This window comes from Talpa europaea (genome assembly GCF_964194135.1).
Source record: "Talpa europaea genome assembly, chromosome: 4".
Lineage (NCBI taxonomy): Eukaryota > Metazoa > Chordata > Mammalia > Eulipotyphla > Talpidae > Talpa > Talpa europaea.
The window spans coordinates 30767326-30886428 of NC_140070.1; the positions used below are offsets into that span (position 1 = coordinate 30767326).

Sequence of the window (119103 nt, forward strand, 5' to 3'; positions counted from 1 at the left end):
CGATTCCCGGCCAGGGAGATTCCCACATGGCGCAGCAGACCTCTCATACTTTGCCCACTGCTCCTCAGCAGTGTGTTTCAGTCAGTCTGCTTGTTCTGTTGCCCGCTCTGTCTCTGGTGAATCCTCTCGCCCACCTGCACATCTGGCCTCTACCCCAGTTCTTGTATAAATAAATCTTTAAAAAAAAAAAACAACCTTGCTATATATATGCTTTGTACTATTTTTTTAACAGAGTGGTTGGCACAGGGGAATTAGCATATTCAGTTTCAATTCTTATTTCTTAAAACCAAATGCCAGAGTTTCTTTGAATGTAACACTATGATTTATAGTAAGTAGTCAGCTTACTTTAGAAATGGAAAAAGAAACTTAGTTGTCTTATAATTTATAATCTAGAAGTTTGTTGGGACCCAAATGTAAGATAACTGTGTTTTGCACAAAGATAACATGTCTGATTTGAGATACTGTGCAAAGAGTAGGACATTTATGCTGCAAGGGGGTAATTTTCAGGATTGAGTTATGAACAAATTGGGAGAGAAACAAGGAACAAAATAGCAATAGCTGCTAAAATATTTCACATGTGCCATTTATTTGACAAATTTTGAAAGTGCCTTCCACCTGTTTACTAATTACAGAACCGATATGAACCAGGTTAATATGCTTTAGTTTTTCACAAAATTCTGTTCACATGTACCGCTCAGTAAATGGTGTATTTCTATGGAACTTTTCTTCCTCCAGCTACAAATATGCTGGTATGCAATTATATTTAGAGAAGGATTTCAAATTACTGCTGACCCAGAATGGTAAAATTTTAATGTGAATTATACAGCATATATTATACAACATCACTGGTATGCAATGACTGTTTCACAGTTCCAGGGGCTTGCACTTGAGTTATTTTTAGTGATGTAGTTGTGAAAGATAAGCACTGAGGGTAGGCTTTTCCGGCCTAGTCCTCCATCATGACCAATGGCATGACTTTGTAAGTCTGCCAGGAATAAGGAATGATCTTGCCTAGAATCAGTACAAATCTATGGTCTTTACCTAGATATGGTCTAGACTGAACTATGATCATCCCCTTCCATGCATGCCACAATTCAACCAAATGTACACACATGTAACTGCTGAGCTCTTACTGCATACCAGTCTTCCTATTGAGTCTAAAGCAAAATGCTAGGGACATTAACATGGTTCATTCCTGGCAAATTAACGTTTCACAAGATCACCCATGTAGCTAGCTAGTTACATGCTTGGGTGTCATTCAGGGATCTTTGGGGAAAATAAACCTTTTCTTGTGTATTTTTTCCTGTAAAATAATGCTTGAGCTATTTCAGTAAGGAGATGGTAGGAGGTGCTGAATCAGGTTCCAAGTAAACATAAGAATTCAGCGATAAAGTTGTCAAAACATAGGGTTTAGCTTTAGTTTAATAATTTTTAGGTGGAAAGCTAGAACTCTCGTAGAGATCAAGTGACTGTGATTTATTTATGCATACAAGAGCTAGGGTGTGGCCAAAGGTGGGGCGGGGGTGAGAGGATTCACCAGAGACAGAATGGGGAGCAGGACAGGCAGATCTACTGAAATACGCTGATGAAGGAAGCAGGGGGCAAGACAAGAGCAGTCACCTCCCTGGCAGCGATCTAACTCATGCTGCAGTGGCTGCAGATAGCCTCACAGTGCTGAGAGTTAACCCGCTGTGCCACCAGGGAGGCCCGCCCAAGTGACTGTATCTTAAGTTTTAAAATTAGTTTACTTATTTGGGATTACCATATCTAGGTGAATCTAAAATTGCTATCACTTGTCATCATGCCCTGAATATTATTAACTTTGTCCCTTACCAAGAGTCTTGTTATTTTAATGCAAAATGATTAGCATCACTTTGACAGCGCCAAGAGTTCCTTACAATCACTACATAACGTGATTTTCCTTCTCTAGAGTCTCTCTCCAGAATCTAGTAAAGGTTTATGTTGCTGAAGCAGGAGGGTACAAGCTTACAGGCTGTCAATCCACAGGAACGAGTCAATTTATATTTGAGGGCTCAAGTGCTGAGCGTGTACACAGTCATTTAATTTTCACAACCACTCTGCTGGGGGGCACCACCTCTCCATTTCACAGAAACCAGGATGCGGATGCTGCTGGCGGCGGCGGCAGTTATGTAACCTGGCCAAAGTCACACAAACTAGGTAGTGAGGGGCAGGGCTGTCACACACATCTAGCTCCCAAGCCTGAGCTCCTCCGGCGGTGCCCCCAATCTTGGGAGACCCGCTCCTCCCGGAGAGACATTCAGTCGAATGGGAATAAAAGCTAATCCTCTCCCAGGAAGTGGCCACAGCCAGGAGCCTCCAGGGCCGCCGGGCGAATTCCTGCGTTTCCGCCGCTCGCCGGCTGCGCGCGATTCAACCTCAACACCCTCCCGCTCACCCCACCACCCCGCGGCGCCTCGCCCGCCCCGCGCCGCCGGTTTTTGCGGCTGCTTCCACTTCTCGGTCGGCGTTTCTGGATCTCGGAACCTCCCCGCGACCCGAGAGCCTCCGAGCGCGGGCGCGGCAGGTAGCAGGAGCCTGAAGGCCCGGGCTGGGGGCGCGGGGCGCGCCGGCAGCGACCCCCGACCCGGCCGGCCTCCTCCCCAGCGCGGCCGGGGCGGGGCGGGGCTGGGCGGCGCGCGGGCGGGGGGCGGGGCCGGTGACGCGGCCCGCCGGGCCCGGGAGGCGCGGGGACGCGGGTCCACTCACGCTGCTCGCTCCGGAGGCGGCCCGCGGCCAGGCGGCTCGGCTCGGGGCTCTTCCCCCCGGCGTCGGGGCCGGGAGCGCGGGAGCCGGTTACCGAACGGACCCGGACGACTCTGCCTTCGTCATTTCCTGCCGCCCGTCGGTTTCCGGACGGAACGAGGAGCCAGGTCTTCCCCCTCCCCACCCCGCCCCCCTTTTCAGTTGTGAACGGGAGAGACGCAGCGACGGCCCCGGTGCCGCCCCCGGCGCGTGAGTGGAGCCGCGCTCCCTTCCCCTCCCCCGCGGCGCGTCACCGCCGGCCCCGCCCCCGCCCCCCGCCGGGCCGCGCGCGCCGCCCTCCGCGCGTCCCCGGCCCGGCGCCCGGCGCCCCCGCCCGAGGGCCCGCGGGGCAGCGGCGGCGGGCGGCGGCGTCCGCGCCGGGATGTCCACGTGGAGCCGGCCGCGGTGTGCTGCGCCCGGGCGGGAAGCGGCGGGCACGGGTCACTACCCGGGAGTTCCGCGCCTCTTCCCGCCCGCCCCGCCCCGGCGCGTCCCGGGCGTGCCCTCGCGTGGGAGGGGGGCTGCGCTGGTCCGCGAGGCGAGGCTAAGCCTCGAAAGGCAGATTTTCTCAGTTCGTAATGGGCACAAAGGGTTGCTTCTAATAGTTTCTTAGGAAAGCGTAGGATCGCCAGACCGCCTCTCCAGCTTTCCCTATCGCAGTAAATGGTTGCGTGGCTGAGACGATTGAAGTGTTTTAAAAACTAGATGCGCCCGGGATGCTGTCATATTGTCGGTTTAAGCGACTCTGGGATTTTTTTTTTTTCCCTCATTATTGGTGTAAGGACTCGAAAAATGGGTTTTTCTAGCACGAGACACATAGTGGATTTATGTAGGTTTTCAACATTGAAGTGATCTGATTTCAGCGGGCGATGTGGTCTTGCAAAGAAACGGACACTTGTGCACGTGCTGGAGAGCTGAACTATTCAGTTGGAGCTGGTTCTCTAGGCTCAGCTGACTGCTCTTTAAAATTCCTACTAGACCTTGTGGAGGTTGTATTCTTAATTGATAAGCAGTGATGAGAGCTGATTTTTAATACTCTATCCCGTCGCAAGTTTTCGTTGCAATTACTGTAAATTCTTCTTTGTCTAGATGAAAAGCAGTACTTGGTACGATAACATACTGTTTAAAGTGTTAATACCTGTTGGTTCGTGTGTATGATATACACATAATCATAATTTTATACCCATTTACTTTGACTCTAAAGTTGGAAAATTAGGAGCAGTAATAATGAGCAATGTTGAACAGTGATTGTTTGCCAAGCCTATGCCAAATGATCTATATGATTTATCTCAATCTTAAGGGATAGCTTTTTGCATAAAGCATAGGTTGCTAAAAAATACTTGAATACCTGCTTGATTTAAATGTGTCCAGATGTGGAATGTGTACATTAAATATTTATGTTTCTGCTTTTGTGAAATAAGGGTGTTGGCCTATAAAACGACCCAGGGCATAAATTAATGTGTTTTTTGAAGTTGGAAGATGGCTTTACAAATGCATAATACTGTAATTAGCTGGGTATTTAGTCATTTCCACATCCTTGTGTCTTGTTTATCCTAGTTTCCATTACTTAACGCTGTCACCCAATAAATAAGGCTATGCTAGAACACTGGAAAAAGGTAATGTAGGGAGTCTTAAGGGCTCCTTCTGAAAGGCCCCCCTTTCTGTTTGTAGTTTCTAAGTGCTGTTCCTGACTAAGGGTAAACCAATTACCTCATGAAAAATGAAGACTAATTCCCAGTGTGAAACCAAGGAAATGAAAAACAGTGGAGTTTATATTACCTTGTTGATGAGTCTGCCATATGAATGCTAGATTATCGACATTGTAGGGGCTCTGCCTATTTTTTCAGTTTGCTTTTATCTTAAATATGTGGTTTCAAGTTCATTACTTTGCATTAAGATCCTAAGTTTTGAATTGGATTTTATTAAGCAGTTTTGACTTCCTTGATAAGTATTTTGATTGTGTCTCCAAAAGTGGAATTTAATGATTTATATAGGCATAACGATGAAAGTAATGGTGGGGTCTAACATTTTGCATCTTGTGAGAGTAGGAGGAGTTGAAAACACTGGAGGGGATGAAGGAAGCGCTTGGAAATGTGACTCATTTATGATTGGTGCCTATAGGACTTAACCTATCTTCTGATTCTAGTGGAGAGGAAAAGATTGAGAATGCTCTGCCAGTCAGTATTTATAAAAAGGTTTCTTTACCTAAAGGCATCCTTTTGGAGGAGGAAATGAGTAGAGAGTTGTCCACTAAGGAAGGCTTTATGAAGAAAAAGACGCATGTGTTTTCTTTTGGAATGAATACTGATTCTTGCCACCTCATGCATCTTTAGGCACTAGTGGATGAAGAAGGGAAAAGGAGCATACAATCATACCATTAATAGACTTTCAATTGATCAAAACAGGTATCTATTATGAAAACCATTCCAGTAAAATTGACTGTGTTTATAAATCTCATTTGCTTTCAGAAATATGGAGACTACCTCTTTAATCTGCTTTATAAATGACATATTTAGAATACAGTAAGTTGAAAAGTTACGGAATTTTTCATTAGAACCACTTCTGTATGTTTGTCATTGTTGGAGAACCAGAGTAACCCTAATGCCAACTCTGGCTCTTGTGCGTAAGTCATTTAAGTGATGTTGTGTTTCATAAGATAAGAAGACAAGCCTTTCTTGTTCCTTACTTCAACACTTGGCTCTCTATAGAGTGCCCTTTAAGCTTCCGGAGTACAGGGATCTTTTTTGCTTGATTCTTTGTTATGTCCCCAAAGCCTAGGACAGAGCCTGGCATATGGAAGGTGCTCAGTGGAATGAACAGAAAATACACTGGAATCTTTTCTAATTTTTCTACCAGTGAAGATTCCACTTACCTTTTGGGGCAGGGCCATTCCAGCCTTACTTTCTCCACAGTCTGCAGCCCTTTGAATCTTAACTATGTTAGCTGTTGCGTTTTATCTTTCATGGATTTATATTGTTACGTAAATGTTTCATGTGTTTTGTTTCCCCAACCAAAAAATACAGGCTATGTGACAACAAGGAATATATTTTTATAGAGTACTGTTTTTGAGAATGAAGCAATAGTAATAACTAACATTTATGTAGTGCTTAAAATGTGCCAGACGCCTATAAACATTAACTTATTTGGATCTCACAATAACCCTTTGAACTAGGTACAATTAAAAACCCTTTTTTTTTCAAATGCAGAAATTGAGGCACAGCAAGGTAATTAGGATACTTGCACAAGATCACAATATAAGTAAAAAGGAAGATTGAATGTGGACCCAGGCAGTGTGGCTCCTGAGTCAGTCGATTCCTCTGGGGAATTTTATAGGAGACAGAAGAGAAGATATTACAGCACTGCTTTCTCACCTATAAAGGGTGCCCTTACTTCAAATTTCAGAGTAGCATAAAAGATTGCAGTGATTCTGAACTGCCAAAATAAATATGAATTTTCCAGACAGAAAAGGTTGATAATGAAATGGTTGAGGGGACGCTGTGTTTGAGTAAAGGCAAAGGGAGAGAAACTTGAATTTTGGATCTTAAAGCTGAGTGAGGACTACAACTTTTTGTATGTATCATATTCAGGGACAATTATTCACCAGGACGTAGGAGCATTGACTGTTGAAGTTACTAATTTAGTGTGAAAAAACCTTATGCCAATTTAAATAATACTGAGTGACACTTGATATCTTACCCCTTTTCTTTTTTAAGTACTAGATATAAACCCTTGTTGGTGGTAATTTGCCAGAATGTGGGTGTCACTGAAGGTTTTCCGTGCCCTTCCATTTGCTTTGTCCTTATGTAGAATCTTGATCACTTTTTCAGCTTGTCTTGGGCAGTAGAAAACAATATTGGGGCCAGGAGACTTCTTCAATGCAAGTAATATTTCTTTGATGGGGACTAAACGTAAAATTGTTCCTTTGATTTGGTGACAAACCTGGAATGAAGTCTTTGAAGCCATGTGGAACTTGATGAGGGCCTCCAAGGAAGCTCCAGCAAGATGAAGAAAAGTAGTATTCTCTGAAAGCCCAGTTGTATATCCCTTTTGTTGGGACAACATTATTTGGAGGGTTTTGGGCATCAACAGAGTTACTGAATCAAAATGACTCCACAGATAGGGGAGTGTGTGTATATGTATATATATATAAATATATCATCACACCACTGTCCAGGAAGACGTGTCCTTGAAGAAGCATAGCACAAACCTGGTCATAGCAGCCGAGGAGGACACACGCTCGGCAGGTATAGTATTCTTGTTAGTCATTGTTTCTGCTAAGTAGGATCGTGTCATTTGACTTGGGGGGAGCTTTACAATTTGAGTCAGTGAAGAAATGACATGTGTTGCTGTCATTTTAACATCACCACATATTTTAGGGTGGCCTGTCATAGAAGCAAATTAAAATTATGCATATTGTCCTATAGTCATGTTTTATTTAAATATCTGAGGAAACAGTTCAGAAAATATGAGTTAAAATAATCTATATTAAAGTGTTTACTTGATGCACATATTAACTTTATCTTAATTTCAAACTCTTCTCTGAAGGGAGTCATTTAGAAAAAAAAAAGAAAAATGCACTGAATCATTCATTTTAAGTCTGTTAAGATGGGATAATTCAGTGAAATCTCTGCTATACCATTAGGAATCTTAGAGCTATAAATCTGATCCTCACCATGACCGAGTGTGGTGGCTTTTTAAGGGGTATACTCTGATTTATATTTAAAGTAACAAGTGTCTTAACCTAACCTAGAGATTTGCTATATCTTCGAGCTGGAGCTGGACCTGGGACACCTGTATTTTAGACTGTGCTCATGTGATTCTAGTGTCCTCCTCCCTCTGTAAGAGGACCCAGAGTTGTGTTTTATAGATATGAAAATCAGGGCTAAGTCAGATGATTTGCCAACAGCTGATTCAGTGGTACCAAGATTTTAACCACCAGGTAATATCTAATTTCAGAATTTTATGGCTGGATGAAATTTTCCAGGTCATCAATTTAGCAGCTCATTTCATAGCTGAATATAAGCCAGCTTGTTCAGGCCATTACCAAATAAGAGATGAATGTAGAGCAATAGTGTTTCTCAAAGCCTGTTTTCTATCTTGGACTTGGTAAAGATCAGAATGTCAGTCACCAGAATTTCCTTACAGTTTCAACTGATATTTTTTTTATTAATTTCAGGAACTGTTGATATTTGCATTGTCTTTTTTTTTGTACACCCTGTAATGCCCTAAAATTTTTTTTGAATCTATAGAATATTTAAAGCCAAAGTGAAAGATTACTTATTTTTAATATTTAATTTATTTGAAAAATTACTTATTTTCCAGTTTTAGCTTAAATGTAACTATGTATTTTTTACTTCTTTATTCAAGGTTTTTTTTGAGATCTGATTGATTTTTAATTTTTTTCTTCTTTCAAGGTGTCTTACCTGGGAAGCAGCACGATTTAACTCCCTTGTCATCTTTGCTTATGAGAGAGATTCCCAGTTTCAGCATGTCCTCAGTAGAGACCAAAAAAGCAGGCTTGTTCCTTCAAGAAGTCTCCTAAAACCCCTGGAGCAGCCATTTCCAGAAGAAAATAATGTGTCAGATATCCTGTGAATGGCCTATCTAACCAAGTGACTCAATAAGATATTCATGGAAGAATGGTAAAAAAAACTGAAGAAAAGGTGAATTTCAAGAAGCGACCCTAATACCATTTAGAATTTCCGAGCAGCTGAACGAAGATATTTCTGAAAATGAGTGACAAGACTCTTGCATATTTTTTAATGTATTTTTTACATTATGTTTAACCATCTGCTTTTGTGTATAATGTTTGAATTAATTTCCTCTACTGCAGTAGCTGATAATCTGATCAAAGTTTTATTCTGTATGGATAGAAAAATAGTAGGAAAAATAGGAATAATTTTTTGGGGTGTTGGCCCCGGAAATTGACTTTCACTGAATAATTACTAAAGGTGTAGGATGCTGGTGAATTGCTTCTTCTTAATGACATCATGCTGCTTGTTTCACAATCTTTGCAGCTTTAGATTCATCTCCCTTTCTCTACTTCCAGCCTTTGTATATGCCTACTCTCTTGCACAATTTTTGGGCACTGAAGATCAGATGCCCATATTCTTTCAGCTTAAAAATAGGAATTGTATCATCACAAAAAGACCTTTGATATGATTACTCTTCTATCATGGATTCTTTTCTGGGATCAAGAATAGAATAATTTCCATTCTTTTTCAGAGTTGCTCTTCTTTTTAAGCTCTTGTTCACTGTTTTGTTTTTCTCTCCTGTTCCTAGATGGAAATGAAGGATGATTTCTTATGTTTTGTTTTCACTTATCTAGGAGACCAGAGTAATATATATGGTAAAAATTTATTTAACAGTTATTTTCAATCTCTATCAGACTACTTCTTAGTGATATTGGTATAAATGTTATCTTCTTACTCTGCCCTTTCTTTTTGGGGGGAGGCAGTAGAGAAGCAGGGATTTCTCAGATGCTCCTAAGAAGGCACGCGAGCATGCACACCCTACACTGAGAAGGCATTTGTAATTAACAAATGGAGCAGTTGGTCATTAAGGTCATCAATGTGTATGTACAGGATGTAGGTTTGAAAATTAGTTTGTGAATTAGAGCTAACACGGTTGACTAACAAAAGTAAATTTTATTGTTTTCAGCTCTGTTTTTTATGACAAAGTCCGTTGGCTTCAGCATTAATTTTCTCCTCTGCAAACTTAGGAAATCTTTTTTCTTATGAGTCAAGTTTTACCCAATTGGAATATAAAGCAAAGCAACAGAATTTTACATTTAATGTAATAAAGATTCCAGAAACCATTTGTTTTATTTAATATCCCCTTTTCTAGTAGGCCTCTTTCAGTTCATCCTTTTTTCCTGTTTTTGCTTATGTGCTTATCAGCTGGTCTCCCTTTGCTGTTCTCTCATCTATCCAGACTGTCTTTTTTCATGTCTTTGTATTTTGCTTACGTCCTACTTTTACCATGATTCAGTCTTTCATTGAAAATGTATGTATTCCCTTTACCCTCTATTTCCTTGGGTGTGGCTCCATTCTAGTCTGCCACCTCCAGTCTTGTCATCTCTTGTAAATTCGGGTTCTGTCATGTCCGGCTCTGCCTGTTTTATCTCTGACCTCTGCTCACTTCACCTCTTGTCTCCTTGCATCCCACTCATCTCCCATGGTGGTCTCATCTTTTACCACCTGAGACTACTTTCTGTATAGATCACTGATCTATCATGTGTTTGACTTAGTTCTGATTCCTTTTCATCTCTAAATATATGTCACTTTCTTCCTGTGCTTCTTACTCTTTGTGCATTTGCTCCTTGAGCTCTTTTTGTGTTTTCCTTGTCCCTGGGTGGTAGATATTACTGGATGCATGTGTTGTCAGTATTTGCATAGAACGCAGTTCCTTGCTGTGTATTTCCCGAGTTGCGAGGATGACTTAATTATTACTAACTTTTCTTGGAACATTGAAATTCCTGTATTTTCTGATTCTAAGAATTAGGTTGTTGGTCTAGAAGACTAATATTACTCTAATAAGAGTTGGGGTAGTCATATGATGCTGTAATTTCAACTCTTCATTTAAAAGTTTGTAACATTTGAATTTATTCCCTTATCTTGAAAGATTAAAAAACACCCTCAGAAACAGTTTTCGAGGTAAAGGTGGATGGTGGAAAAAAAAAGGTAAATACCACTAGAAAGGACTCATAAATCAGTTTTTAGAACTGGAAAGATAGTTGATAACAAACCACACACGTTAACATTTATTTGGTAAAAGGTCCCTCAAAAGAATAAAAAGTATCAGTAATTCAATAATTTTAGTATCTGTATTTTTGCCTTTTTCTTTAAGACCTTTAATGTTTAACAAAACAAACTTAATTTTGTAAATATTCAGTCTTCTTGAGAGACCAGAAGTTTCCTTAAAATATTAACCTGTGTCATTTTATAATTATACTGTAACATCCTCAGAAATGCCATTAATAATAACCTTGTTATATTAATCTCTTGTGTAGGAATGGATATAGGTTGTATATGCATGTAGATAGTCCTGTCCCTCAGGACTTTGTAGGTCTATTATAATGAAAAGGTAGCCTCTTGTAAAAGTTGATTTGATGCTGCTGGTGATTTTTATTGCCTGACATTTCCCCTTTGTTTTTATATATACTATGAATATGATGTTGTCCTATACTTTAGTTTTTTATAATCTGTAATAAACTATTGGAGGTAGACTGATGTGAGTGCACATGTAACTTTCTCAAATGTAAAAAAAATTTCTGTGCATCACATAGTTTATTTAGTGTTTCTGTATAAGATTTTAAAAACAGCCTTACAAACTGAAGTGGATCATTAAGTATTCGTTGTTCCTGAACCTTGCCTAATTGTGATAGGGGTTGTTGAGTTTCTTGAAGCTAAAGGGATGGCTTGTGGTCTGATATTTACCACCCATGAGCAGATGTAAAAGGCAGCATCCCAGTTAATCACAGTTAAGCTACTTACAAGATATTTATGTGGGTGCGCCAGGTATACAGAGAAACAAGGTATGGTCTGTTCTTCTGTAAGCTAGTAATTGACTAGGGAATGTTGACAAGTAAATGTCCATAACATTATGGGGCAAATGCTAAAATATCCATATGTAGCAGTTATTACAGGAAGAGACTAATAGGGAGAGTCAGAAAGTATAGGTCAAAAACCTAGTGAGATATATGATGTTTTATATCTCGTATATATGTATGTATATGTAAATTCTGACAATGAAGCAATTGATGTTCTAGCCCTTACCTGTGTAAATTGGATAAGTAATTAAAGCATTCTCACTTAGTGTCTTTACCTTGAAATGGTGATAATTACTATGCAATCCATATGTTATATGGATTAAATGAGATAAAATATATGAAGTGCCCTTATGACCTCTTATTCAATCATTGTTTAAAATTTGGAGAACTAAACAACCAGTGGTGATCAAGGTAAAAAGAATATAGTCTTCTTGATTGTAAGATACAGAAGTAATATTGCTGTCTAAAAAGCTTGGAATTCTCATTTTTAAATATGCTTTTGTAATTTTTGTTAATTGAATTTTTTTTTGTCGAGGTAATGTTGGTATAGAGTACTATGTATGATTTAGGTATGTTGTTTTTATAAGTTTAAAAGAAAGGCTTACTACCTTATATTCAGTCCTTCTTTTTTTTTTTTTAACTGAAAGAAGTTTATTTAGCTTGATGTATTTCCCAGATGTTATTCTCAGTGACACTTGTCTTTTCCCATAAGTCAAGTCTGTTCTCAGAGAATTTTAATTTTGCTGCAATTAATCATATTTGACAAAATACATGCCACAGGCTTCTAAAGTGTTCAGCCAAAATGATACCACCATTGGAGTAGGTCTACTTTCAGGAAAGTTGCATTAAGATTTATTGGATACAGAAGCTTTGGAGTATGTTTTAAAAATCAAATAGTTGTAATCCTGATACTGAATAGTATATATCCTAGCCTAAATATAGTTTCTGTATTATATATCTATGGTTTGTCATTTTAAAAAGTTTAATTTCCTTTAACAAAAACAGACTGAACGGTTTGCATTTTGTAATGTAGAAGAAATTGGCACAGTGATTAATATTTTATGATTGATTAATTTCTTCTTAAATTAGCAGGTCTTTAAAATATGGATGTATGTCCTAGGCTATATGATAAATCAGGATGGGGAAACTTCATTTGAAATATGTTGTTGATTCTCCTAATGTGGATTGTTGGGATTTAGCGTAAAGTCCACTAATTTATAACATGATTAGACTTGTTTATTTTATTGTGATTTTGTATTTTATAAAGTTTGTGTTTTGGGTAATTTAAAATTGCCAGTTTTGAGATAGAACTACCAGCCCAGAATTTTGATGAAGGTTCGTTTGTTTCTTGTCTACAGCTCTTTTAAAAAAGAAGCTCATTACTTATCATCAAGAGATTTAAATAAGTTTAGTTTGTATTTTTAAGATTTATTTATTTATACAAGCACTGGGTACAGTCAGAAGCGCGGGAGGGTGAGAGAATTCACCAGAGCCAGAGCAGAACAGGCAGACGGATGAAGTACACTGCTGAGGGGAGCAGCAGCGGGCAGCAGGAGAGGTCTGCGTGCCAATTGGGACCCTCGCCCGGAGGCCGGGGATCAAACCAGCGCTGCAGAGGCTGCAGGCAGCTTCGCAACCCAGCGCTCAACCGCTGCGCCACCGGGGAGGACTTAGTTTGCATTTTTGACTGGTGTTACTTTGTACTGACATTCATTCATAGATAGGGAATCTATTTCCATAGAAAGGGAGACTTGGTGCATTAATCTTCCAAAGCTGGTTTAAACTGGCTATGATTTAAAAAGTGGCTTCATTTGTACTCTGGAAGATTCTCAGTAGTCCTATGGGCATGTTAGCATGTTTAATCACCATAATAATTATGATTTTCTACTTAACACAGCTGTTTAAGAAATTGATGCAATGTAGAATGAACTGAGGTCCTGGTTTTGTCTGTCACTGCTCCCTGTTAAATATTCTTTGATAAACTGAATTTTATCTAATAATGTTTTATTTATAATTTTGTGTGTGTATGTGTGAATTTATTATTATTTGATAACAGTAACAGTTTACCATTATGCAATTTTGGTAAGGCCAGGCTCTTACATACACTGAACTCTTTGCTACTACTTATGTAATTTTCTAATAAAATTTGTACAATGAAATATATTTCATATGTGTTCATATATAATCTATAATACATACTTATATTTAAATAAATAAATGTCAGGGCAATTCTGCATGTGATCAATAGGTATGTTTTCTATTATAGAAGTAATGGGACTCAATGTTTAATTAATGCTTTGCGGGAAAACAAAATCATTTAAAGTGGATTGTGAAAATCGCTGATAATTCTACCATGCAGAAGTTAACATTTTGTTGATAGCCTTCTAGGCTTTTTGTTGTATAAATATGTGTATTTTAAAAACAAAAATAGGCTTATACATGTTGTTAAAAAACTGTGGGCTTAATTGGTTGAGTAGGCTGCACATTGGAATCTGCAAATAGGACAAAGATACAGGGAAAACAGATATAGGAAGATGCTGTTTCATGTAACTAGACTAAATGATTTTTAAACAGGTTCTTTAATTGTGCTCTATCTTAAAAATATATTAAGGCCATCATTCTATATCATTTATAGCTTCATTTAAAATTTTCTTTTTTAAAAAGTAAACATTTTAATCTAGAAAAGGTTTAGATTTATAGAAAAATTACAAAGATTGTATAGGGAGATCCCAGTTTCTCCATCATTGATATCTGACATTAGTGTGGTATGTTTGTCACAATTATTGAACACATTATTAACTGAAATCTGTACTTGATTCAGATTTCCTTGTTTTTTGCTGCATGTCTTTTTCCTATTCCAGTGTCGTGTCCAGGATTCCATAGATTTAGTCACTGTGTCTCCTTAGACATTTTTTGGCTGTGACAGTTTCTGAGACTTCCCTTGTTTTTAATGTCCTTGACAGTTTTGAAGTCAGGTATTGTAGAATGACCCTCAGTTGGAGTCTTATAATTAGATTGGGGCTTGTGTTTTGCAAAGGAAGACTACAGAGGCAAAATGTCATTTTCATCGCATTTCAAGGGTCCATACTATCCGCATGACTTTTCACTGTTAATGTTGACCTTGATATACTGGCTGAGGTAGTATTTGTCAGGTTTCTCTACATAAAGTTACTCTGTTTTCCTTTTCCATCCTGTGTTCTTGGGAAGAGAGGAGCACACATTTAAGGAGCAGGGAGTTATGCTCCATTTCTTTGAGATGAGAGGCAGAGTATCTACATACAGTATTTGGAAATCTCTGAGATTTATTTATTCTATCCTATTTGCTTGTTCAATCATTTATTTTTTGATATTATCACTGTAGGCTAATGGATATTTATGCTTTGAGTTATAATCCAATACAACTTTTTTCTCTGTTCTGGCTTTGGCCATTGAAGCTCCTTCTATTGGTTCCTGTGTCCCTTTGCTGTTACCCCTATCACTTTGGGTTAATATCTTCATTTTTATATGACTATGGTATTCCATTGTAAGAATGTATTATAATATATTTAATTTTAACGGTAATTTCAGTATCAGATATTTGACTAACAATGTTATAATGAGCACGCTTCACAAAATACATTTATGAAATTGATCATTTACAGGAAAATTGCTATATATTAAAGGGACTCCCACTTTACATTTTATGTGATATGGTTCTTAAAGCTATCTTAAGCAGATTTCTGAAAAGTGAGCATTTGCACCTTAAGAAGAATAGTGGAGGACCTCCTTGGTGGCCTAGGATTAAGTCTCAGGGCTGTCACCGCTATGGTCTGAATTCAATCCCTGGCCAGGGAGCTAACCCATAAATGGCACAGTAGACCTCTCCTGTCTTGCCTGCTGCTCCTTTTAGCAGTGCATTTCAGTAAATCCACTTGTTCGGCTCTCCACTCTGTCTGTGGTAAATCCTCTCATTCCCTTGCCTCTGGCCTATACCCCAGTTCTTCTATGCAAAAAAAAAAACAAAACAACCCTCTTATAAAAAAACAAAACAAAACAAAGAAACGGTGGAGTGCTCATTATTGTAGTTGCAACCCTTTATTCTTTTCTTCACATGATCAGAGCTGATGGTGGAATGGCACCAGTCACTGGAAAGAGCTTCCTTGGGGATACACCTTGCCTTGAGGACCTGTCTCTTCTTAGTATAGAATCAGTTACTGTGGGCAGTTTTACATGAATTTAAGCTCATTTTGGAAAACAAAACAGCATTCTCCAAGAATAAAAACTTTAGAACTGCAAGCAATCTTAGAAATCATGTTACATTCCTACATTTTATAGATCAGAAACTGTGGTGCTATTGGGTGAGATGATTTGCCTGGGATTATTCGGTATCGCAGAAGCATTCAAGAATCTAGATTTCTGTGTAAGTCTCAACAGTCTTGTTATATGAGTATATTTTGTATTCCCTGCAAGGCTATAAAATTTTTTTAAGTTGGAAAATTTCAAGCATATAGCAAAGGAAACAAAAGAATCATATTAATCCTTATGTCCCCATTACTCAGCTTTATCAACTTGTGACCAGTCTTGTTTAAAATTCCCACCTACCCCATCATATTATTTCAGAGGGTACCCCAGATATTAAATTGTTTCATCTGTAAATATTTCAGCATATTAAAAAAAAATGTCAGCATTTTTCAAAACAGAAGCACAATGTCATCACAACTGAAAAAAATTCTATTTCAGGATATTTCATTATAAAAGCTTCCAAAGTTTTTGTTTATTATAGATTAGAATTTTGCATTATTGAAAAAACACTTCTTTGATATAAATCACCCAAAGATTCTAATATTTATCTGTCTTAATGTATGAGAAAGAAATCCCAAGGGCATATCACAATAATTCTTCCGATATAACCATATTAACTGAAGCCATGGATAGAAATATAGTGGTATGGCCGTTCTACTCCAGATCTTCAGTAGAGAGTTTTGAGTGTCAAGTAAATTTCCCTCGTTACTCCCTGAATTCAGAGTTTACAAGGTGTCTAGAAAACCAACATGTTGACATCACCACTGCATTTGCATTTGCTTTTAAGAAGATAATTTAAGAGAGAATATCTTTGTTATCAGAGATGATCCTCAGAGCAGAACCAATTGCAATTATTCTATTTTCTTCAAGTAGCACTTGACTGTCTACAATTTAAGAGAGTGATTAATATACTCCCAATGTTTTAAATACTCTCTTTTCTTGGGATTTCACTGGATCTTTAAAATTGAAATTAAGTGAGATGCTATTTTTCTCTAGAAAAACAAGTCTAACTGGAAGCTTTGCAACTGGAGTAACAAACTTCCTTTTATATACCCATTTGCTTGCATTGAATTCATCTTAGAATTGCCTGTTTTTTGACATGCTGTCAAAATATGCAGTGATCTAAATTGGAAATGGAGTGATCAAGAAGGGCAGAAATTTTCCTTTTGCTTTTTCTAAGCCAGACTGAAATCAATTTTAACTGCATGGTTTTATTTAAAATTAATTTATTGCAGGGCCTCCCCGGTGGCGCAGCGGTTGAGCGCTGGGTTGCGAGGCTGCCCGCGGCCTCTGCGGCTCCGGTTTGATCCCCGGCTGCTCCCCGGCTGCTCCCCGGCCGCCGGAGGAGGGTCCCACATGGCGCGCAGACCTCTCCTGCCGCCCGCTGCTCCCCTCAGCAGTGTACTTCGGTCCTTCTGCCTGCTCTGCTCCCCGCTCTGGCTCTGGTGAATTCTCTCACCCTCCCACGCTTCTGACTGTACCCAGTGCATGTATAAAACAAAAAAATCCCAAACAAATAAATAAATAAAACATGCCTCTATAAAAAAAATAATAATAAAATTAATTTATTGCAAATAAATATTCATCTTGCTAGCCTATATTGGACACTTTATGTAGATTCATATTTTATTCTAACCTAATTTAGGCATTCTGCCTCGCAATTGATATTGCAGCCATCTCTTTCTTTTACAAATAGACTTTTTTTTTTTACTAATAGACTTTTTAATAGCTTTATTTTCATCCCATCTTAAGTGCATTCTTTGTATTTTTTTTTTAATTTTGGCTCACTTCTAATGTACTGTTCCATTCAGCAAATATCTATTAAAGAGGTAAAGCCTGTTAACTTCTTGTTTCTGAGCAAAAGTTGAAAGATTAAAAAAAAATAACCAGTTTCAAATACATCGCTGGTCAAGTGCGTTCAGTTATCCTAGGCTAAGGGGTATTATGGCTGTTAAGTTCTTGGAAGACATGGATTTAGCATGGTATGCTGTGAATATAGTGTGTTTAATGTTTACCTCTGTAGCATTTCACCTTCTCTGCCTATTTAAAACTATTTTTAAAGCATTTGATACAGTGGTAGTTTTTCCTTAGAATCTTCTTTGCTTTGAAAGTCTTTCTTAAGCTTTACATCTTTGCTACTTGCTACCTATGTGACCTTTATTGAATTTTGATTTTTTTCTGTTCTTTAGTTTCCTCATCCAAAAAATGAGCATTATTAATAAGCAACCACCTGATCAGATTGTTGAGTAAAAGTTGTAGTGCCTAGTGCATGATAAATGCACTATAATAATTCTAGCCATCTTTTTCTATATCTTTTACTTGTTTGTACCTTCAGTTCGATTAAGAAAAATGGTTTATGTATTTGAAATAAATGACCACCCCATGTATTTAAAATCTATATTTTAGATACAGATTTTTTTTAAAAGATTTATTTATTTATTTATACAAGCACTGGATACAGTCAGAAGCGCAGGAGGGTGAGAGAATTCACCAGAGCCAGAGCGGGGAGCAGAGCAGGCAGAAGGACCGAAGTACACTGCTGAGGGGAGCAGCGGGCGGCAGGAGAGGTCTGCGCGCCATGTGGAACCCTCCTCCGGTGGCCGGGGAGCAGCCGGGGATTGAACCAGTGCTGCAGAGGCTGCGGGCAGCTTCGCAATCCAGGGCTCAACCGCTGCACCACCGGGGAGGCCCTAGATACAAATTTTTACACTTCATGTATTTTAAAAAAAAAAAAGCTTACAGATTCACAGGAAATTGCAAAAATGCAGAGCGGTCCTTATATCCCTCACCCTATTTCCCACCAAGGTAACTATAGTACAAGATCAAAACCAGAATATTGACATTGGTACAATCCACAGGACTTACTCAGATTACTTTAATGTTTCATGAGCACCTTCACATGCTCACTCGTGTGTGTGTGTGTGTGTGTGTGGTTCTATGCAGTTTGCTCATGTACAGACAAGTGTTACCACTGTCACAATCGCGATACAGAACTATCCCATCAACATAAGGCCTCCTCTGGCTGTTCCTTCATGTCCCTCCACTCACATCTGTTCCTCAGATTTATAATTTTGTTATTTTGAGAATATTATATAAATGGAGTCATGTAGTATGTGACCCTTTTGAGGTTGACTTACTTTTTTTACTCAGTATAATGCCAGTACAAACCAATAGTTGTTGGATATATCAATACCTTGTTTTATTTTTTTTTCTTGCTAAGTAGTTTTCCTTAGTATGGGTGGATCATAACCATTTGTCCTCTAGAAGGACTTTTGTGTTGTTTTCAGTTAGAGGTATTACAAATAAAGGTGCCATGAACATTCATATACAGGTTTTTTGTGTGGACCTGAGTTTTGTTTCTACAGAATAAATGTCAAGGAGTACAGTCCTGAATCAAGACATTTTTAATGGGCTATTTTTAAGCTTTTTAAAAAAATACATGCTAGTGAGGGCCTCCCTGATGGCACAGGGGTTAAAGTCTCAGCACTATCAAGCTATCACCAGCCACTGTGGCATGAGTTCCATCCCCAGCCAGGGAGCTAACCCACATGGCACAGCAGACCTCTCCTGTCTCACCTGCTGCTCCCCTCAGCAGAGTATTTCAGTAGATCCGCCTGTTCTGCTCCCCATTCTGTCTCTGGTGAATTCTCTCACTCCCCACACCTCTGGCCTACACCCCAGTTCTTGTATGCATAAATAAATTAAAAGATAAATCTTAAAAAAAATACATGTTAGTGCCATCCACCCACACTTGTAAATATATAAAGACAATTCTTTTTTTTTTTTTTTAAAGATTTATTTATTTATTTATACAAGCACTGGGCACAGTCAGAAGTGTGGGAGGGTGAGAGAATTCACCAGAGCCACAGCGGGGAGCAGAGCAGGCAGAAGGACCGAAGTACACTGCTGAGGGGAGCAGCAGGCATGCCAGGAGAGGTCTGTGGGCCATGTGGGACCCTCGCCACCTGCGGCTGGGGATCAAACCAGCACTGCAGAGGCTGCGGACAGCTTTGCAGCCCAGTGCTCAACCGCTGCACCACTGGGGAGGCCCTTGCTTGGGATTTTAAAATGTTTTATAAAATCATTATCTTCAAGGTTAGTAATAAATAATAAATCACTTCAGATAAGAAGGACTACTAATTATGATAGACAGATTGAAGTAACTTTAAGTTGGACAGGATAACCTGGTTGATAGATTTTTGTCTTTCCCAAATATACCTACTAAAAGTAATAGAGGGAAAATTATTTATAAAAAATTGGAAGAAAGGGAAAGGATATGTGTAAGGCAGCGATTCTTAATTGACTGCCCTTTTGATGTATAATTTAGATAGCTTTTAAAATGAAACAAGCACCTTTCCCTGGGCCAGTTATATTAGAACCTCTGGAGGTGGCTTTCAGGTATCTGTATTTATAAAATGCTTTCAGGTAATTCTAATGTTCAGTCATGGTTGAGAACCACTAAAGCACCAGGTACTGCCTCTATGCTTGCATTTCTTCACCTTAGATCTTGTCAGTGTCTATGTGGCTTGTATCCATCTCCCATGTACTGGACTCATGTGGGTTCTGCATCCCTTTTATTAATGTCTCTGCTGAGATACATAATTTCCTAAGGTGGGAAATAATTCCTAAGGTGATGGGATCATAGTTGTGAATTATGGACTGTTAACAGTTTACATTTAATCTATAGACATAGTTTTAATATGTATAGCAGAAGATTGTAAAGTGAAATACAATGCCTAAAACAGTGAAAAAATCAGAATCACTGAAAAGTCAGAAAGGAAATTAGGTTCATCCAGGGCATATTATGAAGATGGAGGGGGAACTTTTGGGGACTATTAAATTTAGAAAATTTGCATGGAGAGTCAGGGTGAAAAAGAGATCTAAATCTTTATTGATAGAGTCTATTGTTAGCCTTATTTAGTTTTTCTTTTCTTTTTTTAGTTTAACTTTTACTTTGTAAAAGAAATATTTACTTGTAACAAGTAAATATGTGCAAGGATGACTAAAGAAGCAATCCCCCATTCCTGTTCACAGCCTGATGTGAATTTTTCTATACCTTTTTCTATACTCAAAAAATTAAGTTTAACATTAGGTTTGTAGGGTTTTGATTTTTTAAGTGGGATTATACCCTATACATTATTCTGAAGCTGGCTTTTCCTCCTTAATATACCATAAATAGAAGTCTACCTTTAGTTTTCAAAAAATAAAATTTTCAGTGTAACAATTTATTCAATAATTTTCCTGTATTTCCTTGTGAGTAGCTATTTAAGATATTTCTTCTTTTTAATCCTCCACTACAAACAATGGTGCTACACATAGCTTTGTATATATAACCTTAGGAATTTATGCTTTTGTTTCTAATGTGATCTTATAATCTATGATTTATTGTTGGCCAGATTTCTTAGTTTCTGTATATTCATAAGAATTAGTCAATATCAGTTGATTTCCAGTTATTTGGCTCCTTCTGAATGTTATGTTGGGCATAGCTAGGAGAATTATTTTAGAAATGGATATTAATGGGTCCTAGACATGCTTTTCAAAGGTGCTGGAGTCCCTAACGTAGGGTGATTTAACAGGAAGCCAGTGATAGGCTTCATGAGAGTCCATAGATCATCTGATATTGATTACAAAATTGTATACAAATGTACATGTCATGACTTAGGTCAGGTTTTCAAAGGGCTGTTGTCCCACTAGAAGCTTAAGAATCCATACTATATATATCGGGCAGAGGTAGTTAGAGAACCTGCAAAGTAGAGTTCCACTAATAGCACATCTTCTTCATTATTACGTTCCTATTTTATTTTATCTTTTTGCGTAAAGCTTGAAAACTCTTTTAATTTTAATCTAGTGTAAAATATTTCTTTTCCTCTTTATTGAGGTAACACTGATTTATAACACTACATATGACTTAGGGCAATAGATTCATCAGACGTATGTTGCCACTCCACCCCCACCACCCAAGCACCCATAGTCCTTTTCTTTTTTTTTAAAAGATTTATTTATTTATTTATTTATTCATACAAGCACTGGGTACAGTCAGAAGCGCGGGAGGGTGAGAGAATTCACCAGAGCCAGAGCGGGGAGCAGGGCAGGCAGAAGGACCGAAGTACACTGCTGAGGGGAGCAGCGGGCGGCAGGAGAGGTCTGCGCGCCATGTGGGACCCTCCTCTGGTTGCCGGGGAGCAGCCGGGGATCGAACCAGTGCTGCAGAGGCTGCGGGCAGCTTCGCAACCCAGCGCTCAACCGCTGCGCCACCAGGGAAGCCCCCATAGTCCTTTTCAATAGACCATTGTTAATAGCACATTTTAGATTACAATGTCCCCCTTCTATAAAGATCAGAATTAGATTACATTTATCTAATTTCTAGGTGATATAAACCTAAGAAAGATGACAAGTACCACAAATAACTATCTAGACTCAGAATACTATCTGAACAGCTTGTAGTAATGTTCTAAAATCAGCAAGAAATACACTGAAGTTAATCTGCAGGAGTTAAGAATGCTTGGGAGTAGAAGACAACTTCAGATCACCTGAGATGAAAAAGTAAGAAGTTTTATTTGACCACAGGTTCGTATGTGCCATCACAGTAGTGTGGCTGCTAAAACATGAGCTAGTTAGACTGTTTGATGAGTTGTATTTCTGTCTATCAACCATGTTTTAGTTGAAACATATGCAAAGGAAGGAGACAAGGATAATGATGAATTGGGAAATGAAGTCACATGAGGAACCACAACTAAATTTTTTTTTAGAGAAAATAAAACCACATTCTTTGGTTGTTGAAACTGAAGGAGAGGGTAACAAAAGAATGATGATAGTAACCCTTATTAGTTAGGGAATAAGATCTGAAGGCGGTGTGTTGTGGGACACGTAAGTGCTCAGTAGATGTTTGAATGAATGAATGAAAATCACAAGGCAAGGATAATGACCTGATCTGCATTCTGCAGAGAGTTCTCTAGAAATGGGAGAGACTGCTGGAAGACTGGAGAGACTTCCTGGTCATTGGGGCCCTTTAAGCACAGGGATAGGTCACCAAGTATGAGCTATTGGAGGATTCCTGAGCCCAGGCAAAAGTATTGTAGTCATTGACTTTTGCACTTTAAATAGATGAGTTCTATGGTATGTGAATTACATCTCAATAAAACTGGTTTAAAATAATTAAAAAAAATTTTGTACAATAGAACATAACTCTTTTCCTTGGAATTTTATGTGTGTTTTTTCAGGTATTTTAATTCTGAAACAGGAGAAAACTCTAAGATACTATTGTAGGTTCTTTAAAAGTACTTTTATAGAAGAAATGCCTTTGACTCTGGCTATGTGAGAGTCAATACGGATACTGAAATATAACAGGTTTTTATCTGAAACTGCAACATGTAAGTTTCTGCTGTTAAAACTGAAGTAACTAGTCTAGACTTGTAGAGCATGGTTTAAGATTTTATGTTTGTTACTTTAGAGAGGAGAAAAACCACATTCTTATCAAGCTACCAAAAGAGTGAAAAAGGAAATTTCACCATTTCCTGGCCTCGCTGAAGCCTCAGGAAACCCAGGCACACTCCATTAGACTAATTGTTCTGAATTCTGACTCAGAGAATAACCCCGAATGGAATTTGTGTCATGCTTTATCATGTACACAGGTTTGCATCCAAGTTTGCTTACTAACCTGTGAAAATGTAGCTCTAATGTTTGTTTCATTTGCTTGAAAGAAATACATTTCTAATTATACTTAGAAACAATTTAAAAATACTCCAGGTTATGGAAATGGATAAATATTGTCTTTTTTTATATGAAGCTTAAAAGAAAAAAAATTGTGTATCTCACACTGGTGTCTTAGAAGAGGTCGGGGATGCTGCCACTTATGACACCATGGTTTGCCCTCCTTTATCTAGTGGCAGAGGGCTTGAGGTTAGGGGTTGAGAAGTAGGTTGTTCACTTAGTGGCTGTGTGAACCTGATCTTGTGTCTGATTCCTGCCTTCTAAAGGGAAGGGAATGGCAGCGTTTACATCGCTGTGAAAAGCACACACTTAGCACAGTGTGGCACAAGAGAGGCTTCATTCTATTGCTGCTCTGACCTCTGACCTTCAGCTCTGACCTCTTGAACACCATAATTTTTTTCCAATTTAACGGATTCTGTCATCTGTGTGTCTTATACTGTCTTTGAACACAGCATGTCTAAAAGTGATTATTTGATATCTCCACTCCCACCCCTTCCTCTTTATCTTGAACCTGCTTCCCACCACATCCTCCTGTCTCTTCTTTTTAAAGAATGGGTACCACTCATCGGAGGTAGGACAGGCAGAGGTTAACACTGCAAGCGCTGGAGTCACTCTGTCTGGGATTAAATTCCTGCTCCACCACTTTGTGCCTTGTGACCTTGGACAAGCTACTTAATATCTCTAAATCTCTGTTTCTTCAATTATGAAATACGCGGGATAGCAATCTGTTATAGAATTGGGGCAATTCAGTGATATACATACATATTTAAGTTCTTAGTGTGGTTTCTGACACTTAAGTAGACAAACAATACATGTTATTATTTGTAACTCTCAGGCTTAAAATAGTAGTGTCATCTTTAATTCTTCTTCTTTTTCCTTATCTGTCAATCATCAGTACTATCAATTGTACCTCAGAAGTCTCTGCCTTAGCATTGCCTTAACATCAGGGTTTCTTGAGTCCATTACTCAAAGAGGTTCATAATCCCCTGAAATTATGTGGACATTTTTGTATACATTGGCAATTTTCAGAAGGAACAGGCTTTTAGCTTTTATTATTGTCTTTCACACAGGTCAGTGACCCAAAAGAGGCCAATAACTACTAATGATGTCTTACTTTTCATCTGTATTTAATAACCTGTTAACTAACCTTAGTTTCTGTGCCTCTAATCTCTTCACACTGTTGTACAGTTAACTTAAAATGTTTTTATGTCACCTTCCTGCATCTAGAGTTGTGTTGGTTCCCTTTTGTCTACAGCACTGCTTCTCCCCTCTGATGCATACAAGTTTGGGAAGTGTTTTAGAAAAAATAGATACCCAGCATCCATATAAACTAGTTAATTGCACTAACAAATACCAGGCATCAACATTTTGTTTTAAAGCATCCTAGGAAATTTTAATGTATACCTGGAGTTGAAAGCTTATAGAATAATTGGACAACAGGATGATTGGCTAACTTGTAAATGCGATTTAAAATCTAAGCCATGAATATGACTTATTTATTAAAACAACAGGTTATGTGGGGAAAAAAATGGTATACAAGGACCTCAGCAACCTAGTGCCAAACTGCTTTTTAGCCTGATCTCCTATCTCTTGTATTCATAGTCTTCTCTGGCACTCTGGACACATGCTTTCTGTTATTCCCAGAACATGCTGTGTTGTTTCCTACCTCTGAGCCTGTACTGATGCCTCTGCCTAAAATTCCCTTTATTCTTTGATTTCAATCACAAAACCTTCGCCTAAGCCCAAAAGAGAATTGTAACCCTTGCTTTTGTACAAACTTCTATTACAGGACTTAGACTCATTATAATTATTTGTACATCTGCACGGAACTATTTATTTCACTTCTCTAGTGCTTGGCACCAGGTTTAAAAGCTCCCTGAGAGTCTGATGAATAGTAAATGAGAATGAGCAAACAGCAGCCTTCTCTAGGGAATTAGGAAATCTACTGGGGTTGGGGAACGTAAGTAAATATGATATATAGATGTGGTTAGGAATATGCAACAGAAGTTTATGTTCTACTACAGCTTTTTAAACTTTCATAAAAAGGAAAGGTCAAAGGTACCCAGCGTTTCTCATATGGGACTAGGAAAGTTGAGACCTGCTTTGAAAATACCTCAAACACTCTTAAACATTATTGAACATAATAGTGTAAAGCCATGCCATTTCTGTATACTAAGACTCTCCAGAGATTTCTGAATAAGAGATGGAGAATTAGCCATTATGATATTGGCAGCTGTTTATTTTGCCCAGTGGATTCTTAGTTACCGATTTGAAGATACCCTTAAATGGACAGTGTCCAGATATTATATGTTTCTAATTTTGATCTCACCCCTGGCCTTTGTATTTTAACTGCTGCCTATTCCTTCTCTTGGCTATTTTTAACACTTGTTTTTTTCAACCTGCCTCAGAATTGTCCAACACATTCTAAGGAATTGTAACTTATTCTCCCTGTTCCTTCAGTGCTCAGGATTAATTTAAGTTATAGGTGATTTTGAAAGAGATTACTTTAGTAAATAGTCTCAGAGAAATTCTCCTGGCTATTGTTTGGGTATGTTTGCGTTGTTTATTTGCCTTTTATTTTAATTATTTTTCCTGAATGCTGATTAACCACTATTCTCTAATGAGAAAAAAATGGCTTATTTAGCATTTATACAAAGGACAATGAGTCTGATGTCGTGGTTTGGTGTACATAGTTCTGATATAGTCTGTATGAGCAACTAGAATACCCTTTGTCTAACAGGCTGTTTATTATCCTGTAGTTTTATATTTTATAATTGAATACAAAGAGCCATATTTTTCTTACTCAAAATAGAATGTTAATTGGAATTTATTAATATGCTATGCTTTTATGCTTTCATACATTTTATTTTACAAGGTATTTTTTTAAGCCTTAAAGAAAATCTATGTTTGTCAAGAGCTCCTCTTTTCAACATGTCTTATGTGAAAGGATCTCAATTTGTGAAACTAAAAGGAATAATTTTTAAAGAACATTTTGAAAAAGCAGGTCTGAGTTAAAGGACCGGGAAATACACCCATTCTCGGCAATTGGAGAGACAGACTATAATGTCAAGAAAAAGAAGAAACCAACTCTTACAATGAAAACATTAAGGTCTAAACTGGATAATTGTCTATTATTTCACAGTTTACAGTCAACCACAGATATCCTGGTACTGTTTGCCCACTCTTCTTTTTGTGAAGCAGGGCCTGTACGAAGGAACTGAGAATGGCCTCTTAGATTATTATAATTACTGGGTTATTATAGTTCTTAAAATTCAAGTTGTTAATCCTTCTGGGGTATTTTGCTTATCGCTGCTACTTTGAAAAGTGAACACTCATTGGAGCACTTTTTAAATGAAATACTTAGCTTTAAGAGGTACAATCACATATGTTTATCATTAGGAGACTAGCCCATGTCTCTCCCACCCCATTGAATTTCGCTACTCAGCGGGTTCTTGCAGTCAAATGAGTCAAATTAGAATCGCTTAAGTTGATTTTGAACTGCTTACTATAAAAGGGACCACGTTACATATTACCTATTTAGGAACAGATCATACCCAGTTATAGTAATACTGCTAAAAATTAGAGAATAAGTTCTTCATTTTCTAAATCTCTTGGCAAGTTGGTACCAAGTATTGTGTTTCATTACATGTCTAGGATCAACTTTTAAACAAATCTTAGAGCCTAGAACCCCAAAGTAGATTTTCTACTATTTACAAGTGGTTCAACCAGGAATTCCCCTTCATTGTTTTTTTATATAGCCTAAGTATATATATTTTTAAAAATCCATCCAGAATACTCCTCTGAGTATTGTACATGTATGAACTCATTTTTGCAACAATCCTAGGAAGTAGGTTCTTATCTTTATGTTGCAGAGAGCATACTCTTAAATAACTGACTATAGTTGCCATTCAGTGGTGGAGCTGAGATTTAAATGAACCCAGCAGTACAACTCTGTTCCTTAGGCCTACTGGCCTTTTTGCCTTGGCTATCTTAAATTTTGAGTTAGAAAGTAAGGTAATCTTTAAAACGATTGTAAGTGCTCTTGAAGTAGACTTCACTGATTATTTGCAAAGCAGTGTGTATTGAAATAACAAAAATTAATATTTGGTGGTAATACAAAGATCTGGGAAGTTAATAGCTTGTAGCCTGATTCTTAAATGTTTTCCTATAATTGCAGTGGATATTTATGGTTAGCACAACTTGATACTTCAGATTCTATACACCAATGAACAGTTGGAAGAAAGCTTGATTTTTGATGGGTGAAATTTGCCTTTGCTTTATCTGTGAAAAAGAGAACTCTAAACAAGTAAATATATAGCAGGTCCTCTAATAACATTTTGTTGAACTTTAGAACATTGATGAGAAAAAAGAATGCTAATGGATAGTGAACAAAAAAGATTTTATTTGAGGACTTGGTTTCATTGTACATCATTTTGTTTAAAGACACTATTTCCAAGAGCCTGTCTGTGATACCAAGACTCACTATCTAAGATTGCAGGAAATTTTTATTTATTCCAATATAGAGTAATTCCAAGTACTTTTAGCAGTTTTTTTGTATAATCTATTAACAATCTTTAGTATTTTTCATTTTAAAAATGGAAGAAATGCATATTACAGTGGTGATACCTGATCTTAATATTTTCTCAATTAAGAAAATAAATTTATTTAAAAGTGGAGGGAATTTTGTTTAACATTTTGTTAAATGATTCAAGTCGTAAAACAATTTGAAAATATTTTTGTGTGACTATATAATTAATTGAAGCCAAATTAGACTTGGAATTAGTGAGTTTTGTTTTTTTTTTTAAGATTTATTTATTTGTACAAGAACTGGGGTACAGGTCAGAAGCACGGGAGGGTGAGAGAATTCACCAGAGACAAAGAGGGGAGCACAACAGGCAGACTGACCAAGGACACTGCTGAGAGGAGCAGTGGGCGAGGCAGGAGGGGTCTGCCACGCCATATGGGTTTCTCCCTGGCAGGCTGGGAATCGAACACCGCACTGCAGAGGCTGCGGACAGCTTCTCAATGCGGTGCTCAACCCGCTGAATTAGTGAGATTTTGTCAACCTACCTATTGAATTACTGTGGCTTTAAATCTAATTTTTTTTCTGAAATCTCAAATTACGGTATATTTAAGGTTTCTTGTTTTAGATTAACTTGAATACTAATATTTATAGAGATTCAGCATGTACTTAATAAGCCTATGCTTCTTTTTCCAGTTAGGGTGTATTTATTACATAAGGCATTAGTACTCCTTTATTTGAATCTGGCGGCCGTGTTGTGTCTGTCTAGCACTTGCAAGCCTAGTACCTTCTGTCAGTAAGTACAGAATTGTTGCCCCTAAGAGAAAGGAGGAAGTTCCCAGTTTCAGGGTGCAGGGGGACAGTCTCTGTTCTTGTAACTGCTAACACCCCCTGCTCTGATGCAATTCTCTAGGAACTCCAGACAAAGGGAAAAAAATAAAAATATATTTAGCACCTACTAAATATACTAAATATATTTAGCCCTCTGTGATACAGCTGTATCTGTATATTCATATTCATGTACATGTCTATCTGTCCGTCTCTCTCTTTTGCTTGTGTGCTTGCATAAACATTCTTTTATTTATTTAGCAAAAACCTTCATAGGTTAAGCACTAGGCACAGGGCTACATGCTTTATAAATGTAAACTCATTTAATCCTCATAAGTCACCGCCTGAAGTATGTCATATTCATTCTGTGAAGTATGTATGTAATCATCCCCATTTTAAAGATGATGAAATAGAGGCACAGAGATAGTAGCCATCCAAGGTCAGCAAGTGCTAAATGGTAAAGAGGGAATGTGAACCCAGGCAATCTTCTTGTGGAATCCATACTCTCACGGGATACTTTATAGCACGGACTTGATGAAATTAAGGAACTTTATCAGTAGTCAAAACGGCAATTAGTTGTTAGGACTGAATTCTGAATCTAAGTCATTCCCTGGACACATATTACAGGTTTCCCTTTTCTTTTTTTTTTTTTTAACACTATGTCTTTTATTTATTTATTTATTTATTTATTTTTAATAGAGGCATGTTTTTATTTATTTATTTGTTTGTTTGTTTGTTTTGTTTATACATGCACTGGGTACAGTCAGAAGCGCGGGAGGGTGAGAGAATTCACCAGAGCCAGAGTGGGGAGCAGAGCAGGCAGAAGGACCGAAGTACACTGCTGAGGGGAGCAGCGGGTGGCAGGAGAGGTCTGCGCGCCATGTGGGACCCTCCTCTGGGGAGCAGCCAGGGATTGAACCGGTGCTGCAGAGGCTGCGGGCAGCTTCGCAACCCAGCACTCAACCGCTGCGCCACCGGGGAGGCCCCAGGTTTCCCTTTTCTCTGTCTTACGTCACTTCTTCTGTATTATTGCTTTTTACTCCTTTTGCTATTGAGAGCAATGCATATGCAAAGGCTCAATTCAAATATCACTTCCTCCAGAACGCCTTTTTTGATTAGCCCAATTGCAAGCCTCTTCTTTGCTTAGATTCCTACTAGAACACTTAGTTTGCGATGCTTACTCTCTTATATGGTAGAAAGTTTGTATGTACGTTGTCATTTCTCCTATCTGATTATAAGCTTCTTGCAGGTAGAACTCACACCGTTTTTGGCTATAGTCACAAGCATTCTGCCATTCATATAAATCTTACAAATGCTTAGAAGTTCTATAATGGCAGGAAACTGTTTAACAAATGCTTGGTAAATGTATGGCTATCAGGAAATTGTGGCAAAGGTAAAATTTCCCAGTTGCTTGTGTCATATAGTCATCATGCTGGCTGATGCGAGGGCTTCAGCAGCAGGTGGCACATCTTTGCTCCTTGGGGTCTTCCTGTCCTTGGCAGACTACTCAGGGCCACTTAATGTGGTGGTCTCAAGGTTCCATAATGCAGCAGGAGAGGACAAGCCGACAGTGTGAGAGGGTCTACCCAAGGATACGGGAAGATAGGGATTATTACTACACAGTTTACCAAGATAGAGAATTTGTACATACTATTTAGTCAGTGTCCTTAAGTTCTATTCAACAGGCTAACAGCATGATGTGATATAACAGAGAAAAATTGGCTACAGTTTTCTAAAAGATGGCTTATAGTCCCTTGGTTTCCCTGAAGTAATCATTTGAAGCTCCATTCAACTTTTTATTTTTTGAAGATTTGAGCTATGAAAGTAGGGAGCCTTACTCAGTAAATAATTAATTTTTAGCAAGGGCTCCACTGATGGCAAAAAGGGATGTGATCACAATGATTGTTCATGGACTGGTGCTGTGGGGCATCTCAGTGAGTTCTAGCACTGGGCATGGTGTGGGCTTTTTCCTGTTTCACAGGTAAGAAAGTGGACTTAGTAGCTAAGATGCCTGAGGTCATATAGTTGGTTGGTGGATGATGACATTTAGGACCCAGATCTTTCTGACTCCACAGCTACAATACAAACAAGTGTTTCTTCCTTAACGGATTTATTTTTTCAACATAAAACTTTTGAGTATTTTGTGTTATCTGAAAAACTGGCAACCATAATGTGAATATTTTTCCCTTTCTGCTCTTTCCCTACCCTACGTCCTTCACCTATTTGGCCAGATAACCAGTTTTAATTTGAAGATCATAATAACTTAGAATGGAAACTTTACTGCTGGTTTTAGGTGTAATTTTAAAATATTTTGGGATAACTGATCTCTCCATGACCCCTCTGAGATTCCAAAATGAAATACAGAACCCTGAACTACTTAAAAATTTACTTTTAAAATATTATTAGAAAATAACCTTTATTTAAAAAATAAACTGTTGGCCGTCCAACCCCTGGGTGTGCTTTTGTAGCATGTGCATGCGCACACACACACACACACACCTGCATCTTCACACTTACTGGATGTCTGTGTGTCTGTCCCTCCCACTGAAATGTGAGCAACTTGAGCACAGTGACTCTTTCTTCTGTGTCCCCAGCACCTAGTCTTGGAACATACCAACATTTGGTACATGATTTTATCACTGAATTCTTTTTATTTATTTATTTATTTAATTTTTATACAAGAACCGGGGTACAGGCCAGATGCTCGGGGTAGGGGTGTGTGTGAGAGGATTCACCCGAGACAGAGCAGGGAACACAACAGGCAGACTGACGAAATACACTGCTGAGGGGAGCAGCGGGCGAGACAGGAGAGATCTGCTGCACCATGTGGGTTGCTCCGGGGCCAGCGGACATCGAACCGACACTGCAGAGGCTGTGGACAGCTTCACGGCGCTGCACTCAACCACCTGCGCCACTAGGGAGGCCCTTTATCACTGAATTCTATGCGTAGAGATTCTTTCTTCTCTCCTTTTCTCCCCTCCTTTGGGTTTGTTTGACTTCCCTGTTGCCCTTTTCTTCCTCCTTTTTAAATCAGTTTTTCATTCTGTCTCAGTTCTTGAGCTTTCCTCTGCTTTCCATCTTATTAATGCTCATTTTCATTACATGTTGAAAATGTAGTATGGTGAATATATTTTGAATAAAATTATTGCAACTGCTTTTGCTTTTTCATTTTTATTTTTTAATGTGACTATAGAAAAATTTATGCTATAGATAGAGCAGCACTAGAGGGTTGAGATCCAGGTTAATTAATCTGAGTTCATAAAATACCTTTTTAAGTTTCATGAATCTCTTGAACGAAGATTCTTGTAAGTCACCATCTTCCACTTACATAGTAAAGAGTGCCTGACCCTCCATCTCTAAAACTTCATGAGAATAAATGGGAATATTTTACCTTGCCCACTTTAAAGATGCCCATAGATTTTTTTTTCTATTGTCATTAATATCTCTGGAACAAAAATATACTTGACTCTTAAATTATTTTCATTAATGAAAAGGAAGCAGAGGAGTGACTAATGTAAATTGGAGGACACATTATTTTCTTTGGAATGTTTTGGTTCTTGCATTTTGTAACAGGTGTGGCCACTGTTGAAAGAAACAGTGGAGTCATATTTAGCATAGTTGACATATGAGGAACTGGAAACTGCTTAGTATCCCTGTCCTTCAATTAATGGATGTAGGATCCATTATGTTATTCCTCTCTGATGCAAAATCTGATGCATAAATAAACTTGATATATTTGCTTTTCTTACTTTCTGGTTTAGAGAAGAAATAATGCTTCTGTTTAGCAACTCTGATACTGAGCTGTGATGTAATAGGGTAAGGATAATTGTGTCAGAAATAGCCTTACAATGTCCTCTTTTGATGGTAAGAATATAGAGTAAGTTTGCTGAGGATCACTGAGAATTAACTATATTAATAAGAAGTCAGCTATTTTTAATAAGTGCTGATTTCTTTGCTTTTGGCAGGGAGTGGGAAATGTCTGCTTTTAGTGACTTTGGGTCCGGGTGGTGGTGAGTGGAGCAGGTGCTAGCTCTGACTGCCTGAGGTTGGCTGGGAAGTGGAGGTGGAATACCAGACTTGGAGCCAGCAGTTTTTGTAAACAGCTGGGAGGGGAATTTGTACTGGTGGTGACCAGTTCATGCCGATAGAAATCAACCCATTTACCACTTTGGCTGTGTATGCCACTTGTGGACAGTACTTCGAAAGGACATGGTCATTTCTTCAGGATCCATGTTACAGGACATCTGCCTGCAGTAGATGGTCAAGGAGTGAGCCCTTAGAGTTCAGACCTAGGATTTTGCAGTTGAATGGAATAAATCTCTTTAAACCTAAACTGACACATGCCATGTTTGAAATTGGTTAAAACAAATTGCTCTGAAAAGATCTATAGGACTATAGCTAAATGGCTAATATGAAAGACATATCATACATTAGCAGAGGGATGGAGTAATCCAATGTTAACTCAGATGAAAGTCATTGCATTTCCCTATTTACCCATCTGTTTAAAAAATTTGGGAGAATGGACTCTCCCGGAGGTGTCCGTCCGTGATCAGTGTTTATAATGTGTGTCAATATCTTCTATAAGTATTCAGAAAGAGCCAATGGTGTCATCAGAATTGAAGTGTTGAAAAGCAGTTCTGTATTTTTGATGGAAGTTGTACTTAATAAGGGAGTTTGTATTTTTTTTTAAAGAAAATTCTATGTTACTTGTAAATTTCTTTTAAATATCAGCTGTCAACTTGGGGTCTTTAACTGTCAATTTGAGTTTCAATGTGCTTTCTATCACCCACTCACCTATAGCCAGGCAGTTAAATGCACCTCAAAATGTTGCTTGCAAAGGACAATGCCTTTTGCAAATATTTGAGATGTTTGTTCAAAGTTGTAATTTATTAGTAAACCTGTGTCCTCATAGCAACTCCTTGGGAGGCGCAGAAAACAGTCAAATCAAGAAAATGAATTGATTTCATTATAAATCAAGAAGAAAGCTTTAACTGAAGGCTTCTGGATAGACTTATTGGTGTGCGTATTTGATGCCATTTAATGTCGCAGGTACCACCTCTAATCATGCTGTTAAAATCTTCTGACAGTATGCCCTTTTACTTAGCTTTTCCTTGTGAAGAGTATACAGCACTGCCACCTTGTTGCCAAAGTTTTGTCAGATTTGAATGTGCTTAAAAATCAAGGGAACGCCTGTTGTGAAAAAGAGCTTACTCTTTCTCTTTGTCAGTACTTGCAAAAACAACTTAAAAGAAGTTAGTATTATTGGACTGAATTCAATAATTAGCATAATCGTGATGCTATGTATTGTTCACCAGAGCACGCCCCTTGGCCAAATTTCCCATTAAGAGGACACCGATGTTGTCCTAGTGAATAAATCCCGGCACACATGATGCAAATCAGCGAGTTCCTGCCTGCTGCGCCGGTGCAGTTAATTTTAGCCAGGGTTTGTTCTAGGAGTTGTAAAACTGTTTACCCAAGTAGAAGTTAGTAAGCTGAAATGTGACTTCTCGGCCTCGTGTGATAGGATATCTATTTTAGACTCCAGATTGTGTTTATGATCGGAGGGCAGTCTCCTGAAGAATTGCAGTTCAGAATCCCTTTGGAAGTACTTGTAAGTACTGGGTGAGATCTCAAGATTTCTCTTTGTTCCTTTCTTCTTAAATGTTCCTAATGTTGCTCTCATACTAATTTTTTTTTTATCTCTTGAGAAAACTGGAAACTTTTAGGGATCCTCTTTAAAGAATTCTCAGAATGGTGGCGAAAGGTTTTTCTTTAAACGTATCCTACTGCAAGAAATCTGCTTTCTTCGTTTTTTCCCCAAGAGAAAGTATTTGATTCTTATTTTTATCTTTGCAAAAGCAAGCTGTAGATTATTACTTTTTTATCTGTTAAAATATTTGATTCGTGGAAAGGGTTATGTCATTGAGTTTTCTTTTCTATGATAATCTTACTCTTAGGGGGAAAATGTTAAAAGTGAATTTCTGTTGTATTACCCTGAGCTACAGGTTTGTGCTACAGAAATAAGGAGAATTTCAAATGTAATTATGTAATGGTAAATAGTTTTTATTTTTTAAGGATAATTTTGTGCTTAAAAAGAGACCCATAAGCTCCTAAAGAGAAGCCCTTAAAAAATAAAATAAATTTAGGAGAAAGGCTTTAGAAAGTAATTGGAAGCATCCCCTGGAGGGTTGAGTCAGTTATCAAAATTAACCAAAGGCCATGACATTCTGTAATCCTAACTGCTCTTAATGTAACAAGTCATTGTCAGCTTAAATTTGTATTGAAGAAAATGAAGATAGTAATATTGGATATTTGAAATTAAATAATCTTGCTTAATTTGAAGTGTATTTTAATTCAGAGTATATTACTTCATGCCAAACAACTTTGTTATATTATAATACAGAACCAGGCAGGAATTTCTTTACCAATTAATAGGTAAATTATGTCCCCTCTAAGAATATTAATTTTAATGAAACAATTTTATAGGGGGTGTAGTAGCTGCTTACCAGGCACCCATGTCTCTATCATCTCTATGAGCAAGGAAGAAGGGCATGGTCTCAAATATCATTTTCCCATTTTGTAAAGCTTTATTTAAAGACTTCTGGTTGTTATGTATTGTCTGATTTTAAATCCTAATGACCTAAGGTGTCAACAATGGAAGGAAATGTTTCAGTGGGCACATTTAGTAGGAAAAGAATGTAAGAAGAGAAAATAGAACTTAGTTCTTGGGCTATTTTTAGAAACTTTTTAAAAAATGTAAGTTTTTTTGTTAAGCAGAAGAGAAATTTGCAGTTCAGATTCATTGTAATTATAACAAAAGGTCTGTAATGTCATCTTCAGCATAAAAGGGACTTTGTTGTACTACGTGCTTCATGGTCCATTATATGCCTTCTTACCCAAAGAGTCACTATACTCATTCTTACATTTAATTGTTAATAAGGCACCATCAGAATCTCACTGGAGTGTTTTCAAAGGTACACTGTATTAGGTATTACATGCTTTTCAAGCTGTCATTTAAAACTTTAAAATTTCTTCATTTTTTAATATAACAGAGGTTTCCATAGGTGTTTTGACTACTTGGAAGCATGTGTTCTTTTAGGTGTAGTGCTAAAACACTCATAAATACTTTCAGAGTGCTTTAATGATTTATGTGCTCTGAGAGAGAGAGAGAGAGGTGAATGGAAGAGAGAATGGTTTTAATTATCAAGTGTCAGTTTCTGCTGTTTGGCTGTGCTGTGATTCTCCTGTGGGCTTCAGGAAGGGATACTGGTGGTGGTTCCCTCCCGAGTAGAGGCTCTGTTGATCACTTTTGACCTTGGGCATGACTTATCACAATGAGCTCAACTCCAACTCTCTAATGGGGGGGGGGGGGGTGGTCAGGATGCCAAGACACATGGGCAGCTTTGTAGTCTGTGGAAGGAAGGTACAGGGCCAAGATTTCATCCTGGTCTCCCCACTGTGGTTTCTCGTGCAAATCTAAACTCCAGTCCTGTTTAAGCTCTTTTACTGGCAGCCTGCCCTCGTCCTAGCCCTTTCCCTCTTAAAATAGTTCTAGACCCTGGGCTACAAGAGAGGTCCCTCTTGCATTTTTTTACTGTTACTTTATTCCTAGAGAACAGCCTACTTCTCTGAAGCTGTGAACCATTTTTCAGGGAAGCAGAGAGCAGGGCTTTCCCTGGGTCCCCTTCATCCACATGAGGTTTTGAAGAGGTCTCTCTTCATGACTCTGTGGGAAATACATGATCTAATAGGTTGTCTTTTGGTTTGGAGCTAAGTGCAAGTGCTCAGTAATCACGTCTCTAGAATATTCTCTTTCAACAGGAATTTTGGTAGGAATAGACTTTGTTATATTGAATTTCAACTGTTTTATTTAAAAGGAAAGGAACAGTGAATGAGCAGAGGGAGCCTTCAGCTTTGCCTGTCCTTGTACACAAGTGTATGGTAATAGGATCTGACCCTCGGTAGGAATGTGGATTTCTCCTGGAAATACTGGGCCTGCTGTTGTTATTTAGCATGTATTAAGCACCCCAGAGCACATACAATGCACAAAGAAAGCATAGTTCCTCCTCTCAAAGAATTTCACGTGCTAAAATTAGGCAGCGCACAGAGACTGAGCCCCCACATGCACTCTAAACCAACTGGCAGAGACATAGTATGAAAGCAAAGAAAAGGAAGACAAGATGGAGTGGGTCAAGGGTGGCTTGTGGGTTAGCTTTCAGTTCATCTGGGCTTTTGCCAAATGAGGATCCTATTGCCAGGGTTAAGACAGGATGCAGTGCCACACTGCTGCAGTTTCTCTTTCTCTCCCAGCAGCTGGGGAGATGATGTTGATGAGGGAATGAGTAGCTGACTCCAGGAGCCTCATGCACTACTCCAATTCTTGCTCACAATTCCCCTACAAGGGAGGGAGGTGCAGTGGTATCAATTTCATGTGAAACTCTCATTATATGGAGGATGTACACTTGGTATCTTACAAAGTCAAAAAAAAATGTAAGAAGCATCTTTCTTCATATAATGATTTTTGGATAAAAATCTGAATTTGGGTTCAGATTTCCTCTCTGGTCCTCATGCTGATTTGCAGTTGAACAAGTTACTTAACACTGCACAGCTTTGGGATGTTGAGTCAGTGGTAAAATTAGAGAAGTGCTTTGAGCTTCTCAGAAGAAAGGCGTTAGGAAGGTCAACTAAGCATTGCTACAGCTCATAAAGGAGTCAGAGGAACATGAATCAGAAGGGAGCTAAAAAGCTCGGGTATTGGCGATTAATAAATAGGAGTATACTGTATGAATCTGTGAGTCATTTTTCCTTTTATACTCAACCTCAGCCAGTCTCTGACTAAGGTTCTGGGTCTCGTTCATGGCTCCATAACTAAAAAAGACTTGGAGAGGGCTCAACAAAGAACCTCAAAAAATGATTAAAGGTTGAAAAATGATGCCTGTAATAAGATGTTAGGGAACTTGCATTACTTAGACTGGTGGACTCCAGAATTGTTATTTAAATATATGTATACCCTCAGTTCTAAGAAATGATGACCAACTGGCATCTATTTCCATTGAGAATATAAAGGTTCCATCCAGAAAGAGTTAGATTAGAACCACGGTCCTTACAGTACCCTCAGCATCAGCACCAGTTGGGAACTTGTGAGAGGCACATTCTCAGGCCCCACCCTAGACTTAGTGACTCAGAAACTGGGGGTGGGGCTGGAGTTCAGCTATCTGTGTTTTAACAAGCCCCCCAAGGGACCAAAGGATACTTACATCAGAGGACCACTAAGTTGAGATATAAGGGTGCTAAAAAATGGGGGATTTGGATACTGGAAAATGTGCTTTTTTTCTAAAGTCATCTGAAAGTATATATAGATTTGTTTGTGATATTTTAATATTCCCTCTGGAGTCAGTAAATAAATGACCTCTCAAAGTCCCTTGTAGCCATGACTTTGCTCTAGATTTCCTTTTGTCACTTAGAGAAGGTTAATAATTAGCCACGAGAATTTTGCAATTACTTTTCTGAACTCAATAGTTAAGACAGTGCATATTTCAAATAAGGATCAGATGAGCTAATGAGATAGTGACACACTGTTATCAGATGTATCCTACTTGATTTGATCGATCAATACAATGTTATTATAAGGAGGCCCTCCTCCCCATGTGGCATTTTCACAGCCAGCTGAAGGGCAATTTAGGTAAAAGTCAAATCCAGGAACTGTTTGGTGACAGCTGGTGATCATTTCATGTCACATACTGCTGGCTACATGGTTCACCTTCCTGTAGCTCATTTCAGAAGAGAGGTGGTTGTAAGGAAAGTATGACTCTCCCCATTTTCCAACTTTGTCACTTCTATTGGAGGAGAATAGGTGAGCTGTTGTACCATTTGCAGGAATGCCTGCAGTCCTCATTCCTGCTATAGATAATCTGCCTGACACCCTGGAAGCAGGGGCAAAGTGGTAGCGACTGAAGAGAACTTGTGGCACTGGATAATGCTGTCAGCTTGTGTGTCTCCATGGCGGTGGGGGATAGGGACCTGTCTCATCTGGACATTTTTTGTATCTGCAGCAACAGTGGTACACAGAGTAAGCACACAGTACAAATAAATGGCTCCTTATTCTGTTGAAAGGTCCAAGGCCATAGGTGCTCTGTCCTTTCCCATGTAATTAATTATCTCAGCATCTATAGTCAGGGTTCAATTATAGTCAGGAATTGGCTGGTCTCACCCCTTCCAAAGTAGTTACTCCTAAGAATCTCTCTGCACCCCTTCTTTTTTTTTTTTTAAACCTTGGTGGCTTTTGTTTATTTTTTCCTTTGCATGGACAATCTGGGATGTAGAGCAGTGGTGTGGGGGGTAGGGAGTTAACAGGTTTCAGTAGAGACAATGGGGAGCAAAAGAGGTGAATTTACTGAAATACTCTGCTAAGCGGAACAGTGGGCAAGACAGGAAAGTCTGTTGTGCCAGGGTTGCTCCCTGGCAGGGGATCTAACTCAGGCTGTAGAGGTGATAGTGCTGAGCCTTAATCCCTAGACCACGAGGGAGGCCCCCATCCTCACTTTCTTATACATAATAAAAATGTCCAATTGTGTCTTTGCCCTTTTGTTTGACAGAATTGTCTTGGATTGAGGACACAAACTACTGAGAGTGTGTCCACTTGTTATACTTTGCATAGCATTTACTGCAGTACCAGCTTTGTGTGAGCATAAGGAAAGAAGGGTTCCCTGAGCACCATGTGTAGTGCTCCTCAACAAGTATTGCACAAGTAGCACACCACTGTGTCTTCATGCCCTGCCTTGGCCAGGGAACTCTGGCCCTAAGAGTTTAGCACTGAAAAACATGATGGGTAGAATCTTTGGCTTTATAGCTGTAGCTAATTACACATTCAAGGAGTATTAAAATTCCTTGAAGTGAGGAAAGACAAGTGAGGGCAATTTGGCTTAAAGTCTAGTTTGCCCTGTAATGGGAGGCAGAGGGATAAAGGTGGCAAGTGTGTGTACTGATGTTGTTACACAATCTCCAGGCCTCATTATGCTGGAGAAACCTGACCTCTCAGACATTAAGCTGCATGCATAGTTACTTTCTATGTCTGTGTTCAGGGTAGATGAGGTCCAACAAGGTGGTAGTTGCACACTGATAAGATAAATATGACACGATTCAGAGGGCAGAGAAAGCTGATTTTTAACATCTTGAATTGGTCTCCGAATAGAAAATATTTTTCTTAAAACCCAGGAGCTCTCAATAACTTTATATCCAGTAGGGAAAATTCCAAATAACTGTTCAATTTGGTTCTTAATGATAGCAAGCAAAGAATGATTTTCATTTCTGTACAAAGAGAAATTACTAAATAGTTATTCTTTTTGGTATTTCACCCTGGCAAAAATAATTTTGTTTCTAAAATAGTCTCATATTTTGTCCACATATTTATATTCCTCCTCCTATGGATGTGTAATTAGAAATAAGAATAGTTAAGTGGTTTGGGACAGACTTTGTCTCATTGTAGTTGTTCTGTCAAAAAAATTAAATAGGAAGGAAAGGAGAGAGCTTCCTTTTCTTATTATTAGACTACACAAGAATTGCTGATCTAATAATTCTATATTATACTCTCAGAAACAACCTAATAAGGTACTGGTTAAACAATTTAAGGTATTATTATATAATACAATGCTATGCAGCCATTGAAAATGATACTGGATCACACTGAGTAAAACTAGCAGTTTACAAAATACATATGTAAGATCCCAGTGTTTAGTGTATGTTCTGTTGAAGCAAACACAGATCCCATTTTTTTTTGGAATAGCTTAGTGACTCTAATTCCCTTTTTTAAAAGAAAGGTACTTATATGTACATAAAAAAAAGACCCCAGTGCATGAAAGGTAAGCAGTAATTATCGCTAGGAGATGGGCTGTTGTGTTTCCCCCCCTTCTTTTTGATGACCTATAATTTAGATGTTTTCCCTCAATGCACATATATTACTTTTGCAATACTGAAAAACTTTCTTTTTAAAAAAGAACTCTTGTAGTTTATTTTCATTTGACTTCTAATTTGACAGTAGCCTCTCAATGGCTAATAGAAGTCATGCCTATCCCAACTATCAAAACCAAAATGACTCAAAGACAATGGTTACTAAAAAACAACCAACAAAACAATGGTTACTTCATGATGGTGCTAGGAGCTTTTTGTTGTTGTTGTTTTACTTTCTACTTTTCTGTACTTACCAAGTTTTGGATAAGTGTACATTATTTTTATAATGGAAAAATTGGACTTGTTTTTAAAGCAGAGGCTTGACATCTTGGCTCTTGGGAAGAGGACCACACATAATGATGTGTAACAGTTACTGATAAAGGTTAACTTTGATAATTTTGCAATATGAAAGGTATTCAGCAAAGGTCAGCCCTCCCTACTGCTCTGGATATTAGGTAAATTTTAATATGATTTCAAATTGGCCACGGTCTTGACTATAGTGTCATTTGGGAGCTGAGGAATCCAGAATATTTTTAAATCATTAGAACAATACTTCTGATGTTGTGACTTATTATCCATTTAAATTTTATTTGAGACCATCATTCTAGACCATAGATACCAAGCAGTGAATGGTGGGACCATGTAATGGAGACCTCAGATAATATTTCAAACCACAGTGATGAGGGATGACAGAAAGAAAAGTGTCCTGGTGAGTATTTCCAGAGCACTTATCTTCGTAGTATCCATGTGCATCTCACCAGTGTTTACCAAAACTGACACCACTTTAAGAGAGTACTGCTCCCTCAATTATTTCTGTCAAATGCTGCTAGGATGTCCTTGTGAGCTCAATGAGAAGGGTATTTTGGGTAACTGGGTACTGTTGGTGGTTGATTTAAGAAAATCTTGAGCAAAAACAGTAGGCCTCCCTGTCAGCCTACTTTGTATGGTGACACATGAGAATAAGTACTTCAATGGTTATTTTAAGGGGCTGTCTTGATATGTTCCTAAGCTTGGGCCTCGAGTGGAATCTGTCACCAGGTTTACTTTGGGGACAATGGTTTAAACTGAGGTGAATTGCATTCCCTTTCATCAGGACTGATACCTTAAACACAGTCTTAAGCCAAAAGGAATCCAGTCTCAGGAATGATGTATTTTGGCCTAGACTTCATTTCAGAACCTTTGTTACTCATAGAAGAGTGCTTTGGAGTCCTTGGAACTAAGATAGCTGGTTTTTCAAGTTTCCTTCTGACCATTTTTCCTTCGTACAAGCCAAGCTATGCTCTTCTTTTCATCCTCTCCTTTCTTTATCACTTGTCTCTTTCTCTTGTGATTATGTGACAGGAATAATCATGTCATTGCTCTCCTTATTGCTTTGTGGCACATAGTGTGAGCACAGATGTAAGAAGAGGCATGTGCCTTATAGAGATGAAATAAATCTTGACTTAAAGATTTGGATAAGTCTATTTTTTTTGTTTGTTCATTCATTGCCTTTTTGTTTTGTGGGGTTTTGCCTTTACTCTAAAGACTAAAGCAAAAGTCAGAGGATTTGAATGTATCCAACATAGTGGAAGTTATAAATGAGCTCATCTATTATTATAAAGGTTTTCAAAAGAAAGAGTGATTGCTTTAGACTTGACTTGAAATTAAGGTGATAGCTAGAGCAGGGAGAGAGAATCACTGGCTGTTTTGGCACTTTTCCCTTTAGCCTGCTGTGCCTGGTTAACTACACCCCTCTTTCTGTCAGTCTGGATTTTTCTCACATTTACTTTTCTTTACATTTGTTTGGTTTTCCTCTGATCATTAAGACATGGTATCTTCAGGCTTCTGTGCAACTGTCATTCACAATTAAGTAAATCCAAAATTTTTACTTGAAGAAAATAACTTGAAGCCTAATTCAGAAGAAATTCTTTTGATCAAGTATGAAAGCTTGACATTATCCTACTATTAAGTATTAGAATGATACATTTTTTAAAGTCTTAAGTTTTAACTGTGTCCTGAGATGAAGTGACCTGTAGAGCAATAGTGTAGTAAGGAAGATTGTCTTTTCTGTTCTCCCCATTAAAGATTAAGTAGTGAACTTCTAAGAATTCAATTGATTGAATTAGCTCCAGTTATATAACAGCAGTACAGGAGTAGAATTATCCTTTTTTTTTTTTAAAGGCAAGTCCCAGTCACTCAAATTTACATAAGGTAAAATTCACTTTTTCTGTTGTACAGTCTTTGAGTTTTTACACATGCAGAGGGGTTTATGACCATCAGCATAAAGTGGATGCATAATAATTTCAATTTGGAATAATTTAGACTTTCCCCCATCCATTCCTTCCTGAACTGTGAAAGCAGTCTCTAAGCCACAGACATGACCATAATAAAGGGTGAAAATCTAACTAGCTAAAGGGACTTAAGTACAACCTTTAGCCAATCCTTAGGACACTAAACTAAAATATAAAAACAAGAGGAAAAACTGGGAACAGGTACATCTATATCTGCATACTGCAAAGAAAGACTTTGCAGAATTGGTTCAGCCAGATAAACAAACAACAAACCTGTGCGAATAGGCATATCAATAGCCAGAGTTGCTACAATATAGTCTTTAAAATGTCCATTTTTCAAAAAATAGCTATGAGCTGTGTGAGGAAACTGGAAAATGTGACACATACACAGGAAAAATCGAGCAAACAATAGATGGCTTTTGAAAGGTCCCACATATTGAAGTTAGCAGACAGAGACCTCAAAGCAACTACTTTAAATATATTCAAAGAGTAAAGGACCCATTCCTAAAGAATGGTGTTATCCATTGTGCAGAATAATATGACAGTTCTTCAAAAAAACTAAAACCATTCTCAAAGAAGGTATGGTGTCAGTTGACTCATCAAATAAAGACTATCTCTAAAGAGATAGAAATGATTAAAAAAGGAACCAAATGCAGTTATGACACCAAAAAGCATATGCAATAAAAGTAAAACAAAATGGTAAATTGGACTACATCAAAATTAAAAGCTTCTGCACGTCAAAAGACACAATGAATATATTGAAAGAACAACCTATGGAAAGAGAGAAAAGATTTGCAAATCATATACTTGATAAGAGGTTAGTATTCAGATACATAAAGAACTACAACTCAACAGCAAAAACCAAATAACCCAATTTAAATATGGGTAAAGGGGGCCTCCCTGATGGTGCAAGGGGTTACGCACCACACTACAAAGCAATTTGCAGCCTCTGCAGCTTGAGTTCGATCCTGGCTGGCCAGAGAGGTACCCACGTGGTGCAGCAGACCTCTCCTGACTTGCCTGCTGCTTCTCTCAGCTGTGTATTTCAGTCAGTCTGCCTGCTCTGCTCCCCGCTCTGTCTCTGGTGAATCCTGTCAACACCCACACCTTTGGCCTGTGCCCCAGTTCTTCTATGCATAAATAAATAAATAAATCTTTAAAAAAATAAACTTTATCATGCTTTAATATAAAAAAAAACCCAGAAAATAACAGTTTCATGAAGATATGGAGAAATTATCCTTGTGCACTTTTAGTGCGAATGTAAAATGGTTGTTACCCATTGTGCAGAATAATATGAGAGTTAATCAAAAAACTAAAATCAGAGCAAGTCCACTTCTAGATATATAACTAAAAGAATTGAAAGCAGGGACTTGAAAAGATATTTCCATACCATTTTTTTAACTTAAAGTATTATTCCTTTATTGTAAGATTTTTATTTATTTTCATAGAAGAACTGGGGTCTAGGCCAGAGGTGCACAGGGTGAGGATGCACCAGAGACACAGTGTAGAGCAGAACAGGCAGGTCCACTGAAATACACTGCTAAGAGGAGTGGTGAGTGAAACAGGAGAGGTCTGCTGTACCAGGTAGGCCAGCTCTCTGACTGGGGGCCTTGCCATGCTAGCTGAGACTTAGACCCTAGGCCACTAGGAAGGCCAATTTCCATACCACTTTTGATAGCATTATTCACAATAACCGAAAGGTATAAGCAATTTAAATGTTCACCAATGGATGATTGGATAAATAAAATGTGCAATGAAAAAGAAGGAAATTCTGACACATGCTACATGGATGAATTTTGAATACATTATGCCAAGTGAAATAAGCCAGTCACAAAGGGACAAATATTGTATGATTTCATTCAAATGATGTACTTAGAATAGTCAAATTCATAGCTAGAAAGTAGAATGATGGTTGGAGAGGAGTTGGGGCAGGAGGGATGGGAAGTTATTGTTTAACGGGAACAGAGTTTCAGTTTCATAAGATGAAAAGAGCTTTGTAGATGGATGGTGGTGATATTTGCACAAAAATGCAAATGTACTTTATGTCATTCAACTGTATATTTGAACATGGTTAAATGGTTAAGTTTTATGTACTATTTATTTTATCACAATTAAAACTAATTTTAAAATAGAAATTCTGGAATCAAAAAGTATAAGTAAAACTCATTAGAGGGGCTCAACAGGAGCTTTGAGTTGTCAGGAGGAAGAATTAGTGAGCTTAAAAACAGAACAACAGAGATTATACAGTCTGAAGAACAGAAAGTAAAAATAGTGAAGAAAAATGAACAAACCATAGAAAAATATAGTCTACTGTTTAAAAATTTTTTTTTTAATTTTATATACATTTTACATCGTTCTTGTATAATGTATGCTTTCTCCTCTCAGGTGTAGTCCTGATGGAATTCCCACCACCAATTCACCTGTGTCCGATGGGACATAGACCCTTGTGCTCTTCCCTCCACTGTTTTGATCCTTCACCCTCCTCTTCCCCTGAAGAATGTCTCTGATTTATAGCTGCCTGTTGATTTTGATTTTTAATTTATTATGATTATTTTTCCCCGATCCCTTATTTGTTTCCTCTACATTCCTCCTTTATGTGAAACCATTCGATATTTTTCTTTTTCTTTCTGGCTTATTTCCCTGAGTTTAATCCCTTCCACCTCCATCCATGTTGCTGCGAATGGCATGAGTTTATTTTTTTGATTGCTGAATAATATTCCATTGTGTATACATCTTCTTGATCTAGTCATCTGAAAAATATAATCTATTAATTATACCAATGGAAGTGCCAGAAATATGAGAGAAAAAATGAGCAGAAAAATATTCAAAGAATAACTGACAACTTACCAAATTTGATGAAAAACACTAATTTATACTTGTAAGATGCTTAACAAACTCCATTAGGACAAAAAATAAAGTGTCCTATCTCTTTATATATTTTTTAACTTCTACAATATTTCCATGGTTTTTGGAAACTATTTTCAAAATTTATTGTCAAAATTTTGAAAGAGAAAATTCGGAGGGCCTCCCCTGGTGGCACAATGGTTGAGCGCTGGGCTGCGAAGCTGCCTACAGCCTCTGCAGCGCCGGTTCGATCCCCGGCCACTGTCGAGGGTCCCACATGGTGCGCAGACCTTTTCTGCCATGCCCACTGCTCCCCTCAGCAGTGTATTTCGTCGGTCTGCCTGTTCTGTTCCCTGCTCTGGCTCTGGTGAATTCTCTCACCCTCCCACGCTTCTGACTGTACCCAGTGCTTGTATAAATAAATAAATAAAATCTTTAAAAAAAAAAAAATTTGGAGAGCTGCAAGAAAGTAGGTCATCAGATATAAGATTAACCCGTTGACTTCTTATCAGAAACAGCAAAGGCCAGAAGGCAGTGAGATGACACATTCAAGCCCTGAAAGGATACCTATATCTTGCAAAGATAGCTTTCAAAATGAAGGCTAAATAAAAACATTCTCAAGTAAAACTGAGAGACTCTATTACTAGTAGATCTGCCTTATAGGAAACACTAAAAGAAGTTCATTAGGCAGAAAGGAAAAGGCACTAGACAGTAATTTGAACACACACACACAAGCACACATGCACTCCAGTAAAGGTAATTTGGTGAGTAATAAATCTCTCTCTCTTTTTAAAAGATATATTTATTTATGCAAACAAGAACTGGGGCACAGGCCAGAGGTGTGTGTGTGTGTGGGGGGGCTTGAGAGGATTCACCAGAGACAGAGTGAGGAACAGAACAGGCAGATTGACTGAAATACACTGCTGAGGGGAGCAGTGGGCAAGTCAGTTTTGCTGTGCCATGTGGGTAGCTCCCTGGCCGGGGAATTGAACTCATGCTTTAGAGGCTGCAGATAGCTTCATAGTCTGTGTCTTAACCCCTTAAGCCACCAGGGAGGCCCAAGTAATAAATTTCTTTTAACTGATTTCAGACATCTCCTAAGAGCAGCTTACATCTGCTGCTTTCTCATTTATTGTAAAAAAAAAAACCTATTTTTGCATCAGAGCATCCTCCCTAGTTCCAGGTTTTCTAAAGGAAAAATTGAGACAAAGGGAGCTAAGTTAAGATAAACTAAGAAAGTTCTTTTTAATCATGCATAAGGAATTAGGTGCCTAGAAATAATTTTCAAAGAAATCTGTAAACTGGCCTATCTCTTTTTACAATTTTAACTTCTATTTCCATGGTTTTTGGTAACTATTATCAAGCAATTACTTATAGCTTCTTGATTTATTAAAAAGATTTTAATTTCTGTGGGAGATACGAAGACCTGCTAAATTTTCACCTGATTTGCCAATCAGATGAACACTTTTGTGAACTTACTACCCTGTTTAGACTGTTCACCCTGCTAGATTATTGATGGAATTAAATCATTTGCAGATTTCTGATAAAGCACTTTAGAGATTTAGACTTTCCTACATTGCAAAGAGGAAAAGTCTGACTAAATCAACTGATAATTTTTGTCCTCTTTCTTTTTCAGCTACCAAAGAAATAAAATGACAAGAAATTTGGGGCTGTAAGTTGAGCATAATAGTTAAGATAATAATCCTTATCTGTCAACTGTTCTATTTACCTTAATGTTCCATTAATAGAAAGAATGTAATAGTGTTAGGAATTGATGGTTTTCCAAGTTATTCATATTTTTATTCAGTGTCCACTATACTCAGAACAAAATCAGCAAAAAACATGTAAGATTCAAGATATCTATTTACATGCATGGTTCCATTTTAGATGGTGACTGAAGGGAAAGTATTTCCCTAATATAGCTCTTGGAACACAGCCAAACCAACAGTACAAGACACAGAATCTGAACAAGCATTCGTAGGTCGCCTTTGATAGAAGTGATGTTAAGTGATTTGCTTGTGAGAATTTACCAATTTTTGGTTCCAAGTGAAGGAAAAAATTAGAGGAATCCCTCTAAAGTGCATACAAAACAGGGGAAATGTTTAGAAGCCATATCTCTCTTAGTGTGGGAATAAATTTATAAAGCTCAGTTCTTCTCCCTTGCCTTCAAGCAGTGTTGCACCTAGAACACTCCAGCAAGGTGGGATAATCTTTACTTTTCAATCTCTACTATGGGTAATTCCACCTTTCCACTGGCAGCTCAGTTCAGCATGCCATGACCCATTCAACTACAAATATTTCCTCCTATATGAGTATAGTTTTTTTTTGTTACATTACAAGGCTGTTTGCTTTATCTTCAAATTAGATAAAGAATGACTGATATGTATTTCCTCATAGTAACATTTTCATGGGATCGTTGAATTATTAATTTAAAATGGAAAAATAACTGAATACTTACCTAACCCATCATACAGTCAGATTCCATTCGCACATTTCAAAGGAAATGACGCTTGCACCTCCTGAGGCGTCTTTCAGTATTTAAAAGCTGTTTTTCATGTAAGTCATGTAGGAGCTTCTAAAGCTGCTTTTCTTCAGGCCAAATCACCCTGACTCTTTTAACTTTATCTCATCTTAATTATTATTGCTGTTTATTTCTTTATCCCTTAAAAATATATTTACTTAATAGATTTGTATAATGCCTTTCCAGGGAGCAAAAGGCTGTGTGGAAAATATCTAAATAACACAAATGCCTTATGAGCCAAAAAGATATTTAAATGTCAGAATGACAGAAATGCAGGAGGGCACGTGAATATAGCAGGAATGAGGCTATAAAAGAGAAGAAAAAGGGTACAGAAGGCCTGAGGCCGCAGGGTCTGCAGTGGAAACTTGAGATGGAGGACCAAAATAAGTTATGTTCCATAAATTCATGAAGGTCGTTGATTGCACAGCTCAAGAAAAGGGTCAGAAATTTCCACCCCCTCTCTCCCTACAGGACAATCCTGTGGTTGATGGTTCCAGGCTACACTGCCTCTTCCTGGCCCTGTGGTCTCTGGTTGATGTAGAGCAAGAGTTGAGCAGGACTTGAGGATATCATTTAATCTCGAAAGTTTCCAAGGGTGAAAGCTCTGCAGCATTCTTAGTCATCCATTCTATTCATCACCCTTTCCTCTTTGTCTGTTGTCTCTTCCTCCACCCTTGCTTAGGCCAAGATGCCAAGGAACTTCAACTCCCAAAACAGTATTATCAGGAAGACCCAATGAATGTCAAGCAGGAGCTTTACTTCCTAGTGTCTTTAATTGTTTTCATTTGTTATTAGCATGTTGTCAGCTAATTGTAAGTGGATCATTTCACGAGTCATTAGCTAGTCTATATTTTTATAATGGTCACACTTCAAAATGACCAAAATTAGACTAGAGCATGTCTAAAGTTCATTCAACCTCTCATGTTCTATGAATTTCTAATTGTGAGCCAAAATAGGAATAAATGAGTAATTATAAGTTATCGCTTGTGAACATCAACCCCAAATGTTATTTCCATAAAAAAAGCTGCAAAGTATTTAGCACCATTGGGGCATTTTCTTAGTCTTTGGGTAAATACAGTACTATTATCCAACCGTCAAGAGAACTATATGAAGATAAAGGAAGAAAAAGACTAAGTATGACTGAGGGTAGACCTTTGGAATTCTACAAATGGGAATGTAATATAAGGCTCAAAATCATGGAGAGACTTTCCCACTAGATGCTCAGGTAACAGGACAAAGGAATATTTTTAGAAGGCAAAAACAAAGATAAAATAAAGATAGAAAATAAAAGATGTATTTTGCATCTTATATCACAGATAGTAAACTTAAGGAATTGTGTGAGAGGCCAGTGCTAGACACAGATTTGTGGTAAATTCATTTTGCTTATTACCAAAAACTAAGCACATTTTGGTGATACATTCTTCATTTTTTTTAAAAAAATGAGCTTTAACCTTTGTATTATTTTAAAATTCTTTTTACCCAATAATAAAAGTAGTATTGTTCATGGTAGAAAATTCTGGATAACATAAAAGAATGGAAAGAGTACCTAGAGAGAGCAGGGGTGGAGGGAGATGGGCTGGGTATCTATACACCATTGCTAAAGGAGGTTAGGGGGCCTTACAGGGAGAAGAAAGATACTTTTAGAGGATTTTGGAAACTCGAATTACTGTTCCTCCAATATCAATAACTTCAGGTTGCTTGAGTCTAAGTAACAAAGCACTTTTGCATGCATTAGATTGGATCCTAGTAATAATTCTGCAAAATAAAGGTTTCTACTATCCCTGTTTTACAGATGATGAATCAGGATTCAGAAAGTGTACGTGACTTACCCAGTATCATACTCCTCGTTAGCAGCAGAGCTGGGATTAGGCCTCACATTTCCTCACCATTGCCCCACTGCTCTTAATGATGATAGTCACCATGTATTGATTCCTGATGCTGTGCTGAGCTAGGGCCATTAGGTACTATTATTCCCATTTTTCCAGATGAATCATTTAAGTGACTTGCCCAGGTTGTAGCCAGTGGCTGACTAGACAGGAATGGACCCAGGGCCTGACTATAGGTCCTATGCTCTTCACCCTTCTCCAGGCAGGAGAAAGAGCAGAGAGAAAAGGTGAGGAACATATGGTGGGCAGGAGCCACAGTGTGCCCACTGACTGTCCTTGCCACTCTGTTCTACTTAATGGTGGGGTTTAAATCTGTGGCTTGTTTACTTTGGATGTCTTGTATCTTTATTATCAGGCTTTATGTTCATGCTTTTTGTCACCAGTGAGTCAATTTGCTTCTTCCTGCTTCTATTATCAGTGTCCTTTGTTAAAATTGAGATATAATTGACATAAAACACTATGCTCTCTTTAGGTGTACATTAGAAAGATTCATAGCATTGGTATCTATTGCAAAGATCACATTAAGTCTAGTTAATGTCTCACCAGACATGGTTAAAAAATTTCTTTTTTTCCTTGTGATGAAAACTTTTATGATCTAATCTTAGCAACTTTCAAATAAACATTACAGTTTTATGAACTGCAGTCGCCACACTATGTCCATGAATATACTATTAGTTTAAGAATTTTTTAAAGTGGAATGTAAAGTATATGTTTTCGTAAGCTGGTCAAGAATGATGTTGTATATAGGGACTCCTTATGATGAGATCTGTATCCTGAATGTTAAAAGAAAAAAAAATTCCTGTAGCATTAGTCTGTAAATAATAAGGTTTACAGATTGAATCTTCCATTTTATTTAGATATTATCAGGAGGAGCTAGTAATTATTACATCTAAGTCATCAGATTAATCCACATGTAACAGAAAGTCATCAGATTTTGCATCATACCACTGAAGAGAGATCTGTGTCTTCATATTTCTACCTAAGTGTCAGAATTCAAGATTCAACCCTAGCTTTCAGGAAAGTAGGTTTTACATTTTAGAGGGTAGGTGTGAAGCATTCTGGGGTTTAGAGGAGGCACTGGAAAATTACTTTAAGCCCCAGGTCCTCTGTATGGGGAACCTGGCTCCTTCCTCTATCGGAGAAAGTGCTAAGCTTCGGTGCCACCCATAAAATGTCAGGGTAAAGATCCTCATAGGCCAGGAGCAAGCACAGTGTAAAGAGGCTGGCTATGTGCCAGTTCTGCCAAATAGTAAGTCCCCTGGAAAGAGTCAGAAAGAATGTAAGCTCCAGTCCCTACAGACCTGCCCGTCTGGGACTTGAGGCAACTCAGCAACATCCCTATATTTTAATGGTATACAAATCTGTCTAGAAATATTCAGAGAATGTTTATTTTCACTTGTTATTTAAACATTCAGATTTCTAGTGTGGATAAGAGGATATTAGATAGAGCTGAGGCAGAAGCTCATGGAGGAAATTAGAAAGAACCTATATGCGCTTAACTTGAGAGGCCTTCCAGGGCCCTCATTGTTTCAGAGACCCAGGAATGGAAGAGATGGCAGGCGGAATTGAAAGTTGAGATGCTTGTGTGTGAGTTATCGCGGGTACTGAGAGAAGAAAGTGAGGATCTTGTTAACATATTACAAATTGTTAACATATTACAAGACAGATATCACGAAACACCTCAATATCTCTTGCGATTATTCAAAACAATCTTAGCTCTCTGTCTCTGTTCTTCAAATACAAGAGCTTGGTTACATTTGGAAATTGAAGAACATCTTGTAACCTTCAGTTCTGCAAATCCCAAGAGACAGAGAGAGACAGAGAGAGAGAGAACGAATTTGTTCTAACCCTCCTTCATGTCCTGACATTTTTCAGAAAAGCCCTGGTAGGAAAGTTAGAAAGAACCAAGACATCAGCTAGAAATTCTAAGCAGCACTGCACCCTTGTTGAGAATTATTGCTGAGGAGAGAAGAGGCATTCCCACTGATGCTTCCACACTTCACACCTTTTTGTCTCCCAGCTGCGTGGTTTCTATGAACTCAAATGTATGGATTCCATTTATTAACTGTCTTCAACGTCATGTCTAGGCCTCCCATTCCAATATTAAGTAAACACTTTTTTTTTCTTATCTCCTTCAGATTTCAGTTTTTACATTTAAATCTTACTTTGATATGAGGTAGGGATCTAATACTTTTTCTTCCTTCCAGATAGTTAGTACTTAGTGAGTTGTCCCCCCTGATTTGTTCGCCCACTTTCAAAATCCTTTCAAGCAGTCAGCAGCTCTCTCAGATGTCATATGTGGTCAGATCTCAGCCACTCTGAATTTTGGCTTTCATATTCTTGATAAATTACCATCTTGGGTCTCTGGCCTGGTGTCCTACAGCCAACTGAGACTTGGTTTGGGCAGCATTGCCATCTTTTTCTATGCAAAGATTGTGTGATATTCGAGTACTTTTATTTCACTCATGTTTGACAGCAATTAGTTGAAAAGGAAGAAAGTCAAGGTATTGGTATTTGCAAAAAAAAAAAAAAAAAAGCCCCATAAATATACTGTAAGAACAATATTATTTAGATGTCAAAAAAATGACAGTCTTTTTTCCTCAACCAGATGCATATTGGACTTAATCTGGTTAGCTGAGTATGTGAATGTGGAATAGAAAAGCCAAATTAAAGAGCATAAACATGACTGCGGGAGTAAGTTATCTCAGATCATCTAAGTGGGAGAGGAAGTCCCTGGCCTGAAATGATGCCAAAGATACTGTAAAGAACAGGAAAAACCTCTCTACGCAGAACTGGGCTGAGGACATAACTTGGTGTCTCTTCTGTGCTCCTATGATTCACCTCTATGTGCAGCTTGTCCAAAAGTGAACGTGTGATCCAACCCTTTCCTACTGCCCAAAGACAAAACTAAAATGATTCAATAAAGAAAAACAAACCCACTTAGCTATTTTGAGTCTAATTTCACGAGTCAGTAGTCAGCTCTCCTCTCTTGACCCCCACACACAAACCATCCCCAAGTCCTATTTTAGACTTTAGCTACTAAAATACCTTGTTCAATCATTTCTCTTCCTTCATCATCACCACCAGGGGCCAGGACACCTTGTCCTGAGCCAGAACTATGCAGTGGCCTCATAATTAATCTCCCCACATTCACTCTTCTGCCCTGTCCATTCTTCACACTGTAGCCAAGAACTTTCTTCTTTCTTAAAGAGAAAGCGTGATCATGTCAAGATGTCTGATTAAAACCTTTCAGAGGCTCCACATTGTTGTCATGGTCACAATAGTCTTTAAGATGGCCCCCCTCAACTTCAAGATTTCCTTACACTTGCCCATCTCCAGTCTTCTCACCTTAGTCTGCTCCTTGCCTCCTGGGAAGTGCCTGGAATGCTGCTTCTAATTCCAGAGTTTACTCTGCCATCCTGAGATTGTGGGTGGGCTCCCCTGCTCTCTCTCACGAGGCCATGCCCCGATCTGTGCTCTCATGACAGGTGTGATGCATCTGAGCCCTGATGTGCCGGCACCATATCCACATTTACTCATCATTCTATTCCTAGTGACTGGCACAAAGGAGGGTCTCAGCTAGTATTTTTGGATGTTCTCATTTGCCCTGTTGGCATCTAAACCTGAAAAACAAGATCTATCAAAAATTCTTTGTATTTTAAAGTAGATATTCCAAAATACTTTTTATTTTGTATTTTTATTCATAGATTTGATGTACCCATCATAAGAAGAGAATGCTCTTTCAGTAGAATATTGTTTTTGGCCTTTAGCGTGCCTTCTCATTTGTCTCACTTGGAATCTGAATCTCCAGAATTGCATAGACTACAAATATTAGGAAATAATAAGATCTCTCAGCATCCATTTTCTGTTTCCTTCTGTGTCTATAACATTGCATACATGGATGGTGCTCAATTTATCTTACTATTTAATGTTTATATTATTTTATTTTGAAAGACATATAGCCATAATATACAGTTTGGAGGGAAAGGGAAAAATGATCTATAACACTACCACTTAAACTCAACCACTGCTACAGTTTTAATATATTATCTTTTGGTCTTCTATCTACTTTTAGTATTGCCATACTCATACTCTATGTAAAAATGTTGTGTCCTTTTTTTTCTCCTAAATAACTTTTATGTGATTTATCATTAAATTGTATACACTCTGCTAGGCACCATTCTACACACCCAATACTGTTCAAAGAAAATACACAGATACGGTACTTGGAAATACAGATTGTGTTACTTACATGATAATGGAATACTGTCATTCCAAAGCTTTTCGTGATACTTTTACCTTGTGGATATATTAATTTTGTGACCTCTCCCCTTCAACCCAGAAGGAAGAAAATGGAAGATTTTTTTCTAGTTGTTTAATAGCTTCTTTCTTCATTTATTCACTAAGTTTATTAGAATGTACTGCATACCAGGTACACTCTTCACTGAGACCAACAAGGTCCCTGCATCCTAGTGAGAGGAGACATGCGTGAATGAATTAATGAGGTGATAAGTAGAAAAGAAAAGCAGTAGGGTGAGAGGGATAGATAATGGCGTGGTGTGGGGGAGCTGCCCTTTCACAAGGTCAGGGAATGCCTCTACTGGTGACATTTGAGCCCAGACCTAAATAGAGTGAGGCGTGACCTGTGCAGCTGTCAGGAAGATTTTTCCTGGCAGAGGGCTCAGCAGGTAGAAGGGACCTAAGGTGAGCATACTTGGTGTTTTCAAGGAATTGCAAGGAACCAGGAGGAAGAGTAGATAGGACCTGAGGTCAGTGAGCCAGGACTGGCTTGCAGAGGTCTTTTGCCGGGGGGCGAGGGGGGCATGGGGTGTATCTCACAGACTATGGTAAGGCCTGTGGCTTTCCCTGAGTGAGATGGGAAGAAGCTGAGTTGTGTCATAACTTGGCTGGTGCTTTAACAAGATGGATTCCTTCTGTAGCCTCCTCCTTTCCTTCTGGAGGTCCTCAGGCACCATCTTTGTCACCCTCTGGATGAGTCACTTTGGACCAGAACCTATAAACTTTCTTTCAGGCTCACAATCTAATCATAATGTAAAGCACTTGTTCCTCTGCATGAAAGTGCAGGTATAGTGTCACAGAATCCTATTTGGTAGTCACTGTTCCAAGAAATCAGGCGCGTTGCATATATTCGAAAAACCTTCTAACTCTGAATTTCTCCTTTATTTTTTGCTCATTTGAGGGAATTATTTTCTTTCTGAAAATAATGAGCAAATGTATTTTTCAGATTGCTTAGAAGCATTTCCTACTAAGGCTTGCTATGAGTCTATAATTATTAAGGCTGCTTCTACCTCTGACATTCCAGAAATCAGCTTTTGCCAGAGGAGTGGTGGCATTTAACCTGATTATAATATACCTGAAGTTGCTTTATGTCACATGTCAAAATTAGTTCCCAAGGGTAGGCTTAAAACATTTACTTCTGAAAAAACAAACTGTTTCAGGTTGCTTAGAGTAATTGATTTCTTTTTTTTTCTTTCTGTTACAGGAGGAGACATCACAGCTTTCCCAGACTGGGAGTTAAAATATGGAATGTGTTTTACTGCTGACTGAACACAACCAAATGAACTGTACTGACAGTAGTTTGAAAACCAGCAGTTAGCAGTTTGTTCAGGCTCTAACATTATCCAGCACTTTCCAGAGCAAACTCACTGTTTACAAGAACTCTCGGCCTTACGACGTTTATAACCTCAAGTTTTGTTTATTTAAAATATTTCTGCAAAAGAAAAGTACCCGGAGCCCCTTTCCAAAATGGCTATGGATGAGTATTTGTGGATGGTCATTTTGGGTTTTATCATAGCTTTTATCTTGGCATTTTCTGTTGGTGCAAATGATGTTGCCAATTCATTCGGTACTGCTGTGGGCTCTGGTGTGGTGACCTTGAGACAGGCATGCATTTTGGCTTCGATATTTGAAACCACCGGCTCAGTATTACTGGGAGCCAAAGTAGGAGAGACCATTCGAAAAGGTATCATTGATGTGAACCTATACAACGACACAGTAGAAACACTAATGGCTGGGGAAGTTAGTGCAATGGTTGGTAAGTAGCATCTTTCTTTGCACAATGAGAAATGTGTCCCCTGGCTTTCTTTCCTCCATGCTTTGCCATATCCAAGTGGATTTTTGCTTTAACTTTTCAAAAACTGATGTTTCATATTTATTGTATCTCATTTTTACATTTTAATCTATAATTTTTATGAGTTCAAATATCAAAGGTTTGATTTGAAAGGTTTACTTATGAGATTTCTTTAAAGGTTTATGTCTATTTTTCATCAATTAGAATACAATATTTTGAAAACTTAGGTGCTAAAAAACACTATCGACTAGTTAATCTTTTGTATTCTCCATTTAAATCTTACAGCAGTTACCAAACCAATCTAGAGTGCTCATATTTCAAGAAATTCTGGTCCTCTATGTTCTTTGTAATCCTTTTGTTAGTTTTTGTTTTGATTTTCTGTTTCTACCTCTAGGAGTTCCATTTGGTATGCTTGTTTTGTTTTCTAGCCAAGAGTATCATTTGTGAGTCACCTGTTTACAGTATGACCTTTTATTGGTAGTTTCCAGTTGTCTCAATGAAAGAGTGTTTAGAACAGTGAACTGTGTTAATAAGCAAATTGATTAGATGGTGGGATTTCTCCATTGCCCAATGTGACCATCAACTGAAATACAATGGGGACGCTTTGCTCACTGTCCTGTGACCCCTGAAAAGCAAGCTCTGGGCAGTGATGGCTTAAGTGTAGCTGACAGGACTCTTTCTCTGCTTGCCTCTAGGGAGCGGTGATGGCACAGCAGACAGCTGATCTATGTGGGTAATTTGTTAGGGAGAAGTGGGTTAGAGAGGAATTCTATCACCTTCTGCTTTCAACAGGACATCTCCTTTTGTAGGAAGAGTCCTGCAGTAGGAGGTAAGATGCTGGTGTACCAAGAACACAGGTATTAATTGTCACTGGCCTTTCTTAAACATCCAGAATATGGAGATTACTTAATAAATTTAAGATGGCCCATCAACTTTTTAATCACAGCAAATTAGTTTGAGAAGTTGTTGAGGCATCCGGTCAGATTGATGTCCTAGGGTATCAAATATTACAAAGCACAATAGGTTAGTAATACATAGCAAGGAGTTACTGTTTCTGAACTTCACATTTTGTGGTTTAAAGATGAATGGTTCACAGTTGCTCTAATTACAACAGCTACTGTAATGACTAGATTTTACTTACCTTCACTGAATACTTATGTCTTATCATAGTCAGACATATTTGAAATTCCCTTAGAAAAATATATTATTCATCCTTGCTAGTCATAATCGATATCTAAAGTATAATCACATTGAGCTGAAAGTAAGATTTTTCTAGTGTCAGTGTAATATAGGCAAGGTATGTTGGATGTAGAAGAGAAAAAAAGAAAAACTGAAAAATCAGATTTTAACAGGCATTTCTCCTTTCATTGGATGCAACTTTGGAGCGATGGTGGTGCTTATGGAAAAGATGTGTCATTGAGCTGCACTGAGGCCCCCTGTTCACCTTGTGAACTGAACTTCATGTCAGGGCTAACTCTTCCTTTGGACAGAATAATGTGTCCAGTTTTTAAGTTTTTTCACCCCTGGCCTTTGGCTCTTGACTGAAAGAATGAAGACTACTTATCTCAACTAGAATTTAGGTTAACCAAAGCAATTTGGGGTTTTGCTTGAATAGTTTGATTTTGTTTGCTTTGGTTTCTTTTGGGGGGGGGTTGTGGTTAGATGATTACCAGAGCCTGTTTTGTTGGGAATTTGTAGGAGTTACCTAGATTTTTTAAACTGGATTTCTTGAAAATGGGACTTATGTAAATTTAAGATGATGGTACAATTATTAGTGGCAAAAACCAAAACTGATTCTTTTCAGATTCTGGAATTCTCCCAGTTCTCCTCTTCTGAACTCAACATCCATTTCTTGCCCCCGCCACCCCGCCTTTTATCCTATTCTCTTTTCTTTCTTATCTTTTTCCTTTAGAAACTTCTCCCCAAGCTCATGTGCCTCTGTGCTTTCTTCTAGAGTCATGGTAGCATTAAGTTGGTTGGATAGAATAAATTGTCAGTGCTAGTTATACTTTGGAACAAGTTATCCTTGGGTGCTCTAGCTCAGCCCTGAAGCTTTAGTTAGTCCACTTAGTATGAAACCAAAGGCTCCAAAACTCTACTGAGAATTCAAAACTCAGCAGCTTCTCATGGAAAAACTCACAATAGCATGAACAAACCATCTGCCTCAACTTCCAGTCTAGGACGTGCACAGACCCCCCACCCCGACCCCAAAGCTCCCTCTTGGTGTGTAACTTTGCATCTTCTCCCTGCCTGCACATGCTCACCTGCCTGTCTGCCTCCATGTCACCCTGACACTTGCTCACTACTCTGTCCTCTTTTCAGGAACCTGTTGCTTCAAGATGCTCATGTTACCCCCACCCCACCCCCGCCTAGGTTTTATCTTACACCCCCGTACTGTACTTAAATCCTTTCCTCCTTGTAGAATGCCATTATCTCAGGTTAAAATATTTCCTACTTTTTGTCACTGTTTTTCTTAACATAAATGTAACCCCATTTGCTTCAGAAATGAGTTCGAGACTGAGCCCTGAACCTCACTTGTGATACCTGCCTCCTGCCCCCTTTTGCAGCTGCTGCTTCTCTCCTCCTATTGGCCTGATGTTTCCCCTTCTTCCCTTTCTCAGGCAGCCCTGGCCCTCCCCACCTTTCCTTACAAAACCTCCTCCTCCAGGATATATGCTATAAAGTCAGCCAGAGAAAGGATGGCCACTTTTAGAACAGAAAATCCCATGAATTCATTTTGAATTCAGTTGGCTGAGTGTATACCATCCTCTTAACATCACTCAATTGTTTTAATTTTTGTGAAAATGTAACTCATAAAGTTTGTTTTTAAAGCTACAGTTCTTTGCCGAGAAATGTGCTCCAAACTCTGGCTTTATTTTTCAAACAACTAGTCCCTGCCGAGCCCTGAGCTTAGATGTGAGGCTTAAGGAACTGTGCACAGGGATGCCTCTGCCATGGAGCCTGTCACCAGGTTGGCAGCTCAGGCTGGCCCGCTCTCCTCCAGCACGCGCTTCAGGGATAGCCATGGGGTCACAGCCCAAAGGTCAGCGTGCCCAGTGCTCACAGAGCAGCGTCAGCATGGCTTTATCACTGCGACCAGTGCAGCCTTCAGTGACCCTCTGAAACTCAGATATTTTTGCAGAAAGTGCCCAGGATCTGCTTAGAAGTGCTGTTGCTGCCCAGCAACCAGCTTTCCCGAATTAACATTTGGGATTAATAACGTGCCCTGCTTATCTGCCAAGCCCTTTGTTCCCTTCTTGTTCTATATGAGCTTTTCAACAACTTTTCTGAAAGTGGTCTTTCCCAGCTGATGCTTTTAATACTGACTGCAAAATTTGATCTGCTTATGAAAATATCTGAAGTGAACTGTGGCCTAGAAAAACATTAAGCTTGGAAAAGAGTGGTGAAATTGAGGTAAAAGGACACAAAGGGATCCAAAACTAAGGGATCCTCTTAACTCCTAAGGAGAAAGCTTGAGGGAGCAGACAAAGAATTGGTCCAGTCTTCTGGGCTCGGGGCTGAGAGCGTATACCCAACTTTGGGTTAAACATCATAGTTACTTCTCAAATGAGAGGCAGAAATCAAAAGAACAACATGACATGACTATCTCTTGCACAGCCTGAGCTGAGCTAGCCAGCAGCTAGCCCTTGTCACTGTGTGGCTGCGAGGCATTGCTACAATAAGATCTTGCCCAGGATGCAGCCTGCCTTTTTCCTCTGTGTTCATTATTAATCTTGAATCTCTTGCTTGGTCTTGGGCATACTTTACATCAGAACAAGTTCGTCATCCACTCAAGTACCTAAATGCCACAAAGACCATTAGTAACTGGCATCAGGAGACTTTTCTTTAAATAAATCAGCATTCTCCTTTAGTATTGAAAAATGTTCTTTTGACTAAAGTTAATTGAGTGATTTTTTATTGAGAATTTAGCACTTCATAAAAAAATAATCCATAGAAAATTCAACCCAGATTGCTATTGTTAATGAGAACCATGATTTGGGTTTCTTTCTTTTGTGACCGTTTGAGACACTGTACTTTCTTCATCTGACTTTTTCATTTCATCTTTCAACCTTTAGGTTCAGCTGTTTGGCAGCTGATCGCGTCCTTCCTGAGACTTCCGATCTCAGGCACTCACTGCATTGTTGGCTCTACTATAGGATTCTCACTTGTTGCAATTGGTACCAAAGGTGTGCAGTGGATGGAACTTGTCAAGATCGGTAATCACCATTTTCTTAAACTTGTAAAGAATGAAATTTTACATTTTATAGAATAAGTTTGATTAAAAGTTACCATTGTGATATTTTCCCCTCAAATGTCAAGGCCTGGAAGACCTATGTGGGTAGTGTGTTTTCCCTTATAATTTCTGTTAATTTCTCCATTAACAGACTATTATTATGTACTCAAACATCTCTAACTACAAATACTTTTCAAATATTACCTTGTCACCAAGCTTTGAAAATCAAAGCTGTTGTTCACAGGCAGAAAAGAAATTTATATGATTGAAATCAGTCTGAAGATCACAGAAAAACTAGACCCAAGTGAGGAAAATGCCTTCTGTGTTCAGGAGTCAGGATTTAAGGTCCTGAAAACCTCAATGTGAGCCCAGCACTGTTCACCTCCCTGCATTAAGCTGATCAGCCAGTAAGCCCCCGGAGAGGAAGCACTCTCATGTTCCTTCTGGGTTGTAGGCCTGAGTCTCAGACCCAGCTGAGAGCTGTGCCAACCTGTTCCCTGGCACTGCCTTTTAAGAAGAGAGAAATCCATTCAGCCATAATTCCAGCCCACCCACTGGAAGAACACCCATCTCCATCCTCTGGGGTGCTCTTCCATTTAAGAATCAGTGTTCTAGGAACTCAAGTGAAAATGGATTCCTGACCTGCCAAGCAGAGATACATGCATCCAGAAAAACCACTTAGAGGTGTGCAGACCTCTCCTGTCACGCCCATTGCTCCCCTCAGCAGTGTATTTTGTCAGTCTGCCTGTTCTGTTCCCTGCTCTGGCTCTGGTGAATTCTCTCACCCTCCTGCACTTCTGACTGTACCCAGTGCTTGTATAAGTAAATAACTCAATCTTAAAAAAAAAAAAAAGGAGAAACCACTTAGATCCCAGGCTTCTAGATTAGTGGTTCTTAACTGTAGAATTAGCTGGGGAGCAACTTAGAAATAGCAGACCAGTTCTTCAATAATCCTTACTGTTGGAATAAATATTGCCCGCATCTCCATATGGGTTGACAAGAGCAGATGAGAGATCTGAGTGAGAACCCAAGGAATCTGTCTTCTGAAGCCTGAGCTTGGGCAAAGACTTACTTGACTATGTGCCAGCAGTGTGCTAGGTGACCTGGGGCCCAATGTTTGTGTCAGAAAATTAGACACACATCAGGGTCAGCTCTGCCAAGGCAGGGGAGTTATTAGGTTCTGAGTTAAGGTAAATAGTTCTGGAGTATTTATAATTTTTGTACTATATGTTGGTTAGCATTATTATATGTAAATATGACCTTAATTATGTAGAATTTTAACATTCATTTTCTTTTTTTTTAATTACTCAGTTGCTTCATGGTTTATATCTCCACTGTTGTCTGGTTTCATGTCTGGTGTGCTATTTGTACTGATCAGAATTTTCATCTTAAAAAAGGTAAGTGAGTACTATTATTATTTTATTGTTTTAAACTAATTTTGCTTGTACTCAATAGAAATTAATAATGATGCATTTTTATAAAATTAAGTCACAGCAGCCTAGAGTCAGAATCAGACTTTATAATAAGATAGGCCGAGAGAGTAAAGGTAGAGTACCAAGGGGCTTCCCCAGAAACCAGTATTATGAATAGTGTGCTTTACTCCGTGATTGAGTTCATTAGTAAACGCTCCCAGGCACTGTGCTCAGATCTCTAAAAAGAAAGGTAATTATTTCCTGCATATTAAACATAATAGAATGAGGGTGTATTAAGATTCTGGAATTGACTATCACTGAAAATAGCTGGAGAATTTCCTTACCCCAGTGTAAGGTGTATTTTAATGGAGGAAGCATGCTTAAAATATTGACTTAATTTGAGAAAAGACAAAAAGACGGAAATATGCCTATTGAGCATGTATTTTATTTTTTAAAAAGTGAGATTAAAACAAAAACTTACTGAGCTCAGTATTCTAGAAAAAAATATTTGTTTGTATTTTTTATTTGACAGAAGTTGTTGCAGTATATTACAAGCCATAAAACATGCCTTTGATCAGTGTGTTTTAGCTTAACTTACCACATTATAGGCATGCCTTCCTTCGGCTCCTTATTGGGAGATGCAGCAAAGTGTTCTTAGCATTGCCTAAAAGTCTCTTGAGGGCTTTCTCTGGGATGAGTATAAGCTAACCATCATCATTTTTTGCCATTCCTTCTCCTTTGCTCCAGCCATGCTAATTTTTGTTTACCTCTTGGATGGTGTTGCCCTCTCTTGTCTGCTCACCTCCACCCTTCAATTTTTTCTACCTCTTGCCCAGTCTCGTCTGGCAAACTTCTGCTCCAACTCAGCAGGTGTCTGGTTATAGGGACATTTCATATGTCACTTCCTAGGAAGTCTTGCCCCTCCTGCCCAGATTCTGGTTGGATACCTTGCTTTTATACTCCCACACACTGGATTTTTTCATCACTGCACTTACCATGTTGTGCAGTCCTTATTTCTTGCTTTCTTGCCAGTTTACTGTGTAACTGTAAGATCTCTGAGACCAGAAACCATCATTATTTTGTTCACTTTATCCTAGTGTCCAGCACTGTGCTTAGCACTTCAGAGACACTGGTTGAATATTTGTTAAGGGAGGGGAATGGTGAGTGTTTGGATGAGTGGCAGATGACAGAAGGAAGAGAGAGGAGGAGGTGGGAGGGACGGAGGAAAGGAGACAGGTCTCCATGAGACACTTAGCATTTGAGTTTTAATAACAGGTTATTTGAGAAAACATAAAGTGATTCAATTAAAAAACCCCAAGCTTGGGGCTTTCACACCTTCAAAAGTTATTGGTTGGGGGTTCTTTATCGATATTGTCCCTGAGAAAAAACGTTTTAGAAACCAGAGCTTTCCAAACATAAAATGTGAAAATGTTAAGCATCCCAGCATTTTTTGTTTTCAGTTCACCCTGAGTTCTATCCCGTGGCCCAAGACAGATTAGAAGACTGGTGAGCCTCTCAGCCCTGGCTCCTGCCATTACCGCCACCATGTTTTTCACTTCCTTGCCCGGCCTGATTGTGACACTCACCCAGGGAATCCCACCCACCCTGCTCTTACTGATCCCCACTACCATTTCAACTCCAGCTTCTTGATGAGTGCTGATGGCTGCTGAGACGTGCAGAATATGTTCTTGATGACTTGTGGTGCTCTGCGTACTTAGTTTCTACACAAGTTTGTAGTTGACAGCAGACATCTTTGAAATAGTCTCCACTTATCCTTACTTCTGTTTATATGTTTGGACAAAATTTCCTTTTTTCATGGGTAGGCAGAAGATTCATATAAGTGTGCAAGAATATCTCACTTGGTTGTTAACAGATGTCCTTTTTGGAATTATTTAAGCAACATCTGTAAGCCAGTGCTTCATTGAGGAGTTCTCAGTCCGTATGCTTGCTTTAAAAGCCTCTGTATATCTGCTTGAAACTCTGCATTTCTAATACTCTGCTGTTGTTTAGCTTAAAACATAGACACTTCCCAGTCTTGTCGAAGTGTTAGATTTAGGGCATGATGTCACTGAAGTCAAAAGTTGTAACTAAATGTTTTATTAGACAAAGAACCCACAGTGCTTTTTAACTTTTAATATTTGAAGATTAAATACTATGCCTTATGAAAAGGTTTTGAAAATCATAGCACTTGGTAATGTGTTTATGTATTTTAATATAGCTGCAATAAATTGTATAATAGTGACATGAAATCTAGTAGTAACGCAGTGATGTTCAAGTCATTTGCCTCTCTTAGAGGATCACATCTTAGAATATTTGTTGAAAGGTTTTTGCACCAAACCTGGGCTTGAAGAGCAGTGAGTGCCACAGATTTTGAAGTAGATGCTGAACTCTGGCTTCAGTCCACAGGAACTGACCTAACCTAACAACAGTTCTTTTTCTAAGTCTGACATCAGCTCATGTGATTCTCATGCTTTAATGTGTCTGCTGGGCCCAATAGTGGGCTCTTTGAGACAGCATCTGTGAGCACTGGTTGTCCAGTCAGCATCACTTCTGTAGATATGCGGAAGACCCCACAGCAGGCGGCATGTGGCCTGCCATTTTGGACTTTCTGGCCACAGTGTTTTATGTCATTTTGCCTGTGTTGGCTGCAGATGTCCTGACTTTCCACTTTATCTCATTGTCATACAGGAGGACCCTGTTCCCAATGGCCTCCGGGCACTTCCAGTGTTCTATGCTGCTACAATAGCAATAAATGTATTTTCCATCATGTACACAGGAGCACCAGGTAAGAATTCCTTGGAGGCTTAAATCCAGAGGCAAAATGTATTATGTCTAATGGAACTGACTTATTTGGTGCTGGCATTGTTGCGTGGCAGCAAAAAGCACATTCATGGTCATTCTGAAGTAGTAAAAAGAGTAGTCAGTGCATTTGCTTATTTTAAATACCCAAGAGATGGGAAAAGTATGAAGGCAATAGACTTTCAAATTTTAAAAAAAGAAAATAGAAATCCCTGTGCTGCTACTTGCCCAACTGTGCTGTCCTGGTGACCTCCTCACCCTCTCTGGGTCTCAGAATAAGCTCTATCTCTCATACCACTAAGCTGGGCAGGGGCCCGAAGGGATGTGGATGAGCAGTACTTGTCCACCGTGAGTGGTGCTGGGGGAAGTAGCAGAAACATCAGGCTCCCTGGAAGTGGTCAGATCATCACTGCAGTGACCAGATTTTAGATAATGACGCCAAGGTTGATTTTCTTTCAGAATTGATTTTTCTTTCCATTCTCTGAGAGTTGGGGGAGGGAGGGCAAAGGCTAAATGCTCTGTTTCATTTTGAGTGGGTAAAGAAAAATTCAAATATAGCATCCTTCCTTGCACACATTTCAGTGTTGATGAACTGGTAACAGTCTAATTAAATGGTGCTGAAGATCTGTCCCATTTCTCCTCATGAGACTAACCTCCTGAACACATCCATCATTGTGGGGACAGCTGGAACCATGAGATACATTAGTTATCTGTCTTCTTGTTAATGCCCTTTATGGGTTAAGATTAAGTAATTGGCCCTACTTGACAAAAATCTCTTTGTTCAAAAAATATTTTTTCTACTAAATGGTATACCCGATGACAGTTGGAAAGTGTCCTCATCTGAAATGCTAGAACATTCTTATTAACTTCTCCAACTAGGTTTTCTCAAAGTAGTTTTCCTGAGATTTTATTAGACATACTGAATTATATGTTTGTGTACTTCAGTACTGAAAAAAAAAGTTTCAGAATGATTGTTAGCATTATGTAACCCTCTACTTTAGCATCTCTGCAGCATTTAAAACATTGATCTTAAAGGTTTGGGGATTCATGGTTAGGACTTCCAGATTTTGGTTGATGGAAGATGGGGTGCAGACATCACAAGTGCTTTAAATTGCATGAAAGGGGCCTCCCTGATGGCGCAGGCAGTTGAGCACTGCACTGTGCAGCTGTCCGCAGCCTCTGTAGTGCAAGTTCGATCCCGGCTGGCCGGCGAGAATCCCACTTGACTCGGCAGATCTCTTCTGTCTCATCCACTGCTCACCTCAGCAGTGTATTTCAGTCAGTCTGCCTGTTCTGCTTCCCGCTCTGTCTCTGGTGAATCCTCTCATCCTCCTGTGCATCTGGCGTGTACCCCGGTTCTTGTATAAATAAATAAATCTTTAAAAAAAAAAAACAACTTCTTAAAAAAAAATTTACATGAAAAGCACAAAGCTGAAGGAGAGCTGGAGAGGGAGGAAACTCTAATCTCAGGTAACAGAAGCCTAATGTCCCCTCAGGTTTTTCAATTCCTGAACTATGAAGTGTGTTTATCACAAACTGTTTTGCCACACAGGAAAAAAATTAAAGCAGAAAAAAAACACTTTGATGCTACGAAGTTCACATATCACCAAGTCTATGGATCTCCCAAAGCTCTCACACGGTGCTGGGCATTGTGTCTCTATACCCATCTTTATCCCTTCATCCATAGGTGGGCACTTACGTTGTTTCTAAATTTTGGCTCTTGTAAGTATTGCTTCAGTGAACATAGGACTGCCTGTGTCTTTCCAAATTAATATTTTCATATTCTTTGGATATACACTGAGGAAAGGAATAGTTGGATCATTTGGGAGTTCTAGACTTAAAGACAACCCTTCATACTGCTCTCCATAGAGACTATACCCATTTACATTCCCACCAACAGTGGAAGGTTCCCTTTTCTCCACATTCTAACACTCACTTCTTATATTTTATAACAGCCATTCTCACAGTGTGGGTTATGATTTGTGTTTCCCTAATAATTAGGGAATATTCAACATCTTTTTACATGCCTGTTGGCCAGCTCATGTCTTTTTTTTTTTTTTTTTTTTTTTTTTTTTTTGGAAAAATACCTATTCAGATCCTCTGCCCATTTTTAAATCAGGTTGTTTTGTTGTTGCTGAGTTATATGAGTCCTTTATATATTTTTGGATACTAACCCTTTGTCAGATAAATGATTTGCAAATATCTCCTCCCATTCAGTAGGTTGCCTTTCCATTAATAATGGTTTCTTTTGCTCTGCAGGAGCTTTGTAGTTTAATATAGTCCCATTTGCTTATTTTTTGCTTTTGTTTCCCTTGCCTTTGGAGTTAATTCCCCCAAAACATTGCTAAGACTGAAGTCAAGGAGTCAATTTATAGCTTAAGTTTTCTTATAGGCATTTTATGCTTTCAAGTCTTAGACTCAAGTCTTTAATCCATTTTGAGTAAGTTAATTTTTGTGACTGCTATTAGATAGTTTCCCCAGCATCTTTTGTTGATGTGCTGTTCCTTCCTCTACTATATGTCCTTGGCTCCTTTATAAGTTAGTTGTGACTTTGTTTCTGGACAATCTGACATATTTTTACTCATGAATTCTTGTTCTTAATTTTATGTAAGTTCATAGACATCAAGTTGGCTGAGCAAAAAGCCATTTAACCATGGATAGCCATATACCACCCTGGTTAGTGATTTAGGAGACTGAGCTAAGAAGGCTACAGATGCCATTTGTAATGCTGAGTCCTGGAAATGGGACTTGGTATAAACAAAGATGATTTATTTTTGTTTCTCCATGTTATTTTTTCCCTACCCTCTATTTTTGCTCCTTGGTTGTTCTTCTGAATGTCAGAAGACAACAACTCTATGATTTTTATTAACATTTGACTTTTTCTGTATTTGGCTTATTTTTCCATTCTTTTCCCTCTTATCTGTTGCTATAGTTGTATTGCAAATTTTCTAAAAATCTCACCTTTCTGGAAGAGTAAATTCTTCTAGAGAAAATTAAACTGTATAATAAATGAGACACTAAGGGCAGTTTAAGTAATTCCTAGAGTTATTGTGAAAAATAATATGAATACTATTACTAAGCTGAGTTTTACATGAATTAATCCTTCTAGCCCTCCAAACTCCTCTATAAGATTGGTAATATTGCGAGCTACACTTTATATATGGGAAACTGAGGCACAGCAAGGCTGCATATCCAAAGATATCCAAGGTCATATAATTTGTGAGTTGTAGAATCCAAGGTCATATAACTTATTAACATACAGAACCCAAGGTCATGTCACCAGTGAGATACAGAACCAAAATGTGAAATGAGCAGTCTAGTGCAGAGCCTCAGGCTCTTAGCTTCAACAGACCCTGATACATGACGTGGGCTGAGTAAGGCACCTAGTACAGTGCCTGGTACCTAATGCCATCACTAATGACAATCAAAACACAACAACCTAATACAATCTTTCCCTTCTTACTCTCTTAAAAAATGGGTCCCAGTATGGAAACCTGGTTGTTTATTTTTGTATATGTCATATACAGTGGACTGAAGAGGGTGACTACATCTTTAACAAGGAATAGAAAAGATCTGTGCAAGAGTCTTAAAGATCATTACTCAGTTGGAAGCTCAAACAATATTCCCTGTGCTCAAGTCAATGTTAAGTACTTTGATCAGGCAACTATTCTGTCAGGAATGTCATATCCTCACCACCCTGAGTCTCTCTGTCATCATAGAGTGAGGGATGCTGTATCACGTGAGATGAGGCAGCAGGTGCTTAGCATGTGGCTGGCATGTGACATTGCTTACTACATATTAGAAGCTGTTCCGTGATCCTCAAGCATAAGGAGCCTCATCTTTTTGACCCTGTGTTGCCAACATAGACTGAGTCATCCCACCTATTTTTTCCACACATATTGGTATGGAAAATTTCTTACTAGATGTTTTCCTGGGGGCTTGCCTAGAGGAGAAAGAAAGAGAAGAAGGTAATGATTCTGAAGGACCAACCATTTTGTTGGTTAGAAAAGGACTTTGCTAAAACTTTAGTCCCTGGGGAAAGGTTCTAGGATTCCCATAGTCTAAATCTTTATTTAAGTATTGAAGGTTTTCTTTTGCCCTTCAAACTAAACTATAGTCACATACATTTTAGTCCTTGCTTAATATCTCCCATAAATTCTGGGAAACTAACTTTAAGCAAAACAATGTAAAACGAATAACAAATGGCCTTATGTTATTGAAGTGGGATTGTTTTTTTCCTCATCAATGTTACAACAAAAAAAGTTGAAGAAAATGACTTTTCTTTTAAAAGTATTTGAGGAATTGCTCTGCCATTCCTCATGTGGGTTCTGCCTCTCCATTGTCTCATCAGTAATTGTGGTGTCACCCTTGGTGAAAAGGCTGAGCTGGAGTGTCTTTAATGACTTGGTCCATCAGCTCCTTTTCCCCAAATGTCTGCCTTCCTTCAGGCTGGGTCTTATTCTTCCTCACTCCTTTCTTTCTTAGAACCTCTCGGTTCAGTACACAGGAGGCCTCAGAATCAAAAAGCGAAGAAGGTTCTCGAACAAGATTGCGTGGCAGTGGTCATCTGCCTGATTTCAACTTGAAGAGATTTTGATAAATAGCATTTTCATGCATGGAGATGATTTCAGTGGAGATGGGTTAGATGATGAGTTATAGCATTGTGTTTTGATTTCCTCTGTTCCTCCACTCTGAGTTATTTTGAAATTGTTTATATCTTAGGCTCAGTTTGATATGTTTTACTTTGCATTTGACATGGCTTCTTCAGAGACTGAGTTAGCACTTTAAAAAATTGTCTTTATATTTTTGTCCTAAAAAAATTTGCAAGAAGCAAAAACAACTTTAGGAATAAAGTGCTCACTTGGGTTAGATACAAGCCTGATGTTTATTTTTAATGAAGAAGTCTTCAGTTGAATGGGACCTGGTTTTTGTTCAGTGTTTACAGAATGAATGCTGAAATTCATCGCATACCTCTTTGAGTAGCTAGCAAACTCACCTAATTAAGCCGCTGGAAGTTATATACACTAGTTCCTGCCCCCACCACCCCCTTATCCTCAGAGGATACATTCCAAGACCGCCAGTGGATGCTAGATGTATTGAACCCAATGCATACTGTTCTTTCCTATACATACAAACCTGTGACGAAGCTGAATTTATGAATTAGGAATAGTGAGAGATTTGATTAACGACAAAACTTGGTAATAAAACAGTGCAATTGCAATAGTATTGTGTAATGAGTCATGTGAATGTGCATTCTCTCTCTCAAAAGATCTTGTTGAAGGTAATCTTTTCAAACAGGTAATTGAAGTCACTCACAGGTAAAGAGGGAGTGTTGCACCTTCTAAGTCAAATGTGTGGTCTCTAGACCAGCAATATCACCATCACTTGGTATCTTGTCAAAAAGTGCCAGTTCTCAGGCCCAACCCTAGCCCCACTGAGTCAGAAGTGTTGCAGCTCAGCCATCTGTTTTCCTGGGGGGGCCTTTGGGTGATTTTGATACATGGGACAGTTGAGAACCACTGCTGTAACCACCTCTCACCCTAAATACTGCTCTTATTATGGTGATATAGAGGGTGCTCTTAATAGTTCTGCCTAGCAACCTTTGCTCACTCTTTTTAACTGCAGATGGATTCTCACATTTAATCAGACCTGTTTTCTGGCTTCCCCAGGCAGTCTACACCTGAGACAGACCTGCTTCCCCGACTCCTCCTCCTCTCCCTTGTCCCCTCCTTGCCTACTTCCCTCTTCCACTGTCTCTTCCCTCTCCTCCTTCCCTGCTTGCTTCCCTCTTCTTCTTCTCTTCCTGATGGATAGGGGTATGTGGGGGCAAATATGGGCTAAAGTTTTACTGTCTTTGTAAAAATTTTATTCATTTTATAGATGTTAATAATGATTTTACGGATGAGAAAGGAGGTACAACAAAGTAATGCTTCTGGAAGACTTTAGGTGCTTATAAGACATTGTTTTCTTCTTCCCCGAGTCACTTGAATAGACTGATCTTTGGAAGATTTGGAATTGAATTGTAAAGATACTTGAGGTTAGAGCTAAATCACTATTCATCATATCTTTACTGTTCAGAAAATGAAAGGGACTTGAGATGAAAGGCTGCTGAGTGGCTGGCGCAGAGGGTTGGGATTCAAGCGCCCAGCCTTGGCTCCTGGCAGCCACTTTTGGCCAAGGGAACTGGAGCAATTCAAGCCGTGTCCTACTTTGCCTGTCCACAGAGTGAAGTGACACACCGTGCCTTATTGCCAACGTAAGGTGTAATTACTGCAAAACAATCTGAGATTCTCACTGGAAGAGAAAGTACTTTTATCACAAATTTTGTTGTATATAATTCAACCTTCAATTTGCAGAAGGGAAATGTTTTCTCTTGGGTGAACATCATTTCTATTGCTTTCATAAACTGAATATTTCTATTTATTTTTTATCCTTGAAACTTGATAGCTTATATTTAATACAACTTGGAACTACGTAGCATCAATAACTGTCAGTTTGCATGTCATGAATGAGGCTTTAAAAGTAAATCCTTGTGTTCCTTAGAAGCTCTATTAAATTACTAGATTGCTGAAATGATTTAGTAAGACAAATTATCTCGATCCTGTTCCTCACATCTCTCTTATTCACTGTCAACAACTGGCCTGATTTCCCTCCATTCTCTGCTCTTTTTCCTCCTCCTTGGCTTTTTTAAATTTATTTTTTTAATTGTATATATTTTTACACCATTTTTAATTTTTGCACGATGTGTGCATTTTCATCTTGGTTTTAGCCCCCATACAATTCCCACCCCCTCTTGCTTTGGCTTCTTTACTCTCCCACCCCTTCCACCCCAGGCAATGCGTTTCTCCCCTCCTTTCCCTCTAGTTTCTTGTGACCAGGAAAGTGACTTCAGAGCTCTCTGGCCACTTTGAGGTCAGGCTATGGCAAAGGCAGCTGTGGTAGACAAGGTCCAAAAGCAGGGGAAGGTTCTGTGTAAGAGGATCAAAAGTCTTATCACTGCCCTCTGTTCCTCCCTTTCACATGTCCATCTGACACCCTCAGGAATCCCCCCGGGGGGGCTCACAGATGGGCCTGAAGAAAGGACCACACAAAGCAACCCTTCTCTGCTTTTGTAGTGCACTCTGCCCAGCATGGGCAGAAAAAAATAGCATCGAAAAGCAAAGGTGTCCCCTCATTAAAAAAAAAGTCTCCCAAATTGTTTGTCTCCCAGCAGCATCCAAGGCCCTCTCAGATCAGGGTAACACAAGAAGCAAAAAGGGGCACAGTTAACAATTTTATCATCCACTAAACCAGGAACCACAAAGGAAACAAGAAAAACCTCTTCAAAAACTAAATCCTTTCCCCTGTTGAGACTGGTGTTGTTCATGGGTTGGCTTGATATCATCAACAGTTACCATAGTTGGGCCAGAGCAGCTTTGGAGTGCCTCTTCGGCACTTGTATGAAGACACTGACATGAAGATAGAAAGCAAGAACCAGGATCCAGGGCCCCTGGGCCCTCTCTTGTGTGGTCAAGGGTGCCCTGGGTAGTTTACAAGCTGCCCCAAGCTTCCACTTAAGGCGGGAGGGGAGCTGGGCAGGCTGCAGCTCACCCTGCCCAACCCTGCCTAAGTCCTCGGCTTTCTGATTTGTTGGGGAATGTGGAAGTAGAACAGTCTAGCTCCTAAGTGTGCATACTCCCACCCCTTAGCTATAATTAAACTGGGTGAATCTGGATTTTTGTTTTCATGTTTCTATATGTTAATTTTGACTTCCCATTTATTGTATTGACTACCTATTTTGCTGCCTCTTACAACTACCAAAATATTATAATACCTTAATTGAATAACTTTGTTTTGTTTGTATGTATAAAATAGTTAACAATGTAACAAAGCCTGAATCCTTAAAGATTTATTTAATCTAAGAACCCAGAGCAAAGTTTTAAGTTGTTCACTCCTGAAACTGTTCAAAAACTTTGAACAATTTATAAAAGTATTATTATATATTTTAAGAATTTATTATTATTTACTTTAAAAGTTAACAGTAGAAAAGTACATGTAGTAAAAAGTGAACCCTTCCTCCAGCTTTTCATCTCACCACAGGAATAACCATTGAATGTTTCCAGAACTTTATATATTTGCACATATAAGGTGGGAGTGTAAATGTGGTATTGTTTTGTTTTTAAACATAAATTAGATCTTGAAAACTCTTTTTTTTTTTTTTTTTTTTTTAAAAGATTTATTTATTTATTTATACAAGCACTGGGTACAGTCAGAAGCGCGGGAGGGTGAGAGAATTCACCAGAGCCAGAGCGGGGGGCAGAGCAGGCAGAAGGACCAAAGTACACTGCTGAGGGGAGCAGCGGGCGGCAGGAGAGGTCTGTGCGCCATGTGGGACCCTCCTCTGGTGGCCGGGGAGCAGCCGGGGATCGAACCGGTGCTACAGAGGCTGCGGGCAGCTTCGCAAGCCAGCGCTCAACCGCTGCACCACCAGGGAGGCCCAGATCTTGAAAACTCTTAACAATACTACAGGTGTATCTCATTTTTATGATTGTATGTAATAATTATTTCACATTTCCACGATGATGCATGTATTAGTTATCTTGCAAAGTTTTACTGTTACACATAACCCAATGGGAAGTTTTATAGTTCATGTTCTTATACAGGCATCTGTGTTTAAGTTGTACACTAACTGCGTGTGAAATGTGCCTTTAGCCACCAGTGACGAACTATGTAAAAAATTCAGAGTGAGGAGATTCGGAGATGTTGTAGAGCTAGGAAAATACAATGCCACTAAGCCACATGTAGTTCTGTCCTTTTATTGACTAATGTAATTGCAATGTAGTGTACATTATTGGATTTTAATGAGAAGTTTTTCTTTGTTATAATTCCCTGAGTTAACACTTCAAAGAAGAATTAAGCTTGAAGGGCAATGTCCTTTTAAAAAGCTTTTATTTCTTTTTTTTTAAACATTTATTTATTTATACATACATACAAGAGCTGGAGTGCAAGCTAGAGATGTGGTGGGTAAGAGGATTCACCAGAGAGTGGGTAACAGGACATGCAGATCCACTGTATACACTGCTGAGGGGGGCAGTGGGGGAGTCAGGAGAGGTCTGCTGCACCATGCGGGTCACCTCCTTGGCTGAGGATCGAACTCTTGCTTCAGTGGCTGCGCACAGCCTCATAGTGTTGCGTCTTAACCCCTTGTGCCACCAAGGGAGCCCCTAAAAAGCTTTTATTTCTAGGCTACTTTTTTACAAAAGGTTTGTGTATGTGGTCAGAGTGTCATGTCCATTTAAAGTAGGGGTGCTGAATGCTGCAGGACCAGAGAGGCAGCAGTCAGCCTGGCTGGGCTGCATTCCAGACCTCAGCTTACCACTCAGGCTGTTAGGGGGAACACGAGGACTCCGTTCTTAGTCACCCTTGTCCACTTGGAAATTTAGACACTGAGATAGTATGTAAATGGTTGTATTCCCAATTTAATACGGTATTTATGCCAAATTGGTAAAATTTTAATATAAAACTTTTACCTTATTCACCAGTTTAATCATGCATTCGCAAGATGAATGTGTGTCTTAAACACACAGCTTTCTACCCCCAAAAGTACAACATATTGTTTTTGGTTTAGAGTTTTAGTAAACAAAATCCAGCGGATTCATTTTGGGTTTGCAGAATGGGAAGCATGTGGATCCGAGGTTGACCTTCAGAAACTGTCCTGTGACAACACTGCTGTCCTTTCTTTCCCCAGTGCTGGGCCTGGTCCTTCCCGTGTGGGCCATCGCGCTCATCTCCTTTGGGGTAGCACTGCTCTTTGCCGTTTTTGTGTGGCTCTTTGTGTGTCCGTGGATGCGGAGGAAAATAACAGGTAAGAGCTTTTTTATTCATCTAATTTACAAAATTGCTCCTAATTCCTGAGACTTCACACATCGTAATTGTGTAAAGCAATTATACTTACTAGTGAGGGGAATGGGAGCATGAATAACTCAAGAATGCTTGCTGAGATGCATGCCTAGGCCTTGTCTCTTCACTCCTCACTGCTTCCTGGCTTGAACTGCTTCTTGCTAACTTGTGACCCAGGCGAGCAGGAAGATCCCTGTTGCCACAGATAACTGGAAGTTAACTATGCAGTCCAGTTCTGCCTGCCTGATGGAAAATGCTGACCTTCAGGAAATGCAGATTGGCACCACAATATGATAGCCCTTCACACCTGCAACAATGGCTAAAAATAAAGACTCGCAATTCCAAGTGTTTATGAAGGAGTAGAATAATTGGAATTTTCAGACAATCATGGTAAAATGGGAAATAAGACAGCTACTTGGAAATTAAGGTAGCCGTTTCCTATAAAGTTAAACCATGCATTTACTATATGACCCAGAACTCCACTCCTAGGTATGTATCCAACAGAAATGAAAATACATGTTCATAAAAAGACTTGTACATAAATCATTTAGTCATACAACCAAAAACTGTAAATTACCCAACTATTCATTATTAAGTGAACAGGTAACCAAATTATGGTATATTTATACAATATAGAAGAGAATGAGCCATCTATACATAATTCATTTCAGACAACATGTTGGACCAAAAGAAACCAGAAACAAAAGAGCATATACTGCATGATTTCGGAGAAAATTAATCTACACTGATAGAAATCACTAGTTGCTGGGGCCAGAGGAGTTGCAGGAAATGGAGTAAAAAGGGCATGAAGGACCTTTTCAAGGACAATGAAGGACCTTTTCAAGGACATGAAAGTGGAGTCTGTCTTAACTGGGCAACAGGCTGCTGAGTTATGCACACTTATCAGGAGTCATCTACCTACATGTTTAAGATGTCTGAATTTTATTGTATATAAGCTATGCCTCAACTGAAACATTTTTTAAAAGGAAGGCTGAGAAAGTTGCTAGAGCTATTTACCTGTCACTGGCAACGTAATTGAAATCAGAGCCTTGAGGCCACATGCTATAGTAGGGTTCAAAAGAAAGAGTTACTTTGACCTTACTGTACCTTACAATCATATTCCAACTGTGGACATGTCTGAATTTGGAAACCATATTACAAAGACCAAATTGGCAAATGAGGAGACACACCATGTTTGTTAATTGGTTGATAGCTCTTCTCAACTTGATCTTTAGATTTAACACAATTTAAATTAAAATCCAGACAGATATTTTGTAGATTTGGACAAGAATTGGACAGTTTTAAAATTTATATGGAAAGTCAAAGGAACTGGAATAGCCAACACAATTTTGAAAAAATAATAAAGTTGGAAGATTCATGCTTCTTAACTTACTATCAAGCTACAAGACAGCGGTATCAGTAGAGAGAGAGAACACCATGGTTAATAGTTAACAGAACAGAATAGAATCCAGAAATAGACCCTTAGACCCACACAAATATGACAAATTAATTTCCTACATAAGCACACAGGAAGCTCAAGGGAAAAAGAATAGTTTTTACAGAAATGGTATTAGAATAATTGAACATCCTTATGCCAAAAAAGAACATTTTCTAAGCCTTATGCCTTAAAAAAAATTCACTCAAAATGCATCAGAGATCTAAATGTAAAATAGAAAAAGTAAGACTTTATGGAAAAACTAATAAGGGAAAACCTTTGTGATCTTTGGTTAAGAAAAGCATTTTTAGATGACACCAAAAATAATTTTTAGATGACACCAAAAATATAAAAAAAGTCAAATTGCATTTTGTCAAAATTGCTCTGTGAGAAATTTACTATGTGAATGGTAAATAAATTTATGAAAAGGCGCTCAATATCACTAGTCATCAGGGAAGGGCAAATCAAAAACACAGTGAGATACCACCATATACCTATTTGAATGGCTTTAGAAAAATGAATATGCAACAGATTAAAGCAAATCAGGAACTACTGGAACTCTCATACAATGGGTTACCCACTCAGGGAAAATATCTCGACAGTCTCTTGTAGTATCCGCTTGCCATAAATATTCACATACCTACTCCTAGAGAAATAAAAATTTAAATTTACACAAAATCTGCATATGAATAACTATAGCAGCTTTATTTATGGTCACCAAAAATTAGAAACAACACAGTTTAGTAACAGAATGAATAAATGAACTGTGGCACATCCAAGTATTGGAATATTGCTCAGCACTGAAAAAGAATGAGTTCTTGCTAACATGTAGCAACATGGATGATTTTCAATGCATTATGCTGAGTAAGAGAAGCCATTCTCAAAAAATTATATACATTATGGTTTCATTTATGTGACATTCTGAAAAAGACAAAACTATAGGGACAGAATCCAGATCAGTGGTTATCAACTGTTAGAGCTGAGCAGAGAGAGGTTCTGACTATAAGGGAAGCTCTGGGACTAATGGAACCCTCTTATGTCCTGATTATGATGGGAGTTACCCAAATCTGGATGTGTTTTAGAATCAGGATTACACACACACACACACACACACACACACACTCACACTCACACATACACACTTCACTGCATGTAAAATTTAAAACTAATAATTTTACAAATCCACATTAATAAATTTACTATGTGTAAGTTTAAGAATTAAAAAATCCACATATTTAATATTAAAAATCTACATTAAAAATTCCATATGAATCAATTAATAGTAAAAAATCCATTGTAATAATTAAAACTCCACATTTATTCATTAATAATTTTTTAAAATCCACCATATGAAACTAAAGTGTAAAGGCAAGCCAATAATGAGCAGTAACCAGCTTCTTTCCTTCCTGCGAAGTGACCACCTGCTCTCTGCTGGGAATAAACATAACCTCCTCTATTTCTAAAGGGCACTCACCTAAGATGAGCCCCTCTCAAACATACTGCTTGTCCAATCTACCCCCATGGCAGTGGTAAACTATACTTCAGTGCTTTGATTTTTGTAAAGGCTTTTCTTAATAGCCAAACTTAAATGTCAAAAGGACCATAAAACATTTGCTTTCCAGCCTCAAGCTATAATGTCACAGCAGAACCTGACCCTGTTCCCTATTCTGGCATTTCAGGAAATGTTTTTGTTAGTGCCATATGTTTTGATATTTCACTAGATATTTCTTGTTCTGTTATTTTAAGTACAGACTAATGGTTAAGGGCACAGTCCATAGAGCTGAATTGCCTAATTTTACCTGATATGATCTCTCTGTGCTTCCTTTTGCCATCAATAAAATGTAGAAAATAACCTGTCTAATTGTAATTGAACAATTTTTGTTTTAATTATTGTCATCTTTACAAGTACTGTCTTCTCATTGGTATGATAAGCAACTTGAGGTCAGAAATCTGCAGGTACAGTCTTGTTCCCTGCATATGTAAGAGAAAGTGAGTTTTAAAGATCTATCTGACTGTCTAGGTAGACATGGAGATGACAGATGGAGAGTGAGTGTACGCGTGTTATCAAGCAGAGGATCTGGGATATTTAAGTTCTAAAGGAGAAAGCTTAGAAATTTGCTCAGAAACACTGCAAGCAGCAAGATCGTTAAGTCAGCAGCTGCATAGGTCAGGTTTGATTAGAAAGAATGCTACTGAGCTATAAAATGTCTTTTTAAAAATTCTTTGCTTCTATTGAAGTAAAGGGTTGTTTAAAGTAAGTAGTCTCTCTCTGTTCCTTTTAAGGAAAATGATTTATTTGTTCCCTAAGATTTGGTGACCTGAAGAAATCTGAGACCAATAACTTATTGAGGAGAAGAAAACCAGACTATAATAATACCTATGAAGACAAAAAGGATAGACATTTCAGTTAGTCTGATGGTAGTCTAAGAAAATAAAAGACTGGCCTAAATGGTTGTAGCATTCCAGAATGTTTACCCTGGAGGGTGCCTTGGGGATTAGGCCTAACCCTGTCTTTTTTTGTTGGTTTTGAATGGGATGACTGCCTGAAGCCCCATCTTTTCCTCAATAGCTCAATTTTCTGGCTTGAGTTTCCTAGATAATTGGTTGAACTTTCCACTTTATTTTCCCTGTATAGCTATCACTTTTTTTGTTTCCAAAGTAAGTACTAAAGTATAAAGATAAATATTCATTTTTATGTTCATTTTCAATAGCAGGAATTCTCTTGCAATTTTTTTTAAACTTATGACTGTATTTACTATAGGCAAATTACAAAAAGAAGGTGCTTTATCACGAGCCTCTGATGAAAGCCTCAATAAAGTTCAGGAAGTGGAGTCCCCAGTATTTAAAGAGCTACCAGGTGCCAAGACTACTGACGACAGCACGGTTCCTCTCACGGGGTCAGCTGGGGAGACCCCTGGGACCTCAGAAGGCACATCAACGGTAAACCATCCCAGGGCCTCCTACGGTAAGACCCACATGGAGGATCTGGGTTTGCCTGATGACAGAGCGGGGCTTGCTGGGGTGGGGAAGCCAGCTAGGCCTAAGTATGGGTGGTTAGGTGGTTTTTTGTTTTGTTTTGGTTTTTTTGTTTTTAAAGATTTATTTTTATTTATACAAGAGCTGGGGTACAGGCCAGAGTTGTGGGAGGGTGAGAGGATTCACCAGAGACAGAGCGGGGAGCAGAACAGGCAGACAGACTGAAATACACTGCTGAGGGGAGCAGCGGGTGAGACAGGAGAGATCTGCCTCGCCATGTGGGATTCTCCCTGGCCCACCCGGAATCGAACCGGCACTGCGGAGGCTGCAGACAGCTTCACAGTGCTGTGCTCAACCCGCTGTGCCACCCGGGAGGCCCAAGTGGTTAGGTTTTAATGCACAAAAGTCTCCCTATTTTTATGTTTTAAGTAAACCCAGAGGCTAAAGAGGCCCCGGGAGACCATAAAGCCGACAGAGCGGCCGCACTCTTGTCTTGTGACTTTCTTCTAAATGCTATTTATAATATCTGCAGCAGCTCCTAGGACCTGCACTGCCCTCTGTGCAGTCACTCGCCTGCACATTCGGAGGTGCCTGACAGCTAGAGGGAGAGTGGTCTCTCCAGTTCCCTAAGAATGCCTTCCTCCTGGAAGATGCAACAAGAAAGCTAAAATTGGAACTGAGGAGATTGTCCTACTGTAGAATCACAGAAACCTCAGAAAACATTGACCATCCCGGAGGTGTCCTTTTGTCCCCTGATGTTTGTGGACAATGATGGGAAAGCCCCAGCCTCCGCCAGCCTGTCTGGGCAGGCATCCCACCTCTCGACAAGGTGCGGCCCTGGCACCACTTTCTACAGGTGTGGTCTTGGATTTGGCCCAAAGAAAGCAGATTAATTTTGCCCCGCTGATCTGACAGATACCACCTTCGCAGTCATGATCGGCCTTTTAAGGAGTGACTAAATATCTCTCCCACAGAGACCTGGATTTTATCCCTCATATGTGAAGTTTTTCTAAAGTCCTTATAAGGATTCTCCCTTTCTTCATTACTAGGAATGGAAAGAGCACTGTAGTATTTTCTGGAAGATACTTCTTAGAAGAACTTAAATAACATCATTTTTTAAACCCAGTAGTATTGGATGTACCCTTTTGTGGTATGTTTCCAAGTTTCCTCTTATGTTTGAGCTGTGTTATTGTATGTCCTTTAGAGTCAATTGGGAAAATAAAGCCTGTGGGAAAAATTTTAAATTTTTAAATCATCCACGTCGCACCCTCCAGAGAGAACCACCATGAAATGGCAGGGAGTATCAGTATCTCCTTCCAGCCGCCATTTCTATCCAGGAGGCTAGCGAATAAGACCTTTGCCCCTTTTCCAGGAAGGGCGCTCTCCATGACCCACGGCTCCACCAAGTCACCCATCTCCAACGGCACCTTCGGCTTCGACGGCCACACGAGGAGTGACGCGCACGTGTACCACACCGTGCACAAAGACTCGGGGCTCTACAAAGACTTGCTGCACAAAATTCACACGGACCGGGGCCCGGAGGAGAGGCCCGCCCAGGAAAACAACTACCGGCTGCTGCGGCGGAACAACAGTTACACCTGCTACACGGCTGCCATCTGCGGGCTGCCGGTGCACTCGGCCTTCAAAGCTGCCGACTCGTCGTCGGCACCGGAGGACAGTGAAAAGCTGGTGGGCGACACTGTGTCCTATTCGAAAAAGAGACTCCGCTATGACAGCTACTCCAGCTACTGCAACGCGGTAGCAGAGGCCGAGATCGAGGCAGAAGAGGGAGGCGTGGAGATGAAGCTGGCCTCGGAGCTCACAGACTCAGACCAGCCTCGGGAGGACCCTGCAGACGAGGAGAAGGAGGAGAAAGACACAGCTGAGGTCCACCTCCTGTTCCATTTTCTGCAAGTCCTGACGGCCTGTTTTGGATCCTTTGCTCACGGCGGCAATGATGTGAGGTAAGTGTGCTCACTCATTCCGCAAGTGCCTGTGGGGGCCAGGTACTCTTCTGGGGACCACATCCAGCGTTGCAAACACGGACAACGGTCCCTGCCAGGAAGGGCAGCGGGCCACAGACAGTACACAAATGGATAAGTAACCCCAGGGTGCCAACCAGTGATAAATGATAGAGGGAATGCCTGGGCACAACAGGAGGGGGTGGGGCTGCAGAGTAGGACAGGCTGCTTGGGTAAGGACTCCCTGAGTGACATCTGCAGTGGGGGACATACCTAGAAGAGGGGGCAGCAGGTGCACAGGCCTGGGGCAGGAGTGTGCCAGTTCTAGAAGAGCACAGAGGCCCTAGGGGCACGTTGGGGATGAGGTCAACTGGTCCTGGGGGCCTGCAATATGTCGTAGTGTATAGGGATATGTGGAGTCTCTACTCTTCTTACCAGTGGGGTAGCCCTGGATCAGTCATTTGAGCTCCCACAGCCTCCATGTTCCAGTCTTTAAAATGGGAGTAAAATAAATACCAACCTCATAAGGTTTCTATGAGGATTAAGTGAGATGCTCGGGAGATAACGTAGCTTAGGGTAATGCCCTTCACATCATCTGGATCTATACATTTCTCACTATTACTGTTGTAATTAATATGCAGGGCTAGTGTTTCTGTCCAAATCAGGAAAACAGGCTATTGTTGTATTTTTTTATTGCCCTGTTCTATGCTTACGGGCTTGGGTTTCCACACATATGCAGCTTAATTTCTGTTCTTTTTAAAGGAAGCCTCTCCACCAGACAAGAGTCCTGGACTTATTCTCTGCTCAGTGTTGTATAGGTGTTGCCATGTTCTTTCATTTGAGACATCGTGTTCTGTTCTGTCTTAATAATTTTTTGTCTGATTCCCAGCCATCACCCCACTTCCTCCTTATCAAGAATTCTTGGTACTCGAAGGCTTTCTCTAACCCTCCTCAAAACAGCGCTTTGAGCTCATAAGTAGTTCCTTCAAAAACAGGGAATCTGAAGTCAGAAACATAATCTTTCTTGCCTGGGATCACACAGCCTAGTTTTCAGGGTGGGTATGAGAAGTAATGATTAGCAGTAATATTTGTGATCCCATAGTGTGGGGCCTGACACATATGCCCAAAACTGGTAGTTAATACGAATGGAAAGCAATAGAGGAGAAAAAATGATTTTTTTTTTAGTTCACTTGTGATTTTTCAGTACTCCTAAAAAATTAATAAATCAGATGGCCACTATAAAACAAAAACAGAAAATAACAAGGGTTGACAAGGATGTGGAGAAATTGGAACCCGGCTACCATTATTGGGAATGCAAAATGGTGCTCCTGCTATGGAAAACAATCTGGACGTGCCTCAAAATATGAATCATAGGATTGCTGTGCTCAGTGCCTACAGTCATGCTGCGTAACACTACATTTATGGCCTCACGTTTCTTAACGAAAGGATATGTTCTAAGAAATCATTGCTAGGTAATGTCATGTGAACACAGACCTAGAGGGTAAGGCTTGCCACACACCCAGGCCCTGTGGGTCACCTGTTGGGGCCACCAGTGTATATGCGGTGTGGCTGACTGGGTGGCATCAAGCACTGCGTGACTGTGTGAAGGGGGTCTCCCTGTGCAGCCCCGGCAGGTAGTCTGCTGTGTCAGCTAGGTTTGCAGAAGTATATACTCTATGACTGAGATGTTCACTCAAGGACGAATTTGGCTCCCATTAGATGAAATGAAGCATAACTGTACAGATCTCCCTTCACTTCCGGTGGGGTCACCCTTCAATAAACCCGCCACCACCTGAAAATAGTTAAGTCCAAAATGCATTTCCTACACCTAACCACCAAACATCACAGCTTAGCCTCGCCTGTGCTCATGTCTTCAGAGCACTTGCATTAGCCTGTAGCTGGGCAGTGTCATCTCATGCAAGATCCATTTTGAAATTAACTGTTGAATAGTTAATTTATTGAATGCTGTACTGACAGTGGCACTTGTTTCCCCTGGGAAATGAGCAACATTTGGGGGGAATTTGGGAGATCAAAATTGAAAATCCCTTCTGCAGTTTCTGCTGAACGTGGACCTCTTTTGCACCATGTGAAGTTGGAGAATCCTAAGTTCCATTGTAAGTTGGACACTCTCTGCATATACAATGTGTGATTAATCTTCCTTTCCTCCCTTCTCCCAGTAATGCCATTGGTCCCCTGGTAGCTTTGTGGCTGATTTATGAACAAGGCGCAGTCCTGCAAGAAGCAGTTACCCCTGTCTGGCTGCTGTTTTATGGAGGTGTTGGAATTTGCACAGGTCTCTGGGTTTGGGGGAGAAGAGTAATCCAGACCATGGGCAAGGACCTCACTCCTATCACACCATCCAGGTAAGCTGCGGGTGCAGGTCGGATCAGCAAACTTGTCCTCTGAGGCCACCATGGAGCCCGAGTTGATAGGCCCCAAAGTCCTCTCGTGCTGCTCTTCTGTCCCAACCCCCTCAGCACAGCCATCTGCAGGTGGGAGCCAGTGAGGAGAGGGGCAGGGGATGAGCCAGGCTCCCTACCTCTGCTCACCACCCATCATCACCATCCCTCTTGCCCTCGTCAGCCCTGTCCGTAGTGGCACTGTGAGAGGGACAGAAAATGAGACAAGGAGATAGAAGGAAGGACAAGGAGAAGTTAAAGCAGGGTGGGAGGCAAGAGAAAAATAGAACTCACCCTGCAGCCCCCAGTTCACTCCCACTTGTGGTTTTACCCAGTGTAAAGGCCAGAGAGCAAGTGGGGAAGAGGCAAATCAGGCCAGGCCCAGGGCAGGCCATTCCCAAAAGTTCCCAGCCACACCAGCTCCACCTGCTGGTTGGGAATAGCTCTCCTGCCACCCTCTGGGACTAGCCCTCCTGCCACCCCTTGTCGGCTCATGGCGAGCGGGTGCCCCTGCCATGCTCTGGGGCATCTGGACACTTCCTCCCACATGTCTTCTACATGGTTTCCATGTGGCCTTCTAGTATGTGTGTTCTTTAGAATTAGATGGGGTGAAATAACAAACTAAAAAGAACTTTCAGAATACAACTGAAATTTGGAACTACCTATTGTAAGAAATCTTTTCTCCCTTAAAATTCATTTCAGTGACAAATTCTTTTATAAGATTGAATTGGAGAAAAATTAGTAATCTGATGAAAAATCACTTTTTGTAATAACATTTTAAAAATGAGAGTATAGTATTTCCTATGCTACCTTAGAAATGACTGATTTACCATTTTTTACACAGCAGGAATTTCTGACCCAGTTACTACAATGTGTGGTTTTTGAAAACATATCAGAAAAACAAGGCTATTTAAATCTGTAAAAAGTATAATGCAGAGACTTAGTATGAATTGTGGCCATTATGCAGCAGTTTCTTGTTCTGTCTGCCCAGTCAGCACTCAATAATTGACCCAAAGAATGTTCTGGTGAGCCTTTGGCACCCCTGGGGTGTCAGCAAGGCCCTTACAAAGGGCGCCTGTGATGTGTCTCTTGTGCTCCCTCCCGCAGCGGCTTCACCATTGAACTGGCCTCGGCTTTCACAGTGGTGATGGCCTCCAACATCGGGCTTCCTGTCAGCACCACACACTGCAAGGTAGGCCCCTGCCAGCCCTGTCCTTTCAGCAGCCGCTGGGCTCAGTCCACGGTCACCAAGTGAATCTGAGAAAAACTGGTAGCATTTTGTATATGGTTGTTTGTGAAAAGAATCATCTCAAGCTGGGTCTGCTTAGAGCCTTTTGGATGAGGGCACTTGCTTTTCTCAGACTGTCCCTCTCAACCTTTCCTGCTCAGCAGCGTGACACGTTCAGTCTTGCAAACTCTGCTCAGTGCATGCACGGCAGGAGCTCTCTTGATGTGTGCTTCATACTTTCCATTTGTCCTGTTTCTCTCTCATGTTTCCACAGTGGATTTTGCGTTGAAGTCATGTGTGCGCTAACCATATTCGTAGGGGGCTTGCCACTCAGTTCCAGCCCATTGCAGGGGACTGGGAGTTAACAGTGCAACTAGAGATAAGCAGAAATCAGCTCAATGGAACTGTAAGACACGGATGTTTCAGTTCTTTTTCCTTATATGATGGTAAAAGTGACTGTGTTGCCTTAGAGTAAACTCTAAACGAGGGATAATTCTTCATATTGATCACCTGGGACTCCCACATTCCTGAGGGGTGTGCAGGCAGGGGCTCTTTGTCAGAATGGTGGAAAGTTGGTACTAAAGAATCCAAAAGATGAATGAAGAAGAAACAGGCTCCATGAGTTCAGGGAATTACTGAGGGCACCCAGACTGGAGCCAGGACTAGAACCCAGGCCTGATAACCCAGGTCTACCCCGTAGCAGGGGGAATTCTAAAACACCTTCGGTGGGCCTCCTATATTAAAAAATACTAGCTTCATCAAAGCACAAACCACTTCCAGACTCTTTCCAGTTTCCTTCATTTGTATCATTCAAGAAAACTCATTTGTTTTTGCTGTGTGTGAGGCAGGACCAGGGGCAGGGCAGTGACCAAGACACAGGCGCTGTCCACATTTACCCAGTGTAACAGCTGGAGCAGGAGTGTTTATAAACAAATACCTACTAAGAGTGAGTTTCAAATATGAAGGGTTTCAAATATGAAAGCCACACAGTATTTTCGGAAATATAAAGACTGATTTTGCATACAAGATCTGGGGTGTAGGCTGGAGGTATGGGGGGCAGGGTGGTAAGAGGATTCACCAGAGACAGAACAGGACAATGTACTGAAATACACTGCTGAGGGGAGCAGCGGGCAAGACAGGAGAGGCCTGCTGGGCCATATGTGGGTTAGCTCCCAGGCTGGTGATCGAACTCAGGCCTTAGCAGTGATAGCACTGAGACTGTAAGCCCTAGGCTACCGGGGAGGCCCTGTTTTCAGGACTATTTTAAGTGCCATCACTTTTAAGACAAAGCTGGGGCCCTGCAATGTGGATTATCTTATCAGCTTCTCTGGAGAGAGGTTTCACTGGATTTTTGTTTTGTCTTTTCCTTTGTTGCTACTATAGAAAACCCGTACTTTCCACTGTAAAATCACTACCATTTCCTGAATATAGTGTCAGGCACTGTGCTTTTGCTTTATACACATCAAATATGGCATTTAATCCCTTCAGCAATCATTTGACATTGGCAGCATTAATCCCAATTCGCCATAATTGATTGCCACCCAGCCTCAGCTCAGTGTGTGAGCAGCACCCTCTGCTGGGCACTGTGTAAAGTGCGCTGTGAATAGGAACTCACTGAATCCCCCCAGAAGCTTTTGAGGTGAGTGCGTTCTAAGTCTCCCTCGTTTCCCAGTGAGGAAACTGAAGCATACATAGAAAAGTTGAGTCACTTACCCACAATCACACAACGGGTAGAGGGCAGAGGGTGCCACGAGGACACTGGCTAGCGCCCTGTTCTCCCACCTCTGCCGCGCACTGTCCGAGGGAAGGCAGGCAGAAGTGCGGCCTCCTCCATTCACTCACGTTGCGTTTCTAGTTTCCGTTACTTAAAATTACACAAGTGTACGTTCACTGGAATATTTAAACAACACAAGACTGTGGAGTGAAAAGAAACCATCTTCCCTTTTGTTCCACCTCCACAATCCACTGTGCTGTCTGGAAGCCAGAGGAAGCTGCTAAATATACGCCTTCCCGAGAGGCCTTGAACTTTTTTTCAGGCATAAATAGTCTTTTGGGCTGCCGTAACGGCAGGAATGGTACAGTGCAGGTTCTCTATGACCCGAGCAGGCCAAGTAAGGACAAGTCCTGGAGCCCTCGGTGGCTTTTGCAGGGATTTACCAGGTACACAGCAGGCAGGGGTGCTGGGGGGCCGGGAGGCTGGCAGTCCTCCCAGCCCCCAGCAAGTCTTCACTCTCTCTGGGCTCTCTGGCCTTCTCTCGCATTCTGCTTCTCTCCTCATTCTGCTTCTCGTTCGTTCTTCTGCTGGTGTCCCCATGACGTTGCCCTTATAAGCCCAGTCCCAGCCCAGGTGAATCCCATCTACCTATGCCCACACCCTACTCCAGGTGCCCCCCATCAGGCATGCATTCAGGACCGCAGGGATCCGTCATCTGTCCTAATGGCAGGAGGGCAGAAAAGCCTGATACTTTTTATTTACCCTACAGCTGCTTTTAAATAAATGTTACACTATCTTTTCATTACTACCGTACTTATTGTGGTAATGTTAATTCACAACACTGTATGTTTCAGGAGTACGGCTCACACCTCTACAAATGTGTTACCACACTGCGCCCATCGCCAAACACCACCCACCCTCCACATAGTCCTTTGTGCTCCCCTACTCTTTTCTGGTAGCCTCAGTTCTGCTGTCACATTTCTAGAACATGCAAACAATCTACTTCTATGCAGTAGAAAAATCTCGATTGTTTGGCATGTTCTATAGGAACTGCTGAACAGGATTGTCAGGCTCATATAGTGCACTGGATACAGCTGAAGAATTTACATCATCATTTTGATGATCCCTTACACAGGTTTTTAGTTGCTGTCGTGATGTATGGAATTGCTAGATAATCACTGCTTGTGTTGACAAAAGGTCAAATTAACTACATTTAAATAAGCTACTCTTTTTTTTTTTGGTGTTCCAGCTTGTGTCCATAAACCATTCAGTATTAGGGTTCTGTGGTTAGACCTTGATTGCTTTAAAACACCTTTCCCTGAACCTCATTGGCGGCTGCTGATGCTTAAGTATTTGAGGGTCGGAAGAGATTCAAGAGCCCCTCACAATGGTCCAGGGCACCTCACCTGTCCAACTCTGAACTTCACTGGAACCCCAGAGAGGTGTAGATGTTACAAGACTTCTTGCTTTATGGTTTCCATTTTCAGGATACCTAAAATGAAGTGTTCTTTTTCCTTTTTAAATTATCGACAAGCCTTAAAATGAACTGTTTAGGAAAATATTTGAATCGGTGTTCACTTTCTAATTTTCAAGTATCTGTAAACAACCACTTTTGTGAAGCATGATGGACTGTTTAAATCCAGTAATAGATATGCTTCGTTTTAACTGAAGCTAAAGTGCCGCATGCATTGCAAGGAAGTTTGAGGGTAGCAGAGAAAACCAATTTAAAATCAAGAGGCCTGAGTTCTAGTCCTTAATCGGCTGTGATTTACGATATTTCCTCTGCCCCACGCCCTCTGGGGTCTGTTTCATCTTCTGTAAAATGAGTGAAGTGGATTAGATGGTCTCAGTTCTTCTCCAGCTCCAACATTTTGAGACTCTGTATTCTAAGAATACGTTATTGCCATTTCATTACTTAACTAAAGCAGGCTCACATGTTGTAGTAAGCAGTAACCTACATGGGGAATATTTGAAACAAGGACTTCATAGTTTGTAAGATGCAGAGCGAAGAGGAAACGCTTTAATTGATTTGTATCACTCAACTAGAGTAGGATGCAAGTGGAAAAGTCCATCAGAATGACATACTGATAGACTAATCCTAAAAGAATTATTCCTGAAATCTAAATGATTTTTAAGGTTTTTAGCAAATCTAAGGGAAAGAATTGCTCATTTTATAATGTAGCCTATCTCTGAGATGCCAGCTTACATGGGTTGAATGTAGATTTTGTACCTCACGTTAAATCTGTGGGCTTCTATTTTTAATGTAAAATGTCTGTGCTCCTACAGGTGGGCTCCGTGGTGGCCGTGGGCTGGATCCGCTCCCGGAAGGCTGTGGACTGGCGCCTCTTCCGAAACATCTTTGTGGCGTGGTTTGTGACTGTCCCCGTGGCTGGGGTATTCAGTGCTGCTATCATGGCTCTTCTCATGTACGGGATCCTTCCATACGTGTGATCTGTCTTCTTCCAGCCAGTAACTAAGGAAAGGGGTGGTCTGGTGTGGGTCTCTGTGGAAGGGGTGTCTTGCCCGTGTCCCTTCCACATGATTCCACACCACACTGCTCACCGAGGCTGTGGGATCATCCTCCAGAGCTAACTTAACTACTGTACATAATCATGTGCATTAAACTGGTATCTTGGTGATATAACGTGGTGCAGTTACTTATATATTAAATATATATTGTATACATAGAATAGGTAGCATTATTTCATATTCAGAATGGGAGTGGAGATATTTGCCTAGAGTATTCAACAAATCTTTGTACATAATGATTTTAGTGGCAAATTTTACGACCCTTTTAAAAGGAAAATATAGATTGGAAGTGGTATTTTCCCCATTTAATATACTGTAAGATAAGTGAGATACAAGATGGCGGATACACATTTGGGAAGGTGTACACATGGTTACTGTTGAATAATACTGGAACAGGAGTTCACAAGTGCTTTCACTGAAGAATTTGTTTATATAATGTGTATTGATTATTATGTAATATATCATAATTGCTTCTGTAAATACTTAAAACTGTAATTTTTTAATGGTGTGCTTCCCTTATACTTTTTTGATCAGAGAATTTTGGAAAGTACCAAAGAAGCAGGGGAATAGTTTGCCAGTATTATATTTTCATATTGTATGTTTCCCCTTCTCATTAATCCTACCATTAACCTGGGATGTAGCTAGACCACTGTGCCCCGGCCTGCCCAGAGCAGTAGTGTGTGGGGTGGGGCACTGCCCCCCATCATGTGCACATCCCACTCGGAGTTCCCCACCCCACCCAACCCACCACTGCTGCCACTTGCCGGATACTGGTAGCCCTGCAGTGGCCCTTCATTGCTGTCAAGAGTAGAGAATGCACAGCGTAAGGACACGTGATCAAGCACTACATCTCAAGTCCAGTTGAAATGTCCACCCCTCTCCCTCCCCGGCAGCCTGAACAGCAGAATTTGTCTCAAACATTCAAGTGAGTGCTTTAACATTCTGGATATCTGGGAGGGGGAAGAGGGGATCTGAGAGGATACACTGGATTTGAGGATTTCTTGGAGGCCTTCACTAAGCTGACAGCCTGATGCTCTACTGTAGTCCCACTGGATTCTCTTCTTTGTTAATAGCGGGAGGGAGGAAGTATGACTAATGTTAGAGCCTGAAACTATGGAAATGCTGCTAAAATTTTTATATTGACAAACATTTTCTCGGTACTTCATTGTGATTTTTCATTAATCAACCATATTAAATTTATAATAAAAAATGTCCCTCAAGAGTTTGCCTCAGAAGTTTTTTCTCTAAATGTATATAATAGTGTTTTTCTTTGAATTTCCATAAAAATAAAAGCTATACTTTGGTTACTTCTAGTTTTCAAATATTTTTCTTCTCATTTACTACTATTACATATTTGTGTAGAAAATACACACGAGCTAGAAAAGGAAAGAATGAGCCCCAGAGCAACTCTCAGCCCTCTCCCCCTCTCCTGTCAGCCTTGGGTAACAGAACACCTAGCCAGAGGGTTTCCACTGGATGGGTTTTTGTTAAAGGGGTGTGCCCTGGGGCCTAGCCAGTCCCCCTTCACTTGATTCATCCAGACTGTAGGGCAGTGGAGGCAGTTGTTCATAGGATCCCAGATGAGGACCCAGTAAAATGCCCATTTTCTAACTGGCTCAAGCAGCCAACATGGAAAGAAACATACCTACTTGGAGCCTCAAAAGGAAATTCCTTTGGCTTCTGAAGCAAGAATTGGGAACGTAACAGCCAGGAAAAACAACTAGGTGTAAGTAGCCCAAAAAGAAATCTGTCCTCTCTGATTGTTAAAATGGCATATTTGGTTTTTCATTTCCCGACTTTTGACAAAGTCATAGATTCAAGAAGAAATTCCATCTTCTTCTAAAAAAAAAAAAAAAACAGCACCACCTAGTGCCAGTTGACTCTGTGTGCTGTAGGGGTTGCCATCTGAACCCCCAGCCTGACCCAGCAGCCAGGGGGGCAGAGGCAGAAGCCCAGGACCAAGTAGGACAAAAGTCACACCCACACTGAGCATTTGAATGACTAAGCACCCAGGTGCTGTGTAAAGATGCCCACTGTGTCCTCCCAGTCTGTTACATGACCCCCCCCCATGGCTCCCATCCCCCCATGAGGGCAGGCAGGTGAGCTCAGAGGATGGGTCACTTTCACTGGGAGGGTTGGGAGTAAGGGACTGCCTTAGTCCAGGCCCCTGGAGTCTTTCCTCAGAGCTAACCTAAAAATCCAAACACTGCCCTGACAAGGACAAGGGTTAACCCTGCATCTCTGCGACTTTGGGATGCTTTTCTCTCCAGATCACTGTGCTATGTATAGGACAGCTGCCTGGAGCAAAGAGCTCCCTGGAGGCCACTGCCTTCCCTGGTCTAGGCTCCTCTTAGGGGAAGGTGTGCGTGGGGAACAGGCTGCCACAAGGAGTCTGCGCTGAAGAGACAATATTCTGTTGCTTTGTTTTTTGCCTTTCAGCAGGGACCTGACCTTTTGAACTAACATGTAAACATGTTCATTTGCAACTAGATAACTTTTTAAATAAGGCCTCCCCTTCTCCCTAGAAAAAGCAAAATAAAAATTGAAAGCCATTTCATCATTAAGAAATGGGGAAATAAATGTAAATGAAGATCTAGGGTATCAATGAGCATCAATGAGAGGTTGGAAAGGTGCTAAAGGAGCTTAGGCATGTGCTTGCTGAGTCCTCCAACGAGGCTGTGTCCAGACATCTCACCTATGGGGGACCAGATTTGCCCAAGGCCTTGGCGTTCTCCTGAGATTATCCCTGCAGTCGGCACCCCGGTGTGCTGCAGTCTCCTGCAGGGGAGAGTGAGACATCCTGGGGGTTATAAAGAATTCTGGAGGACAGTGAAAGGAAAGGGACACTCCAGGCCTGGCCCAGGATAGGACAAGTGCTTGTTTTCCTCTCTTGGTGAAAGAATGCAGAAGGGTGATGAAGAAAAGGAATGGAAAGTAAACCACCACTAGTTGAACAAGACAGAATAGCTAGAGACTATTTTAGGAACAGAGAACGTACTCTGAATGCCTGTGAGAGGAAGACTAATGAGCCCTGTAGAGAATGGTTATGTCCTCATAAGAGGGAAATGTGGGCCTGTTCTTGGGTTACAAGAAGGGAGGTGATGTCACCTCCCTCAAGTATTTTTATAGTACACTGTCCTTTATTATTGAAGAAGATAGTGAAACAATCCTGAAGCGTATTATGAAAAAAGAAATGTCATATTCCATTATACCGCCACCATCGTCTTAAACACACAGGTCTTTAAAACATCTGGGGCTGCCAGGCACTGGGAAAATGAAAGCCCAGAATGAGAAAAAGTCTAGGTACAACGTAGTAGCAGAGCCTGAGCAGGTCCCAGGCTCCTGACCTCATCTAGCGCTTCCCACTCAGGCACTGTGTTCACATTGTGGTCTTTAGAAATAGGCCTGGGAGGAAGATTATGAGAAGGAAAGTTGTGATAGGTGACCAACACTTGGAAGGAAGTCTAAGAAGAAAGGGTGAGAGGCTTATTCTGCCTATTTTTAGAAAGAAACAAGAAATTAAACCTTATTTTAAGTAAGGAAGTTCAGAGCAAACACAACCTGGGCCACTGTAGAAGGGAGAATTTCTGGCCTTTCCCCAGAACTTGACATTTATGGTTTAAGTCAAAGCCTGACTTCAGAGATTCCAAACTATGAGTTGACAGTGTTGGGGAGGGGAGGCAGAGACCAAAAGGAAGGCGATAAACTGGCCTCAAGATGATAGTCATCATCTTCCACTGGCAACAACAGTGGCACCCAGTGGGATCAAGTTTAACTGCAACTATGGATGGCCATCTTCCCTGATCTTTTTAAAGAACAGCAGCGGAGTCATCTCAGAACGTTAACTATATACCACAATTCAGAGCTGCAAGAAATGCCAGGCCACTTCCCAAGTCACGGGGAACAGGGTACTCAATCTATATGCACAACGTTCCCATGACCTAGAAGTCAAATCAGGCCCACATGCCTGATAACTCATTTCCACTCATTAGCAAGCATCCTGTCGCATGCCTACTGCTAGCCTGGCCACTGGAGGTAGGAAGACAAAAAAGGCCTCAAGGAGTTCACATAATACAATGTGATTATGTCATGGTGAGGCTGTCTCCAGGGAGGTGAGTCCCGAGGAAAGGCTGCTGAGTGGTTGGGAGGGCAGGGAAGCCGTCGCAACGAGGCATAAATTTGGCTGAGACGCCAGTGCAAAGCGGACAATGAGGACTTTGGTTCAGTTTGGGAAATGATGAGTTTCAGGTGCCTGCAGAGTGTCAAAGAGGCAGTTGGCAGTCAAGGGTTGGGGTTCTTAGGCTAGCCTTCTCAGCTTCATATTGTGACCGGAACCCAGCCGCCTCAGCGGTGGGAGCTGGCAGGACAGTGGTGGTCTTTCACCCTGCTGCTCCACCACCAGTCAGTTGTGGCAGTTGGTCCTCAGAGCCCAGTAACTGCCTTCTGTCAGTTGTTCCTCAGAGATCTTTTATGTAACAGTGTACTTCCTGGATGGTGGAATGGACCAATCAGGTGTGAGCTATGAGCTGATTGGTGCTAAATGGTCCAACTAGCCACAGGATTGAAAAATGGTCCAATCAGACGTGTGGGTGGGGCACTCTGAAAGAGGTTATAAGCCAGGGTCAGAGGGAGCTGAGGGAGACACGACACCAGCCCCTGAAGAAGAAATGACACCAGCCCTGAGAGGACGCCAGCCCCCAAAGAAAAGATGGTTCCAGCCTCCGAAAGAAGCAGCGGAAGACTCTGTTCCTGGCCTCTGAAGAGGAAAAGAAGCATCCAGTAGCCGACCTCCAAGGAGGGAAGAGAAACTGAAGACCTCTGTCAGAGGTCTTCGTCAGGACTCGAGACCCTCTGACATTGTCTGAGAGAAGCACCAATAGCCCTGGGTCTGGTGCCTCAAAGAGCTGCTGTTGTTGGTATAACCCACCAACTCACAAAGAGCTGTTGACACTGGGTGTCTCTGATACCACCTCTGATGGACCAGTAGTGGCCATCACTACTGGCCAGTGCTGTCCAGCACTCCTGGTGACCGGTGGTGACCATCACTGACGCTATCTGGGTGAGATAGCTGCCACTTGTGGATACAGTAAGCTCTGTTAGCCATGTTTGTAAAATAAACCCTGCGGTGGTTGTTCCTAGAGCCTAAGGTTTCTTGTAATTGTGTCTGCCGGTGAGAACCCACCGACAGTGACTGTCCTCTTATCAGGCACTGTCCTTTGTTAAGCCATAGCCTTTGGTTTTGTTTTTTGGCCTTTTGGACTTTTTGGTGGCTCTTTGGTCTCAGAGCCCGGGCAGGTGGGTGGCCATTCCCTCCTTCCATCTGGCCTCCTGCCTTGCTGCCCTGTACCCCTGTCCGGCCCTGTTTCAAGATGAGCTTTGGGAGTAGTTAGCTTTAAGAGGCAGCTGCCCAAGAATACGGCAGCAGTGTTCAAAAGCCAAGTGTAGTGGGGGTAAATGAGAACCACATACTATACTCATCCCGATAACTCAAGCTCTGGAAACATCTAAATAGAAAAACCAAATCCCTGGGAATGGGGATGGGCTGGCTATGGTTTAAAAGTACACACGCTATGAGTGCTGTGCCGCTTCTTACTGTCGCCTTCCATGTGACTAGAGCCTAGTCTCTTTCACTCCTCTGCCTGAGCAAAGACGTGCATCTGACTGGTATATACGGAAAGAATGAACTGGGGGTGCTGGAGTCAGATCCTGTTTTCCTTCTGGGAGTCACAGTGACCTCCAAGCTCAAGAACTGCCATCCTTCATGCCACCCTACTTGGGCAGAGGCCTGCCTGGCCAGAGACAATGCTGTACCGTCACCCTGAGCTGGGGCCTCAACTAGCCATCAGTGGTGAAGATGGAGCTTCTGGCCTCTATCCACTGCCACCCTGTCCTATTTTACAATCTGTTTAAACCTGAAAAAGAAAGAATGATGCTATTATGAGATCATTAAGGCCCGAGGTGCAGAATTTGAGGACAGGCAGGAGCAATGTGAAAATGCTCCGCCCACAAGCAGAACGCCAGGGTATAGAGAGAACCCACACCACCATATTTAAGTGGAGGGCGAAAGAAAAGGGGGATTTGTTCCTCAAGGGAGGCAGTGGAAACTGGATGAGAGGATGCACAGCACTCACAATTAGGGTGGGGTCCTCGTGCAGAAAATAGCAGTCTTCATGCGCATGTGCGTAGAAAACACCTTGGGGCAGCCCAGAGCAGTTTCAGCTCTCTGGTTAGGTCCCTTTCTGTCCAGAGTTCTAGTCCTGAGATTTGGCCAACCAGCAGTGAGCTTCCAAGGAAAGACATTTAGTAACCAAATGAAACTTCAGGACATTTACTGACGTCCCCTTCCCTTGAGCAGTGATGCCCAGATTATGATAAATTAGCGATGCACTGTGACAATTTCTGGTCTCTTACAGAAGTTATCAGTGTTTTAAAAATGTGTGAACTTTAATCCCTTATTACAAAATCTAATAAGGACTTCATGCCTATTAGTTTCCTGTCACAAGCAACGCCAATACTTTGACAGTCTATTTGATTAACTATCCTAAAGGTGGCAAGTAGGAACCACAGAGTATTCTTGCCGCTTTGGCCTACATAATCCATCAAGCCACAAACTTGCCCTGCCGCAACAAATGGCCCCTTGTCAAACATTAATTATAAGAAATTAGAAGTTATTTCCCCTCATTACAGAAATAAGAAATTCACTTTAGAAAACCAGGAAAGTACAGTAAAGTAAGAAATAAAAACTATGAGGGCCTCCCCGGTGGCACAGCGGTTGAGCGCTGGGTTGCAAAGCTGCCCGCGGCCTCTGCGGCGCCGGTTCAATCCCCGGCTGCTCCCCGGCCACCGGAGGAGGATCCCACATGGTGCGCAGACCTCTCCTGCCACCCGCTGCTCCCCTCAGCAGTGTACTTCAGTCCTTCTGCCTGCTCTGCTCCCCACTCTGGCTCTGGTGAATTCTCTCACCCTCCCGCGCTTCTGACTGTACCCAGTGCATGTATAAACAAAACAAACAAACAAATATAATAAATAAATAAATAAAAACATGTCTCTATAAAAAAAAAAGTGTTAAAAAAAAGAAATAAAAACTATGAGTCCACCTTCATGGAATATTTTGGTGAGCATTTCACCTATTATTTGCATGACTCATTTTTAAAACTGAGATTAGTATTTTACTTTGCTTTTTTTGTTTAGCATATTGTGAACAATTCCCAATGGTTATTATTCTTCAAAACCACAACTTTCAATGGCTAAATACTACCCCACTTAATGAATATACATAATTTTAATCATTCCCTTATTAAATACATATTTGATGGTTAACAATTTTTCACTATCATATCAAGAACTGCAATGGACAACTTTGTACATATATATTCGTGGATCTCTAATAATTTCCTTAAATCAAATTCCTAGAAGTAGAGCAACTGAGTCAAATAATATGCTGATATTCAATAGATATATTTTTGAATGTGAATTCTCTGCACCTAGTGGCATAGTTCACAGACTTCTGAAGTCCAAAATATCAACTGTTAACAGTTATCTTGAGAGTAAGGCTCAAAAGACAAATTGAGGATCCTGGCAGTACCTTGAATCAACTTTTAAAAGTAAATATAATCAAATAAAATGAGTTGCCGCAAGAATTATAACGTTACATTGGGGAGAAAAGGGAGAAAGAACAGGAATTGGAAAAGGTGAGTTTCTGGGGGAACAGAAAGAGGTACTTGCATGAAATTTAAAGGGGAAAGAAGAGAAATTGAGAATTTCCATCATGAAAAACCATACCACCTCTCATGGCTTTCTTTCATGGACTACTGGGTCGCAAGATTTCTAGAGCTATTCTTGAGTATGAAATAGAATGTATCATGTAAGTGCCCAGCACAGTGTCTGGCACATAAGGTCAAGAAACGTGGTCTCTTTTCTGCTACAACTCAATGACACTCACAATGAGAAGGGTACTTAGAAAACAGTCTAAGGGTACTTAGAACACAGTCTAGTTGTATTGGGACTCAATATAACTACTGGATAAAGGCTGGATTTGAGCTACCTACGTCCATATATGGGTGATTATGTCAACACACAAAATCTGGCTCATTAATGCTGTGTGTCAATTAAAACATTCAAACCTTAACAATGTCCTTCTCACCTCATTTACAATAAACCATGTTAAGTAACTAAGAAATTAATTAGGGGTCTATCTCATCCATCTTTCCTCTTATTTCCTAATGTCCTCCACCCCGACCCTCCTTTCTATACACTACCCTTAAGACTAAACTGAAGAGCAATGCCCCAGAACCACACTTCTCTAATACACAGCAGTTAGCTGCCCACTCTGTGTTTACTCCTCCAGTCCCTCCCACATGGAATTCCTACACACCACAGACTGCCCACCTCAGTATCTCATAGACACATGTGAAGTTGTCTGGTAAGATTGTAGTTAACTAGATATAAATATGTCCAGAAACAATATTCATTTATTGTTCACCCTTTCACTCCTTTTCCTTTCCTATTACAATGTATCTCATAACTGTGCTTGAATCTGCAAAGATACTGAGAAAGTAATAATACCATGTATTATTACTTGATTGATGTTCTCTGATGTAGGAAGTGGTGGTGGAATCTGAGTCCTCATAAAGATAATCTGTGGTGGTAGCAGGGGGAAATACTTTGCACTGAAAATTTTCAAAGTATAGTTGTTTACAAGGTAACATTTGGAAACTCAGTAAGGATTATAAACAGGCAAATCATATTAATGTAAGTTCAGTAAACACATAAAAGCAGCTCCATTTCACTGCCAACTAGGGAAATGCAAATAAAAATGAGATAACACTTCTTCACCTGTAAACTGGTAAAAAATTTAAAGTTTCATAGCATTCAGTGCTATTGCAGATATGAGCAAATGGATATTCTAACCACCACTGGTTGAAATACAAATTGATGCAAAGTTTCTGAAGGGCAATCTTGTACCACTTGTCAAATGTACATGCTGTACGACTCAGCTATTTAGAAACCTATCAGACCTGTGGCTAAATTTAAAATAATCAAAAGGAAACTGAATTAAAATTTGAATTCTGCTACTGATCTAGTTTCAAGTGTTCAACAGCCAGGTATGTCCAGTGGTTACCACATAGGACAGTGGAGACATTATCATCACAGGAAGTTCTACTGGGCAGTGCTACTACGGAAATATTCCCAGTAGATAAATGGACAGGTATTCAATATAATACTGTTTGTAAAGCAAAAATCTGACTATACTAAAAAAGGGACTAGCTAAATTAAATACTCACATTTACATGAAAGTATAAAATAATTAAAAATATGAGGCAGATCTATATGAATAAGACTGATACTTTAAAGTTAAAAGTATACTGTAAAACAAGATGTGCATTTTAACATTTTATGTATAAAATATACGTATTAGAAATATACTTATGTAATCTCTAAACACAATGAAAATTATCTGCAAGGACATATGTCCACTGGTGGTGGGACAGAGGAATGGGAATTTTTACTTTTATTTACATCTAAACTGAATTTTTTGCAAGCAGCATATATACTATGCTTAAAAAAAAATCTTCAAAAGGATATTTTGCTAGTAAGCCCTGAAGATATTATAATCAACTCATTTCTTTTCTAAACTGGTATTTCAATCCTTTGGTGATCATTTATTTTACTAAATCCAGAAATATTTTCCTTAGGTCCAGAGAGAGCCAAAGATGGCACCTCAGCCAGCTCTGGCCGCCTCCAACCAATCTCTTCCCTATATTATTTCCCCCAATTGTACTCTTTCCTTTGCTCTGTCTTTTCACCCACTCAAACCCTCACACTCTCAGGAGCTTTTAAGAAAATGAACAATGACATTATTATACTGCAACAGGAAGCAAGTACCTCAAAACAAAAGTCATGATTTCACACCTCCATCTGACCGCAGAAGAGCAGAATGAGGTAAATAACGGCAGAAGGGACAGGCAACAGCAGATACTTCTGACATACTTCAGACACAAATCCCACATATGAGAGTAGTTTTCAAAACAAAGTAAATCACACCAAAATATAAGAAAACCACCACTAAATCAGATAAGCAATTATGTTCCAAATGTGATGGGTTTATTTTATTTTACTCTGATGCAAAACCAAAGATTCCACTATTGCACAGAGACCGGTATATTAAAAGGTCATGAAAAAGTGATGTGGGACATGCAGGACGTGATGTACAAACTGGAGGATCAGGTCATTTTTTTTCTAACACGACACTACACTGGCGCTGAGGAACACATTTAAAAATAACACTGCGAAACTGAACTGAAATGTGGCACAAACATTGACAACTTCCAGGCATGCCTTCAAGCACCTCCCTTAGGGTGGTCTTGCAATCTCTAGGCTTCATTGGGGAGGATTACAATTCTTTGGAAGAATAAAAAGTTCACACTTTTGAAATTTCACAGAAGAATTTTAAGGCCAAAACATAGTGGGTTCATTTCTCTTTACCTCCAGGGACAAATCTGATGCTTTACTCAAAATCATATTAAGCTTCTAGTTCAAATCCCAACCCAACCTTATGACCTCCTGCATTGAAGTTCTTTCCATCGATTAAAGCTGATAGGGTCAGTTTAACTCCTAGAAAGAAGAAAACACCACAATAACATATAACAAATATTACAATCTGACATGCATTTTCTAGAAATAATGAAGGAGGTAAACAGTATGGCTACAGCTGGTTGTAAGAGTTACAAACATACAGTCATTACTAAGTCAACACAGTATAGTTATCTGATCTATAATGAATACAGCATAATCAGAACACACTTTATTTGGAGTTCAGAGTTAAAAATGAGTATCACCCACACTTGCAAGCCAGAGTGACTATAACTTTATAGTCACTATAAATTATAATTTTATAGTTAGAAATACATAAATATTTTTTAAGTACTAGAATTGTTTTACTCTGAACAACCAAATGTTAAAAAAGAGTCTGAAACAACCTACAATGACTGGTTTGTTTTGTAGGTTATTTTCATTATTCCTCTAACACGTTCTACCCCAACCCCACTGTTACTATTTCCTTTACTTACCTGGTCGAAGGGTCTGAGTGTAACCCAGTCCAATCAGGCTGGCATTATTTACTTTAGCCTAAGATTAGGAGGTGAAATAGAAACCGTTAGAAATCAATTGCACAATACATAAGACCAATGCAACCACTACGTCATGCACTAGATTTCCAAAGTTAAAGCATATTAGGGCCAGTCTAGAACTCTAAAACAGAAAATTTAGGTGGCCTCCCTGGTGGCATAAGGTTGAGTCTCAGCACTATCAAGCTATCAACGTTGGGACTGGAGTTCAATCCCTAGCCCAGGGAGCTAACCCACATATGGTGCAACAATCTCTCCTGTCTTGCCCGCTGCTTCCCTTAGCAGATTAGTAGATTTACCTGTTCTGCTCCCCATTCTGTCGCTGGTAAATCCTCTCAGCCCCGGCACCTCTGTCTATACCCCAAGTTCTTTTATGCATGAAAAAATACAAATCTTTAAAAAATAAATTAATTTTAAAAAGAAAGCTGAAAATGTAATAAAAAGATTAATCTTTAGGAAGTCAACAGAATTGGCAGGGATAGTAGGGACCTTGAGAATGGTAGTTTCAAAGCCTCAAGCAAATTATTTTATTTTTTTTAAAGATTTACTATTGCATACAATAGAACTAGGGTACAGGTCAGAGGTGCAAGGGGTAAAAAGATTCACCAGAGACAGAGTGGGGAACAGAACAGGCAGACTGACTGAAATATACTGCTGAGGGAAGCGGCGGGCGAGACAGGAGAGGTCTGCTGCACCAAATGGGTAGCTGCCTGGTCAGCCGGGGATCAGACTCGTGCTGCTGAGGCTGTGGATAGCTTCACAGTGCTGTGCTTAACCCCTTGCACCACCAGGGAGACCCTCAAGCAAATTATTTTAAAAGTATGTGAACTGCATACCCCTGTGTATTGATTCTTTTAGATGTAGTGTATAACTTCTGACAATGTCAGAGCATGAACTCTAGTGACAATCTAAGTTCAAAGCTTGACAATGCCACTTACTATGTGACCCCGGGCATGTTACCTGACCTCACTAAGCCTCAGTTCCCTCTCTGTAAAGTGAGGGTGAGGATAATTATGACTCAACACAGAGCAATTGTGAGTATTAAATGAGATTATACATGCAAAAACTTATTAGCACATACCTAAACTTTAACAGCTCAAAATCAGTGTTATCATTAATAAGAATTACCAATGGCAACAGAAATAATAATCAAATCCCATGAATTTATACATAAGAAAATTTTGAGGCCAGCGTTAAAACTGACTTGAAAAGGTCAGAAAACAGTCCAATACAGGAGGAACGAGATAGCACCCACATTTCCGGACTTCGGGTAACATACTCTTTTTTCACTACACAAAGATTAGCTCATTAAAGTTTTCAAAGAACATGCAAACTGAAACCATCTCATAACATTCATTGATCACTTAGATATAATCCTGAACAAATCCAATTTGGTAGCACATCCTTACAGATAGAGAAGTTCTAGAATCCAGCTTGTATTTAGCAGCGATGCCAAAACGGGTATTGTTACTGCCAGCTGTCCAAGCAAGGTTTATTGATGTTTCAATCTTCTCATTAACCTTCTGGTAGATAGACCCTCCAAATTCAGTGCCATCGTTCCTGTTTTCATGACATAAGTAAAAACTCATATTGTTTATACCACTGTTAAGATATGGAAACAAATTCTAAGACTATCTAAACAAGGACCTCATTTTGCAACTACAGATTTCAGCAATCTTCTAGTATAAGTGACTACTCAACAAAGCAAGTTCCTTAGCCCAGTTACATAATTTACAACCACCTAATTAAAATGTAGTAATATTTGATTTAGTTGGCTCCACCATATGATAGAAATTTCTCCTACATAACTGAATTATGCACAAAGGCAGACACCTCAGGTAAATATGATCTATTCAGGTTTCTGAGATGCTCAGAGAATTTAGAAACTTCAAAGAAGAATTCAGTAAAGATTCTGCAAAAGAAAATATAGCAGTACAAATACAGTAATAAAGTCAATCCTGAATTTCATTTGAAGCACAATCCTAGAGTTAGATAGCACCCTCTCTACAATGCCTAGAGGGCATGCTCCAGAGAAATCCTTGAATTACTGTTTCAAAGCACCCCAGACATTAGTCCCTAAATTTCCATGGTTTTCCTAGTAATATTGTTTCATCAATTTTGATAATTTTATGTTGACTTTATCGTAGTCATATGTGAATCAGAATGTCTAGCAGAGAGCAAGGTACAACACTTCAAAAACACATAACTCATCCTTGTTTTTCCTTCTGGTATAGTAGCAGTGCCCCATAGGTGAAGACATAAAATACATACAATTTAAATGTTCAAATTCATTCAACCAACAGGGTGCAGAGTACAGAATTGAATCTGATTGTTTTAAGGATTTCTGCTACCTCTAAATGCAATAGGGGTACCTGAATTCTGACCCAGAGTACTTGAAAGCCTGCATAAAATTACTGGGGATGCTCCAGGATGCTCAGATCTGAATATAACTCTGTCTAACCCTAGGTGGCTGTCTTTAATGATCCAATCAGATCTGTTTCCAGATATTGTCAGGATGAGTAGGGTATCAGAGAAAGCAGGAACATTTCCAAAGAATCCTTCATATCAGGGAGTAGTATATTCTCTGGGCTCTCTCCCTCCCAGTAGTTCTTTATGGATTCTGTATCTTCTTAAAGTGTGGGGTACAGACTGAGAGGGGTGTCAGAACAGTATTATGCCCCTTGCACTAACCTTGGAAAATGTTTTGCTGACTATGAAAACAGCAGAATGTTGGATGTCTACTGAGGCATATTAAATGCAAGCACCATTATTTCTAACTTTCTCAACTTGCTAAAGGCTACCATTCTTTTGGGCAACTGCACTGGCATTAGAGAAGGAATGAATTATAAACACTCACACATGAGTGTGCAGCTGGAAGTCTGCAGCCTTGTAACCCAGGGCGAAATTATTCTGTGACAATTTGGATTTGGCTGTGTCAAAACTCATCTGATAACCAGCAAGCCAACCTTCAAAGGCCAACACAGCCCAGCCATAGATGGTTGGTCCAGAAAAATCTATGTCAACATTACTGCCAAGACTGAAACAATCCCGTTTATAGGAGGCCTTCAATTTTCCACTCTTCTTTCTGTAAAAAATAAATAGAAAACAACATGAGTTTCAACTACTGTCTAGTAATCTTTAGAGTAAGATCTCTCCCAATGTTTCAAATAACATAGCTCTACAAATATAACTTTGTTAGGATTAGAAATACATAACTACACTTTTAACTATTCCACACTATAACTTCAAATAATAGATTTCATGATTAATTTCAGGAATGTATGAATAAAAATCTAAAAAAGAATAAGGCATTTCAGTATCAAATTAATAATCTAAGTATGTATGCAGATATAAAAAGTCAAACTTCTTTATATGCCTCCAAGTATCCAAATGCTACAGAAGGTAATACCTGGCACACTTTCAAATTATTACTCTATCATACAGAGTATGAGAGAGTTTTTTAGGGCACTTTTTTAAGGTTAAAAGCTCTTTAGTATGTCTATTTTATATAGGGTCAGTATTTTCTCCCTGGACAAGGGCGGATGGATGGAAGAAAAGTGTACATTTTTTAAGAACAAGGTTAATAATGTGAAATTAGTTTTTAATAGCCTTTGTCCTATTCCAATCAAGTAACTTATGAGAATATTTGTCCTGAAGATAACTAAAGTATATGCAGAAAAAAAAGACCTGTGGTTGCAGCGGAGAAATGCAACTTTGCCTTTATCTAGCACTTTGTGCTTTCAATAGCACGCGGATCCATATTAAGCAGAGAGTAAACACAATCCTCATTTTTTAGAGAAAGAAACCAAGGCAGAGAAGTTGAGGAATGTATTAAGGCTAATAAGTAAATTGGCGTCAGAATTACTCATTGTTGTGTTATAGCTCATGGAGGTTACAATCTTAAAAAATTAACTTCTCAAAAAATATTATATCCATGACTCTTCAGAGTAGCTTAAGAAATAATGGTTTTAGACCCTTTTAGATCCTAAATGTTTTCTATTGTACTATGTGCCTCTTTGGACTAGATTTGTAAGTTTTTGTTCATCTGCTCCATTTTCAAATCAAAATTGTACCCTACTTCAAGGGAGTCTTCCCACCTCTTTACTGCACATACACAGTCTCAAGTATTCCTAACACAATATCCTACTTCATTCTTGCATCTAAACTCTTCATTACAATCCCCAATCCCAAAGCTCTCTATGCCTGCAGGCTGCAAAAACGTAACAGAAAATGGGGTTTGAATAATTACCCTGTGTTCGGTACAAATATGGTATCAAGAGTCAATTTCAAACCTTCAGCCAACTGAAAAATAAAGATTTAAAATTAACAGTCATTTTCAATTTTTTTTTAAATCAAGAAACCCATTCTAAAGTTATCTCTAACAAAAAAGGGATGTCATTAAAGAAATTCAAATATGAAATTGTTTAATAAATTACCTCTTCATCCTTCCCTGTCTCCCTATCTCTCTCTTGAGCCCTCCTCACTCACCAGGCTTCAGCATAATTCTCAACACAGGTTTATCTCATTTAAATACAGTCAGTAAGATAAGAGTAAAAAACAATTAAAATCCCAATATAACAAAACAGAAATTACTGTAATGAGATAACTTAACCTTCAACAAGTCAACCTAAGTAATTTATTCAGCTATACATATATATTACCTATATATGGTAATGTGCATCAAAAATAGCACTAGCAACCTGTACCAGCAACCTGACAAACAGAGCAGACAAATCTCTTTGAAAACAACAGAATTTTAGAAACATTTTTTTATGGAGCCAACTGTGAAACAATCACAAAAAAAATTAAATCACAACAGTTTGGTCTACCCAGGAGAGGCTCGGCTATACAACAAAATGAGTAGAATTAGTCAGGACAAAGATATAATGTGGTAACTATATAATCACGAAAAAAGTTTTACTTTCTAGAAATGTAAGATATCCCCAAAAGGTCAGGCGCAAAGAAAAAAAATCTGGTGACTAGACACACTGTATGATTTCATTCAGATTATATTTGGGGTTTGTTCATCATTTTATCTGCTAATAAATTTAATATAATAATAACTTTTAATATTTTCTCTTACCTTATTCTCCAACGAGATTTCTGTCCCCAGAGTATTATCTGTGTTCCATTTTTGGGTGAAGGTAAGTCCATAGTTACAGACCTTATATTTGGTCTCTAGGTTGCCTGACGCTTTTCCTGTATCAGTGTAAGCATGACCAGAAGTAGAAAATTCCTGATAAGCAAGAAAAAATGTACAATTTAGTATTCGATGTGAGAAACCAAAACAACTTACTTTTTATCACAGCCCTCTCTATAGCAACTTATTTCCTACTTTCCTTCTTTCTAATCTCTTGAACAGTTTCAGTTTTAGATTTTTCCACTACTCTACCTTCTTATCAATATTTCTTGTTCCATATAATCTCTTACTAAATGGGATTATCTTTCAAACCACTAGTTAATTTAAGGTTCTTTAAAAATCCCCCAACATTAGCAGCACTAACCACCCCCCCCCCTTTTAAAAAATTTTTTTCGTAGAAAAAACTGTGAGATAGGCCGGAGGTGCAGGGGTGGGAATGATGGTGAGACGATTCACCAAAAACAGAGTGGGAAGCAGAACAGGCAGATTTACTGAAATACACTGCTAAGGGGAGGAGTGGGTGAGAGAGGAGAGGTCAGCTGTGCCATATGTGGGTTAGCTCCTTGGACAGGCATGGAACTCAGGCTGTAGTGATGATAGTACTGAGACTTAACCCCTAGGCCACCAAGAAGGCCCATAACCTCCTCTCTTTTAATAGGGTCAGAACTTTATTGTTTTTAAAAAATGTTTCATTTTTAATGTGGTAAATAAAATACACTTAACATAAAACTATCCTTTTCAAGTGTACAGTTCAGTGATACTAAACACATTCACACTGCTAGGAAAATTTTGCTTTTGTCCACAAAACTTTCAGCATAAGCAATTTTAGTATCTGAAGTATCCACCCACTTTTCAAAACAAAATGGAATATTATAAATTATGCCCCTATTTCTACTCTCCCCATCCACCTTTGAAAGTGCTTTCTATCAAAGAGTTACTATGCCCTAAAATATATCTTCCTCCCTAGTTAGGTGTCCTTTCAGTCATATGACAATGAGCAATCAGAAACAGATCTCCTTCTAGGGGAAAGCAAACAGTCAACACCTGCTACTGACATCTATGAGCTGTCAAGAAAACATTCTGATCGGCCCTGTTTTAAAAGAACATTTCTGAAAGACTGCCAAAAGTAAGAAAACACTGCCAACCTTGAGCAGTTGTTAAATGCCTGCAATAAGAAGCCTCCCTTTAGCAAACACCCTGCACCTAGCTCTCTCATTCTAAGGCTGATGAAACAAGTGGGAAACTAAGATCTGTTTATCAACACCACACAGAATGCTTTTAAAGAGAATATCATGCTGTACATTTAGGGTGAGACCTTAGTAAAAACTGATAAAATGCCAGTCAAGTTGAATAGTGCACACAATTATTTAATGTGACAATTGCTTTCTTTTTGTAAATTCAACTATCCTGTGTTTTATGAACTTGTAAGTATAGCACAAATCTTAATTTTGGTATTAGGAAGACTTTATGCACAAAGTTAAGGTTAAAAAGTATTTAGTCTATATTTCTTCCTTGGTATCATCATTTTCTTTGTTTCAAGCTGTCAAAACTACAATAGCAGAAGTACAAATTTCAAAGAGAAGAACTGCTCTAAGTTGAATTACAATCAGACTCACAATTGCTTTATTTTGTCTAATTTCATAATTAGATCAAACAGTGCAAGATACATTTATAACATGCGTAACATCTACAGCTCTATATTAAATGCTAGTAAGCAACAACACATAGATGGCATATGCTAAAAATATCAAAATATAATCAAAGAATTTGGAGTAATAGATGAAATTTATCCTAAATCAGTAACAGAGACAAAAACAGCTATAAAAACAAGCACACAAATATGCTTTGCATTTCTTACCATCTGAATGCGTATTCCCACACCACAGCAGCAAGAAAGGGAGATAAAATTTCAATTGATGATTTTTACAACACAAACTTCAGCAAATTCTGAAATTTCACTCAACAATGAGTATAATTTTTCCATTTTAACAGAACTAAGTAACAACATGTCCATCCCAGTAGGGCAGCTGCATAAATTTATTTGCCATTAGAAAACCCAAAGAGTGATAAAGACAAACCAAGAGTATATGGAATGAAACAAAATTTAAGAATTCCACATGCCTCATCCCTTCTAATTAAATCATTATATCCACAAATAATTTGAATAGGTAAATACCAAAAAAAAAAAAAATGTGGCTAATAAAGAAAAATATCAGACAATGAGGTGAACTGAATGTAAAGTTATTATATTTGTTGATATCTACTGAGTAGAAGTTTTGGTATTAACAAGTGTTATTAAACACCAAAAATATGCTTATATATTCTTTACTGTATTTTTAACTTTCAGTAAAAAAGACTTTATGAACATCAGTAAAAAAAAATGTTGGCTAAGCTTCTACATACTTTTTATCTGTACATTTGCTTCAAATGGGCAGAAAAATGTGTACATACAATGAAATGAAAGATATTAGTACCCATGTATGTACTCATAAGAGCAAAAAGATATGACAGGGATCTTATATATATATATATATATATATATATATATATATATATCTTCTGAAAGTAATGCTCAGAACACTCGTATTATGACAAAGGATCTCCCCTCAAGTTCAATCTGATTATCTATGGGCTTAAGTGGCTGAGTAGGAAGCTTACTGAAATCTGTGAACAGGACAAAGATATAAGGGAAGATACTTTGTGTAACTAAACAAAACAATGATTTTTTAAATAGGTTCTTTTTTTTTTAAGATTTATTTATTTATGCATACAAGAACTGGGGTATAAGCCAAAGGTGCAGGGGATGAGAGGATTCACCAGAGTGGGGAGCAGAACAGGCATATCTACTGAAATTCACTGCTGAGGGGAGCAGAGGGTGAGGCAAGAGCGGTCGGCTGCATTATGTGGGTTGCTCCCTGGCTGGCCGGGGATCAAACTCGGCCAGGGATAGAACTCATGCTGCAGTGGCTGACGATAGCTTGACAGCACTGTCCCTGCACCACCAAGTAGGCCCTAAATAAGTTCTTTTAATTTAATCATGCTACATATGTTAAAAATATACTGGATACTCACCACTCCACTACAAGACTTGGTTCTCAGGTCTATTTTGACCATGCCAAACCCTGGACAAACACAAAAACACAATAATGTTTAAAATGTAATCGTTCATTTTACAATTTAGAAATTATGAAACTAAGCCACAGTACATTCAAATGGAAAATGCACAGTTTTCTCATTAGATATAAGTTCATGAGGAATTGAATTAATTAAATAAGTCAAATTTCTAAGCCCCTCAAAATATTATAGTTCAAAAATATGTTAAAAAAATGAAAAGGAATATATACTATTTTAAAAACAAAATTAGTAGAAAATAACATGCATATATGCAAGTTTAAAAGTTACAAATAGCATGATTTATTAATAAGACATCAAATTTGTACAGCACAAAAAAATTAATTCAAAGACTAAATTTTTAAAATTGAAAATTTTGTCTACTTGGAAAGTCAATAGTTGTATCTTCACACTGATGAAAATACTGCTAAAATTTGGAGAAGGAAAAATGTACCTATACTTTAACTCTGCCCAGGGTTGGCCAGGGTAGGGGCAGATATTACATATTTATATTGTGTAATCTTATAGAAAACATTATAAAATGAACATAAAATTCATTTATATCATCTTAAAGTTAACAATTAATATGTTTATGTATATGAATGTTTTTATGGGACTCTACCTCTAAAGAATGAAGTCTCATAACCACTAAATCTCATGAAATAGATTAATATTGACTTAACCTCACCTTAACAGCACAGTCTCTTACTTACATAGGCAGTAGCACACTTACCATATCCTTTATTGAAGACATCCTTGGCAGCCTTCCCTAGGTCACAGTAAGTCGGTGTGTTACACATATCTTATAAAGAAAAATGGGGACAAAGAAATGAAAATCACCATTTAGTGTGTATTCACCTACAGTCCTTTAATTATTCAGTCCAGTGAGAAGAGGTATATAGTTTTTTCTTCCTTTGCATCATGAAAGCTTATACCCTAATGCAAGCAAATTTAAGTGAAATCATTGTGTTCCTTTAAAAAGAACTTTCTAGAATACTAGAGAATAACAGTTTCTTCATGAGATTCACAGAGGTCATCTTTCTGACTGCATTTCAAAATAGAAATTTCTCACAGGCTGAATTGGACTTTTTACTCAAAAAAAAAAAAAAAAAAGGTGAGAAATTTACATTAGAACATTTTTTAGGCTGTTAAAAGCCAAAGGGCTATATAACATAACAAGATATATATTTTTAAGGATCTGCAAAAACAGAATTAAAAAGCTTCCACTCTGAAATTCACTCTTAAAATGAGAATTACTATACTAACTGAAATGCATCCATCCAGAAATATGCCCTCTCTCAAAGTCCTTCCTAAAATGTAGTGCTATAATCTTAATCCATTAACCAGAAATTAAATTCTTCCTGCAATAATCAGCTTACCAAAAGTTGGGGTACACTCTAAAGTTACAGCCTTTAAAAACCCAAGATGCCTCCACTTTAAAAAATCTTACCTACTTAGTATTCACCCAGTCTTTTTCCTGCTAATATGCATCTCATGTTGAAATTCTCAGAAATTCTATTAACAAGGGTAAATACCATTTCTATGCCCTCTTTGTATAAAGGGATATTTTTTCCTGCAGCAGTCTCAAAAGCCATGTCCAACCAAGTGTAGAACAACCTCAAGCAGTCTCATTAGCTGAATTACTACACCAGAAAAATCCAAAGCAGCAGCTGGTTCTTGCAATTACTACAAGTGTACATTCAAACTAATATTTATTTTATTCAGCTTACGTCTTAATCTTAACTTCTTCTAAAATTCTGCCTATACCATTATTCCTGAACACTTATGATGCATTTAGTTGTGAATTCATTTGTTCTTAATCTAAAGCTGTCAAACGGTATACATTTAAGAATACGTGTGTATAGTTGTAAGAACATACTAAAGATGAATGAGCAGAAATGTACTGACTCATACTTCAGTAAAATTTTGCTCTAAGTCACAGGGTTTCGTAGTTCACGTCCAGAGAAATTATTTCACAAAACAACCCCTTGTTTTAAATGATCAATTATAGACTCTATATTGCCAATTACAATTTGATATTAGCCTTTAGGAGTGCAACTGCTGCCAGCTCTGCTGAAATTTTGCCAGCGGTCTAGAAAGTGAGGAGGTGAGTACAGAGGAGCGAGCATTACATAGTTAAACAAAAATATTAAGGCTTTACAACCTGTTTTTTCATCTACTGACAAGAGAAGAGATACACTAAGTGTTTATAAAGATTCATCTAGGGACTAAACAATCTTGCAGCATCAGCTCTATTTCTCAAAACCACTGCCAGACACTTTCATCTCAATTCTGCCTAGTTCAAGCTTACTTTCCCAGGCCCATGATTCTGCTAGGAAATGCACGGCTGGTATGATCAAGCAGAAAACTGAGAAGACACAGGGACTTGAGAGCGTTACTTGAGAGTAAAGCTACAGTCACGTATTTCTCTTAGCTCTACAAAATGCACTTGTGTGGAGACGTGCACCATGTACCGAGGCTGCACTGCGATCAGACAGGGAGGGAAGAGGCGTTAACTGGGTTATTCAGCTTTACACAATTACTAATTTGACAGTCAGTAAGGAGCCCCTTTTGTTCTTCGTTTCATCCCCTCTAGCTGCACGTAGAGCACTCTTCCTCCGGCGCTAAGGAGTGGAAGAGCTCCCCAGATGCTGGACGGCAATTCCAGAGAAGGTGGGGGGTGGGGGGAGGTGGGTTTGGGGTTCGAGGAGCCAACTTCCCTAGATACCAGCCTCCTTTCTGGCCTGACGCCTGGGAAGAAAGTCCCGCGGGCGCGGCAGGCGGAGGGAAGGTCGCGGCCCGGCGTCCCGAGCGCCGCCTTCCCCTGCCAGCGCTGCGGCTCCATCACCTGAGGCGGCGGCCGGGGGAGCAAGGTCCCCTCTGACCCCCGCGGCCCAGGCGGGCCTGCGCCCCGTTAGGCTGCTCTTCCCCTCCCACGCCCTCCGTTAGCCCCACCTCTCGTCGGGTCCCCTGCTGGACTGCGGCTCCTCTGCCCACGACCCGGCGGCCCGGCCCTCATCCTGCGCTCTCCTCACCTCCAACTAGACGGCCTGTCTCGGCTCCGCCAGGGCAACGCTGAAGGTCTTCTTCAAACCACCGCCGTCCGCGCCTGCGCGGCCTCACTCCCCCCGCGGCGCCTGCGCGCCCCTCCCTCCCCGCGCACCGCGTTTGCGCCGCAGGGTCGCGCCGGGGTCGCGCGCCGCGGGTCTGGCTGCGGAGGGGAACAGCTGGGGCGAGCCACCACCACCAACTGCCTGGCAGCGTGTGCGCGCGTGCGCGGGAGCGCCCAGCTTGCAGGTGGCTGGGGAGGGGCGGGGTGATGCGGGGGAGCCCTGGGGGGACCGCACCTTTGTCCCCGAGGGGCTTGCTCTCGCGAGAACGCTTGGAAGTTACTAGTTACTGTTGCCATGGGAGGGGCCGCGGGAAAGCGGGCTGCGGAGACCCGGGACTTCTCCCTGGGAGGCTACTGCGTCCAGCTCGTCGGAGCCACAGCGTTTCGTTCTCTGGCGGTTGCCTCGCAGATCGTAATTCGTCTACGACTAAAATATAGGAATAACACCCTTAGGTCTTCTCATTTTAAGAATGAGAAAGCATAGATCCCGAGGGGTAAGTTGCGTGACTTACTCTAATCACACAGCTAGTGGTAGTTTATGATTCAAAGGGGAAAAGATGGAGGAGGATTAGCTGTTCCTTAGAGGAAAATACCAACTAGTATGTAGAAGAAATGATGAAAATAGAAAACCACCATTTTGGGATCTAGCAGTAATTGATTCAGGCAAAAATGATGAGTGGATGCTGGACGATTAAAGATGTGGTTTCAAAGTATCACCCTACAGATCACTTCAAAGAGAATAGGGGATCTTCAGAGCAAAGAAATCACCCTTAACCAAGAGAACAAACAGCACCAAAAATGGTGCAAGCTGAGGACACAATCATTGTTCTTGCCCAAAGTGTATGATTTGTCTCTATTCATGAGGAAACAATCATATAAATCCTAGCAGAGACATTCTGCAAGACAACCACCCCCTTTAAAAATGTCAGTTTCAGAGAAGATTAAGGAAAAAGCTAGTGAGCAAAAAGTTCACTAGATTAAAGGAGATAACAGAACTAACTCAATGTGATCCCAAATTGGACCCTGCATCAAGAAAAATAAAACCCCCCACAAAATCACCTGTTAAATAATATTTAGACAATTGGGGAAAATTTGAAAGTAAGCTATACTAGCTTACTTTACTATGTAAAATTTTCTGAGGGTAATAATTGTATATTAGTTATACTGAGATGCCCTTGTTTCTAGGAAATACAGGTTGAGGTACTTAGGAGTGAAATAACATGTACAGCAACTAACTCAAACGATCAAGAAAAAGAGACTGAAAAAAAAAAGTACGAAATGTTAACAATTGATGAAACTAGATGGAAGATACATGGATGTGTTCATTGCATTATGCTTGAAACTTCCCGGTAAGTTTTACATTTTTCAAAATTAAAAGTTTGAGAGAAAAACAAACCCACAAAGTCTGTGATGGTCCATTCACAATATCAGGATGCTACTTGAATCAATAAGCAAATATCATGATTTGGCTGCAGTATGTAAGGCATTTCAGAATAATAAAAGATAAGTAGGATAAATGCTCCCAAAGGATTCATAATGTAAGACTTGGACAAATACCTGCCAAAGGAGGCAGAATGTGATTAAGCAAAGCAAAATAATGTAGTAGCCTAAGTAAAACAAGGTTTGGAGTCCAAAGAGGTTAGGACTGTATCTCAGATCTGCCAACTCTGTGGTTTTAGGCAAGCAATTTAACATTTTAATGTCTCAGTTTCTAGACCTGTGAGACACAGCTATATAATATATCCCTTAAAATATTGTAGTGGATAGTAAATGAAATAATGTATCTATAATACATACTACCTAGCTATGGAAAATGCTCATTAGTAACACAGAAGAAAATTAGTATTCCATTAATTTGAAAGCTATACAGACAACCTTGAAACTACAGTCAGTTTTCATTCCTGCAACTCCCTGGGATCTAAATTCTTGAGAAGTATAAAAGAACTTTCTCAATCCAAGTCCTAATAAGCTGTCATTCTGCATAAAATCCTTAGAGTTAAAATTTTAGAGAGGGAAGAGACTTTAGACTCCTGTGTTTCTGAGACATCTGCTGAATGTTTACTATGTTCAGAGCACCATGCTCAGAACTGATATCTCAGGAAACACCCCAAAGTGTCAGTGCTTTGTAGGTCCAGAGCCCATGAAACAGTGTTACCTAGTGAGCAGGTCACCTGCTATCTACCTGTGATATCTTTTTGAGAGAAAGTCTCAGAAGGTTAGTACAGTTTTATCCTCTGAAACAAAACAAAACTAGGAACAGACTTTCTACTGTGAAAATTGGTAGTTCACTTGCCCCAAGTGTAAGAAAAACATGATTCTGAAGCTGGCCACGTTGTTTAGTTCCATGTTTCTTTCAAGAAAAGGGCCCACTTGTTTTCAAGGACTACAAAATTCTGATGAGAGGTGAAGATTCCCTTGTTACTGAGTAGCTGAAGGCATCTTTAAAAAAGAGGCACAAGCTACTTCCCTGGGCTTTCCACGTGAAGTCCCAGAGCACAGTAACCCAGAGAGAAACAGGCTCTTCCAAGGAAGTGATGGTTCAGGTTGACAAGAAGAAAACAACTCCGAGGCAGAGGGACAGAATGATCGATCATACCCTGAAATTCCACGTCTAAGGATTCATTTCATACATATGTGCAAAGATGGGAGACTTCCCTAGTGGCACAGGGGTTAAAGACACAGTGCTATCAAGCTATTGCCAGCTGCTGCAGCGTGAGTTAGATATCCACGTGGAGCAGCAGACCTCTTGTCTCGCCTGCTGCTCCCCTCAGCAGTGTATTTCAGTAAATCTGCCTGTTCTGCTCCCTGCTCTATCTCCTGTAAATCCTCTAACCCCTGCACCTCTGGCCTACACTCCAGTTCTTATATGCATAAATAAATAAATCTTTAAAAAAAAATAGATGTGTGCAAAGATTCCTTGAATAATTTAGCAAAAAATTCAAAGCAACTTGAATACCCAACATGTAGAAGAGTCATCAAATAAAATATAACACAGAGGGGCCTCCCCAGTTGCGCAGCGGTTGAGCACTGGGCTGCGAAGCTGCCCACAACCTCTGCAGTGCTGGTTCGATCCCTGGCCACCGGGCAAGAGTCCCACATGGTGCGCAGACCTCTCCTGCCGCCCACTGCTCCCCTCAGCAGTGCACTTCGTCATTCTGCCTGTTCTGTTCCCTGCTCTGGCTCTGGTGAATTCTCTCACCCTCCCGCGCTTCTGACTGTACCCAGTGCTTGTATAAATAAATAAATCTTTAAAAAATATATATATATATAACACAGAGCCTCCCTGGTGGTGCAGCAGGTTGAGCACCATGCTGTGAAGGTGTCCACAGCGTCTGCAGTGCAGGTTTGATTCCCGGCTGGCCAGAAAGAAACCCCCATGGCGTGGCAGACCTCTCCTGCCTTGCCCGCTGCTCCCCTCAGCAGTGTCTTCTGTCCATCTGCCTGTTCTGCTCCCCACTCTGTCTCTGGTGAATTCTCTCACCTTCCCATGCCTCTGACTGTACCCCAGTTCTTGTATAAATAAATCTTTAAAAAAAATATATATATAGTACATACATATACTAGGGTATGGTACAGCCATGTGTTCTGATACTATTTGATAATCGGGGGAGAAAGTTTCAGTGACAAAAAAAAAGGAGGAAAAAAAAGTATAGGTGTGTGTATGCATTTTGTAATTTTACCTTAAGAAGAAGCAAGGGAATGAGAACCACAAACATCAGTGTATACCTCTGACAGGGAGGCAAAGGGGCTGGGAAGAAGAGGTGAACGTGGGTAGACTTAGATACTAGTAATGACTAGATCCTGAGCTGGTAATAGTTGGACAATATTGTATAATAAATAAATAGATGCAATCTAGGTGTGTACCTGCATAGAAAAAACTGGGAAATTGCACAAAATTTGACACTGCCTCTGCTGGGTTGGCATACATGGGTTTTATTTTCCTCACACTTTTCTGCATTTTCTAAAATTTCTAAAATTTGGGAACATGTATTTCTTTTGCAATAACAAAAACTAAGCTCCCTTTCATAAGGTGGGGAAGTACCTAGGCTTATGGGAAGGGGAGTGCTGTTCCACAGGGAATGTCCAAAAAAAATTGGGAAACGCGTGTGGAATTGAGTACCTGGAAATTACGTTAGAGCGTCTGAGCGCTCACTTCACCTTTGACCACAAGGGGGTGCTAGGAAACAAGGTAAAAGAAAAGCCAAACCGCTCGGTGCACAGGGTTTAGGATTTCAGGGTGATGACGCCAGCCCTCCTTTTGCTCCCAGAGCCTCATCCAAGTTTTTCATAAGGTTGTGAACTCAGTTACGAATCCTGTAGGACTGGGTAGTGTGTTTGGGAGTTTGCCTGACAAAGTCAGTCAAAAGTGAATTTCGAAGGACAGCAAATATTTACAAGTTGTGTGTATGAGGAAACTAGTTTTGTCAATGTCACACCTGTAGATTAGGGTGCAGCCTGACTTAGACAACCTGCAAGTTATTTCATCTTAACCACGTGACAGTGAAGCACTATAAATCACATGTACATAAAGAATACTTTAAGAACAAAAGGAAGTGTCCTATTCTTAGCTTGTATGTAATCTAAAAAGAGCAACAGGCAATGTTCCCTGTGATTTAATTTCTTAGTGACTATATAGTGGTGTTCAGCGTGGTACGTCTGGGAGTGGTTTTCACTCAGCCAACTGTATTGTGTGACATAGAGGGAAAAATAAACTTTGGAACCAGAAAACTTCTGGAGTCAAATGCGACATCAACAACTCACTAGCCTTGTGACCTTGAGCAAATTATTGGACCTGTCTGAACCTCAGTGTCTTCATCTTTCAAATGATTTACCAGGAATGAACTAAATAGGGCCCACCCAAAAGACTCCAGCCACACATAGCTTTCTTTGGCTGAAATTCTACAGACTTAGCCCATTCCAGGGTAGGGGTAGGAACTGGGGACAGAAAGGGCCAGATCACCCCAGTGAGTCAGATACATCACAAAATCCAGGAAGATGAGTAACAGAATGAAGACTTCCCTGAAAGGGAGTGGATAACTCCAGTGGGGAGGTGGACCCCCTGGAGAACCTTCCTGGGAAATTCAAAGAGAGTAGCCTCTCCCTTCCAGTAGGGGATTCCAGAGCTTATGTGTACAGAGTTGTGAGTAGCCACTCTTTTCCCCCTCCAGCCTTACTCATATGTAATTGATAAATAACTTTGTATAAGTGTAAAGGTGTGCAATGCACATGCGATCCTGTGAAGACACACACACACACACACACACACACACACGGTCAAACATTCACCATAGTAAGGTTAGTACAGAATTGTCGTGTTGTTATTACGTTGAGGACATTATAGTGCTACTCTCAGAGCAGCTCTCAAGAAAACGCTACAGTAGTGAGACAATCACCATAGTTACTCATTTTTTAAAATTTGCCTCTCCCAGCAGGTTTGGGTTTTCCTAATACAATGGATCTCACCCCTTACTTTTAAGGAAAAAGAATCAGACCTGGTTTGGACTGCATCTTAATATCCATGTTAGTCCTGGGGACAGGCTGCAGGCTGCTCACGCCTTTCCTGAAGCAGGCTTCTGGAGTACGTGAGTCATGCACTCATGCCCACACTCCAGCCCCAGAGTCAGAGTCGTGCACAGTGTCACAGTGAAGTCTTCATTTCCCACCTGCTGGACTCCACAGAAAGTTCCTGGACTTGGTCCATGTGACTTTTCAGATCCCAAATCCACCTGCTAGAAGTAACTGACTCAATTAAATTGCCCCCACTGGGCAACAGAGCCCCCCCATCCACTCACCATAGTCTCTGGGCTCTGAGTCACCCTGGAGCCACCACCTAACATGAGAGGACATTTGGATTAAGGGGGGGAATAGGGTTAAGTTTAGTGGTACAGAGCAAAGAGAAAATAGAAACACAGGAAAAGTAATCAAACAAAAAAAAATGTACACTAAAAATGTGAAAGGAAGACATTGAATTTAATGGAAAAGAATGGAGACCAGGCTCCACTCAATTTTATAGTCTCCATCCTTCTAATATTATCCTCACCTTCCCACACCATGTTTACTGTTGAATCACTGCCAGTAAAGAAAATTAAATGAAAGGTGACTATGAAAAGACCTTGCTTTCTTATTTGCTGCTTGATATGAAAGCATATCACAGAACCAAAAGACAAGGAGGACCTCAAAAAGCCAGTCAGAAGGCACCCCAGAAACACAAATATCATTCCATTTAAAAAAAAAATACACCCAAAACTGGCTTGCATGGTCAGTAGAATCTTGCTGGGACACCTGATGACACTGGTGAAAAGCACAAGGGTAGTCGCAGCAAGGCGGCACATCCACATCCCTGCAGATACACAGAAATCTGCCCATCACCCACGCACCGGCCATGACGGACATGGTTGCTTTTTGCTTGATGTGTATTGACACACGGTCAGAGGAAGCTTCTGCGCTCCCATACCCCCAGCCCTTGTTTGATATGTGTTTTGTATAACGTCAGGTGTCAGCAATCAATGGCACAGAGGAAGTAGAGAATTGCTCTGTGCTGAATGCCTGTGTTCCCACTCAAAGCCACATACTGAAATCCTGCCCATGACTGTGTAGTGGTTATTGCTGTGCCTCGAGAACTCTGAATGCCCAGTGTGATGGGGTTTGGAGCTGGGGCCTTGGGGATATGCTTAGGTCACAGGATGGGGCCCTCATGAATGGGGTAGTATCCTTGTAACAAGGGACCCCAGAGAGCTCCCTGGCCCCTTCTACCACGTGGGGACACAGCGAGGAGACAGCTGTCTATGAGGCAGGAAGTGGGCCTCACCAGACACTACCTGACCATGCAGGCACCCTAATCTCGGACTGCCACCTTCCAGGACTCTGAGGAATAAATATCTGTGGTTTATGAGCCACCTGGTCAGCATTATTTTTGTTATAGTGGCCCACACCAATTAAGACCCATTCAGAGAGTGCCTGGGAACAGGGTAGGATGATGAGGCATCTAGGAATTACAGAGCTACCTATAACACCCTCTAATCTTCTTTTTTTTTTTTTAACTTTTTTTTTAATAGAGGCATGTTTTTATTTATTTATTAGTTTGTTTGTTTTTTGTTTATACATGCACTGGGTACAGTCAGAAGCATGGGAGGGTGAGAGAATTCACCAGAGCCAGAGCGGGGAGCAGAGCAGGCAGAAGGACCCAAGTACACTGCTGAGGGGAGCAGCGGGCGGCAGGAGAGGTCTGCACGCCATGTGGGATCCTCCTCCGGTGGCCGGGGAGCAGCCGGGGATCGAACCGGCGCCGCAGAGGCCGCGGGCAGCTTCGCAACCCAGCGCTCAACCGCTGCGCCACCGGGGAGGCCCACCCTCTAATCTTCTTAAGAGGAGGGTAGAGTGGATCCTGGTAGAAGAGGGGTCCTTGCTAGATGCTCCATGTGGGTCTCCAGCACCACCATGTTTCTTGGCTTCTAAAGGGGGGTCTTTCCCACAGACTACAATCTTCCTAGTAACCCCTGGAGCTGCACAAGGTGGCTACTGGGGTGAATCCACTGTCAATTCCCAGAAAGCTGGCCTGTAGAGACCACTCCAGATGAGGAGACACTGAGGCCAAGAGGTAACATGTCTAATGCTACACAGTCAGGGAAGGTTCTGAAACCTCATTTCCGTGGCTCCTGCCTATGTGCTGGGTAGAAGATGTCCTTATTTTATTTATTTTTGCATAGAAGAACTGGGGTGTAGGCCAGAGGTGTAGGGGTGAGAGGATTCACCAGAGACAGAGTGGGGAGCAGAACGGGCAGATTGACTGAAATACACTGTTAAGGGGAGCAGCGGGTAAGACAGGAGAGGTCTGC

General features: G+C 39.9%; 2 protein-coding genes across 7 annotated transcripts; one reads left to right on the plus strand and one right to left on the minus strand.

The window, feature by feature from the left end:
- Positions 1 to 55888: 55888 nt before the first annotated feature.
- Positions 55889 to 88701, plus strand: SLC20A2 (solute carrier family 20 member 2; the record flags this gene model as incomplete). Its single annotated transcript, XM_084231861.1, has 10 exons — positions 55889 to 56177; positions 60290 to 60430; positions 61759 to 61844; positions 64548 to 64644; positions 74386 to 74502; positions 78734 to 78937; positions 80321 to 80912; positions 83087 to 83272; positions 84416 to 84500; positions 88537 to 88701. The coding sequence occupies 10 exons, from the start codon at positions 55889 to 55891 to the stop codon at positions 88699 to 88701; spliced, it is 1962 nt and encodes a 653-aa protein (XP_084087987.1).
- Positions 88702 to 99301: 10600 nt separating this feature from the next.
- On the minus strand, positions 99302 to 108956 carry VDAC3 (voltage dependent anion channel 3; the record flags this gene model as incomplete). Of its 6 annotated transcripts, none has more annotated exons than XM_084232835.1 (8): positions 99302 to 99393; positions 99849 to 99906; positions 101426 to 101465; positions 102763 to 102990; positions 104155 to 104207; positions 104989 to 105141; positions 108118 to 108167; positions 108890 to 108956. In XM_084232835.1, the coding sequence occupies 8 exons, from the start codon at positions 108954 to 108956 to the stop codon at positions 99302 to 99304; spliced, it is 741 nt and encodes a 246-aa protein (XP_084088961.1). The 6 variants fall into 6 exon arrangements, with proteins under 6 accessions (XP_084088961.1, XP_084088957.1, XP_084088956.1 ...); XM_084232831.1 differs by having other exon boundaries at positions 99302 to 99390; positions 101315 to 101465; XM_084232830.1 differs by having other exon boundaries at positions 101315 to 101465.
- Between the last annotated feature and the right edge of the window lie 10147 nt (positions 108957 to 119103).